At 36.4% G+C, this 109,899-nt stretch overlaps 10 protein-coding genes across 17 annotated transcripts; 5 read left to right on the forward strand and 5 right to left on the reverse strand.

The window, feature by feature from the left end:
- Positions 1-5,771: 5,771 nt before the first annotated feature.
- LOC129237467 (40S ribosomal protein S12, mitochondrial) lies at positions 5,772-6,560 on the reverse strand. Its single transcript, XM_054872245.1, has 2 exons — positions 6,343-6,560; positions 5,772-6,251 (listed from the first exon to the last, which is right to left on the reverse strand). The coding sequence occupies exons 1-2, from the start codon at positions 6,392-6,394 to the stop codon at positions 5,860-5,862; spliced, it is 444 nt and encodes a 147-aa protein (XP_054728220.1). The 5' UTR covers positions 6,395-6,560; the 3' UTR covers positions 5,772-5,859.
- Positions 6,561-6,857: 297 nt separating this feature from the next.
- LOC129237464 (uncharacterized) lies at positions 6,858-8,724 on the forward strand. Its single transcript, XM_054872242.1, has 7 exons — positions 6,858-7,189; positions 7,251-7,385; positions 7,452-7,593; positions 7,662-7,848; positions 7,914-8,135; positions 8,188-8,439; positions 8,508-8,724. The coding sequence occupies exons 1-7, from the start codon at positions 7,130-7,132 to the stop codon at positions 8,659-8,661; spliced, it is 1,152 nt and encodes a 383-aa protein (XP_054728217.1). The 5' UTR covers positions 6,858-7,129; the 3' UTR covers positions 8,662-8,724.
- LOC129237466 (mediator of RNA polymerase II transcription subunit 22) lies at positions 8,712-11,282 on the reverse strand. Its single transcript, XM_054872244.1, has 4 exons — positions 11,243-11,282; positions 10,705-10,866; positions 9,159-9,260; positions 8,712-8,954 (listed from the first exon to the last, which is right to left on the reverse strand). Exons 1-4 carry the CDS (start codon positions 11,265-11,267, stop codon positions 8,737-8,739), a joined length of 507 nt encoding a protein of 168 aa, XP_054728219.1. The 5' UTR covers positions 11,268-11,282; the 3' UTR covers positions 8,712-8,736.
- On the forward strand, positions 9,259-10,646 carry LOC129237465 (ADP-ribosylation factor 4-like). The gene is made up of 2 exons (XM_054872243.1): positions 9,259-10,128; positions 10,198-10,646. The coding sequence occupies exons 1-2, from the start codon at positions 10,062-10,064 to the stop codon at positions 10,644-10,646; spliced, it is 516 nt and encodes a 171-aa protein (XP_054728218.1). The 5' UTR covers positions 9,259-10,061.
- A 1,121-nt stretch (positions 11,283-12,403) lies between the features above and the next one.
- LOC129237094 (acid phosphatase type 7) lies at positions 12,404-22,585 on the forward strand. Of its 3 annotated transcripts, none has more exons than XM_054871510.1 (5): positions 12,404-12,750; positions 16,447-16,610; positions 16,669-17,012; positions 17,088-17,646; positions 17,718-18,221. In XM_054871510.1, exons 1-5 carry the CDS (start codon positions 12,612-12,614, stop codon positions 17,865-17,867), a joined length of 1,356 nt encoding a protein of 451 aa, XP_054727485.1. In that variant the 5' UTR covers positions 12,404-12,611; the 3' UTR covers positions 17,868-18,221. The 3 variants fall into 3 exon arrangements, with proteins under 3 accessions (XP_054727485.1, XP_054727487.1, XP_054727486.1); XM_054871512.1 differs by lacking the exons at positions 16,447-16,610; positions 16,669-17,012; positions 17,088-17,646; positions 17,718-18,221 and adding exons at positions 14,214-14,371; positions 14,602-14,945; positions 15,017-15,575; positions 15,642-16,299 and having other exon boundaries at positions 12,407-12,750; XM_054871511.1 differs by lacking the exons at positions 16,447-16,610; positions 16,669-17,012; positions 17,088-17,646; positions 17,718-18,221 and adding exons at positions 20,857-21,370; positions 21,434-21,995; positions 22,110-22,585 and having other exon boundaries at positions 12,423-12,750.
- Positions 22,586-27,566: 4,981 nt separating this feature from the next.
- LOC129237957 (claw keratin) lies at positions 27,567-29,714 on the reverse strand. Of its 2 annotated transcripts, none has more exons than XM_054872957.1 (4): positions 29,641-29,714; positions 28,521-29,575; positions 28,158-28,368; positions 27,567-28,068 (listed from the first exon to the last, which is right to left on the reverse strand). In XM_054872957.1, the coding sequence occupies exons 2-4, from the start codon at positions 28,530-28,532 to the stop codon at positions 27,692-27,694; spliced, it is 600 nt and encodes a 199-aa protein (XP_054728932.1). In that variant the 5' UTR covers positions 28,533-29,575; positions 29,641-29,714; the 3' UTR covers positions 27,567-27,691. The 2 variants fall into 2 exon arrangements, with proteins under 2 accessions (XP_054728932.1, XP_054728934.1); XM_054872959.1 differs by having other exon boundaries at positions 29,637-29,686.
- Positions 29,715-40,070: 10,356 nt separating this feature from the next.
- Positions 40,071-43,679, reverse strand: LOC129238681 (DNA topoisomerase 3-beta). The gene is made up of 7 exons (XM_054873785.1): positions 43,469-43,679; positions 42,641-43,388; positions 42,380-42,580; positions 41,717-42,311; positions 41,358-41,612; positions 40,898-41,294; positions 40,071-40,826 (listed from the first exon to the last, which is right to left on the reverse strand). The coding sequence occupies exons 1-7, from the start codon at positions 43,557-43,559 to the stop codon at positions 40,525-40,527; spliced, it is 2,589 nt and encodes an 862-aa protein (XP_054729760.1). The 5' UTR covers positions 43,560-43,679; the 3' UTR covers positions 40,071-40,524.
- A 1,702-nt stretch (positions 43,680-45,381) lies between these two features.
- Positions 45,382-50,249, forward strand: LOC129237462 (myb-binding protein 1A). The gene is made up of 5 exons (XM_054872240.1): positions 45,382-45,762; positions 45,824-46,018; positions 46,089-46,274; positions 46,340-47,743; positions 48,366-50,249. The coding sequence occupies exons 1-5, from the start codon at positions 45,454-45,456 to the stop codon at positions 50,148-50,150; spliced, it is 3,879 nt and encodes a 1,292-aa protein (XP_054728215.1). The 5' UTR covers positions 45,382-45,453; the 3' UTR covers positions 50,151-50,249.
- Positions 50,250-50,672: 423 nt separating this feature from the next.
- Positions 50,673-53,667, forward strand: LOC129239015 (serine/threonine-protein phosphatase Pgam5, mitochondrial). Of its 2 annotated transcripts, none has more exons than XM_054874279.1 (2): positions 50,673-51,559; positions 52,874-53,667. In XM_054874279.1, exons 1-2 carry the CDS (start codon positions 50,984-50,986, stop codon positions 53,180-53,182), a joined length of 885 nt encoding a protein of 294 aa, XP_054730254.1. In that variant the 5' UTR covers positions 50,673-50,983; the 3' UTR covers positions 53,183-53,667. The 2 variants fall into 2 exon arrangements, with proteins under 2 accessions (XP_054730254.1, XP_054730253.1); XM_054874278.1 differs by having other exon boundaries at positions 50,682-51,559; positions 52,871-53,667.
- A 2,005-nt stretch (positions 53,668-55,672) lies between these two features.
- LOC129237038 (vinculin) lies at positions 55,673-79,630 on the reverse strand. 4 transcript variants are annotated; one of them, XM_054871418.1, is made up of 7 exons: positions 79,528-79,630; positions 70,886-71,121; positions 56,882-58,951; positions 56,683-56,800; positions 56,482-56,612; positions 56,001-56,399; positions 55,673-55,924 (listed from the first exon to the last, which is right to left on the reverse strand). In XM_054871418.1, exons 2-7 carry the CDS (start codon positions 70,940-70,942, stop codon positions 55,817-55,819), a joined length of 2,883 nt encoding a protein of 960 aa, XP_054727393.1. In that variant the 5' UTR covers positions 70,943-71,121; positions 79,528-79,630; the 3' UTR covers positions 55,673-55,816. The 4 variants fall into 4 exon arrangements, with proteins under 4 accessions (XP_054727393.1, XP_054727394.1, XP_054727395.1 ...); XM_054871419.1 differs by lacking the exon at positions 79,528-79,630 and adding an exon at positions 79,426-79,460; XM_054871420.1 differs by lacking the exon at positions 79,528-79,630 and adding an exon at positions 79,334-79,426.
- Between the last annotated feature and the right edge of the window lie 30,269 nt (positions 79,631-109,899).

The following is a 109,899-nucleotide window of genomic DNA, read 5'->3' on the forward strand; positions in this document are numbered from 1 at the left end:
TGAGTGATAGGGTATGGAGATGGCAGAAAACGGTCGTGAAGAATCATATGCCGATCACTCCGGCGTGCGCTGCAGCACTTAGGTCAAGCTCCATATGCAGCTTAGCAATCTGTTTCTTCATAGTATCTTGTGCTGCAGTGGGACGTACGTTAGATGGTGTAGTGTTCGACATAGCTTCATCCACATCATCGCTGATCACAAGAAGCTGATTTTGAATTATGTGAAAACAGTGAAGGAAATGACCGCGCTAATATTTTGTAGTTATGATTTTAGCATATTTTATCAAGAATTTCACTGTTTCAGTTTTTTTATGCTATTAATTGTAACAATAAACTTTATATAAAAAAAAGTATTTTCTTAAAAACATATATATTTAACCTACCTTTTGAAGGAATGCTAAAGTAGACCGAACTTTTCTCACAGTGGATTCCCTGAGAAGCCGTTCAATCTCATGTTTAATGTGATGTATTAACTCTTCTTTCTTCGGGAATTTTTGCTTCACAGTATTTCATAATTTTATCACATCGTCGTGACAGGACTTCTTCGCCTTATAGACGTATCTTTTGACGCATGCGTTATAAAAATCTTGATAACTCATTTTAAATTAGTAAGAGCATGAACTGAGTCGAGTAAAAGAATAAACAAAGAAGGTTGGAACCTGTCCGTGGGTCGCTGCCACTCAGCTCGTACACTCTTGTTCATTGAGTCGCGCGTTCGGCTGATAGTGGCGCGAAAACAAACGACGGGCTACACTGTACTGTAAATTCAGATTAAATTGAGCTATTTGGTATAAAACAAATATGGTGGTTTGACAGTAGTAATGTACATATAACGTCGAAATATGAATGAAATTATTTTCTTTCGAACGAATTAGTGAATGATCTTAATCATACTACGATTACGCTTAAGATTAAATCTTAAGCATGTACAAACTGGATAATGGACCAAAATAGTATAATTTTTTTTGTTTCAATCAGAAAAAAAATTGCGTGATATTTGCCGAGACCCCCCCTCTCTCCAACGTAAGATTAGATGAGATTTGACTCGACCCCCTCCCCCCTTAAACATCTCACGTAATTTATGGACGCCCCCTAACATGTTTGCAAATTGCTATATTTTACAAAAATAAAAACATAGCATTAATACATCATATTTCGACTTGACTTTAGCAAAATTTCAAAAAAAAAATTATAATTGTAAAAGTGATCGCTGTTTGTGTGGAGCCCGTTTCTCCAGAAGTCTCTTGCGGTGATTATCACAAGCCCTTGGAGATTCATCTAAAATCAATCGGACAAGAGAAATTGGTTTCATTAATAGATAATCTTTTGCCTGATCGAAGTTTTTTTTAATTAACAATATGGCGGCCTCAGGAAATATTTTTTAGAGTTTCAAGAAAAAAGCGACAATAATGATTTCAAAAAAATCGAACTTTTTGGAAAAAAAGGTCCTTCGATCAGGCACGAGGTTTTATGTTTTTCAAAAGCAGTATAAGTACTATTGAAATCTACCAAGCGGTTTTTAAGTTACAGTGATCACCAGTTCAAAAAACATTGTTTTGAGAAAAACGCATTTAAAGTTTTGCTATCGATTTATGTAGAGTTCGGACCACCCGAGCGCCCTTTGTTAATTGTTGAATAACTCGCAAAGTATTTGTCGGATTCACTTTGAATTTTCACACAATATTTTTAAGATATTATACTTTAATAAAATGCAAAAAAAATAAAATTTTTTGAAAATTCTGACTATCCCTAGCCCCTTAAGAATATTCAGGCAGTCATTCAGCTTTGAGGGGATTACAGTTGATAGAAGGGCTTTCAAAGCCGCCTGACTATCTGAAAGTAAGTAAATGGGTATAACAATTTTCTTGAAATTTGCTTGTGGTTTCCGTGCATACTTTGGTGTCAATGGCGGCAACTACTCGTATTCTGGAACTGCCATAGTCGTATTCATCTCAATTTCATCCTAATTACTGCGTATTTCTTAAAATATTTCTCATATTTCTCTGTTGATATACCGCTCTAAAATTCTGCTTTTTATTTGAAAATTAGCGTTTATGAGTAGAACAATCATGCCCTCATTTTTCTCATTAGCCGTAATATTCGAAATTATGGACTATTAAAAAACACAATGCGGTGTTCTTTTCAAGCTGAAAACTAAGGCAAATAGAGTTATTTACATTTTTGAATCCCTTCCTTCTTTAAAACGGAAGCATCCTACGGTATTTTTATAAGTACATCCTGTTCCCCAGTCGTCTGTTCGTTCATTCATATCTCTAAGACTCATTAGCAATATTTTGTATCATAAAGCCGACGAAATGCCAATTAACCACTTTGTGGTTTAAAAGTTTATACCTCTGCTAGGTCAAGTGATACTCAAAAAACAAAAATAAGTAAATGCAAAACAAAATAGAAAAAAGTGACTTGAGCCAAAAAATAATTTCCTAATTGTTGCGCCTGACTGCCTAACAATGCGCGTCGACCTGCAAACGAATGAGGCACTTCTTATAGACAATGTATGAATGCGGTAATCCGTAAATGGAGAGCGGCATGGATAAAGAGACACAAAAAAAAAATAGCCACAAAGTAACTAATGTAAATAATACCTTAATGAAGGCAAAGTGTGCAATTCTATAGCAGGTTATAAATCCATATAGAAGTCGAGACGTTATGCAGCTGTTACCTTCTTCATTACGACAGAAAGATTGTCCTTCGATATGACAAATATAATGTCTAAATATTTGCAAATTGTGTGTAGATTTCACAAACCGGATATTTTTTGTAATGAATCAAATAAATATGTATGTATGTATGTAGACACAGTGTATTTGAGAATTTGAAGCGTAATTATGTCTTATTTGCGATGCGGCGGCTTGTTCTCTTGAAGAGCGAAAGTAAAAGCAAAAATTGATAACTGTATTTTCTAATCAAAATACGCACATATTTTTACTGCATTCAACGATTTCAAAGGCTTAATAGCAATAAATGCCGTGAAATAATACGTTGCTTGCGAAATTGTTACATGACATAACCTTTTGGCAAATTAGTCAATCATAATTTGTATGCTGTTGCTGAAATCAAAACAACAAAGCTGCAACAGCTCGCCTCTTCATTGCCCATAACGGCCATTTTGTCTGCAGCATAGCAGCTTCAATTTACATAGAATTGTATTCATTTTACACACAAGCAATTAAAGCTGATTTTCATACAAATAATGCACACAATATATTGCTTTTAAGTAGCTCTTCACTTTTTCATAACTCTGTTTCTCCTTAATGCCCGCTTTGCACATTTTACTATTACTGCATTTCCCGACTCCACCAACAGACGTTGGCACTCTGCATTTACTTTCACTCATTTAACATATCATCACTGCTGAGCAGTAACACTTAATTGAAAAAGCAAAACCGTTTAGATAATGTAAAACTAGTTTCGGTTCCTTAAGTTTATACTGCATCATTGATATCTCACTTTATTAAGTAAAATAAAAATAACTGAACAAATATCCACAAATTTTCCTAAGAAGAAAATAGGCTTGCGGATAAATAATTTTTTTCCAAAGAAAATAGGCTTCTGGATAAATATATATTTTTTTTTTTCAAAGAAATCCCATCAATAGCATTCGCGTGCCCGGCAACGGGTTACAATGTCGATTGGTACACACAAAGGCGGCAAAAATCACCCTAAAACGGCAGGTGGTAATTTATGTGTGTCATACACAAGTAGATGAATGTTATTTTTTAGATATAGAATATGTCAAAAATAAATAAATAATCCGCAATATGTTCTTATTTTGATGATTTCATAGTTTTTTTTTTTCAATGCAACAGATTTTGTGCAGATTTGACCCTCCAAAGTGATCGATCGGTGTATAATAGAGTAAAATCAAGTAACGAAAAGAAAAATTAATATACATACGCAGTAGAATGGATATGTGCGTGACATAGTCTGGAATCATGATAACTCGTAATCCAAGGGGCCACCAACATTATTACGAATTATCGCAATTTCCGAGTTAGCGGAATTACGAGTTATAGGGGGCTATTATATTAATTGAGATTGCAAGTCATAAAGCATTTTTATAAAACCAAAAGCAAAATTAACGGTTAAATTCGATTTGCGATTTTTTAATATTTCGTCAAATACGAATCATAGAGGAATATGAATAGTAAATACGAGGTATAGAACTTTTTTGTCAGTCACTAACGACTTTAACGAAGCCATTCGGCTCAGGAAAAAAATACGAGTTTTCGAAAAGCCCAAAGAACATACACTTTGTACGAGTTATCCAAGGGAATGAACTTTATTAGAAATTATCGCGATTTTCAATTTAGCGAACTGTGAGTTATCGCGGTTCCACTGTATAGAAAAATAACTAAACAAATTTAGTACAAAAGTTTGGTAACTCAACAACAATCTATGCCAACTGTCATTCGCCGCAACTTTTGGTTTCAAGGGGCAGCTGGAAGCTATACGATTTTCTCTTACCATTCCTGTTGTATCCTTCAAATAAGTCAGTGATGAAAAACTTGTGAATAAATCGTCAAAACTATTTATCGATATAACTCATACAAATAGTTGGGAATATCTTTTAATGTGAATTTTCTGCAACAAAATGATGACTTATTCAAAAAGTTTCTTAACATGAGCATCGATTCATTAGCACTTGCTTTCGAGATCATCTGTAAATCATCTCAAGGACCTCCGTGACCATTCGGTCAGCTTTTTTTAAGTTTTGGCTCCTAATTGGAAACATTTTTTTTAACACATTCTGGGTTAGCAGTATGTTTCAAAATAAAATTGCGATTCGAAAGGAGTTTATCGCGCCGTAGAATTAGTAAGGCAATTGCATTTCACATCGTGCACAAATGAATGTGTATGTATGTATGTATATATTTGGGTATGCACTGTACCCACATGAAATGCACATATTTATACATATACATATCTGTACGCCTACACACAAAAGGTTTTAATCAGTTCCTCTTTTCTGCTTGTCATTGTATCGAATGTATACAAAAGGTCAGAAAAACGTTGCAAACAATGGCAGTATGTCAGTAGGCAATGGTCAATAATATCCAAAGATCAAAAAATGCATAATGCGCATATGCATAGTTAGATGCACATTTTTGTAGCCTATATTACGGCTGCTGCAAAAATTGGGATTAACATTGGACACCAAATGACCAAACCACAAATCAACAGCGATTGATATTGGAATAATATACCATATATTAAAAAAGTTTGAAATTTTCGTGCAGGTGTGCCCGATACAAAGCCAGCAAATGTACAAAAAAGTGACAAGAATGCGCTTATAAAGACACAAAACCGCTGGTAATATTACTTGTGCATTGTAATATGAAGTGAGAAAATACTCGGATGCTTGTATCCATGAGTATATTGCCGTTTTAAATCGCCTACAGCATTTACAATTCCCTAGCTGCAATGTCCTGCCATTAATATCTTCTAAGTGCCCTTCTAAAACTTGCTCCATCATCCTTGAAATTGCGGCTCAATCCTTCCGTCTCCTCTGATTGGAGCGCATGCCTGGCACGCGCGGTAAACAAATCTCTCGGATATTGAAATCAACGCATGCTAAACGTAAACAATATCGTGCCCCTACGGAAAATAACAGCCGACAAAGAAAAATAGATAAACAATAAAACGGCAAAAGTTTTACGCGAAAAACGCAAACTCATTCAGTGCATGTAGATGCTCTGCAAAGGGTTAGATATCCATTTGTAGATATGTATTTTCAATAGAAGTGTGACCGGGTTTATTACGTTCTGGGATATTTTATTTTTAATTGTATATAAGTATACACCTATGTTTATTATTTAAGGAAAATAGGTTCAACCACTATTCACTTTTTAATAACATGCGCCAAATCGTAGACGCCACGCACACATTTTAACTTTACGCCAGGTACGTCTTGCAAGCGTCCTACACGGCATAGCACAATGTTATGCTCCTGTAAGTTGTGTCCTTCGCCGGGTATATAAGCGACCATTTCCTTGCCGGTAGATAAACGCACCAATACGCATTTACGATTTGCCGAATTGGGCTTTTTCGGTTTCTTGATGAGTGTCTTAAGGACAACGCCCTTTGCGAAAGGTTTTCCGTCGAGCGGTTGACGTGGTGGACGCTTTTTGTAGTGTGGACCAGTGCGATGCATTTGGTTCAGTGAGGCCATGCGGCTGGCAGGCTCGAATAGACTGCCATTTTGTATAGACTGGAACAGGTTACCGCTGAGCACTAAACCAATATAAATTTAAGAAAAATTAATAAATAACTACTTGGTAGATTGCATGGGAGCAGCTGAGTTCTCCATGTGTACATAACAAACCTTTTTGTGACAACTGTTTCGTAACGTTGAATGTCTGTCGCAGGAAGTTCATTGCGCCTACGGTCGTAATTAACTCTAAGCTGGTCTTTTGCTCTAAATTGTCGTTTCTTCCTTTACTAAACAATTTTCATTCACGTAAAATTAGTTTTTAAATTAACCTAATATAAAATAAATAGCTACCAGCTGAGCTGACCAAATGGCTAAAAAATTCGACTCTTCTTCTTATCATGCAACCACTCCCAATTGCAATCATTGCTGTGAAAGCAATAAATTATTACCACATGTTCAATCAAAAGCATTTAACTAACAAATTGAAATGTGTTTTCTTTATTTTCTATTTTGTTCAAATATCATTTATTAACTCTAAAAATATTTCCTCAAAATATTATTTTTTGTAAATCAGTACCATGGCTCTCAAACTTTCCACGATTCAATCACTCTGTGTCAAAAGCGGTGACTCGAACAGCTGTTCGTTGCTTTGCTTTAATCAAAGGTATACGCGGGCTAAAATGATCGAGTGAAAAATCAAGTAACTGTCAAGGTAGTATCTGTTTTATTAAGACGCCCTGCAAGGCAAATTTATAATATAATAAACAATGATATATGTATGATATAATATAATAATTAGTAAACCCACCTTGGCGGCTTGGTAACTGTTTTGTTAAGGTGTCACCTAAGGTATTCATTGATTCGCCGGCTTATTTAAACTGTTAGATTTTATACTCACTTTATGTTAATTTGTGTGTGAAAATATAAGAAAGTTTAAATATTATCAAAGCCAAGCAGAATGAAATTTCTTGAATATGGCGAGGAATTCTTATTCGATGACATGCCGAAAGTGTACAATGTAAATGGTGATCTTTAAACATGTGTATTTATCCGTAAATAAAATAAAAATTTGTTTCCAGCCTACTCAAAAAGTGTTCATTACACGCCTGTACGATTTAAAACAACTGCAGCTGCCGAAAAGAGTACCAAAAATATATACGACTAAGGCGCTCGCTTGGCGGCTGAAGGTGCATTTCAATAGCAATACGGAGCAAGTGTGTACAATAGATTTTAACCAAATTCATTATTACAAAACACATTCTTTTTTGAAAATTGTGCAGTTGCTGACGGATTCAAATTTTATCTTCCTGGACCCTTCGAAAAACCCACAAGTTTTGCATCTCAGCGATGAAAAACGCGTTAAGGTGTATGTATTTGAGGAGACCTCAGCAACTCGAAATATTATGGTACTCATACAAAGAGGTGGGAATTCTGGAGTTTCTACTTTTTCTACAATTTGTAACATTTGTTGAAATACATTTATTTTGTAGAGGGTAAAATAACCCACTTGTATGCCGGCGCTTGTGTATTCATACGGGAAATTTTACTAGATGATACTTTTGTTTCATGCATTTCCTTAGGAGTTGAGAAACTATACTTGGATTTAAGGCGTGCAACGAGCCCCTGTAATCCTAGTGAATTGAACGATATTGTGGAAGAATTAGACCGTATATTACAGTAAGTTTCTCATTGATCCATCACTCTACGTATACTACTTAAGCTACTTCTTATCTTTACACCAGCAAAAGCAAAGTATTTGATAAAATACAGCTGCTGGTGCCTATATTTGGCAGTGAGGAATTAGTGGCCGAGTTGGGAAATCAACTTCGCGGTTTGGTGCACTTAAATGACACCTTCCTGAATTTCCATGGTCATTTTTTGTGCTTGGAACATTTTCAGATGGACGCTGAAAAGGCGCGTATATTCGTTGAACACGAACCAAATAAGGAGGAGTGCTCAACACAGTATGTAAATGTTTTTTTAAATGTATAAATACAATTTTCATTAAAATTTCAGTTGTCACAATTCAGAGGTATTAGTTACCGTCAAATTAACAACTGAAAAGCGGGTGAAAGATAAATCCAATAATTATTTCGAAATACACTATTCTCCTCTGCCAAGCTCTTTCAATTTGAAAGTACTCGCCTCCGCAGTATATCCAGGTCATATTTTTGGTATAACGTACGGCAATATGGAGCCACCAAGTTTGCCCGAATACTTGCGCGCATTTTGTAGAATACCAGGCAAGGCACGGTTGCCGAAAAAAAGGTGAGCGATAAAGGTGAAAGTAGAATGGAACAACCTATATATATAAAAAATTTGAAATCGTTCCACAGCAAACGTCCGATCGGCGATGGCAAACCATTGTCTCCTCAAAAGATCAGTCCTAACAAAGATACAACGGCGGCGTATTGTATACGCAAAACGCATTTCGAATATTTGGACGATGAAAGTAATGACAACGAAACTGAGTCGGCAAGTCAATATTAAATATGCTTACCCAAGTACCATTTTCATTTGCATCAGTATAAACAAATGTATTGTAATTTAGAATGTAATTTATTTTCATTTAAATATGCTAGTATAATATTCCTCTTCGAGATCGTATAAATCCATTGCCATTTCATCACGCAATTTCATTAGCTTCTTATCGCATTCCATTTGTTTCGAACGAAATAACTGCGAGTTGTTAGTGATCGCTTCATTGACCGAGTGAAAATCGTTCAGAATCAAATATTGTTTAATGTCCGACACAAGTTTCATAAGTGATTCCCCGGCGCGTACTAGAAGATGAGAGAGAGAGGTCATTACAGGGTTGTATTGCAAACTTTAGTTAAAGAAGTATTTAAAATTAAATATAAAGACGTAAATGGAAAACAAGGATTTGTCTGCCGGAAGTTTGCGAACCAAGAGGGCCTTAGCCTACAAATGGCGACTTCCATCCGGAAATAATGAGAGAAAGAAGATTGCGACGTGTTTATACTTACCGATATTCGCAGCTCTCACTTGCATTTCGTAAGTGTCCTGTTCACACTGTGTTGTTTTCGAGATCTGAGAGTCACCTTCACCACGCGCCAATTTAATTATTTCTAAAATGAGATAAGAAAATAGAGTGCATTAAATGTAAGCGTTTAGTAGGAAGTAACTACATTAAGTGTTGAAATATTTATTTAAATAATGTAAAAATAGTTCAAAATAGAGTTAACAAACTCGTTGTTTAAAGTTTTCAAAAACCTGATACGTTGTAAACGATTCAAAAAGTTTGCGCAATATCCTCATATAATATTTTATATGGGAACGTCCATTTCCAATCTACTCAACTACTTTTTGGGTAAGAAGAGCATACGTATCCTCATGGTAGGTCTGGATGGCGAAGTAGTCACGATTATTCCTACCACTGACTTGAATGTTGCGACTGTGGAATACAAAAATATACCTTTCACTGTCTGCGCAACTGGAGGTCAACAACGCATACGCAATTTCTGGCATCATTATTTTATTAATACCGAAGCGGTAATCGGTTTTTGCAATTACTTGTACAGTAAGGGTATATACTTATACTCATATTCACTAATACTATTTGTACATACCATAATGTGTCTGTGCACTTTGTTTTGCCGGCTGTAATAGCAAACTATGCAGAGTTTTGTCTATAATGGCTGAATCATAAAAGAGTGATGTGTATGTTTTTTCAAACCAACAGCTGCTGATAGACCCAATGCATGACTATTGGCAACCGCATATTCCTAAGTTCAATACAGTTGTATACACAAGTTTACCACTGCGTGGCTTTTTAAAAACTAAACTGTGCTAGCCTTCACTAATCAGTGCATCGAAAACACTTGCTTGCAGAATTATTCTTCACTTGAGTTTTCTTAAGTATCAACGAAATGGGCGGTCGTTTATCGCAGTTATTTGGACGTTGGTTTCCTAAAGCTGAACCGGAATTGCGTGTTGGTATGTTAGGTCTAGATAGTGCCGGAAAAACAACTATACTTTATCAGCTGAAATTGGAACGTAATGTAGATCCACTACCCACTGTTGGCTTCAATGTGGAAAACGTGCGTTGCGGTAAAATGTTGCTAAATATTTGGGATGTTAGCGGTGCTCACCCGAGTACACGTACACTTTGGCAGAATTACAATCAAAATACGCGTGCCATTATCTTTGTAATTGATGCGACAGATGTACGCCGGTTGCCACGCGCCATAGATGAGTTACGTTGGTTGTGGTGTCGCCCGGAGCTGGCCGAAGCAGTTTTTCTTTTATTTGCTAATAAACAGGATTTGCCGGGCGCATTAGGTGCTGAACAGTTGGTGGCATTATTGCAGTTGCGGACGCTATCACAGCAATGGGCCATTCAAGAATGCTGCGCCATAAATGGTACGGGACTGTCTGAAGGATTGCAACAGTTGCAACAAATGCTGTCAAGCACGCGCAATAAGCGTCTCAGTGCAACATTTTCAATTAAATAGTACTAAATATTTGTGTAAAAAAGTTAACTGAATGTAGCTGTTTTTGCTTTAAGCTTACCTTCGAAATTCTCCAACATGCTACGTACATCTTCTTTGAGACGTGTGTTATAGGATTTCAGCAGTGCTTCCTTCGATTGTGGCAATGCACGAGCGCCGCCAGCATTGTTGCTCATTTTCAATATATATGTTTTCGTAGAAATTAAATAATAAAATTTACACTCTAAACAAAATCAAAACAAAGTAATTGTAGAGAATTTTAAATGTTCTCTGGTAATTGTCACTTAAAGATGCATCGATAAACGGCCTGCCAGATCACGTGAAAATAATTGATACGGTAAAAAGAGTGAAAATTTTGCTTGAATACGAGTAGTACCAAGGTAACGTTGCAAGAGCAACAATATTTGTATGTATTTTGTTCTAGTAATTTGGTGGTTTGAATGAGACAATTGAGTCAGAATATAAACAAACATACGGATCAAAAAAGGAACACCAAATTGCAACAACAATAAACTGATCAAGTAACTGCACTTTGATTTGTCTTGAAAAGTACTATTTAAAACACATTAGATGAAGTGTTTAATAGAAAAGTTAATTACCTTTATTTTGCGATCTTAGAGGCATTCACATAATATTTATAAATACACGAATCAATTATTTTCACTATAATTGGACCTACGTCGTCAGAACAACACACATTCATATGCGTACATGGACTGTCACACCAACTGCATTTCTCAAATGAGTATGCAAAAAGTTTTTCCCTGCTACGGCAATATAATAAACGGTACATGTAAACGCTATATAACAAATTCACCTGCGCATGTCTATTACTAGTACTCGTTTTTGTGTACCATAAATATTTGTATCGCATTCAAATATCAATTGCTTACACGCAGTATGTTTAGATTCCCAGCAATGTTAAGACGGTGGAAAAAAGTACTTTGCGTGTGTTATTTTGTATTCCTTGGTGCAGGGATGGTGACATCAGAATCACCAAATGTAGAAGAATATGTTCATGTCTGCCTAATGGGCTTAGATGATGCAGGAAAAACCGCTATTTTTAATAGTTTATTGGGCAGAAAATTTACAAAAACCCGCTCCACAATCGGTTTTGATGTCAGTGATATAAAATATAAAGATGTTGTATTTGCGTTTTGGGATCTTGGGGGTCAGTGTAAATTAAGAGGCTTATGGAGGCATTATCTTGGGGATACTACGTATGCCATTGTATTCGTAATTGATGCAGCAGCGGGAATGGAAAGATTGAAAGTGGCAAGCAGGGCGATGCATGAAATGTTTAAGAAAGCAATTATACCCAAAGAACTTTTCGTGTTGATATTGGCGAATAAGCAGGATTTAGAAGGTAAATTGAGCAGTGCAGAGATAATAGATGGTTTAAATCTTCTGGAGCTAAAAAACGAGTGGGATTTATTAGAAACTTCGGCTAAAGATTATGTTGGCATAAGTCAGATCTTAGATAGTTTATATCAAAAACTAAATAAAAATAAATGAAATGTCCAATAGTATACTACCATGCTGTAAATGCTATTATTATTAATGTAAAAAATATTAACGAGAAATAAAGGAGAATGAACTAGACAAAATTTAAAAATGAATTCATTAAAAGAATACTTATCAATCAATCAAAGAAATGGCATGGTGTCAAATCGCATTTGCCCTTATTGCTAACGTCACGTAATGCTTTTAACGGAGGTAAATACAACTCTGAGGACTACGCGTATTATAATACATTTCGTTCTGCGGCTGCCTTTGTTTTTGTTTGTCATTTTGGTTTATTTTAGCAGTGTGTTAAAGAATTGTGTTATTTTATCGCTGCATTTATATTATCCAATTCGTCAAGCACAATTAAAACATTTGAATATATATGCATATTTAGTGCATATATTATATAAGTAAATTATTAAATTCAACTCTTATTCAGTGGCGGACAAATTGTGGAACTCAATGCGTTCGTTGCTGTTAATTTTATTTCCTTTCCTGGCCAGCGTTGCTGCCGAAAAGTCGGAGGAACTCATTTCCGATTTGGAAACTTTGAACAAAGTGCGCCACTTGCAGCCGGAGCAAGTGCACTTGGCATTTGGTGGTGAGTAGGCATAAATGTAAGGCTGTGTTGAAAAGTGAATTGCAAATATTAATATATAGTAATGATATCTATTTTTGATTTCGCAATTATACTTACATACTTTGCAAAGACACAAAATAAACAAAAATTAAAAATGTAAAATGAATATTGACACCAATACTACTTCTCATATTGCTTCCCAATAGTTTTGTTTGTATATTGTTGAGTATTTACGAAGTAGCAATGATATTAGCAAAACGCACTACTTCATAAAAATAGGGGAAAACGGGGCAACAATAAAAACGCATTCAGACACACTTGAGCATGCAAAAAAGGAAATTAAATTCTAATGTAATAGAATATGAAACCTGCTTGTTATATGGATGTATTAAATATTAAAATGCGTATTATATTTAAAATTATATAAGGTCTTCATCATTCAATGATTAATCGTATTATACTTTTACACTTGCGTTAAGACCTTCAAAATGCATTGTTGCTAAAGAATTTTTATACAAAAAAAAAAAAAAACGAATAATAAAAACATGCATTCAATCCAGTTTTTTTTGGTATGTTTCAATGTGTGCAATGAACTCTCTTTTACGCAGCGCGGAGTTTCTTTTCATTTCATTAATGCGGAACTATTTAAGAATTATATACTCGGAAAGTGCCTTATTGCTTTCTTTTCGGAAAATGCATGTGACTAATAATTACATATTTTAGTACTGAGACATGTAGTAAATTTTGTATAATTAGGAATAGGCTAAAATAAGTGCTTAACTGCATACAAATTAAGGGGAAACAATCTTCCATCGGCTCAAATGAGTCTTATAAGTTATACGCTAAAAATATTTTTGAGAGTTGTGTCAAGAGGTCTGATCTCGAATTTTTTTCTTTCCATGTTATTACTAACGACTTTTAAAATTAATTGAGCACGTGCTTGCTTAATTGAAAACTACGATTTGACAATGTTAAGAGTTATAAAACTATCAGTAAGATATTTCTAAGATGTCTCTGAAACGGATTTCGAATATAAATCTGTATTTGCATAAAGAAATAGTAATCGCATCATTTCAGTTATTAAGTGTGTAGGTAGGTACGTACATACATATGTTTGTCTTCATGGCCTAGTTTGGTTTTTTCAAATCCTCGCTTACACTTGACGCCAATTCGCAATATACAAGGCACTCTATTGTTCGCATTTAGCGCTGATAAGCTAGCATAGAAAGAACATATGGCAGTTCTCTCATAAGTTTGCGGTGCTGACAGAAAAAAGGCAAACCGAGATAAGAAAACAATAACAATGGCCAATGCAATGGAATTATTATATTTATATATTTTCTAATAGTGCGTATTATATTTTTGTTGTTTAGTAAAAATACAAAGAATATTTGAAATGTACCTACACTTTTAGCAGCCTTTATTATCACAAGTTTCATTGGCACTACTGCAATCATGTCTGTTTGCTACTTCTGTATTTACAGAACAACCCAATGAAGTTGTGGTAACATGGTCCACACGTGATGATGCCATTGAATCCATTGTCGAGTACGGTTTCGATGGTTTAACGCAGCACGCCAATGGTACTTCCCTGAAGTTTGTGGATGGCGGTGATAAGCAAAAATCGCAGTACATACATAGGGTAAAGTTAGCACGTTGCTGGTCAAGTAAATGTAATATATTAGTATGATTGGCGTATGGGTCCCTGAGCACCGTTTCGTGCCACATTTTGTGACCTTGTAAAAAAGGCTGGCGCCATATACAATTTACTAATTTGCATTTCACTGCATTGTTATTGTTTTCTTGAGCTATATTTGAAGAACGCCGTTTTATTTATTTGTTTCTACTCTCCGATTTCAATATGTACAACAGGTGAAGTTACTTAATCTCTTGCCCAATCGCACTTACGCGTACCACTGTGGTGGCAAATTGGGTTGGTCACCACGCTTCGAGTTTCGTACAGTACCTACTGGAGACGATTGGTCGCCAACTGTGGCACTCTACGGCGATATGGGTAATGAAAATGCGCAATCGTTGGCACGCCTGCAACAGGACACGCAGAGCGGTATGTATGATGCAATAATACACGTTGGCGATTTTGCCTACGACATGAATACGGACGATGCGCGTGTAGGCGATGAATTCATGCGACAAGTGGAAACGATTGCCGCCTATGTGCCGTACATGGTGGTGCCGGGAAATCACGAGGAGAAGTAGTGAGTTCGAAATTTGTTTAGAAAGTGAAATCCAATGCAAACTAAATTTCATTGAACTTATTCGTGAACAGCAACTTTTCAAATTATCGTGCGCGTTTCAGTATGCCCAGTGGCACGGAAAATCTTTTCTACAGCTTCGATTTAGGACCGGTACATTTCATAGGTATCTCAACGGAAATGTATTATTTTCTCAATTACGGTTTGAAGATGCTCGTTTTTCAATACGAATGGCTTGTGCGTGACCTGGAGGCGGCCAATCAACCAGAGAATCGTGCACGGCGTCCATGGATAATCGTCTATGGCCACCGGCCAATGTACTGTAGCAATGGGAATGGTGACGATTGTACGCATTCTGAGACGTTAACGCGGGTTGGCTGGCCCTTTCTGCACATGTTCGGATTGGAGGAGCTCTTTTACCAACATGGAGTAGACGTAGAGATATGGGCACACGAGCATTCTTATGAACGTTTATGGCCTATTTACAATTATACCGTATATAACGGTTCATTGGCAGAGCCATATCGCAATCCGGGTGCGCCAGTGCATTTGATAACCGGGTCGGCAGGCTGTAAGGAGGGACGTGAACCATTCGAAAGGGATACGCCCGGGTGGAGCGCCTTTCACAGCCAGGTGAATTGCAGTCGAGACGATTAAAAAAAGGACAAATTTAATTGTGTAATAATTTTAATATCGTAGGACTATGGCTACACACGGATGAAGGCATACAATCACACACATATCTACTTCGAGCAAGTGTCCGATGATAAAAATGGTGAAATAATCGATTCATTTTGGATAATCAAAGACAAACACGGCAGCTATTTGTAATTTTAAGTTTAGGTAGAGGAGTTAAGGATGCAGAAGTGTTCCGAAAGAGCACTAAATTGGAAAACGAAGGACAATAAGTCTAGAAGAAGCTATTGCATTGCATTGGCATAGTTTAAGTTGGCTGTAAATATTGAAATATCAACATTCCATTTGAAACAATCGAACCATTGGCTCATGAAAGTAATAACTAAACGCGAATTTAAGTGAATCTCAAGCATAATGTACCTTTTTTATTTATCTTTAATTCGCTTGTTAAACACAGCAAGAAATTTTGTCAACGCACAATCGCTTATATACATACATATGCACTTATAAAATTGATGCAGTATTAAAATCATTTTTATGGTTTTAATTTGAGTGTTTAAACTCTTAAGAAATATATATACATATACACACATATATATACATATACATGAATGTTTGTAGAACATAACTGTAGATTTTTAAGCATCTGAAGTATTTCTTGGGTTTTAGTCAATTAATTTGTAAATATAATTTTAACTAAATAAAATAAAGTGGTTAAGTATGACATGCTTTTATTTAATTAGCTTCAGACGGTAAGCAAACTCAAACTTTTAGCAACATACATGTTTATAGATCACTATCACTTTTGTGAAAGGCGTCTGCTTAAAAATACCAATCACATATTTTGAAAATATTCTATATTTTGAAGAGTCCATCCGCGACTTGGTTGTCACTTGGTCAACACGCGACGATACCAAAGAGTCTATCTGTGAATATGGCCTTGAAACTTTTGAGTTTGTGCAAAAAGCGCTGCAACCACCACGGATGTTTGTGGATGGTGGCAGCGCCCATAGCACGCAGTACATACATCGGGTAAGTTTTATTCGCTTTACATTCCAAATCCTCTTTAACTACTCCTTTTTCACAACAGGTAACCTTGTCGAATTTACAACCTGAGCAACGCTACATTTACCATTGTGGCAGTCCCCTTGGCTGGTCACCACAATTTTGGTTCCGCACGCCGCCTGTGCATGCGCACTGGTCGCCCTCCTTGGCGATTTATGGCGACTTGGGTAATGAAAATGCGCAATCGTTGCCGCGCTTGCAGCAGGACACACAACGTGGCATGTACGATGCCATTTTGCATGTCGGTGACTTTGCTTACGATATGCATTCAGAGAATGGCGCTGTCGGTGACGAATTTATGCGACAAGTCGAAGCAATAGCCGCTTATGTGCCGTATATGGTGTGTGCCGGCAATCACGAGCAAACTTAGTGAGTAGTGTGAAGATGGGCAATGTGGAGCGTGTAGGAAATAAAGTTATATTTTTAAATTTTGATACACTCCAGCAACTTTTCAAATTATCGCGCGCGCTTTAGCATGCCCGGTGGCACAGAGAATCTCTTTTATAGCTTCGATTTGGGTCCCATACACTTTGTGGCCTTCTCCACTGAGCTCTACTATTTTCTCCATTATGGGTTGAAGAGTTTGGTATTTCAGTACGAGTGGCTGGTACGTGATTTACAGGAAGCAAATCGACCGGAGAACCGCAAGCAACGACCCTGGATCATCACTTTTGCCCATCGACCAATGTACTGTAGCAATGATAATGGTGATGATTGTTCGCAGCATGAAACTGTGGTACGCACTGGTTTGCCGCTGATGCATATGTTCGGACTGGAACCGCTGTTCTATGAGCAGGGCGTTGATGTGTCCATATGGGCGCATGAACATTGCTATGAGCGGCTATGGCCTATTTATGACTATCAAGTCTTTAATGGCTCACTACAGGCGCCCTATCATAATCCACGTGCGCCTGTGCATATTATAACGGGTTCGGCGGGCAATAAGGAGGGTCGTGAACCCTTCTTCAAGGTAATACCTAAGTGGAGTGCCTTTCACAGTCAGGTGAGCAAACAGAGGAAAAATGTAGTCAAACATAATATTTGATTGTACGTATTCATGTTATTATTTTTCAGGATTTCGGTTACACACGTTTGAAGGCTCACAATGGCACACATTTATATTTCGAGCAGGTATCCGATGACAAAGATGGCCGGATAATAGATGCATTCTGGGTTGTGAAGGACAAACATGGCAGTTATGTTGAAGCTAGGGAGAGGGTTTGAACGTTGCAAAAATATTTTTAAAATATACCGACGTAGGTATATATATATATACCATATGTGTAATATATAGGCTGTGACATCGCCAAACAATTGGTGTAGCCAAAGCAAATTTTATTCAAAATATTTTATACGATTTATGCAACAAATATGTATCTCATTTTATTATTCAATTAATCATATAATTATATTTACATGTACGCGCATATTACATATACATACTTATATAATAGAAATATGCATGCATAATATCGCATAATTTTTTTATTATGTACGGACGAATAATTCCAAAACGAATAGACGCTGGCTGTGCAACATTTTGCCTTTGATGCGAATAAATAAAATAAATTAAAATTCCTTCATTTTGTTTTTACTATTATTGCAAGAAAAACATGTGTGCACTTCTAATGTGTTTAATTCTTAATATTATATTACTTATTATTTTACAATAAATGGCATATAAAGAAATATATCGGCGGCCGTAGCCGAATGGGTTGGTGCGTGATTACCATTCGGAATTCACAGAGCACGTTGGTTCGAATCTCGGTGAAACCAAAATTAATAAAAACATTTTTCTAATAGCGGTCGCCCCTCGGCAGGCAATGGCCTCCGAGTGTATTTCTGCCATGAAAAAGCTCCTCATAAAACCATATCTACCGTTCGGAGTCGGCTTGAAACTGTAGGTCCCTACATTTTGTGGAACAACATCAAGACGCACACACACCACAAATAGGAGGAGGAGCTCGGCCAAACACCCAAAAAGGGTGTACGCGCCAATTATATATATATATACATAAAAATATATCGTTCTATTTTTCGAACTCCTGCAGGAATTACTTAATTACAGAACTTCATTTTGTCTATAAAAAATGTAAAATTCATCTTTTTCCAACACCGAATACTTTTCACCAAAATACAGTTATTAGAAATTTGTGTAACTGTATACAATTTCATTATCTTAACTTTTGTTTATATGTTATTGTTGTTTTCCAATACCTATCACTTTCATGGTGAAAAGATTTTTAAAGGTGTACTACCTAGCAGACCGTTATTCGGCTCTGAGCGAATTTATGCTAAAGCTAAATTTTGTGAAACACAAAACGAATGACGTAGAATCCAAAGTTCCCCTCAAACATTTTTTTTCACCATACCTAACGAGTAAACCTGGAATCTATCATCCTTGTAACACTTTTCACCATAAGTACGGTGTCAAGGATGATAGATTTACACGGTTTGGCCAATAAATAACTATAGTGAAAAAGGAAATTGTGAGGGGAATTTCGACTGTCACGTAACGGGGACTCGGTACCCGGTTTCTGCACGATCATTTCACATATATTCACACACTCGTCCAGGTAGCCCTTGTTCAGACGACAATGAAGTGTCATTGGTTAATTTTTTCGTAAATTACCAACACAATCTTAGTTTTTGTGTAAACAAATCGGTTCAAAACGCCTATCAGCTGAATCTATCAAATTCGCTGAGAGCTGGATAACATTCTGTTATTGACCGCACCTTCTCAATTCTTTTCAAAATGGTACATTTTTTTATACATTATATGTGAGATGAAACGCCCGCTATATATTGGGATTAGCATTTCTGCATTAAAGGAAGATATTTCCTTCAAATCAGTGCATGCTTCATTGAAATGTACTGAGAATACACGAGGTTTAAATATCTTATCTATGTAATTATGTAAACACATCGTTTTTTGTTTAAATTTTATTTGAAATGAATAGACTGAATTTGGCATGACATGATTTTTATTTATTTTTATTATACAATTTAATATTTTTGCAAATTTGTCTTCAAACCGATTTTATTTTACTTACCTTTGATGATTTAATTTGTTTCGATTTAATTTTTTCTCCAATTCATTCATTTGATCTGAGCTGATTTAAAGATTTGACTTAGCTTGATTTGATTCGACTTTAGGTTACTTGATGTGATTTGATCAATTTTATATGACGTGATATAATTTGATATGGCTTGACTTTACATGGTGTGATTTGATTCAATTTTGCATGACGTGATGTAATTTGATATGACCTGACGTTTCATAATTTGATGTGACTTAATTTGATTAGAACTGTAATAATTGCTGCAATTTTTCTTTTTTTGGGATGGCATCACGTTCTGTCTCATAATTGCTGCAACAATGCTAACGTTACGCATTCGTCAGTAAAATACTGACAATTTGATGGTCATCACTAGCTAATCAAGCGCAGTATAAAATTATTCATTTCGGAGAGGAAGTGGAAAGAAAGTTTTTATTGAATAAATAACTTGAAGTTTAATATTGTTTTTAGCGCAAAATTAGGTTGAAATGAAACGAAGTTATTGATCCATATTTTCAAATAACACGTTCAACGTGAAATAACATCTGCATTATTGCGGCAGGTAAACAGCTGTGTATCAGCAATTAACAGAATCGTAATATTGTTGTAATTATTGAGTATGGCGAACACATCCCTCACTCGACTTTATATGATTTGATTTTGATTTGACAACTTCACTTGACTTTTTTCGATTTGATGTGATTTGACCTTACGTGATGTGACTTAAATTGACTCGACGTGATTTGATACGTTGTGATGCGTTTTGATTTGTTTTTACTTGATTTGCTTTGGTATTTACTTCATTGGCAAGTTTTGATTTGAAATGTTTTGACCTTAATTGATCTGATGAAATCCGACTTGAATTTTTTTAAATTGACTTAACTTGAAGTGATCTGGCTTTACTGATTCCATTGGGCGTGCCTATATTTGACTGATTTCATTTGATTAGATCTGATGTGATTAAGTTTAAGCCATTAAGATTTGATCGGATTTAATACTTGTGTATGATATGATCCCACTCGTATAAGTATCATACTATGTGATCTAGTGTGGAGTTTTGATTTTTAACTAATTTTTGTTTGTTCTTAAATAACCTCTATTACGTTTTTCTCCTAACCATTTTTTTCTTCTCTTCTTCCCCTAATTTTCAAAAGATCGCTTGAATGACATAGTCGTCACCTGGTCCACCCGCAACCCCACCAATCAATCGGTTGTGCTATACAGCGAAAACTACTCCGATGCCAAAAGCTTGGTCAATGTTACTGGTGATTCGCGACGCTTCGTTGATGGCGGCTCCAAGAAGCGCTCTCAATACATACATAAAGTGACGCTGCGTGACTTGAAGCCACAAACGCGCTATGAATATTCTTGTGGCAGTTATTGGGGTTGGTCGGCGCGCTTCTCTTTCACTACACCGCCCGCAGGCAGCGATTGGCAACCGCGACTGGCCATCTATGGCGACATGGGCAACGAGAATGCGCAATCGTTGGCACGCTTGCAGCAGGATACCCAACAGGGCATGTACGATGCCATTATTCATGTGGGTGACTTCGCCTATGACATGGACACGGAGAATGCGCGTGTGGGTGATGAATTTATGCGGCAAGTGGAAACCATCGCTGCCTATGTGCCATACATGGTGTGTCCCGGCAATCATGAGGAGAAATAGTGAGTGTGAATAGTGCTAGAAATGGGAAAATTAATAACCAATATTTATTTTGGAATGCTTAGCAACTTTTCGAACTACAAAACACGTTTCAATATGCCAGGTGAACGTGATAGCCTTTGGTATAGCTTCGATTTAGGTCCCGTACACTTTGTGTCCTTCTCCACCGAGGTGTATTACTTTTTAGATTATGGTTTCAAGCTGCTCACCAAACAATTCAAGTGGTTGGAAGATGATCTACGCGAAGCCAATAAGCCAGAGAATCGTGCACAACGCCCATGGATCATCACCTATGGTCATCGTCCGATGTATTGCAGTGACGACAAGGAGTACGATTGCAATGAGAAGTTGGAGACATATATACGACAAGGTTTGCCGCCGGTGAAGTGGTTCGGTTTGGAAGATTTGTTCTACAAAAATGGTGTGGATGTAGAGATTTTCGCACACGAACACTTCTACACGCGACTTTGGCCTATTTATGATTTCAAGGTGTACAATGGATCACTAGAAGCACCCTACACTAATGCCAAGGCACCAATACAGATTATAACAGGCTCGGCTGGCTGCAAAGAGGAACGCGAACCATTTTCAGATACGCTGCCAGAGTGGAACGCCTATCACAGCAATGTGAGTTTATTTAAAACGAATTTATGAGCTTTTTGTGTGTCAACATTTTTAAATCATACGTTGAGAAATATGTTTTTTTAATATTAATAAATTAATTTATTTTATCTTCTATAGGATTACGGCTACACGCGCATGAAAGCATTCAATCACACACATCTACATTTCGAGCAAGTTTCTGATGATAAAAATGGCGAAATTGTTGATTCCTTTTGGATAATCAAAGACAAGCATGTGGCTTATACCGAAATGTAATTGCAAAAATGGCGGCAAGGGTATCTTAAGTGTCCCCATAACAAATATGTTTTTGAAGTTTGGCTGCAAAACTGACTGTTTTTAAATACAAAAGACGATAGATGCAATTTTCTTAACAATTAGCATTCAAAGGAACTACTCTAGATGGTCCACTAATTGCATTATTTTACTTAAGAGAAAACTAAAATTTTCTGAATAATATATATGAAAAGTCAACATATCTTTGGTCAAAATAATTAAATTTAACCTCACTTATTTAAAAATCTGCAAAATTTGCGCAAATTCATATAAATATGTATATAGGAAAAATATAAATAAAACGATAAAAATATGACTAATTTCTAAATTCGAATAAAATTACAAAAGAATAATAGTATTACATTCTGAAAAGCATATCGGGAGAAGTGTGTGCCACTGTGACAAAGATCAGTGATCCGAACAATGATAGAATGCTGAAACATCACTAGATTCTCCGTAGAATTTCTTGTCGGCGAATTTAGTATAACACTGCAAACCCTGCTATATCGAACTCAGTTAGAAAACTCTGGAAGTGGTAAGTCATCATAGGCAGCCGAAATTGGAAAAGCAGTTCAAGGACTGAACAGATTTTCAAGCTCATTCATTCTTTCATTTCATTACTCAGCAGCCAATGTTAAGCGAGGTATCATTTTTGGATCAGCGAAAACTAAGAAACAATAATCCTCTGCGTACTTTCTTCACCGACGAACTGCAGATGGTCCTCGGTAAGGCCGAAGCTTCCAATATCCCCGACTTTAAATCGAATGCTGATGCTTAAACATCTGGGCATCTTGTGGAAGTAAATTTTCCCACTAAATACATTTTTCGAAATTTGCAAAGACAACCGAGGCGTCGTTACTCTTGTTCTTTCTTCTACAATCGAAACTCTCCAGTCGTAATAAGCAGCATAATCTGAGTAGACACTTACTAGAATAGTAGCTGCCTTCCTAATTTTCCAGTAGAGTCGTTAATTAAGTGAGCTTACCGATGAAGACCTAAAATATAAATTACCAACGGCTTTCAGGACCAACGGCATTACGAAAGCTCTTAAACGACATGCATCTTGAGTTTACTAACTCCCTTTTTGTCACTAGTTTTATCACATGAAGGCGATGAGCTCGAGAGCTTTGTCGTTTATACCGATGGCACGAAGGATAAAGGAAAGTGTAGCTGGTTTCGAAATGTTGGTTTTTATATTTTTCTATAAGGTAATGCATATAGTGGAAATTCAGGATTATAAGAAAACATGACATTTTCTGGACTTTTTTAATTGAAGTGCATAAGGGACTCTTTCCCAAACTACTAACTTCCTGAAAAAATCGTTTGTTATTTTTACAAGGGGTTAATCACAATTATACAGCGCACGCTCGATAATGTAAACTAATTCAAACCAAGGCAGTTCACGTTAACAAAAGTGTTCACGTTTTGGAATGCCCAAAAAAACTAAGTAAATATATTTTTTCACATTTTATTCCTGTTTTCGTTACATATTAATTGAAAATTAAGTTATACGATGGTTTTATTTAAAAAATCAGTCATCTTTTTTGTATCTTCTGTTTTTCTAAAACTTGAAGCACAGCTTTCTCCCTTAACCGTCTTAGCAAACTCATATCATTTAGATCGACGTCTTAATGACCAGCTCATATTAACGCCTTGTTGAAAATTTCAACTGCTTCAGTCGGCTTAAGTTTCTCCAGTTGCTCTGATACGCTGTCATTATCGGATTCGTCCTCTTGTTGATGATCGTCATTGCCCTCCTCGATATCTTCGTTCCATTCATGAATGGCTGGTAACGTGAATTCAATCTGAAATTTTTAATAAAAAAAGTTTTTTCAATAACGCACATACATATCTTTGAGCATATCTACGAACACGAACGAACCTCAGGATTTAAACTACCAAGCAGATCGACGGTGTTGCTCATCAAGGTGCGAAGTTCAGCTTCCCATTTTTATTTTAAAACCGCCAACGGAACATTAACTTCGGGATCATCAAAAATTTAAAATACTGTTCCAGCACTTAGCTAATGTTGCTTCACCAACACGAAACCAAGTCGCATCCCAAAGATTTATAGCTATTTTTAGTTAATTTTTTTCAACGACTCGAACAAATCAGACTTTGTCGCTGCTATTGAAGCTAGAAGGCTGTTTCTGTAATGCAACTTAGTGATTTTTATTGCAATCTGATCCATCGGATGAATGAGGGGAGTAGCATTTGGTGGCATAAACATTGCCGAAATTTGCCCATTCTCCGTTGTCAGTTCAGCTTCATTTGGGTGAGAAGGAGCGTTCTCGATCAGGAGGAGAGCTTTAATTGGTAAGGCTTTCTCCTTTAAAAACGATGTAACCTTAAAAATCGGACAAAACTTAAAAGGAATATTCACCTGTGGAACAAATGACTCATGAAACCATTACTTGAAAATAGCCGACGTCATCCAGGCGGATTTCTAGCTCTTATAGTCGGTGGGACACTGAAAGTTTTTAAAGCAGCGTGGATTCTTCGCCTTTTCAATTATCGAAAGCTTAAGCTTGTGGGATCCAGTGGCGTTTGAACAGTATAAAAGCGTGATTCGCTGCTTCTCGGACTTTACCCCTGGGGCTCTCTTCTCCAAACTTGACGCGTACGTTTTCTCTGGCAAAAGTCTCCAGAGTAACCCCGACTCATCAGCATTATATAACTGATCGTTGCACAACTCCAATTCGGCCATTTTCGCTTTAAGTTTTTCTTTAATCGGATCCACTAGCTGAGGTTGCGAAGACAGTTTTTCGCCTGATATTTTAAGAAGATGAATACCGTACCTCTTCTTGAATCCTTGGAGCCATCCATCACTAGCGAAGAAGTTTGCTTCATTTTCTTTAAATTTTGCATACAGTGCTTTTGCCTTTTCTTTCAACATTAGAGCACTTACTGGTCAGTTTTTATCTCGCATTCGGATAAACCAACGATAAAAAATTATCTCTCTCTCCATTTTGGGCAACTCTGAAGAACGCAGTGTTTCTCTATTTCCAGGTCCACAATACGTGTTGTTTACGCATTTTAAAATCTCTTGCTTTTTCGCTTTAATGTTACAAATTGTTGATTTAACATTATATTTCTAGGCGGCCGCCGTGGCCGAATGGTTTGGTGCGTGACTACCATTCGGAATTCACAGAGGGAACGTTGGTTCGAATCTCGGTGAAAACTCCAAAATTAAGAAAAACATCTTTCTAATAGCGATCGCCCTTCGGCAGGCAATGGTAAACCTCCGAATGTATTTCTGCCATGAAAAAGCAGAAATATATTAATATACAGGGTGACTGATGAAAGCCGCTACCAAAAAAAAATTGAATAACTTTTTTTCTTTTTAATTTATTTGTTCCATTTTTGTTTTAATTTACAGATTGATTTTTAAAATTTATTAAAATGGATAACTGGGACACGCAAACAAGAATTTGGATAGTCCGCCGCTATCACGCACTGGAGTCCGTAGTTTTGGTACAGAGAGAGTACAGGCGGATGTTTGGCGGCGATCCCCCGAGCAGATGGACCATAATGACTCTGGTGAATAATTTTACTGAGCAAGGAACAGTCGCAAGAAGGCCTTATCATCGAAGCCCACCAGTTCGGATGGAGGAAACGATCGCTGCTGTAGCTGCAGCTATACAAAGCAATCCAAGGGTTTCAACAAGAAGCTTATCTGCTCAACTTGGTGTCAGCCGACAGTCTTTGCAAACAATAATGCACAAAGATTTAGACTTATTTCCCTACAAAATTCAAATGGTTAACAAACTGAATGCAGCAGACTTGCCGATTCGCTTGGAATTTTGCCAGAAGATCCTGCAAATGGTGGAAGAAGACCAAAACATGTTAAACTGCCTTTTCATGTCTGATGAGGCCCATTTCGATTTAAACGGCAATGTGAACAAACAAAATTGTCGAATATGGAGTACTTCTAACCCACAGATACTCCACGAGACGGAATTGCATCCTCTTCGCGTGACAGTGTGGTGTGTGGTTTCTTCACGCTGTATTGTCGGGCCTTATTTTTTTGAAGAAAATGGTCACACCGTTACGGTTACTGGAGACCGTTATTTGAAAATGCTGAAAGAATTTTTCTATCCAGAACTACGCCGAAAGAGAATTCCTTTCAACTCTGTGTGGTTTCAACAAGATGGGGCAACGTCTTACATAGCCCAGACTGTTATGACAGAGTTGCGACGAAAATTTCCCAATAAACTGATTTCAAGAAACTCCGAATTTCGTTGGCCCCCCAGGTCGCCTGACCTTACTGCACCTGACTTTTTCTTGTGGGGTTTATGTAAACAAGAAGTTTATAAAACAAAGCCAACAAATTTGGATGAACTAAAACAATCCATTCGGGCAACAATTGCGGCTATTCCTGTCGCAACTCTCAAAGCAGCAATGAACAACTTTTTACTAAGATGCCGCACTTGTGTCAACGAGCATGGGGGGCATTTAAATTCAATTATTTTTAAAACTAGTTAAGCTACATTTAATAAAATTTAATGACCTTCAAATTGAAAAAAAAATAAATGAATTCCATACACTAAAAAAAAAGTTATTTGAGTTTCTTAATGTAGCAAAATTCATCAGCCACCCTGTATATATATACATATATTTCTTTGCTCTCAAATCGTCACAGATGAGCCTTTTCTTAAAAAGCCGAGAATTTTAGCCTTTTGCTTTAATATCAAGCACACGGGTTTTTAGAACTAATTTTCACCAGAAAACATAAGACGAGACACACTTTGCAAAACTAAAACCGCGGCTGAAATATTTTATTCCTTACATACAATTACGAATAAAATGCCTATTTTATAATTAGGGGATCCTCCAATTTCAGAATTACTTGAGATCAATGTAAACTACATTCAAATAATTGTAACGTTTGTTGTCCATGTTATAGAGCTTTTTGGGTTTGTTCACGTTTTAGAGTAGTCAATGCACAAAAATGTCTGTTCACGTTTTGGGGTGTTCACGCTTTAGAGCGTTCACGTTATCGAGCGTGCGCTGTATTATGAATCAGTGGCGAAAATTAAAAATTAAATTTTAACGAGAGTGAGGTTAGTTAATAAACACAAACATGTTACCAAGGCGTATTAACGTTCTGCAGTCTCGAAAATCAGTTCCCATGAAAATCGGGCACAGCTTGGATTTATATTCGGCTATGGACTGCGAATTTAGACCAATTCACCGAACTTTATTTGCAATCTCTTTTGCTATTACAAAAACATCTAACGTAGTACGCCGAGTCACCCAAATGGACAAAAATCCATTTAGTTTTTTTTATATAATATTTATTCTATTAATCAGTATGCATTACAAAGTCGAAATTTATTTGGCAGCCTTCCGTAACAAACTTAGCCTTGTCTGAGTTTTCGTACAGCTACTGTTTTCGCTCATAGGTCGAGTTCCCCTATTGGCTTTTAGTAGACCGTACCCGAGATGCCCGGCCCATACTGATAGCCAGTGCTGATGCCAACGCCACCTACAGGTGGCACTACACCACCTCCAAGAGCGCCCAAGCCACCGCCTACCACGCTGTTCGAGTAACCACTGTAATAGCTGGAGGGGTAATTGTAGCCCAAACGCGAGTAGGGATAACCACCACCGAAGCGCGCATTGTAGTAGGAGTAAGGGCTGCCATAACCGCCATAGGGACCGTAGCCAGTAGTGCCGTAGCCAGCATAGTTGCCATAGCCGGGTGAGCCGTAACCACCATAGCCGCCGAGCCCACCAATACCACTGTAACCAGCGTAATTGCCATAACCACCATAACCGGAATTATACAACGAACCGCCATCTTTGAAATGCACAAAAATAAAAATTATTTGTAAGTAATTATTTTATCCGCCTATTCTTTTGATGAATTATGATGCCGCAGAAGCCTACCCAAGCCGACACGCGTTGAGTATGGATCCCATGCGCCGCCAATATAACGCTTTTCTTGCTTATGTGTCTCGTCCAGTGGATTCAAACTGCTGGCTGCCGTCTCGAGCTGCTCATCATTCGTGGACTCTGCCGCCGCATTATCCAACACAGAATCGGCATAAGTTGTTGTTGTTGTGAAGCAAAGAGTGAGCACGGCTGCGACGATTATTGGCTAAGTTGGGAGCACAAACAAGGAATTTCACATAAAGAAAAAAAGTAAAAAATACGGATATTTAGTATTGTAAGTTGTTATAATTCTAAACAGTTTTACAAATTTAGTCCTTTTCTCTAGAATTCACAATTGGATCCTTTTCTTGCACTTACAGCACACTTCATGTTGCTGCTATTTATTTGTACGGTTTTTTTTCACACACGAAAAATTTAACGCTTTCTGTCTAAAATCCACCTTTGACTTCGAATTCGATTGACTGAATGTCGTTTGCCAGATGCTTAACGGCTTTTATATCTGAGAAAATCGCACTATTGTTGTTGTTTGTTTGCTTGTCCGCTGTGGCGGCGCTTCTCAGACTTTCAAGCTTGCCGCTGTGCATGTTAGTGCTTTTAGTTGTTGTTTTACAAATTTGTAATATTTTTTCGCATTTGTTGTTTATATGATATGCCGAGGCGCGAATTGTAAAGACAAAAGTTTGTTTTTACATTTTTTTTGGAATTATTAGTGGAGGTCTATTAGTATCTAATACATTTCAAAACGTCTGCTGCCACTACTAGCGATGCTGATTAAGTAGCGGCTGTAGTATTTGTTTATATTACAGTACATATCCACGTATGCGCGGTTTAAGGATATGCATGAGTGATAAAACGCCAAGAGAAGGAGTGGTGAAATATTTCCCTAACAGTTTTACTAAAATCATGACCGTCGATGTTTCAGCGGAATTTTAATATCCAATTCCAACAGCTTCAACCGCTGAATTTCTGAAGCCGATTCTTAGACATTACAGAGCATTATTCTAATTCACAGTTTCGTTCTATTCGCATGAGGTCAAAGCTTCCATCTCACTTCAATCCTTTTTTACAATTTACGCTTCTTCAGATCGTTCTTCTTGCTATGACAGTAAACGTTGTTTGAAGAATCCTAGTGGAGTAAGAGTCCTTGCTCAGATATAGAATATATTTTAGACGTTCCAATCGGGTAGGCTGGAGTATTGAAATGGCAGAAAGGCATTAGAACTGAAAAGCAAACTAGTTGCGAAGACAAGAAAGCCGAACAAGATGTGAACCAATAAAGGAAGGCCACTGAACATTGAAATTACAATACTGATTGATATACCGGAGGTGTGAGTAGTCCCTTTAGCAACAGTAGATCTGGTGCGTAAATCTAGATTAAATCTTAAAAATAAATTTGAATAAATAATAGGAACCTAAAAGGAATATATATTAGCTTATTAAAATGCAATTGCTATACGAGTACAGCGCACATACTCACACACACAGTGTCTGGCCACTGAATTGTGACCGATGGGTGTATGTTGAAGTAACGCCGCAAAAGCTATTTGTCAAAAATGGATTTGGATTATATTGTAAAAATAAAAAAAAATACATTTTTTAATGTTTTTTTTGTTTTTAATGAGTAAAAAATTCTGTAACAGAACTCCAGTTATACACAAATATTTGAAATTATGGGGGTTTCAAAGTCTTCTGTGGCACACATTGAAACACAAAACTCATCGAAATATAGAAAACTCAGAATTGAAATTTGTGTGCACGTTCCCACGACAGTCGATTCTATAAGAACTTACCGGAGTGACCAAAGTTATGATCCCTTATGATAAGAAAGTGCCAGGAATGTTTAAATAAAACAAAACAGAGTTAAATTTCAGGCAAATTTATTTTATCTCCTTGAAAATATGACCCGTCTGAAGCAACCCACATGTGCCAACGCTTAAACCAGTCCTCCGTGCACCCCTGGTAGGCCGACGAAGGGATGGCCTTCAGTTCCTTCGTCGTGTTCTCTTTGATCTGCTCTATCGACTGAAACCTCCTTCCACGAAGTGGTAACTTCAGCTTGGGAAACAAAAAGAAGTCGCGCGTTATCATCATGCAAAATCCAAGAATTGTTTGGCCATATTTCCGGCCGTTTACGACATACAGCATCTCTCAAGCGCTTCAAAACGGATAAATAATATACTTTATTGACTGTCTGGGCCGATGAAAGGTACTCATGGTGCACTACGCCTTGGCAATCGCAGAAGACAGTCTTCCCGGTCAGCCCGGTACTTTTTGTTCACAGGGTATATCCCACTGTCAATCCAGCAGTATTTCTCAAACATTTATGGGGAATGTTTATGCTGTTACAACAAGCAGTGCTTCGTAGAGATCTATTAGGGGAATGAAAGTGAATGCCCCGCAAAAAGGGATAAACAATCAATTCTCCTTAATTACACTAAAAACAAAACTAAGTGGGAATTATAGACCTTCTACTCTCTAGAGACTTTTTAAAACAAATCGATATCCGTTTTTCAGTATTAAAATAACCTATTGACCTCGGCCTTAATTTTATAGCCAGCGACTGTACGTGCGTATTCTGTGCGTTTGGCGGTAACCGTTGACGCTTGGAAATTGTAAATTTGAAATTCTCAACCAAAAAGCCGCATACGTCCAGAGCATTTGTATGTGTTATTGTTGTCTTTTCGTTTTAGCGGTTTATTTGATTGAGTTTGCGTGAGAAATTTCTACAAATTCAGCTGTTTCGATGAGCATGAATTAGTTTACGTCAATATGTACATATGTATGTGGACTTATAGTACATGTACTTATACTGTGCTTGTACAAAGAACCAATGAATGGTACATGTATACATACATTTCTATTTGTGTATCTACATAGCTGCGTGTACTATGTTTGTGCTTAATTTTTGCTAGCATAACAATTCGAACACTTCTTCGTAGCTAAAAGAGCTACATGTTTCTAGTTTATCTTTACACTTTGCTGAATTTTCATAACTTTAAACATTTATGCTTAAAAAAATATATGTACATACAAATGTACATGCACAGGTAAGCTAGCATACACCCGCATGCCCTGTGGGCTGCTCGCATGCCACCTACAAAACAAAAAACAACAATGCGTCTCTTTATCCTATGCCGCATCGCTAACATTGCGCTAGCCAACCCCAATTGTTGCTGACATCCCACTCAGAAGATACTTACACATGTATGTACGTACTGTGAAGGAGTACAAGGTGGCACAAAATTAATCACCCATCACTAAATAAAACTGAAAATTTTCATGCCAATTCAGCATCCAGATAAGGTTGGGTTAGGTTAGCCAGGTGGCTTGTCTAAGACAAAACACTCGGTGGCCCTAAGGCCACCCCCTAACTAAGTTGCTTAAACCCCTTAGATCTTTTTAGGAAAGTGCCTCTAGTCCCTCCATTTTGCAAATTTCCCAGGTCTTCCAACAATAATCGCCAAGATTTCCGCATGAAGTACAGGGCATTCACAGGTGATGTATTGAACCCACTCAATTTCTTCTTCACCTCCACAACTCCTGCAGGAGTCATTGTGAGGTGCACCCATTCTACTGGGTAGGGTGCCTTAGGGTGTTTAGTTCATAAATGTCAAATATGATTGACGTACGACGCTATTCGCAAAAATAATAAACCTTCCCATAGGGTGATTCATTTTGTACCACCTTGTATGTACATACATATATATATATACATATGTATATGCCTGCATGGCGTTTTTGTATCAAAAAAGGTGTCAATTTGCGGATGATTTTCAAATGTGAACAAGCAAAAGCATGTAAGTAAATACTTTGGGAGTTTATTATTTGCTTTTATGTACCTAAAAGTTGTACATTTGAATGAGTCAAGTAGTTTCAGTTGACCGCCAACGAATTTGCGACCTCTGGCTGGCATAACACGCACACATTTTTATTACACCTCGAATAAATGCATACATGCATACATACATACACACATATGTATATACATACATGCATGTTTGTATATGTATGTGTGTAAATACATTTGTATATATGCCTATATGAAGCATCACCAGTGGTCATTTATTTACATTAGGTAGCCTACATTAGGTGGCTTTTTTAAGAAATCCTTTGTATTGAACTCAACTATTGTCGACACAATTAAGTCCGTTCTTTGCATACAAATGAAAAAATTTGCAAAATTGGATTTTCGTAAGTATCCGAACATTTTGATTGCTCAAAGGCTGACACATAATTTTTTGGATAATACCATATTTTGCTGTTTACAGTTACTGCTCTGCAGAAGAGCATGCATGGCCGTGTAATTTAACTAACAAATCTGTATATTCAAGCCCAAATATATACACACATACGTATGTGTGTATTTGCTTAGTAATGGCAAATTTTTTTGTGCCTACAATAAATTCTATTGTTTATCAACTGAAGCCACAAATATGTTAAAAGTATAAATAAACAGCAATTGTGTGCGCCAGTGGAAAGTACACAAAGTACATTTGTACATACATACATACATACATACATACATGTCTTTGAAGAAAAAAGCTCACTTGATTACACAAAAAGTACATAGATAGGCATAAATTTGTGAATCAGTGCGTGCTTATCTCGTAAAATATCCGTTTTATTGAAAAGGTTTCAAAATTATAGCAGGTCAAATTGATTTATGTTCGCGTCATATGTTCCAATTTCATAACATTCGCTTCTAACCACATTACTGTTGTTATGCCTCTGATACTTGACCCTTTGATTCTTTGCTAACTCTGTAACTGCACACATACATATGTCTGTAAGAACATTCATTGCTTTCGCTTAAGTAATCGTGGAACGGCTCAAAAACGGGTGGGCAATTTTATACTAAAAAATCAAGTTAAGCGAATCTGGTGAATATTCTCCGAAACGCCGCCACTACTCAGACTGGTCGATTTCACAGTCTAATTTACATAAATTGGAGAAGGGGACTGAAGCAGTGTTACTTCACATTATGGGGCCGATAGGTGCTAAAAAGAATGCCCACAGCCAACTCAGTCTAATGCAACCTAATTCATCAATTTTTTCTATAACCCTTCCATTTAAATAAAAAAAATTAAAAAATTAAAAATTAAAATAAAAAAATATTAAAAAATTATATTTAGATTTAAAAAATTAAGATTAAAAAAAATTAAATTGAAATCATACTGTACAACATAAAATTAAAATAAAAATTCCGATAATGGAAAAAATAAAAAACGAAATTCTGATAGTGTGCATAAAATATTGTTTTGGTAAAAATAAATTTGGTACATACAAAAATTAATATTCTTCTCCTTCTTAATTGGGCGCGATAACCGCTTACGCGGTTTTGGCCGAGTTTAACTGTGCTAACCGGCGCCAGTTGGATACACCAAGTGAAGCCAAGTCCTTCTCCACCTGATCTTTCCAACGCAGAGGAGGCCTTCGTCTTCCTCTGCTACCACCAGCCTGTACCGCATGGAGCCGAAGCGTTTGTATCCATTCGGACGACATGACCTAGTGAGCGTAGCCGCTGGATCTTTATTCGCTGCGCTATGTCTATGTCGTCGTAAAGCTCATATAGCTCATTACCGCGCAAAATGAATCACCCTACCGAAAAATGTATAACTTTTGCAAATGGCGTCGTACGTAAATCATATTTGATACTTGTAAACTAGACAGCTGCAGTGCACAAACGGACAAGCAATGGAGCGCGTAAAGGTCAAAATAAAGATTTCCATCACTCAAAATCGTTTTTTTTTTTATTTAGTAAAAAAATTATTTAAAAACCAAATAGAATGATTAATTTTTCGCATACATACAAATGTAAGTTACGGTACACATCTTCCGTTTTGACTTAATTCTAGCATTCAAAGTTGAATTTTGAGCTTTCGTGTATTAAGGGGTTAGGGGTAGTCAGAATTTTAAAAAATTGGATTCTTTTTTTTGCATTTTCTTAAAGTATAATATCTTAGAAATATTGTGTGAAAATTTGAAGTGAATCGAACAAATACTTTTCGAGTTATTCAACAATTACCAAAGGGCGCTCAGGCGCTCCGAAGCGTTCGAGATCAAGCAGTTGCAAGCAACCGACTCCTCGGGTGTTATTGTTATGAATATCCATTTTGATGTACATATATATGTATAAGTATACCTAAATATATATATTCCCAATCGATAGTTGTGTGTTAACATAAATTACTTTTTAAGATACTTAAATCGAATTTTATTCCAAATGTCGTACATTTTAACCGTTACATGCCTCTGTTATGAGTACTTTTTGCTTTTTGCCTCAAAAGTGACAAAAAGGTCCATTTATTGAGGCATCAGAGGGCTAAAAAGTATTGCCCGATGTTTTTTTACATAAAAATGTCGAGCACATCATATATCTAAAATGTAGGGATCACTTACTTTCATATGCCGATTTACCATAAAAAAGTACAAAGGTAACAACTTGACAAAAACAAAAATTCAGACGTAAACTTGAAAAAAAATTTCCAAAAAGTTTGATTTCGTCGTCCAATCTTATCATAAATGTCCTGGAAAATTTTATTTCAATGTTATGTTAACTTTTTCCTAAGCGCTAAGACAAGTGTCGAATAAGTTAGTTAATTCATTATTTTAAATTATTATTTTTAGCTTTCAATACTTCAGCATAGAAAATTACATTTACGAGGCGCTAAAATCTTAATAGCCTGCAGCTAACTCTTTATTTTAATTTTTTTTTTTCAACACTTAAGTATTTCAATTTAATTTTTAGTAGTCTGCGGCAAATTTAAGTATAGCCTTTAAATTTGTATGCCTTTAATTAAACGGATAAAATATTTTCTAATGGAGTGTGAATAAAACGTAGAGACTGTAATTTGGCTATAGTTTTAACATACTGTGCATACATGAATATACATACACAAGTAAAGACATACTCACATACATTTATATTACACCAGCAAAGCTGACTAACTGATTAAATCGATTTATATCACTTAATCACGTAATTTTTAAACACAAATGTTTCTAAGCAGTCAGGTGTCCCATTAAAATCACAAAAACAAAAAACAAATAGAAAAAGGCAGACGAATTTAAAATTGGAAAATATAAAAATGAAATTATTTAGGGCAGTGAAAAAATAAGCTTGCTTTAAGAACATTTTAATATGCATTTGCATGTACGCCATAGGCATTTTTTTACTTCTTCAAGTATAATAAATATTGTTCTCTGCTTGATTGACGCGATTCAACTTACGCGATTTTGATCAAGTTTAACAAAGTTCGCCAGTCGCATCTTTCTCGTGCTAATCATTGGCGTCAGCTGGACACACCAACTGAAGACAAGTCCTTCTCCATGGCGCTTCTGCGCCATAGGATAGGACGGGCATGTTGAGAGCCTTGTAGAGTGTTACTTTTGCTCATCGAGAGAGGACTTGACTACTCAATTGCCTACTTCTCTGCTGAATTTCAAGGCTGCCATAATAAGTAAAAAATATTAATAATTTTATTATATAATTTTTAACGGATTTACATGCATTCACAAAAAATATTACGTGTATACTCAGGTGCTTTAATAGCACCTGACCCCACGAGAATTTGTTTGTTTTACTCATTCAAATAAACGAATGCGAACCGCAATTTTTTAAATCGCACATTTTCAGCAATTATAAGGCTTTGACTAGTATAAAAGCCACAGATACATATGTATATAGTATGCGTTTTAAAAGAATAAAAGAACGTATAATAAGAAACAAACAAAATTTTAAAATGTGTAAGCAAACTGTTGCAAAGGCAACAGTGGCTGCATGCTACTGTCCTGGCAATAGAATACTTCAAAAACCTCAAATACTACAAAAAAAGTACGAACTTGAAGAATTTTTGGTAATTGATTCTGAGGTATTGTATTTAATACTCTTAATTACTAGTATTCTACTCCAAGTACTTCCTCCTCTATTTTGGCGGCAGGTTCGCACCTAGAGTCTTTAGATTTACAAGAAGTTCAACCGCCATTTTGACGAAGCCCAACAAAACGCGCAAAAGTATGCTTAACGCGTAAGCTAATGGTAAGACTACATAACTTAAGGGCTTAGGGGTAGTCAGAGGCCCGAAAAATAGGTTATTTTCAATTTTTTTTCCTAGTCAATTGGTTTATTTTACAAAAATAAAAACATAGCATTAATGCACCATGTTTCGACTTTATTTTAGCAAAATTTAAAAAAAAATTATAATTGTAAAAGTAATCGCTGTTTGTGTGGAGACCGTTTCTCCAGAAGTACCTTGCGGTGATCGTCACAAGTCCTGGGAGATTCATTTAAAATCATTTGGACAAGAGAAATTAGTTTTGTTAATAGATAATCTTCTGCCTGCTCCAAGCTTTTTTCAAAATTAACAATATGGCGGCCTCAGAAAATATTTTTCAGATTTTCGAGAAAAAAACCGACTATTAATTGTTTAAAAAAAATCCTTCCATCAGGCACGAGTTTTTTATGTTTTTCAAAGCAGTATAAGTTTTAGTTTTTAGTTTTAGTTTTAAGTAAGTGAAATCTACCAAGCGGTTTTAAGTTACAGTGATCACCAATTCAAAACACATAGTTTTGAGAAAAACGCATTTAAGTTTGCTATCTGCTCCGGAGCGCCCGAGCGCCCTTTGTTAATTGTTGAATAACTCGAAAAGTATTTGTCGAATTCACTTCAAATTTTCACACAATATTTTTAAGTTATTATACTTTAAGAAAATGCAAAAAAAAGTCAAATTTTTTGAAAATTCTTGATATAAAAAACGCTAGCATTCGTTTAGTGGACTCTTTTCCACAACTTGTGCTGTGGGTCTCTATTTTGTCACACAAATGATGCGCCTTACAATTTATGGCGTCTCCAACTCACAGATAGTTTTTCTGAGAAGCGGTTTCCTGACAGAGATGTGTTCTGAAAAAACTTTTTTCTACCCGCACCTACAACTAACGAATAGTAGTCACGCATGAACCATTTCGACTATGGTAGTGATTGTTCAATTAAATGACTTTAATGTTAGGTTGGGGTGAATTAATGCTTATGGATGGTAACAGGTCTGCGGCGATACATATCTGTGCAGTTTTGAAGCGACGCCACGAGATATGGGGTCACAAAAGAGAGAGTTTTATTCAAATCCACTCAGAGCCGTTACATTATCCAGGGGGCACCATCTGCAAGAGCTCCGCACTGCCTTAATGATTGCGTCATTGTCCACTGCTTGTTCGAAGCTCCCTCTCTCTTCTTTAATATGTATATGTGTAATATATAATAATATATATATATATGGCGTATTTGTGATGTGCGTCTTGTTGTTTTCCACAAATGGAGTGATCTAAAATTTTATAAATTTACGCCGCAATCTTCGAACGGCAGATGATTTTTTATGAGGTGCTTCTTCAGGTCAGAAATCCCTGCGGAGATTTGCTATTGATTGATCTATCCAATGGGTGTTTCATGCCCGGAGTTTCAAACCTGTGAACTTCCAAATGGTAGTCATGCTATGGCGGTCGCTTTAATACTTGTAAGAAATCAATGAATATCATTTCGATCGCATTCCTAACGAGTATCGAGTTTAGTTATTAAATGGTTGGCGGAAGCCAATTTGACGTCATTAATGACTGCACAAATATCAGAGAAACATAAATAAAAGTAAACAATGCATCATAAATTACAAAAAGAGTCGCCAACAATTATGTATATATTATGCATATATGTGTAACTCAGCATATGCATATGTAAGCATGTAAGTACCTACATATCTACATACATATATTTTAATACGATGACCAGGGGCCACAAATGTGATGTGACAAAGTCATGCAACTTTGAAACAAAAAAACAAAAAACAGCAATGAGGAAAAACTTAAATATCGCAAAAATATTTGCTGCATATGTAAATGGATGGATGTCTGTATTTATTTATGTACGTGAATATTTCTAACAATAAATCCCCAGACAGTGGTATTTTTTCTTGCACATTAGAAGAATTAATTGTGGGAAGTAACGCGCAAGTTCTAAGAAATATTTTTTTTATTACAAAATAAAATTAAATTCAGCTACAAGTTCAAAGCTGCACATGCGCAAATACTAAAGGGTTTTTCAATTGGCGCGGGTCGATTTTGCCGCCCTGTGCCAGCCATTTTGTTTTGGTGACATATGTCAAAACTTTTGTTTATTATTCAGTTGTTTATGCCAAATCATCATGGCAAGTTACACGATTGAACAGCACGTTCAAATGATAAAACTTTATTATCAAAATGAGTGTTCATTAACGCAAACGTTGCGCGCATTGCGCCCATTTTTCGGTAGACGTGGTGGCCCTTCCAATTTCTTATGGCCCATATTGAACCATATGGATCTAGACGACATGTGGTTCCAGCAGGACGGTGCTACGTGCCACACAGCAAACGCCATTTTATTCCATTTCAACATCTACCCGCCCTTATTGAAAAACCCTTTATAAGAAACATGACATGACACACGTCTATGTATGTATGTAATAATGTATGTACATTACCTACCTAAATTGAACATTTTTACAAAATGGATGCATTGTACCTGACATTCGTTTACATTGCCTACAAGGTTGCAATCGAAAAAACTCCCACCCATTAACACAACCGCATTTACACACACACGCAGGTTTGTTGCTGCCAGTTACAAATTTGCGAGTAATTCAGCAGCCACTGGAAAGTTTTATGGTTACTTCGCTTGTTCGTTCAAGGCAACAGGGAGGGGGCTTCAACAGAGCGAACTTCAACATAGTTCAACACATGTAAAGGTACCTGCATACATGTTGGGAGTAAGTAATTTGAAATTGAATTTTAGACAAGTTCACATTTTGTGGGCAGGGTGGGTTATTACCTGCGGCTTGTGCTTAGATTGTCAATTATTTTCGTTAAGGGATTAATAAGAGTGTGAGTGGATTTAGACAATTTGTGGTTAACAGGTAATAATTAAATATGGTTAAGCCAGCCGAAAGCCTCTGCTGCTGGCGCTGCGTTTGCTTTAGTTTATTTAATAACTTGATATTATGTAAGCTTTATAAAAGACAAATACAAAATTAAAAAACCATTAAAAAAAACATAAAAATGAAAAAGATATATATGTATATAAAAAAAAATATATATAAAACATATATATAAAAAAAAAATATAAAAAAAAATATATAAAAAAAGAATATTTAAAAAAATATTAAAAAAAAATAGAATAATAAAATTAAAAAAAAATATTTAAAAAAATAAAATAATTAAATAAAAAAATTAAAAAAAAATTAACGAAAAAGAATATATTAGACAAATTAATAAAAAAAATAATATAAACAAAAACATAAAATAAACAAAAAAAAAAAATAAATAAAACAAAAAAATAAATAAAAGTAAAAAAATAAATACAAATAAAAATAAATAAATAAATAATTGTCGCGTACACTTCTGTTAGGTGATTGGCCGAGCTCCTCCTCCTATTTGTGGTGTGCGTCTTGATGTTGTTCCACAAATGGAGGGACCTACAGTTTCAAGCCGACTCCGAACGGCAGATATTTTTATGAGGAGCTTTTTCATGGCAGAAATACACTCGGAGGTTTGCCATTGCCTGCCGAGGAACGACCGCTATTAGTAAAAACTGTTTCTATCATTTTGCTTTCACCGAGATTCGAACCAACGATCTCTTTGTGAGTTCCGAATGGTAATCATGCACCAACCCATTCGGCTACGGCGGCCGCCGTATATTAAGAAATATGGGCACATGAAAAAAAATTGTTACAAAAAAAAGTTCGAGTGAATAAAGCAGAAGTAAAATAGTTTTCCATTTAAATTAAGCAATTTTAAATATGCATTTTCATATCATTTAAATACATATGTTGTTTTCAACAAAATCCATAGAAATGATAAGTTTTCCCAATTATGAAACAACATTATTTTTTCGTCCTCAATATTATTTTTTTAATTTCTCTACGATTTGTTGTTTAAGTAAAGTTCACAATTTTAGATAAACGGTTTACTTAATGTAACTTATGTATTTGCACTCTATCATACAATTACTTAATGTAATTTAAAGTAATTATTGGAGCATATGAGTTCGTTCATCTTTAAATAAATGCAATTACAAGAACATACACATTGAGCTTACTTACTCTTTAAGGGGCACATGTACATATTTTATATATAAAAAATTACACCACAAAAACTGTACAATTCAATAGCTACTGATTTTTGTATAATCTTGTTTTCGTTTGTTTTCATTTTAAACAGGCTTTTTAATATGCACTTATTCTTAGCTCCTTGCTGCTCGCTACTTTTGTTTGCATTGCTTGTAGAACGGCCAATCGCATAAATCTACATCTTACTGTTTTGTTGTTACGTTGCAGCTAATGCTTAAACGAAATATGCTGCCAATTGTGCCATTTTATCCTTCGGTTGTCGTGGACCACGCCCACCACGTCCACCGCCCGCACCGCCGCGTCCTCCTTTGGTACCACCACGGCCACCGCCTCGGCCACCACCACGCAAATTCACTGGCCGCGATGCGACCGCGCGATGTTTCTCCACCAGGTGCGCAAATATGTTGGAACAAAAAACGCAGCCGCTTTTCTCTTCGGTGCCATCCTTGAATTTCGTTTTATCCGACTTGTAGACAACATTGACTAGTTGAGCGCCGCATTCCGTGCACTTTTGTTCTGGTAGAGAGCGAGGCAGAAATCATTAAAAATAACCGTAATTTTATTAAAAAAATAAAGCTTCAGCTTACCTTCCACTGTCACTTTGGTGGCACCTTTGAAACAATTGATTATGACGTCGCAGCGATTGCAGCCGAGCTTCCAACTAGGCGCCAATGTGCAATCCAGCACAAGTACACCATGTTCGCACTCCACGCAACTGGAAATGCCCAGCGTATTGAGTGAGTGCGGGCAGGTGGGGTGCGTGCATGAGTTGCAGCCACTATTTTTTGGCATATCTCTGAAAGGTGGACGGTTGTAGCAGTACGGGCAGAAGGGATACGAACGTCCTTTGGCGCCTGTTGTAAAGGCCAGCAACTCGAAATCGTCTAGTGGGCATTTGAATTCACGATAGACTTTAACATTACCGCCGTTCGGCAACGAATATGTTTCGTCACAATGCGAACAATGCAGGCGTGCTGGTTTCGTCTAAGAATAAAATCAAAACTGTTAATTTGTATTTCTGTATAGAGTAAAATTGATATGTCGTACTTGTATGTATTTCATATAGCGCCTGCACTTGCCGCAACGCGAATGGGCCTTGCCAGTTTCGGCCAGTGGTGAGAAAGACACCTCAAAGAGGCTGTCCATGCTGGAAATATTTTTAACGAAATACAAAAACTTCAGGCGGAATATTTCAATGGCATGGCGCAGTACAGCTTGGAAATCTGCTGAGCCTTTGGCAATTAAATTCAACATACGCTCCACCTCCGAACGCATTGTAGGTAAAACGAGCTCGGGATCGATCTGAAATGGAAGAGTATTTATTGATGGGCATTACTTTCGCCATAAGAATTCTCATTTTCTTTGAAATATGCTTAACATAGTTATATATGGATTGCGAAACTGACCTTCTGATACCCATGCACTAGCACAATTCCCAGCGTTGTTGGTATCAGCTTGCGTCCCGTCTCGATGCGCACATAATTTCGTTGTGAAATGTTGTTGATATGCACTGGTATAGAGGCATCTGTACCAATGCCATGCTGCTCCATTAGGGTAATCAATTCAGCCTCGGTGAGGTAGTCCGGAGGGCCTGTTTGAGATTCGACTATACGCACGTCATTTATGGCAACCTTTTCACCTTCAACAAAAGGTGGTATAGCTTCGTCACGTCCGAACGCCTGCCAGGTCATGACCTTTGTGAAACCAGGATCGATTAGTACGCTTGCGGTGCTGATGAAAGTCTCCATTCCGACGCTCAGTTTGGCGGTGGTTGTGCGATATTTCAAGTCGCGAGATACGGTGCCGAGAAAATGACGACAAATGAAATCATATACGCGCCAGGTATCTTTATCGAAGTCACTGCGATTAGCCAGCTTCATAGGGGTGATCGGTGGATGGTCACCGGCGTCCTTGCCATTGCGCGGCGAATTGAAATCGCTCAATATGCTACGCGCTTCTTCACCAAACTCGGAGGAAGGTTGCAATATCCGTAGAACGGCGCTAGAATTGATCACCGAAGAAAATTAAAGAAAATATCTATACGCAAAAAATGTTTTTTGTTCACTTACTGCAAATCGAAATTTGCTGGATACTGATTGGTTTCTGTACGCGGATAACTGATATATCCCTGGGTATATAATCGCTCAGCGATTTGCATGGCTTGAAAGGGACCTATACCAAGTCCCGAACTGCAAATACGCATCAATTCCACGGTATTTAAAGCCTGCGGACGTCCTTTGAACTGTTCTTTTGAATTTACACTCTCCACCCTAAAAATATGCAATATAAAATGTAACTTCACTGCTTCAAAGCGTTTCAAATAAACATACAGAGCTTCCTTTTGCTCCTTGACGCGCTGCATCAACATGATGGCAATATCCTTTTTGAATACACGCCCCCGCGCCCATTCCAATGTAATTTCTGGCTGTCCAGCCAACAGTTGCAGATACCAGAAACTCTCTGGCTTAAATGTTTGTATATCATCATGGCGTTTCACACAAAATCCCAGCGTCGGTGTCTGACAGGGGCCGTACGATATTAACGACGAATCTAAATCGCCATAGCGTCCTTGGAAAAATTTTGTTTGGAAACGCGTAAACGCACAACCAATGCGCAAATCTAACTCTTGTCGCGCATCCACTGATTTCGATTCATTTTCGTTCGGAAAACCTAACGATTCCATTGCGCCTTTTATATCCTTCTCGGTGATGGCAGAAAAGTGAGCGCGATATGTTACGCTTCGGCTATATACATTTGGTATGATACGTGACACAGCGTCCATCACTTCATAGCAAATATTTTCGCCTTCTTTATCACAATCGAGCCAGAGCACCAAATAGTCGCAGCCACGCGCTTCATTCGCCAGGAAGGAGCGCATATGTTGTTTAGGATTCGCTTCTTTTTTTTCGGTAGGACAACCGAACAATTCAGCTGGATCTACGCGATCCCAAGAATTGTATTTGCCCACAAAATCTAATGACATGACGTGACCGCACACTGACGTCATTCGGAACAGCACGCTGCGCTCATCGCGGAATGAACCAACCCATTCATGGGTTGAACAGGAATTACTGGATGCTATAAAACAGAGAAAATAATAAAGCTTATTTAGAATTATTAATAAAGATTTAATTAAAAGATCGGTGATGATGGTAAACCTTTTTTTGTCGTGCTGCGTCCATTTGATAGAATTGTGGCAAGAGATGCCGCCAGCGACGGCTTCTCCGCAATCATTAATACTTTCTTCATTGTTGTTGCGCTCGAAATAAGCAGGAGATTTTATTTCTGCCTTATATGTGTAAATATTTAAAGTTTTCTCACAAGTTTTTATGTGGGATTGAGGAAAAATGCTAGAAAAGGAAAAAGCACAGTAGTGGCGCTACTGTCAATTAGAGCAGTGCTATTAAAACTATATTGGAGGCCAAGCAAATGGCATCTAAACTACTGACTTAAGTGAATTCAACTATTAAATTTTTCTTTCATTTCTGTTTTTGTCAGATTTTTGTACTTTATTAAATGATGTTTTTATTAAAACTCCAATTGCGAGTGTGGACTGGCAATAGAAAACACTTTTGTGGATTAAAAGAAGATATGCTAGTTGAAAATAATATTTTACTTTATTATTATCTAATTGTATTATATTAATTTGTTCCTTTCCATTTTCGGCAGCAGGCCGTCGAAAAAGTGTTGATAGAGATATGGGGCTAAATAATTAACAAGTAGTTTGGCTGCCGTAAACACAGCCACATACTTTTTGAAATGGAGCAGGAGTTGCAGAACCAAGGAATTTGTATACTCAACGATAGAGGTGAAAACGAAAATACACAGCTCGAGTGCTCATTATAAAGGGTGTTTTTTTTAGAGGTTAGGTTTTCAAGTTGGCACTACTTTTTTCGTAGATGGTCTTTTTGACAGCTGTCATTTGATTTATGCTCAGTTTGGTTTGCCATTTCATAATGAATAGACTTACACCTGAACAACGTTTGCAAATCGTGCAAATTTATTACGAAAATAATGGTTCGGTTCGCGCGACGCATCGAAGAAAATTTTGTTCAGCGATGAAGCTCACTTTTGGTTGAATGGGTATGTCAATAAGCAAAATTGTCGCATTTGGAGTGAACATAATCCACAAGCCATTGCTGAGACGCCGTTACATCCTCAAAAAGTCACTGTTTGGTGTGCTCTATGGGCAGAGGGAATCATTGGTCCATATTTCTTTAAAAATGAAGCCGGCCATAATGTTACAGTCAATGGAGAGCGCTATAGAGCCATGATTAATGACTTTTTCGTGCCTGAATTGGACGATGTTGATGTGGACGACCTTTGGTTCCCACAAGACGGCGCTACATGCCATACAGCCAACGCAACAATCGATTTATTGAAGGAAACTTTTGGTGGGCGCATTATCTCGCGCCGTGGACCTGTGGCGTGGCCTCCAAGATCGTGCGATATAACACCGCTGGACTATTTCTTGTGGGGCTATGTGAAGTCGCGGCCACTTGCCCGAAATCATTTTTAAAACATAATGTCAAACCCTTATCTTTATAATAAAGCTAAATTCTTGGCTATACTATTAAATTATATACGTTTTATTTCATCTTGAAAACCTAACCTCTAAACAAACACCCTGTATCTGAAGACAATTTGGTTTCTTCCACCATTTTTTTTTGCCTTCATTTTTATATAATAACTCTTTCTTGCTAATATTCAAAGTTCGTGCTCTTTACTTATTTGTTTATTTGTTCTTATTTTACTTTTTCGTTTCAGTTTGATTTCAATAAATTTCCGATTGCAATTGCAGAAGACAACGATTTGTTCGTAATTCGCAATGTAATTGGGACTGAATTACTCACAAATTATACGTTCTTTACCATTTGTATTTAAGTAAATTACGATTGAGAGAGCGAATTCCGAATGAGAAAGTGAATTACGTGACGTATGAAAATAACAAAAAACTACTTATATGATTGCAATTGATGCAAAAATAATTATTATTACTCTTGTATACTTGGCATCCCTTTGAGAATCATATTTCTTTTTCTATATTTCTATCAAATCTGGCAACCTTTGTTGCACATGTGCTTGTTGGCCATAGTTTGTTATTTGAGAAAATTAGCAGCAGATTTAAATAAATTCTAGAGGAATGAAAGACAAACTAGTGAAAAAAGCAGCGAAACGTGATTTGCCTGCTGAGGATGAAGGAGAAATTGAAATTAGCTCCTCGACACCTGCAAAGTCGCCTAAGCAAACAAAATTTATGTTGAATGGCGCAACTAATGGCCAAACAGAGGTGGTCTCAGTGGAGAAGGTCCCAGCAGGAAAGACAAGTGCCACAGTGGGCAATTCGCTTTTCCAACACTTTACCGAGTTGACCAGTGAAGAGGAAGAGAAGCGCATGAAAGCGGCACTACAATTGCTACAACAACTGAGCGAAACTAAGGAGCCAGAGAAGGTATGTGGTTTAATTGTTCGCTTTCAAGACATGTTTCTTTATATTTATTTGAAATTTACAGCGTAAAAAAGAATTAGCATACACGCTTAAACGCCTGGTACGTGGCTGTGGCGCTGCGACAAACATCTCGCGAGCTGGATTTTACACCGGTTTAGTTGCGCTATTAAAAACATTCGATGAGCAAGATATTACACTTGAGCATATTTTTGATACGATGGAAAAAGAGTTGCATGTGGGAACAACAGTGGCCAATAAAGTAAATTTATATACTTCTTTCACAATTATAATTGGCTATTATGCATATTAATTACATGATTTTTGTGTAGGACGATGCCGATGCTGTTGTGGGTAAAATATTAGTTTGCGGTGCGGTGCAACAAGCCTCGCGATTGCAAAACGTTGACAATGATGAACATTTGGAACGTATAGCAAACACGCTTCTCCAGGCCACTAAGCAGCGCAGTTATCACGCCTCACTTGCTTATGCTCTACTCATTGAAATTATGGAAAAGGTACACATACATATGCTTTTTTTGTATTCAAAATTTGTGACTACCATATTTATGTTTTTGAACAGCTTTCTGCCAAACAATTTAACACTGTCGTTTGGCCTTTACTGCAAACTGACTTACGCCGATCGTGGCCAAAACAAACTCTACAAACGGTACATTGTCTCATCGCCGTGCAGCGTCTCTTTCCAAATACCGTGAATGCGAAATTCCTAAAATCACATTTTGGTAGTGCTGATCTACTACAACCGGAGAGCTATGCCCATTTGTATCGGCTTTTCTGGGAACACAGCAATATGCAACTTTTAACACACCCTGCTTTTGAGCATTTCGGAGCTTACATATCTAAAAGTGAGAACCTGAGCTCTTTTTGGACACAACAGGTTGATGCTGGATTGGAAACAAACAACAAACTACGCGAGTTAATTACTTTGAAAATAGCCACTGATATATTTACTAGTTGGCAGCAGTTACAAGAGGCGGAGAAGAAGCGTGTAGTTGTTGCGGATTTATTAAGTCCAAATTTCATGCATCTGTTAGTCGAAGGACTTAAAAATCAAAAACAAAAGAAAGATGAAACATTAAAAGCTTTCTACGATGACTTCTTTGAAGCTCTGGTTAGTTGTTGCACACATCTGGGTGATGATAAAGAACTAGTAGCCGTGATACGCTGTCTTATACTGTCACCTGGCTTATTTGAAATCGAGAAATACACGAGCACACGTATTGTACATCAAATAATCAACGCTTTGGGGGCAACGGGCATTAAGGAAATATATACACTCTATCGAACCATCTTTCTAGGTATGCAGCCGAAAAATATCAGCAAAGCAAGTGAAACATGGTTGAATTTCGAACGAATGAACGCTGGTTATATGCTGCAGCATCTTCTAGCACACAAAGCCGTGCGCCAAGAATATAAATGGCGGGAGCAACAATTGCGCTTTCTACTCACCTGCGGCATATTTCATGTCTCGGAGACAGTAGAAATATGCAAAAAGGAAACAGCGTCCCCGTTCAGCAAAGATTTTGGTGAACAATGCAAAAATATGTTTTTTACAAGCCTGCAGAATCGACTGGTCGACTTGCAACAGGAAAAGCAGCTGCTATTGAAACTGGTGCAATACTGCAATGAACGCATAGAGCAGAAGCATGCTGCGAAACATTTCCGTATCAAGCAATACGACGAGTCATTGCATAAATACTGGCAGCAAATGTTCTTAGCGGTAGGTGGCAACGAGGTGAGCGCTAAGAAACACGTATCGTCGAAATCGGCGAAAGGGACAGCCGGTGACAATAAACTAGAATTGATTTTCCAAATTTTGCTACTCAGTATGGGATTGCAATTGTTCCGCGAACCGGAAATGGCAGGACCGGCAATAGAGGACTTGCTCAAGTGCATGCAACGTGTCAAAGAGAAACACAGGAATAAGCAAAAGGGAAAGGAAGTCGTCAAAAAAGTGAATGCTGAGGTAAGTTGCGAAGTGCTATATATATATTTTTTAATTTAGATAAAAAGTTTATTGGCTTGGGTATATAAAATAAATATTAGTTTGGGGAAAAAGAAATCATTTATGTTTGCGAAAAAAAATATACAAATGGTTTAAAAGTGTTTCATGGTTGATCTATGGCCGGTTAACTTCGATAATTTCTGTGATTTTATCGACATTTTCTTTAACGTCAAAAATGCCTGAACGGAATCTACGAAACCATAATTGCGTAATTAGCGGTTACAGTATCGGCGCCATAAGCACCATTCACAATTTGAACGACCTGGCTTGCATTTTCGCCTTTATCAAAGAAAAACTATAGAATGTGCCAACCCTGTAGCTTGCAACTGAATATAACAAACAAAAAATAGCAAAAGAATTTTTTTAGTGTGAAATGTCACTTTGACAAGCAGAATAAACTTTAAATTGTTTTATCGATACTTTACGAGATACCGATCACTACAGCTACCTACCGAGAAAATAATGGATTTCTTTTTCCCCAAACTAATATTAATTTTTATTATAAGGATGTGTGAACACCTTAACTTATATACAATGGATTTTAAATCAAATAATTCGTGTTAAAACAAACTATATTTTTCAGGTTGAAGAACCCGAATGGATTGAGGTGGTTGTAGATTTATTTCTCCATCTACTTTCGCAAAATGCCACCGCGCTGCGAAATATTGTCAATGCACTATTCCCCCACTTATGTGGCAGCCTTAATCTGACCGCTGTACATCAGATATTAGCTGTGCTGGACATGAAGGATGGGCATAACCCATTAAGTGCACAAGGAGAAGAAAGTGATGCAGAAAACGATACCGAAGATGAGGATGAAGAAACAGCGACGAAATCTGCGAATGGCAAGGCCGATAGTGACTCGGAAGTAGATGAAAATGATAACGATGAAGAAGATGATGAGGATGATGATGATGATGACGATGATGATGATGACGATGACGAAGAGAACGAAGCTGAAGACGATGAAGCTACCGCTGCTGACAAACTGCGTAATGCCGTCTCGCAAGCGCTTATGGAACATGGTGGTGTGCCTACCGCGGGCGACGATGACGATGACATGGCCTCAATCGATCTGAACGATATGACAGAAGAGCAGGGGCGCAAACTTGACGAAGCGTTAGCTGAAGCCTTCAAAGCAATGCGTAAAACGGGAGGAGGCGGATCAGCTGTGAAAAAATCAAAGAGCTATCGAATCAAGGTCACAACAGTTATGCATTTCCGCATACGCGTGCTCGATCTGCTGGAAATCTATTTGCAGCAGCAACCACCACTGTTGATCACTATTGAAATTATGCTAGCTTTGTTTAATATGCTTCCATACTGCGTGGGAGATGAACTAAAGCCACTACAAATCAAAGTGGAAAAGGTGCTGCAAAAGCTGACAGCATTGAAATGTAATGTCGCCGATGTGCAGGAAGAAGAGGTGGTGGCCTTCATACGTCTAATTGTTGAACAAAAATCACCAGTTTCCGCTTTTGAGACAATGAATAAGTTGCGCAATAAATGCATAATATTCCTAGTGATTGGTGCGAATAAAATTGCTGCAGAAAAAGGTGTTGATTCCAAAAAAGTGCTTGAGCTATGTCAAGAATATATCCAGGAATTCCTACAGTCGCGCAATCCTAGCGTGAACATCACACTGTTGTCCGACATTTTCCGGCTACGTTGGTGTGGTGTTTGGGATTTAGCTGTGGCGTTATCGCGAGAAGGTCTTACAATGCAAATCCGTGCCTTCCGCCGTATCCAAATTTACGAGATACTCGATGTGCTATATAAAAATCATGATCTGCAGCGTTTGGACGTGTGTATCACAAAAAAACAGTTAAAGGTCATTGAAAGTTCGCTCTGTAGCCATATTACAGCGCTTGCTGCCAAAACTGATGCCGAAGTCTCGCCGAAGGAGTATTCTGTTTTGATACAATTACTGCTGCAAGCACAAAAGTGTCATCAAAGGCTGCAACTGAAATCGGCGCTGGCCGACATTGAAATTGGGCAAGCTGTACAAAGAATGCGCGCCGACACAACGCAGCTTTACCAGCGTTTCTGTGCTGCCTACAAGCTGCCTGTGGTACGTAACAAAAGAAAGCAAAAGGCAAATAACAAACAACAAACAGAAGAGACTGCAAATGATGAGAAAGAGCAGGGCTTTAATGAGGGCAGGGAAGCGACAGACGCTATGGAAAATAGCGCCGACAATGAAACGCAGAAAAAGCGAAAGAAGTCCAATGATAAAGCGTTACGCAAGTTGAAGAAGCAAAAGAAAGAACAGCGTTTGCAGATTGCTTCAGCAGGATTAAATGGCGGGTTCGCATTTGCGCGGCAAACGTCACACGAAGAGAATAGTTCGGCTGAAGAAGAGACGTAGTGTATTGGAGATAGTTAGTAACGCCGCGAAGAATGTATAAAAAAATTGAAATGTATTTTTATGAAAATATAATAAATTTTAAATAATATAAAAGAGCAACGAGATTTTACTTCAGAAAAAATGAAATGCATAATTAATAAGAAAAAGGATGTATACGCTGATGGGCAGAAAACTCGCCAAATATGTTATTCCCTCTAATTTAAAATTTATTGGATGTTGGTGAATACCAAGTCGAATGTGTGCTAGGTGACATCAGTAAAACACTGAATTGTTTGTCAACTATCTCTGTTTTTAAAGATTCGCCGGTTTGTTTACAATCCGATTAAAATTTTGACATTCAAACCACCCAATTGCGAAAATAAAATGCTTGTAAACTTTGTTTTTTATACTACTGCTACCATCTTGTCTTACAGCCTCTCTCTATTGCGAACGAAAGGTCAGACGAACGAATTGTCTCCAGACGATTTCGTTTACCATTGGCGCTCCTTACGTTATACGCCAACACTTACGTTACAGCTAAATGTGAAACGAAATCAGTTACTACATCAGTAAGCAGTAAAATCATAAAATAATCGTTTGTGAAAAGATAGAGTGAAAAGTGTCAGTGAAAACGAATGTGAAAACTTTTTTCACTTCACGTTTACGCAGATGTGAATTGACCCCCAAGAACTGCTGTTACGTGTAAAATGATCGATAACTGTAAACTTGATATATGTAGCAAACTTTCACCACTAACCTTAATTGCTAATCAAATCAGCGTTGTTTATGTTTCTGCCGCGCTGTCAGAGACAAAGTAATAAAATAACGTAATTTTTAATCAGAAGCATTAAATTATGGTTGCGTGGAACAATTTACGCAAACTAAGCAGTATTGCAGTCGGTACTGGTGCAGGCCTGGCCGTTTACTACTACCATCGTTTGCGCGAACCCAACAATCTAGTGCAGAACTCGTGGACAACTTCCGATAAACCAGTTAATGAAGCCGCTATCTGGGATCCAGATTGGGATTGTCGTGATCCCAAAAGTTGTGTACGGCCAGTTAAAAATGACTCTCCGCAGGAACAAAATCGTTACAATAACGAATTGGAGAAGATGCGTGTAAGGGCGACGCGCCACATTGTGCTTATTCGCCACGGGCAATACCTGGACGCCGGCGATCACGATAAGGATCATCATCTTACGGAATTGGGTCGACTGCAAGCGAAATATACAGGTCAACGTTTACGTGAGTTGAGCATCGAATGGGATAAAATTGTGATTTCGACAATGACACGCGCTCAAGAGACTTCCGAGATGATACTCAAAGAAATCGACCATGATCCTGAAAAAGTAAAGCATTGCCACTACTTGCGCGAGGGCGCACCTATACCGCCACAACCGCCTGTGGGTCACTGGCGCCCCGAGAAGTCTGTGAGTTAGTTACAATAAGAATACGTACGGTTTCGCTAGAAAAACGTAAAAATGAGGTTAAATAGAACTCTATGCTTTTTTGTACGGTACTAAAATTTATAAGTAGAAATTAAAATGAAACTTAATTTAAAATATTCGACGGTCAAAAGTGCACATTTAAAAAACCACAAGATCTCAAAAACTACTCGTCCGTTTACAAAACTAAGCACAAAGAGGTAATTAAAATACTTTGATAGGGTGGACCATGTAAAATTTGCTTTTTGAATCCGATATAAAAAAAAAACTAATCAATGTTTTTTCAAACTTTTTTTTTTATTTTGAAGATTGAACATTGTCATTTGTGAATGAAAAATAATATCGTTCAAATGACTGCCACGACTGGCTTTACAGTAGGTCATTCGATCCACCCAATTTTTAAGCACATTTTCGATTGTTTGGGCTCCAATTTCATGAATGACAACTTCGATTTCGTGTTTTAAAGCATCAATCGTCTTTGGATGGTTCGCATAGCACAAAAAATAGTCAAACGGGCTTAAATCACAGCTCCGAGGCGGTCAATTGATATCGGAATTGAAAACCGTAGCCAAAAGTTCGAGTGTAACTTTGGCAGTGTGACAAGTTGCACCGCCCTGTTGAAACCAAATGTCGTCCATGTCATTCTCTTCAATTTTTGGAAACAAAAACTCGTTGAGCATGGCACGGTAACGCTTGCCATTTACTGTAACCGCGGAAGAAGAAGAAGACTCACCACTTTGGAAATAGGTTTTCAATATTTCCCAATTTTGTTCAAGCGTATAGCGTCCCATTTCGTAAATGTCAAACCTTTAAGTAAATTATGAACACATTTGACATGTCGTTTGTGTTACCATTCTCAAAAAAATAGGTGGTTCAAAAACCAAACGCTGTATGACCCACCCTGTATAAAAATGTAAAATGGAATTAAACGCAAAGAGCCTATTTCAAATGAAAGACAATTGAATATACTTTTTAATGAAATTACATTTATTTTATGTTAGCTGAGAAAATCTTCTATAAAATCGTTTTATGTACTAACTTTTTTTGTATTTTTCATAAAAACTTTGACCATTTCAAATTAAAAAAAAGTTATTGTGGTTTTAAAAATGCATACAATTGAGCTTTCACTTTCAATGTCTCCGCCATTTTTAGTTTCTGCATACAAATTTTAGTGCCGCCAGTTTGGTATAGTCTGTCTATCGAACCTATTTTTTATCGACACGCTGCGTATTCTTTAGACCCAATGTTTTCTTGCCGTCTTGTTGGTTATATTGAACTATAATAATTTTCTTACAGCAGTTCTTCCGGGATGGCGCACGCATTGAGGCGGCTTTTAGGCGTTACTTTCATCGCGCTCATTCCGATCAAGAGCATGATTCTTATACGATGATCATTGGCCATGCAAATGTTATACGGTATTTTGTATGTCGGGCACTGCAGCTACCGCCTGAAGCATGGCTGCGCATGAATATTAACCATGGTTCCATTACTTGGCTCACCATAAGCCCATCGGGTAATGTTTGCATCAAGCATTTGGGCGAAAGTGGCTATATGCCAGCCAAATGCCTATCGAACCGTATACCGCGTGAAGTGAAAAATGTTGTTTAATTGGCATGCATAGGAGAGGAAATTAAAACTAACTAATAAAAGTATAAGATGAAAATGATTAGAGCAGAAAGTATTGCAGAATTTTATAGTTAATGAATTGAATTCGTAGGAAAACAGTTTGGTACTGGAGCGAACATAATTGAAATATTAGCTGAGAGAAGTGAATGAGTTATGAAAGAACAGTATGTTGATCTCCTGCCAAGTAAGATCCCATTGCCATAAAACAGTTCACTATTTTTTGTCGTACTTAAAGTATACCAGATTAACAGTTTCTAGTGCATATCTATTAGAAATAACAATAAAAATTTTTAATAATATTTATATATTTAAGTACGTTTATACTAACATACAACACCGTTTATCCTTCGAATTAGCATTTATACCCACTAAAAAATACTATGCTGTTATAAAAATAATTATGAACATTGCCTTAAATGATATAGCACTAAAGTAAAATTTTATCCGAATAAAAGTCTTTTAATGAACTTTTTGGGGCTTTCATTGGTCACTGTAATTTACTAAAATACTGTCTAAAAGATTTAGGAAAGAGGATAATATTTGACAGAATAAAATAATTTTTTTTATGTAACCTTAGCTACTGTCAGATTATTTTGCTAGATACAATACTAAATGATAATCATTGTTTTATATGAGTGGAAAAATTTTATTAAGCAATGTAAGCACTACAACAATTTACGTATTCAATACTCAGTTATGTAAGTACATATGCATGTATGTAGTGTGTTTACTGTACAGTAGTTGACATTATTTGATTGCGAAAGACCAGTGCTTATCCGGTGGTTATATAATTTAAAGAAGAGGTTATGGAAATTAAATTGCTAAATTTGTGTGTAACAGCTTTCATTCGGAAATGCTTCGCACTAGTGACAAATTCAGTGTCACTCAAACTGCGTAAGAGAGCTAAGTATAGGTTTTGGAGCTCGTGTGAGAATTTACTAACCCATTTGAAGTCATCGTTCTCAATTGAGTACAGCAAGATTTATATGGCTACAGTTTTGTTGTTATTATAACTATTTGATTATATTATAGTTTATAACTATGTTTTTTTTTAGTGACTGAATGCGAAAAAATGACTATGCAGTAATTATTATATTTGAAAAATAATGTGCATACCTGTACAGCATGTAAGTAAAATAACTGTTTTTGACTGCATATTTCTAATAATGAGCAAACAAATATCGGTTAAGAATAGTAACAAAGTGCTTCAAGCAGCTAATGATGCCATTATCTGAGGTAGTGATGATGATGAAGTTGAAATGGTTATTATACTGCTTGATCTAAATGAATTGACCGATGAAGGAGAATCGCTTTTCATGGTAAAAAGTGGTGGTGGGTGTTATTTACATACATACATGTTGGGCCGCCGTAGCCGAATGGATTGGTGCGTGACTATCATTTGGGAGTGCGTAGGTTCGAATCTTTCGTGAGAAAAAGCTTTGGTACGGGCGCCCCTCCGCAGGCAATGGCAAACCTCCGAGTGTATTTCTGTAATGAAAAAAGCTCCTCATAAAAATATCTGCCGGTCGAAGTCGGCTTAAAACTGTAGGTCCCTCCATTTGTGGAACAACATCAAGACGCACACCACAAATAGGAGGAGGAGCTCGGCTAAACACTCAAAAAGGGTGTACGCGCCAATTAAAAAACAAAAAAAAAGCCACACTACTTTTTTGTGCTCTCCATTTCCTACTGGCCAATGGTTTTTACGCGAAAACCAAGTGTGGAAAACAAATATTTGGCTGTCGAATATTTTGTGGTTATTACGGCATAAAAATTGTGGAATATTGTGTTTTGACGCGGTGCATATTTTTGCGTGTACACATCCATACATCTATAGTATATGATTGTGTGTGTTCGATGCATTTGAAATGTATGCGATGCATGCATCGAACTGTGAAAATTGACACAGCAAAATACAATCAGAAATTAACAAATAAATTGAAGTATGCGGCTAAATATTTGAAAGTCAAAGCAAATAAATGAATTTTTCCGGTGTTAGCAATTGAAAATTGAATTTTGGGGTCGGATTAAACAGTTCGTATTAAACATAAAATTCTTGGAAGATAATTATTGCATACCTTGAGGCACTCCGCACTTATTGAAACCTTATATAGTATATACATAAGCTGCGAAAAAGTGTTTCATTACCAGTCGATAAACGCTAGACGGTAAACGAATTAATAAACTAGAAAAGTAGTCTTATAATTGTTTTTAGATTTTCATATTCATTTATATTCAACTATTGTACTTATGCCCTTTAATAAATCATCGACTAAAACATTATTTACGTTTTTTTATACAAAAACCATTATTTAACATTTTTATTCCTTTTTTATTTATTTTCTGTTTTTAAATTTAATTTAGTAAAAATTTTTGCTTCATTACATACTTGAAGACTCAATAATTTCCAGTAAATCGGTTAGCACACTAAAAGCGTAGAAAACAAGTAGCAATTTTGGTAAATCGTTGTAATTTTGTAAATTAAAAAATTAGGTTATATTTTTAAAATAACATTTTTTTATACTAGTACATCTCAAAAGTGGTGGCATTTTATCAATGTTAATAAATGTTTGGGCACTTAAAGGCATAGACATCCACTGGGCGGCCACTGACCGCCTAGTATTGGTACCACGGCTGACGACGCACCCATTGCAGACGATTGCTGGTTTGATCCGAACGGATTTTGATGCTGGCGCCCTCCGCCGCGCGCACTGTTTCTTTGACCTGCGAAAAAAAATCACCAATCAAAGTTAAATATATGGAGTAAGGGAAATGAGAGCACGCTTTTGGCTTCACTTACACTCTGCATCAGATTCTGTGCGTTGCCCACCAACATCTCTGTCGCCTCGCGATCCTCATCCGAGCCTTGCGCACCCAACATAGTCGCCTTGACTGTCGACAAAATCTTCAGCTGCGTACCAATGGTAGGTATACGCTCGCACACCTGCAGCAAATTGGTACGTATGCGTCGATCTGTGCACTGACGTGCGAGTTCTTTCGCCAGACGTGTCACGTCCTCGGACGCTTCGGCGATCTTTTTGGCGGTGGCAATCAATTCACGTTTGCTGCCCCGCGAATCAGATAGTACCAGCTCGCTGAGACGTGCCATAAGTATGGCCATACGTTTGGCGGCAGCAATGATTTCATTGTCCTTCGACGACCATTGGCGTACTTCTTGATGAAGGCCGCGCGCGGCAATCTACATGACGGGAAAAAAATAGCGGAAGAGGTTAGGTTCTGTGTCATTAATTGCTTGTTCAGTGGCAATGCGCAGTACTCACCAAAATTGGTTGGTTGGCATGTGGCATTGTGCGGAATACGCCCTCGTCCTCGTCATCGGTCTCTGGCGGTGGTGGGCGCGCGGGCACTAGGCCTTCGCGTGGCAATGGAGGACGTGGTGGGGCGCGCTCGGCTGTGGGGAACAAACATTTTAAAATAAAAATTATTAATGTTGTAAACTTTGGTTAGACGTCTATACGCACCATTTTGATTGGAGATATGTAGTGCGCTGAGTTCCGGTATCGGTGGTGGCAGTGAGGTGGGCAGTGGTGGTGGCGATGGCGCAATGGCAGTGCGCACTTCGCGCACATCACCCAGTAGCTGCAAAGCAGTTGATAAGAATTACCATTACACATACATAAATATTGAAATCAACCCCCGTTTGTGCGCTCCCTCACTTACCCGTTGGAATGATGACTTCCACGCCTGCGCTGCGGCTGGATCATTGATGTTTGTCGCCACGCGCTTCGCATCGCCCACCATCGCGGGCAGCGAGCTCTCTAGTCTGTTTGCAGCCGCATTCAGCTTTTGCGTGAATACTGGATCTTCCGAGTTGTCCGCTTCCTGCTTAGCCACAAGCAGCACGCGATTGATCAAGCGCGCTATATTCGATGTATTGTCCACCATTTTCTGCGGCTGCTTAGCTATAATTGCATCCTCACACAACTTCGCATACATTTGCATGTGTTCTTCGGAGGTTTTGATAAACTCGCTCGGATCAGTGGCTTGATCGCAGAGTGTACGCATGCGCAGTACAGTGTCGGCGTATTGTTGTTTCAAGTTTTGTAAATGCTCGTCAGCTGCCTTGCTGGCGGGATAGTTCATGCGTATGCGGCCGGCGTTGACGAGTTGCGGCGTCATTGAGTCCACTTGCGACGCCGAGGAGAGTAGAATTTCGGCAATCTTTTTGTTGCCGCAAGCGCCCCCCGCGGCCACCATGCGCGACGTCTTTGAGGCGCGATCGCTGAAAGCTTGTAAATTGTTCGATTTCTGGTTGAAGTTTTGTTCACGGCCCGGTGTACCCTCGGGCAGCATAACCGCCTCAGTGAACTGCTTCAGTGGCGTGCTGACGTCCATGAAGTCCTGCACGATGCGATTGACCAATGCATTCTGTACGGCAGCCTTCAGCTCGTGCAGTTTGTGTGTCAACTGCTTTGCAGCCTCCTTAGCGGCAGGTGTATTGCCCGCCGCCTGGCGCTTGAGGCGCTCCACCTCATCACAGAGTTGCATGATTTCCGCCTTTTGATGACCCGGGCAACCTTCGGCGACTTTGCGTCCCTCCTCAACGATTAAATTGATAGCACGTTCACCCAAGCCACCATCGTTGATCTCTGGATGCTGCAGCCATTTAACGGCCTGCTCCAGGCGGCCTTGTATTGTGTGCGCGGTTTGTTGCAAACCCGCCTTGTCAACACCTACGACCGCGTTGCGTACCAGCGATTGCAAATCGCCGAGCTTGCCGCGTATTGCGCGCGCCAATGACTCGGCCTGTGGTGAGGTGCCTTTGCCATCCTGACGCAGTTCGCACAAACTGTTCGTCATAGCGGCGATCTCGTCAGCCATGCGTCTGATGGGATACGCGTCTTGCGGCAAACACCGCTCTGAGATTTCATTCGCATTGTCGATTATCTGGCGCAGTGCCTTTTCGCCAACGCCCCCCTTCAGTGCGTACGGATTCGATAGCCAATCGTTGGCCAGCTCAGACTTGTTATTGATGGCATTGCTGAGTTTCTTCAGCACCGTCAGATTATCCAATTCGCTGGTATCCTCGTCATAGGTTGTCAACTGTAGAACGCGTATAATTTCCTGTATTTCATCGCTCATGCGCGATGCCAAGTAGTTGCGATTCTCGGCTGCCTCTTCCGCACCCTTTCCCTGTTGCTCGACAATGTGTATGTAAACTTTCATGCTGCAAATGAGTATAGGAGCCAATATTTTGACTTGCTCCAAGCAGCGCACCAAAATCTCGCTATGCACCTGATGTGTCAGCTCCTTTTCACGTGCGCCCACTTCACGTGACACCTTGCTTAGGCATGGTGAGAGGTCCTTGAGGAATTGCACCAAATCTTCCATGGTATTTATCACTTCGGCAATAGCCAAATAATCGAGCACCCTTTTACACTCCTGTATAATCTTGCGTACCTCAGACTCGTCGAAGCAGAGCAGCAGCGAGGAGGTGCCTTGCAGTATACCGCGACTTCCTTCAATCAGTTTTTTACGCGCAGGTCCCGAATAGGGATCGGCTCGTAACATATCGGAAGCCTCCTCCAGCAACTGCGAGGCAGTCTCGACGCGCTGCAACGATGCGGGCATCTCCTGCTTCAGGATCTTATCGTCCGAACTGTTAATGGTCTCGCGACCGACCTTAACGAGATTGGCCACAGCTGCCGATACAACTTGTACCGGACGGCTGAGATCGGGCATAGCATTGCCATCTTCGGCTTCTTCGTGGAGGATGACGAGGCGGGAGACCTGAGTGGTGGGGAAGAGAGTAAAAAAAAAAGAAAATACAAGTCAAGCTGTGCGAAAAGTAGTCATTAAAAACATAAGCTAGGAAATTTAAATATATATATAAAAATAATTTATTTAAAAACAGTTCTTGCCTCTTCTTGCGCAACTTGGAGTTCACATTAATTAATATTTGGTGCTTTTGAATTATTAATTTGTATACTTTTACTTTTAATTTTGACTACTTGCTTTTCACTTCACGAAATTTGCGCAAAAATTATAAATTTTGCAATTTTTCAGTGAAGGCATTTGAAGGTTCCCCACATGACCACCTTTATACCAGTATAAACCCATTTAAACCTACTCAACTAACACGTCCCTTCTTATCGTCCGAGATAATTCCTTTAATTCCTGAGATAGTTCCGAATTAAGTCGTTGATCCCGGTTAACGCCACCGTCTGTCCAGCCTATTACATTCAATACATTCAATCAGAAGGTGAACAAACAAATAAAGCTACAACAATATCACTTTGACATTGAAATCACCAAATCGCAAGAAAACAAAAACAAATCTGCTGCTCTAGTAATAACAGCCTTGGCAATAATTTTCGTTCTGCACTGACACAAATCAGCACGAACAGTCAACAGCCTACAGGTTGTTATACTTACGTAAGAAAAGTATAAAATATATGAAAAATCTGGCGCATTGCCGAATGAGTAAATCTTATCTATGACAGATCACTCAAGGAGGAAAAGTCTGGCAAATAAAACAGTTGTTTTTTTAAGTAAATTTATATGTTTTACAATGCGATACATGAATGTATACCTAGGAACAGAAACAAAAGTATATATATTCTACATTTATATATTATACAAGAATATGTATGTAGTTATATGGGCTGACAACTGACGCGAAATGAAGTGGGTGTTCATGAAAAGTATCCGTCCAATTTATGAACAAAAAAAATCGCTCATACTCGCATTAGTCAATGGTTCGAAAGGCCCCAAGAAAAGCTGAATAGTAAAATTGTGAAAATTAATAAAAACAACTGATTGACGAAAAAAATATCAAATTTAAAAAATACAGAAACCAAGTAATTTATGAAACTCATTAAATTGTAAAAATAGTAAAATAAATAAAAAGGCCAGCAAGAATTACAAAGTTTGACGAGGCAGTGTTTACTTACATACATATCTACTTATTTGTTTTTTACTTCATATCCATTATTTCGTATCATTTGATAAATGTATGTATATTTAATATTAATTAAATTTTAAAATTGAATTTATTGTTTTTAAATCAAATTAACTATGCTTTGAGCTCGCAAATATTATTTTTGGCGTTGACATAATTTCTGTTTTATTAAAATTTATTGAAGTTCGTGTGTGTATATACATATGTACATGCATATATATACAGTGAGTCACAGTCAAAGTGAGCCACCAGTTCCTAGAAGATATATGTTTAAATAACTTTTGTAATTACTTCCACACATCCTTTTTTCTCAACTTCATAAAGTGAGTGTGCTTGCTGCCGAAGTAAGAGTAATAACGAACAACTTAAACGATTGACCAAATTTACGACACTCAAAGTGAGCCATCTAATATTGTTTCTGTTAAAATAGCGGGATATCTAATTTTGGATATTCATTTTTGCTTGCATCTTATTCTCAGTGCTTTAGTTGCTTATTATCAAGCGGGTAATAAAGATGGGTCGACAAACAAGTGTTGAAATAAGGCAGCTAATAATTGATCTTTACAAAAAAGGAAAATCCCAAAGAAATAATGCGGAATATGTAAATACAAGTCGAGGAACTGTCCAGCACATCATACATTGCTTTTCTAGAGGAGGAACCGTAGCAAACAAGCAGCAGAAGAGCAAAAAAAAGCGTTTTGCAGATAGGGCGTTTAATGTCCGGGAAATAAAGAAAAATCCTCACCTTAGTGCTCCGAAATTGACGAAGGCGGTTGAGGAGCAATTAAATATCTAGGTTAATCCCGAAACTGTACGAAGAGTTCTAAGAAAGCATGATTATAATGGTCGAACGACCAGAAACAAACCATTTATTAACAAAAAAAAAATCGAAAAAAAGGTTGGAGTTTGCACGGAAATATGTTCATAAGAATATGAGTTTTTGGCAAAAGGTTCATAACGGTGTAATGCGTTGTAGAGACTATAATAATGTTTTTTTAGGTTCTATTTACAGACGAAAGTAAATTTAACTTATTTGGCTCTGACGGTAAGAGGATGGTATGGCGTCAAAAAAACTCTGAGTTTCAGCAGAAAAACCTCACTCCCAGTATGAAGCATGGCGGAGGCTTCGTCATGGTTTTGGGGCTGCATGGCAGGTGGTAGAACTGGAAATCTTCAACATATTCCACACATAATGGATAAATACGTTTATATAGACATTTTAAAGCAAAATCTTAAGCCAAGTGTCGAAAAACTAGGGATCGAAGGCGACTTTTATTTTTACCAGGACAATGATCCCAAACACAAATCGTTTGTTGCGCGGGAATATCTATTATATAATTGCCCCCACGTATTGGAAGTACCATCGCAGTCTCCAGATATAAATATTATTGAAAACTTATGGTTCCGTCTTGACCAAAACCTACGGAAACATAGCATTTCGTCGAAACAAAACCTTTTAGATGCCTTACAAGACGAGTAGCGTACAATTCCTTCCACATATACCTGGAATTTATTAGAATCAATGCCCAGACGTCTACAAGCCGTTATTTCCGCCAATGGTGGCGGATTAAGTATTAATTTGTTATTTAAGTTTATTTGAGTTAAGGTGGCTCACTTTCACTGTGAGATAAATTTGTGGATTATTTTAGTTTTTGTTCATTTTTTGTAATAAACAAAGTCCTTCATGTACGCGATGGGTTTTTGAAGCTTAATATTCAAACAATAAAAACACATAAAAATGTTTGCCAATCTGTACTTTTTTAAACAATTTTCCAGTAAATCGGATAATTAGGTAGTGTGGCTTACTTTGACTGTGACTCACTGTATGTATGTATATATAATATATATAAATAAATATACCTATATATATATATTTTTTTTTTTATACATACATACATACATACCTATATATTTAATATATTCATTCGCATGCATATAAATATTTGCGGAGTAGGTTGAGGTACTTCGTGAGATTTTATGTAAACTTTTCAATTAAAAATTGAAAATGTTAATATGTATGTAAGTTACTTACAAGGTTGATATGCAGAGTACTTAACTGATTGTTGAGCATGTGTTTCAAATTGATTTATTAAAAACACGTACTTGCCACAAAGGTGTGTAGCGAAATTGTGTTGATTCAAGGGTGGAAAATGCAGGAGTGTACAAATACTTTCATGATTGAAAATGAATAAAAAATTTGTACTAAAAAGTACAATGCCGTGCAAAAATAGGCAAACCCACGTCGAAAGTAAAGGGTGATCAATTTAGAAATGTCGGAGGTCGAGATTTTTCACATAGTATTGGAATCGTTGGATAATAGTCATGCAAGATTCGCTTGAGCATCCCCATAGCTGAATGCCATACGTCCAGACCGGTTTAAGAATTTAATTATACGAGTATAGCAGTCGTTTGTTGTTCGTTAACAGAATAGAGTGTCTGCCAATAAGATAAAGATTTTTTGTTTTTAATTCCAGCTCTTCACGCTTTTTCTTGACATGCGCCTTCCAACGCATTTTAGCATCAAGGGTTATTCCAAGATGTTTTGCCTCGTTGACCTACGCTGTTTATGTAGACTGGCTTGTAAATTGTTTTTTTTTTTCAGGCCGAATACAATGTGCACTAATTTGGAATTATTTAGTTTGATACGCAATTTTTTTGCCCATGCTTCAATATGGTAGAATTCACCGCTGATTGCAATTTCGTCGTTGTTGTCTCGATTAATTCTCCAACTGCTAGGATAGCCGTGTCATCTGCAAAGGTTGCGGTAACGTGTTGCTCGTGAACCGGTAAGTCATGCGTATACAAAAGGTATAGGAGAGGGTCTAGGATGCTTCCTTGAGGTACCCCCACGTTTGCTTTTTGTAATAGGCGTTGTCAAGTCTGACACGAAAGTATCTGCCATAAAGGTAGGAAGAAAGGATTTCGCAATAATTCCTGGGCAAAATCAATTTTAATTTGTGGACTAAGCCCGTATGCCAAATTTTATCAAGGAACATCGCCCCGCAAACTTTATTTTCCTCTATCGCCCACTCTATGGTTCTAACAACCCTGTGAACTTAGTCGATTGTAGAGTGATTTTTTCGAAATCCAAATTGGTGCGTTGCAATAACTCTGTTGTTTTCTATAATCGGTAATATTCGAGTCAGTGATTGGGCAATTTTTATTATTTTTGTGTAGAACTATTCATGCCATTTATTTTTAAAGATAGTCCCTTTCAAATATTGACAGCAACTGCGCCATAATTCGGTCAACCGTAAACACCAATTTTGAATGACTCGTTGGAGGATTTCGGTCGGTATCTCGTAAATAACTTTAGTAATGTTGGCTTCCAATGCCTGAATCGAAGCTGGTTTGTCCACTAAGCATTTATAGACTCTACATACTCCCACAAATAAATGTCCTAAGGTGATATCACACGCTGTTGGTGGCTAATCCGTTGGTTCGAGACGAGAAATAAATTGCTCACTGAAACGACGACGCAGTAAACTCATTGTTTCACGGGATGTATGGCAAGTAGCGCCGTATTGGCATCAAAAAGTCGTCAAATGTCATCAAATGTCTGTTCTTAAATGGCTTTGGGTTGCTCCTCAGCCTAAATATGGGAATTTTGCTTATTGTTGCAGCCATTAAACCAAACGAGGGCCTTATCGCCAAACAACATAAGTTGGCCTGAGCGCGCAATGAACACTTTTCACAGAGCGTCGATTTTCGTAATGCAATTATTTTATTTTACATTTTTAAAATGTGTATTCATGCTTTCTACTTTATTATATTTTATTTTAACTTATTGTATCTAATTTTAGTTTTTTTTAACATTATCCAATTATATTAGATTTTTTATTTTATTTTATTATATTTTTTAATTTAATTCATGCTATTTTACTTTAATTTATTTTATCGAATTTTATTTTATTCTACATTATCCTATTTTGTTATATTTTTATTTTACTTGAGCTTAATCCATTCGGCTATTGCCGGAAATTACACATCCCGGATAAAATTTTCAAGGGATTGTGCTCTGGTGGAGCGTAGTCCAAGTTCTACGCCCATGCGATTACTATTGCTTAAATATTTAAAAATCTACGAACTATTGCACATGTGTCCAGTATGGTCGACTTCTGCATGTCTTCTAAGAGGTGTTGGCAGTCATACTTCTTCAAGTTTTTTATTAAATGCTTAGGCACTAATCCAGTGGACGATATAATTATTGGGATTATATTCACTTCCCTCGCTTTGTACATTCGTTTCAGTTCTATGGCCAAAGCTGCATACTTCGATACTTTGGTGGAGTATGTGCTTTGGATGTTGCGATTAAGGGGCACCGCTATATCGATTACTTCGATTGTTTTATTTATCTTGTCGAACAAAATAATGTCAGGTTTGTTGGCAGCTGCGGTTTGATCTGTGGAAATAAATCTGTCCCAGTACAGTTTAAAATTTGCATTTTCCAATATTGCCTTGGGTTGATATTTAAAATACAAGACTTCTGCTTGTAAGAGACCGTGTTTGATCGCAAGTTGTTGGTGGAGGATCTTTGCTATATTATTATGTCTCATGACATATTCACGGGGGGCAAGTACGCTAGATCCAGCAATTATATGGTCGATTGTTTCACCGTAAATGCCGCACCTTCGGCATCTATCTTCTATTGCCTCGCCATGTATCGACCTTCGGAAATTCCTTGTTGGGATAACTCGGTTTTGGATAGCGATTGCGAAACCTTCTGTTTCAGAAAATAGCTTTCCTCTTTTCAACCATAAATTGGATGATTGTGCGTCTATCCATTCCATGGGCACCGTGTATTGTTTTTGCCTTCCATGCTGCGATCATTTCTGCTGGGGATTTAACCCCCTCAGGTACTGGGAAATCCTGTTCCATCAGACTTAGCGGGGTAAAGCCATTATCTGCCATAGCGATAGCTCTAAATAGATGAGACTCGCTGCTTAGAAAATATGTACGTAGCTTTAAAGTTTGCGAGAAGTGTAGACGCGCTATATTAATGATTCCTCTCCCACCAACGTTTCGAGGAAGCGATATTCTTTCCACAGCGCTTTGAGGGTAATGGCTTTGGAAATTTGTAAAAGTGGTGCGTATCAGCGTTTCAATCCGAAGGATGTCTGTCTGAGACCATTTTATTACTCCAAACGAGTATGTCAAAAGGGGTATGGCCCAGGTATTGATTGCTTTGCATTTATTTCCACTGTTCAGACTAGTTTTTAATATAGCTTTCAGTCGTGCCTCAAATTTTTTAATGAGGTTTTGCTTTACTAGCGTGTGGTTGATTCCTTTAAGTTGCAGAAATCCTAAATATTTATAAGATTCACTGCTATGCAAGTTGTCTATAATAATATTTTGATCTACTGCGTAGTTTTCTTCGGTTTCATCAAGCTGACCTCTAATTAGATGTATTATTTTGCACTTATCTGTCCCAAATTGAATTCCTACGTCATCACTGAAAGCTTTAGTGACATCTATGAGCTCATGAAGCTTATGCTTTTTGTTTGCGTAAAGTTTCAAGTCATCAACAAATAGAAGATGGTTGAACGTATGCTCTCTTATTTCTGTTTTGAGTGTAAAGCCGTTTTGCTTATGTGTAAGAAGCCTGCTAAGCGGGTTGAGGCCAATGCAGAACCATAGGGGGCTTAAGGCATCCCCTTGGAATATACCAAGTTTGATTGAAATTAGTTTTGAAACAGTTCCATTTAAAACCAGTTTAGTATTCCACTTGCTCATTATGCGACCCAAGAGGGCAACAGTGGCAGCATCGACTTTGTAAATTCTTAATATTTCCAATAGGTAATCATGCGGCATTGAATCAGAGCTACTCCTGTGATTACAGTGTCTATAATAAGCTGATCTTTACAGCCCATTGTGCGCTTCCTGCAACCTTTCTGTTCTTCACATAAAATGCCGTTAATTTCACAATGTTCGTTTTTTTATTTTGCTTTATTTTATTTTATTTTATTTTATTTTATTTTATTTTATTTTATTTTATTTTATTTTATTTTAATATATTTTATTTTATTTTATTTTATTTTATTTTATTTTATTTTATTTTATTTTGTTTTATTTTATTTTATTTTATTTTATTTTATTTTATTTTATGCTATCTATTAAAAACATGCCTGCAATCTACTAAAAGCCTAACGTGTTTTGGCCAGCAGGGTAATGCGGGTAAATCCATTTAGATTCCACCTTCAGGCATTTACTTTTTATGAAATGCTTGCAGCAATAAAATTAGAATGGTTTTCAAAGGAAAAAGCCATCTACACCAAAAATTTCTTTAGAAATACTTAAATAATTGATCAAATTATGCTCGCAGCTATATACATATATATGTATGGTAAACTAATCGATTCATGAAGTTTCAGGATTTTAGGATTTTTGTCTTTTCATATTTTTATTTTATGTTTTTGTTTTCATTTACCCAACGCGCTACATTTAAGCAACCTTAAAAGGCAACAAACAGATTCTAAAGTGTTAAAGAACTCACAATAGTAATGGCTAAAAACCGGTTAATTAAAAAACGAATAGCTATAGTTGGTAAAAATCGCGGAAATCGCGATTATCGCGTTATATGGACGCCACCGTCATACAGACAGATCAGGTTTGAATGCTCTCCGCACCGATCTATCGATCTATCGATCTGCCGACCAAACGATCGACCTTTTTTGGCGGTCACAGTTATTTGACCTACGCGCATATTTTCCCACCTGAACTTACTATAAACGGCCACCGCTCAGGTGGGCGGGCATCATATGCGGCGTGAAAACGATAAAAATTAAATGAAGCGAAGTAAATGAATGCGACAGGTTTTTGTTTTGGTAGACATTTATGGGGAATATGAGTTGCCTTTTATGCTATTTTTATGCTTCTAACGCAAATTTACACTTACTTTCTTGCATATAACTTTTGTATTGTACAGTTTAGCGATCAATGGTTTGGAACTCATTGCGTAGGCGCCAGCTGTTGACATTTGAAAAGCCAAACAGTAGAGTAAGAAGAATATAAATAAGTAAAAATGTAATGGATTTAGATTTTTATGAAACAGATGTTTACTGTCAAACCGCAAAAGTCACTTTTTTGACATGTTGATGGGTTCTGAATATTTTTTGCTTTGAAAAGCGCTGCGCAGCCAAAAATAATAATCAGCATTGACAAGAACGGCAAAGCACAAAGCAACAAGTAGGGAAAAAGTAGTTACCCCAAATTGCGTATTACGCTACCGTTGGCTGCTGTATCAACTGGCACATCTGGTTTAAGTTTCACATTCGCTTGGGCATTGACCACCCGCAAATGGCTAAAATTTCTAAGCATTTTCTAGATATTCTTCTTTTACTACTCATTTATTGCTTAAAAATCGCTTTGCGCAAGCATATAAAAATAGCACAACAGACATGTCTGAAAGTATGTGCAGCTATCGAAATGTTCAACATGTATAAAGAATTATTATATTGTAAAGGGTTTTTCAATAAGGGCGGGTAGATGTTGAAATGGAATAAAATGGCGTTTGCTGTGTGGCACGTAGCGCCGTCCTGCTGGAACCACATGTCGCCTAGGTCCATATGGTTCAATATGGGCCATAAGAAATTGGAAGGGCCACCACGTCTACCGAAAAATGGGCGCAATGCGCGCAACGTTTGCGTTAATGAACACTCATTTTGATAATAAAGTTTTATCATTTGAACGTGCTGTTCAATCGTGTAACTTGCCATGATGATTTGGCATAAACAACTGAATAATAAAAAAAAGATTTGACAGATGTCACCAAAACAAAATGGCTGCCACAGGGCGTCAAAATCGACCCGCGCCAATTGAAAACCCCTTTATTATATTTGGCAATCGCTACAAGCTCTTCTGGTGATACTCTCTTGCGAATGCCGTTTGCCGAAAAATGTAAACAAAATGCCAGAGTGGTTACTGCCGCCACACAAGTGCCGCAAACAAGTGGGTCTCGTTCGAAAGAATTATATACATATATATGTATGTATGTACAAGAAGTGTTCAGGTACCGAGTTAGCAAGTCAGCTATATTTTTTTTAATTGTTTCAATTAGCTTTCAACGAAATATTCAACACTGAGATTCATTGGAAGTGTAAAAAATATTTTTATAACTTTTTTTAATATATCCCAATTAAAGTGGCAGTTGGATTGCTAAAAGCAAGTTTGCTTTACAAAAACAATAACAAAAGAAATAAACAAAGTAAAGAAAGTAAAACAGAATCTAGTAGCCCAGACAGCCGGTGACGTTAATCGGGATTAACGACCTAATTCGGAATTATCGCAGGAATTAAGTGCAACTAATGCGGATTGACAACTAGACTTAATTCTCACAATTTAAGCGGATTTGGGAAATTTTCGATGGCATCATTCCCGAAAAATGACAGTTAATATCTATTGTGAATGAAAAATAATGAATATTTTAAAGAGAAGAACAAAACACACTGAAAGCAGTCATTGCAGCATTAAAATTTTGGAAGACAATGATGAGCACAACAGGAGTAAGTAAATAAAGTTAAATCTTTTCCCGACAGCCATTTCTTTAAATTGGCGAACAAATAGTAGTCGGAGGGATCCGATTGAGGCTAGTCTGGATAATAGGTTCAAGTCTCTGTACATGAATATCAAATAATAGAAAAGGTTTTTACTAATAGCGGCAGCCCCTCCGCAGGTAATGACAAACCTCCAAGTGTATTTCTGCCACAAAAAAGCTTCTCATAAAAACCATTTGCCGTTCGGAATCGACTTAAAGCTGTAGGTCTCTCCGTTTGTGGAACACCTAACAGAAGTGTACGCTCCAATTTTTTATTATTTATTTTATTTTAAATTACTGACATAGCACATTTCCTGTATTTTGAAAAGGTGGACACATTTAATGCCTGATTTTACTCATTTTCAATATCAATCTATTGCATAGACACTTGCATATACAGGCTTTACTGAATCGATTTCTCTCTCGTTATTCTAAATATTTTAATATATACATATACGCAGGGTGGCACAAAATTAATCACCCTATCGGAGGATCCATAACAATCATATTTGACACTTGTGAATTAGACAGCTGCAGTACCAAAAAAGACAGCTTTATTATGAATCTCCATATATCTACCGTTATGCGCACAAAGTTATAATACCGTTGAAAAAAAGTGCGTTTGGGTATAAACAACCAACAACATAAATTACGCGCTTATTGTTGAAAATTTCATTCAATTAATCCAACTCAGTTGCCAGCTGGAAAATAATTTCCATGTGACCGACAAGGTAATCTAATATGTGTGAGTAAGATAAATAAAAATGTATGCCAGAGTGTGGCTATTATTTGTTTGGCAATTGCGATACAGTGTTTCCGATGACATTAAAAAGGAAATATACCAAAACATTTACAACAAAATAAAATAAATTTAAACACAACAAATTAATTCTTAAAGAGGGGTAAATAAATTGAAATGAATAAAAAGGAAAAAAGGATATTAGGAGATATTAATTAAAATAAAAATAATTGCAAATAAACAAGTGATAAATAAATAAAGAAGAGTGAAATAAAATAAATTTTAGTTAAATAAATAAAGAAAAGTGAAATAAAATAAAATTTAGATAAATAAATAAAAAAGAGGAAATAAAATAAATTTAGTCGCATTTTTTCAATTAACCACTACTTGTGTCACTACAACCCATAAATACATTTTGCTTCTCTCGAAAGCTTGTAAAGAAGATGGGCGCAAAGAATGTATGTATGCGTCGCCGTATGTAATTGGCTATGAATGTGCCCGAATGGGTGGATGAAGTACAGGTAGTTTTTAGCTGTATGGGAACTATAGACACCGATAACTATGGTTTGACAGCTGAGAATGGCAAACTGTGTTGACATTTCCGTTCAGTAAGGCTTGACAAGCCATCATGAATCGTTAAACGCCTTCAAATTGTGGAAATTTATTTATAAAAAAATAAATCTGTTCGCGAAGTTCATAGAGCACTGGTGGCATTATCGGTCCTTATTTCTTTCGAAATGAGGAAAGAGCTGCCGTTACGGTGAATGGTGAGCGTTATCGAGCCATAATGACTGCATTTTTGTTTCGAAAAATTAATCAGCTAAACATCGACGTCATTTGGTCCCAACAAGACGCGCCACTTGTATATTTATATATATTATATTTTTTTATAATACTTAATTCCATTTAATACCTGATAATATTTTATTTCATTTCATTATTTTTGTTTTATTTTTTTCCTTTTATTAATTTTTTTTTAATTTTATATTTTACTCTATACCAGATTATAGTAAAAAAAATATTCCAACAACATTTCTGTTTTGTATTACCCTTTTAAGTTCTCAAGCTCTTAGAAAAACGCCCGTTCCTATACAAAACTTTGCTTGAATGTGTTTCTTTTCTTAGTTTTAAAAGATTTGTTCAAACAAACTTTTCAATTCGCCTGACAATCATCTCCGTTCCCATGAAATAAAAGACTCTTTGCGCAACAGTGAACTCCAACTTGAAAAGTTGACTTAGTGTGAGCCAATCAACCATATGCACGCATTTCTGAGCTTTTCACCCAATTTTACTACAGGGTTTGATCATCCTATAGGTAGTAAACTGGCTGCTTCTAGAAAGTAGAAGCCCTATTGAGGTAAAAAGCATAAATAATATAATCGTTCTCGTATAACCAAACTTGAACTCAAAGTAGTTTAATGAAATAAAATGAAATAATCAATAAAGTAAATAATTAAATTATTTTTAAATAAATTTCTTTTTCTGACTTACCTGTTGAGCGACAGGATCTAAAATGCTCTCGATGGTTTTTGTATGAAAAACGGGCATTTTGTTTCAATTTAGTTTCACAACCCAACAATGAAACTCTGGGACTTATTTGATTTATTCAGCAACGATGATTGAAAATATATTTCCGAATTTCCGCTTATTTTTGTCACTCTTAAATCTTTGCACTTTAATATAATATATTTTTTTTTTATTGCTTTGCGTTATGAATATATTTTGCGCTAAATAAATAAAAGAACAAAAAATTGGAAAACAGAAAAAATAAGCTGATTTGTATTATATTTCTTTTTTTGTATTTGTTTGTTATATTTTTTCAATACCTTTTGCGCTAAATAAATAATAAAAAAATTAAAAAATTGGAAAACAGAAAAAAGTAGTTTGGCAATCTAGAGAATCCCTTAATTTGTATCATAGTTCCATTTTTGTATTTGATATTTTCGATTTTTTTGATTGCTCTTGTTTTCACTTCTGCAGAAAATTTTGTTGGATAAATTAGGTACGCGTTTTTCGCCCAATCATTAAAATTTTTGAATTGTTCATGCATTTTTTTGAGTTCTTTTTTTACTTTTGTTGCAAAAATGCTTTTTACTGTTATCGCTGCTGTTTTACAAGTTCAGCAGAAAATTATTTTTCTGCGTTTCTGGCCATTTCTGTTCGATTAAAATTATATTTTATCGTTTCAAGTATGTGATTTAAACTAAACATAAATTTCGGAGGTTTATTTAATAAAAAAATTTGAATTATTTTTCAGCACATTTCATTAATAATTTATAATCTATAGAATATTAGAATATTAGAACTACAAATTAAATGAAGATTTATTATTTAAATTTAAATATTATGTAATAAAAAAAAATTACATTATTTAATATAAATATTTAATTTGTGTTCCTAAATTATAGCTTTTTTATTTATTTCGTTTTGGTTATTTTTCACTGGCATGAACTAGTAATTTTTTCGTTCTCAGTTAGCGTTTATGATTCACTAAACCTACAAGTTTTCGTTTTTAGCTGGAAATTATATTATATTTTAGCGTGAAATCCTGTATATGCATTAACTAAGAAGATATTTATTATTAAAATTCTAGTTAGTTGTGTGAAATGTTTTTTACAAATTTCATAAAATTTTTTCATATGTATTTTTAAATGCCTTTATTTGTCATATTTTAAATTTGAATTTTTTGCTTTTCCATTTTTTGAATTTTTATTGACCCATACATTTCGTTTTTATGTCCGAATGCCAGTTTCATTAAATTTTTAATGCAGCTGTAACTCAAATGTAAATTTTTAAATTTATTTCATTTTTACACTTGTTTGCTTCTCGATTGTTTTCGCTTCTTTTCTTTCAATGAATTTCTGTCTTAATAAAATTGCTCTGTGGCTTCACTCCGTCATCTGCTTGTTTTTACATGCACTGCTACCTGTCTGCCTCCGCACAGCGGCCGGATCAATAATGTTATTCAAAAATTGTTGCCAAAGAATTTAATTATTACTTTTGGGTTTCTTTGCTTCATGAAATATTTCCGAATATTATGTCATGCAGTCGAACTTTTGCTGAGATGAAAAAACAAATCGTTCAACAAACGTAAGTGTGTGTGTGCGTAGAGGGTAAACAATTCTCAAATAAAATATATACATAATTCAATGAACCACTTTAATATGCATATATTGTTTAATTATATAATTTTTTATTCGGTTTTTAGATGTTCGCAACTTTCAATTTTATTTTTTTTGTAATTGTATTTAATTTTTTTTTTAATTTTATTTTATACTTATTTTTTTACTTTATGATCTTTTATTTTATTTACTATGCTTATGATTTAATTTATTTAAATTTTCCTTTTTTCAGTTTATTATACTTAATTTTTTTTAGTTATAGTTTTTTAATACTTAATTTTTTTAAATAGCATTTTCTTTTATTTAATTTAACTTTATTTTCCTTTATTTAATTTCATTTTATTCTTTATTTTATTTTTTATTTCATCCCTTATTTAATTTAATTTATTTTTTATTCCTTATTTTATTTTTTTTTTTTTCATCTCTTATATTATTTTATTTTCCTTTATTTTTAATTTTATTCCTTCGTTAAAGTCCGTTCACAATATTTGCCTATTTTCTTCGTGCACCTCACCACAACTACTCACTTCAGTTCGTTTTCCGTTCTGCCATAGCGTGATTGCTTTCACTGAATGCGTCGATGATTCAACTGAATCATCAGAATCAGACGGATTCACGATCCAAAACAGCACACACAACTACCTTTACAACAATACTCCCACCTATGTAACACCCGCCCTTTGACGTTCCCTCACAATGTATGCAGTCAGCCTTTGTTTTCAATTTTCTTTCCGACAACATTGTCGCTGTGCAGACACCCTCGCTGTGATTTTATAGAACCATGACGTGTCACGTGACGTCATTTTGAGTCGAAAATCCACAAAACGAAATGACTTTAACGCAGCGTAATAAGGCGCCACCACCCTCGCTTCAACAAAATGTATTTGATTCTATTAAGTGATTAGAGCGACGTTAAAAATAAAGCAACTTATAGAATTTAGGAGGCTCGCGAACACACGCACACACAGATGATGTACAAATGTGCTAAAATATTGTACATATACATATATCACAAATGTGTGTATGTATTTGTGTGCTTGTTTATCTTCTTGCACTGCATGAAATCGAAAGCGAAAGTAAAAATAGGCGCAGTTTTTGTTTAGACTACCAGCGGATATGTGTCGAAGCGCAACACCAATCTAGGCGCCAACCCAAGCAATATGTGGCAAAAGAAAGAAGTATTAGAAATATTGGTGAAAAAGTAAACTAATAAATGGAAAAAAAATGCTGCCAACAAGAGTGAAAATTTATTAGGAAACTGTTACGTGGCGATTGATTTTCTACTCACACGGTGGTGTGTTGCCCTTCTCCACTTCCTTTTATAACATATGCTAATAATATTGAATTGTTTTTAATTCCATCTACAACTTTATAATTTTGTATTTATGCAAGCTCGTAATTTTTGCGGTCACACCGCAATGTCTATCACTAATGATTGACATTTTTGCGGTAACTGATTGGGCATTTTTTTCTTTGAATAAATATGATATTTACATATGTACATATATGTAAATATGTACGTGCGTTTTCCGTTTAAGTACATCGAGATCCACAAATCAAAATATTGAATGGGGAAGCCATATTTGGAGGTGTGTTTGTATTAAAAGCAAATAATCGCAGAAAACACAAAACGCTAATTTATGGCATACAAATTTTGCGTATGAAGGCACAGTGCTGACAGTCTAATGCGAACAGTGGGCAGTTAAGCAAAACAGGGGCTATACAATCATAATAAAAAGAGTGAAATTATGTGTTGAACAATGAGTAACTATTAAAGGAAAGTTTTGAAATTATAGTCGGAAAATTTATTCTGAAAGTTAAGACTTCGCACTCTTGGTAGAGTATTCGTGACATATGTAGCGGATATAGAGCATCTACAACTAACTAAGCTTTGCTCGTTTATCCAAGCTATAGAATGGTTTAAAAACGAACTTATAGTGTCGGATAAGACCCAATTGTATCACAATCGATATACGAAAAGTCTAAGCGGGTCATTACAACAGCCACCTTAAGTACCTAAAATTTAATAGTTAAATTATTAAAAATTTAAAACTAAACATGCAAAGTCCAAAAATTACGAGTACGAGTTAAAAATCGAATATAAATGAAAAAAATTAAAATTTAAGCGTTTAAATTATAAAAACTACGATTAATAATTTAATAGTTATTAAATTTAAAAAATGTAAATTAAATTAAAATGTGAACATATTAAGTCCGAAAACTCCATTAAAAGTTAAAAATTTAAAAATGAAATATCAAATAATTAATTAAAAGGAAATTTAAAAAAATGTGAAGTCCACAAATTTTATATTTATATATTGATATTTTTATTTCAAAATTACGCTTAAAATTTTAAAACCTAATAATAAGATTGATAAAAATTAAATTCAAAAAATAATTAAATTAAAAAGTTAAATTAAAGCATTTAAAATATAAAACTGCGAATAAAATTTAATAATTAAACAATTAAAAATAATATAATATACAAATTATAAGCCTGAAAATGGCCTTTAAAAGTTAAAATTTTAAAAATGAGAGATTTAATAATTAATTTAAAGTAAATTAAAGTATTAATAATTCCTACACCAAAATTAAAATTAAACTAAAAAATTCAATAAAACTTAATTTTTGTTTTATTTGAACTAGTAAAGCCAAATATTACACTTCATTCACACATTTAATAACTAAATGAAAACAAATTTGAATTTAACAATTTTTTTGTTTAACATTTATTTATTTCCTGATTTTATACTCTTTTAGATAACATTTTTGATTTGACATTGATGACAAATTTAAGAAATTAGAGTCCATTCTTTAACTAAACTTTCACTTGTTTTATTCAAAAATTAAGATTAGGATTAATTACTTAAAATTTAGTAATTAACTCAATAAAGATTTAGGTCTAAAACTCAAAAAAATTTTGAAATTGCCAAATAAATTAATAAAAATTAAAATTTAATATTTTAAAGTTCAAAATTTGCGAATAAAAATTCCAAAATCTAATAATTAAGTTAATAAAAACTTACTTTTAAGAAACTAAACTAAAAAACAATTAAAAAATTACAAAAAAAAAACTAAAAATGTAATAAATAATCCATCATCCTATCGCGACGTTGCTTATCTCATCTACCACTTTTTCCAACCGGTGACGGATCACTGAACTAAACTGTACTTCCAATCTTTCAAAGAAGTTTTATCATCACCAAACTGACCTTTGAACTCCACAGTAAATGACTTTTACATGCATTATAACCCCTCTTTCGCCTCACTGTTACTTGAAAACACTCATCCCCGCTGGCATTGATAAACGTATAGGGGCGGCGCTGTCATTTGTTTACATTCTGTTTAGACAATATTTGTTTTTATTTTATGGCCTGTTTTGTTGGAAGCTTAATTTTGTGTTGTTGCCTATTTTTTATGCATACAAGTTTTTAATGTTTCCTTTATTTTTCGTTTAGTAATTGCGAATGGTAATGCTGAAAACACTTGGGCACTTTGCGAAACTGACAGATGACTAAGCTTCTTGGAAAAGCCGCGTTATTTTAGCGTTGGAAATAAACTCATACTCAGTCTATGTTAAAATAATGTCTGAGTATGTATGTATATGTTACATGCCTTGATACAATCACTGTGTATGCGTGTATTCGTGTGTGAGTATGTGTATTTATTTAGTTACTTGTTGTAAGTAAATGTAATAATTATGTTACATTAAAGTCCTACTGTACCTTATCTGTGTACTTTGTGAGAAAAAAGTATAAGATAAAAGTGATAGTAAACATTGAAATATACCGTTGGCTTTGTTTCCCAGCGGTAGAGGAAATATGTATGTGTATGTAAGCATGAGATATTTTTGATAAATAGGCAAGCACGACATAATAAGTTTTTTATGCAAATGTACAAACCCGGGTTTTAATAATATTCGCAATGTGAAATAATTTTTTGTTTTCAATCTGCTGTTCATTTATGTTTATAAATGTCGTCATAATGCAGCGAGTTCGCTTACTGTGTCTATATTGATTTTAGAAATGTTAAAGTCGCTAAATGTTATAAAAGGGTATTAATAGAATTCTCACAATGTTCGCAGCTCAATTCTCCAAAGTCGCAAGTGAGCGAAATATATCAATCAAAAGTTCAATACGCAAGCGGATGTCATCTAAATTTTAACAATAATCTTGTGAATTCTTTTAATCAAAACTATGCCTACGCTTCTTCTACCCTACTCACGCTCCGCTCTGTACTGCAATAAACTACACCCGTTATAATTACACCCCCAATTCTATTTTTCGCAATGAATCGCCACCCTGCTTTGTAAGTGGGTCACTAATAAACTAAAACGGAGGCATCCATTTGTATCCTACAACAAAGAGCTGAAGGAAGTTTATTGCAAACCAGCATATAGATTTTTAAGACTATCTTATGTTAATATTGCCCTCGGAGATCACCTAGCACACACCGACGTGACTGAACTGAAGCTCTCATGGGACATATGGGATGACCTTACAAATATTCCCCGACGAAGAGTATACAGAAGATGGCGAAATCCGCGAGCCGCTAACCTGCTCTCAGTGGGTTCGACAGAATCAGCTGGTTTGCTGACGTAATAATTGAATAATTTTATTGTTGTATTGTTTCTCATTTTTATTGCTATTCACATGCGAATTTTCAATACTAGTGGTCCAAGTCGCTATTGAGGGTTTCTTCTTCTTGGCAAGTTTCTGCATGCAGTTGTCATTCCTTGAACTTATTAGTATTGTATTTATTGTTTTTTATGTAACTGTAATTTTGTTGTGCGGCCGCCGTAACCGAATGGGTTGGTGCGTGATTACCATTCGGAATTCACAGAGAGAACGTTGGTTCGAATCTCGGTGAAACACCAAAATTAAGAAAAACATTTTTACAATAGCGGTCGCCTCTCGGCAGGCAATGGCAAACCTCCGAGTGTATTTGTGCCATGAAAAAGCTCCTCATTAAAATATCTGCCGTTCAGAGTCGGCTTGAAACTGTAGGTCCCTCCATTTGTGGAACAACATCAAGACGCACACCACAAATAGGAGGAGGAGCTCGGCCAAACACCCAAAAAGGGTGTACGCGCCAATTATATATATATATAATTTTGTTGTTTTTTCATCAGCAAATGTACATATATTTATTTTATTTATTTATTTAGTCTAACACAACAAACATAGGATATATTTCAGTGTTCGATACGAATATACCTAATATAATTTTTTTAGAACTTTTTGGCCTTTAACTTCGGCTTCTAAAAAAGCATGTACCCTTTAAGTGCACATGAATGCAAATTTATTAGAATTCTTTCATACATATTTTCATATCTGTAGATATGTAGGACCAATGCGCTAGCCTCAAGTGCCCATCCGTATATTTGTTGGGATTCAAAGTAGAGTAAAATTACTTATTATTTGTATTTATGTATGTAAAATGCACAAGTTTTGGCTCTGTTCAGTTGCCCACATCTGCATGTAACAGTATGTAGATTTCTTCTCCTCTACAATCTTGCATTGTTATTAAAAGTCAACTTACAACTTTCACATAACTGAAACTTACAGCAGCTTTAAAAACACTCCAACCACTTAACATCCAATCACTTTACGTTGGTCGATGATCTTCCTACGTCGCGGCCCCAAAACCTTAACGTGATCTGCATACCATAATTTTAAAAGTAATTGGCACATACATACTTATATATTATATATTTAGTGCACCTTCCGCCCCTCTTTGCTCACTACTGCTCACAGTCCACGATTGGCGCAAACAAAAGCAGCAGACGAAAAATAAAACATCTCAAATATAAAGAAATTGCATGAAAAAATGGGGAAAAAGTGAGAGAAAGAGTGCGCTAAAAGATTAAAAAACATTAAAGAGATAAGCGAGAGCGAGTGCGAGTGCGAGAACGTGAGAGTAGTAGTGCTACTGTGAGCGCAGAACACATGCTGAGTTCTATAAAGCAAGCTATTGTATAGTTATATGCGGGCGATAAAAAGGTGTAATGGGCACATTTTTAGTATTCAATTTATTTCGTTTTTTTGTTTGTTTTGAATTTTTGGTTATTTCATTAGCGCACTGTGACTCATTTGCTTGCTTGACTCAGTGCAAGTAGTAAAGTTAGATTTTTGCTGCTCAAGTGATGATGGAATGGCTGCAAGTGAAAAGTTCACAGGCTAAATGAAGGCGGGAGGCGGCTTGCTTAACAGTGACTAACTAGCGGTAGGGAGCACAATTTGACATGATCGAATTCTAATGCACACACACACGTACACACAACACATGATCGCAGTCACACATGTACACTTAGGTGTGCATAGGTAGAGATTATTTTTATATGGAAATTTTTGGTGGTATAGACACAAGATTTCTGAATTTTCACTTTCGGTAGCTGGTAGTCGGTAGGTTTACGCTTAGGGGACGCTATTTTTAGAATAATGCTTTGAAGCATATTTGGATTGGTTGTTTAATGCATATTTTATAAGATCTTTTATGTGTTTTCTTAATATTTTTATTTTGGGCTTATGTGCTTACACGTCAGTTGTAATTTTTAGTTAAATGTTATGATTTCTTTTATTCAATTTATAATGTAATTTTGTTTTTGTAGTTTATCATTTTCATTTGTATGTATCTTGTATGTATGTATGCCTTCTGCTTAACTAGCACAGCAAGAATTTAAACACGTTCACATTCGCTTAGGAGCAATAACGGCAAAACTTTTGTAACGTTTTATTTAATTAAACTTAATTGATTTCTTTTTTATTTTGTTCAGATTTCGTTTCCTTTTATTTCACATTGCTTTTTTTTCTTCTACCCCGCTCTAACGCTTAATAAATTCTGCTTGCTTCATTAACCACAGTCCGCGCAAAATCTCGTCACTTGCGCACAACACAAATATACACTTACTCGCCCAAGCGCTCCAGTCAAACTAACTACTCGGCGTGCACATTTCATTTCATTTCAATACAATTCAATTTCAATATATTTGCTTTTTTCGTTATTCTTTACCTTTTCTCGCTGTATTCTCCCCCTATCGGTTTGCCGGCTTTTGGGTCACAGCGGTTAGTTGGTGGGTGTACGGCGGATGGCTGACTGACTAGCAAGCAATAAGCCAATTGAATAAAATGTCTTTAAGCTAACTCTCTGCTGTTTATGTTTGTCGGAGTCGATAAGTGAGCGCGCGCAAAAGAGTGTAGCCGCTCGAATTTTCCACCTTCTTGCCTTTTGTTGATGCTTGTGCCTCTATTTTTTTTTTTTTTTTTGTATTAATTTAATTTTCTTATTCATAAGCAACTGTTGCGTGCGTTGATCTTTAATTGAAAGAGAGCATAAAGTAATGAGAGACCAACTACTTATTCCCCACTCAATAATTGATAGCTTTTAATACTGCAGATGACCAGTGTATAGGTACATACACGTGTGTAAATGTATATTTACAGTACTTTTACGTATTTATGTGACTTGGATTGTACTGTTGCAGTTTTATGCATACAAACATATGGGTTTTAAGGTAATATGATAAAAAATCAAACCAAAAGCTATACGAGGGAATATTTTTTTATCAAACATTGTAAGATACAATTAGCATTTACAAGTACAATCGCACCTATAAAAAAAACCATTGGTAAATTTATTTCATCATTTCATTAAACTAATATAGGAAATCGGTAAATGGTTTAAGAGTTGTTATCAATTCATAAAATGCTGGAAAATACCAAAATTTTGGTCGAAAAAAATGAAAGCGCAACCTGATGAAATATGCCCAAATTGTGATTTGACTTCGGGCAAATCAACTAAGTATCGATCCTCAAAAGTATTAGACGCTTTACTAATATATATATATAATATAAATGTATATATATAGCTCATATGATCATCTGGGTCTTGCTCTATGAGATCAAAACTACTGAGGATCATTTTGCCTTAGCACATATGGCGGATTCGACTAATTAATGGACGTACGTTCATATACGCAATGGAAGGCAGTGTCCTTCCAATCACATGTCATATGAAGCGGACAGGATAATATAGTCGTGGTACTCGTATAGGGAAGTAATCGTCATAATTAACAGGAGTACTTTGGTAGATTTAAGAATTTTAAATTACAAATATCTCTTAACCAAAAATAAAAAACTGTTTTTAACATATTCAAACAGAATCATCAAACAATATTCCACTAACATCCTTTCGCAATATGTGGGAAAAATCTCTAATGCCGTATTAGTCACCAATATCTTTAGCTCAAAGCTTAACACCAGAGTCCTTTCAATATAAAATATCAAATAAAGCGGGGGACGAGAAAGTAGTAAAGTAAAAAAAAAAAATTAAATTAGAAACATTAAGGAGTTCCTAAAAGACAGCAATGTTAAGCAAATAAGGGTGGGAATTTCAAGATTTTTACTCAAATAATGATGACAGAAATATTAGGTTCATAAGTTCGGTATCAAAGTGGGTATTTAACGTTGGGAAAAAGTCTTATAGACATCTTAAAAGGCTAGAAAGATACGACTGGTGTGCGTCAATTGTTATTTCTGGTCACCTACGCACCAAAATTCATCAAAAGCCGTAACACCAAGTGATAATAATGCTTATTAGCTAAGATTTTCTGATTTCTATATTCTATTATAATCTATTTTACTCAGTTTATTCATATAAATTTAGTCTATGAAGTACAAGTTTCTCACAGATTATAGGCATATAAAAGGTTTATTACTAAAAGCACTATATATTAATAAAAAAACTTAGGAAAGAAAGAGCTGAAAAATAAGAGTTCAAAATTTTAGCAAGTTCATATTTCGCTGAAGAAAAATCAATTGACCTATAGCCCGAAATCTTATATAACTTATTTAGCAACCTTACTTCTAGTTGAAACTAAATTCTTTATTTAGAACTGTTTGCTTTAGTTGAATTGTTTTAGTTGTTCCATATGTGCACATCCGTTAACTGGCGCATTTAAAGCATAACCCTAAAAGCATGCTATTTATTGCTGCTGCTGCGGATGCTGTAGAGGGCTGGTAGGCAACTGTGCGGTTTACTTCATATATAGCCACATGTGAAAAAGTGTATGTATGCATAACACGCAAAACGGAACAGCTTTTCATTCACACAACTTTGCCTTTGCTTATTTTTTCCTTCCTTTTTGGTGAATCATTCTTTGAATTTTTATTTAACTTCGTGCATATTGGTTTTTTTTTTTGGTTTTTGATGTGCGAGAAGATAGCAGTAGAACATATGCTAAATATATAAGTATACATAACTGCTATTTTAATAAAAGTGGCATACTTGCCAATATGAGGTTAAGTGAATGAAGGAAAACGAGAAACTAATTAGATCAAACTTATATGAAATTTACAGAGGAATAAGTTATTTTCTAAAGTATTCAGGCTGGGTGTTTTCCTATATTATATTAAATAATATATTTAAGTATGTGAAACTTAAAGCATAAATCTCAATATCAAGACGCACACTACAAATGGGAGAAGGAGCTCGGCCAAACACCCAAAAAGAGTGTACGCGCCAATTATATATATATGTGTATATAAACATAGTGCAAAATATCAGTCTCGAAACAGTCGCTCAATATTGTTGCTAAAACATGTTGCAGGCTACAATGTTGCACAACTTTAAGATTATGTATTTATTCATTGTATCGATTATTGCTGGATAACTCAGGTGGCTGTCTTTCTGTAGCATATGCATATATAAATATTTTCCTAAAACAATCGCACATAAACAGTTAGTGTGCATGTGAGTGTGTGTTAATTTTTGTCTAATTACCTTGTTGCTAATTTTGGCGCAAAATCTTTTTGTCCCTGAATTGCGTGCAATGTCGTAGGCGACCTTTCCTATTATTTCAAGGCAGCCGAGCGACAATTGTAGTGCCTTTTTTGCTTTTTAAGATTTAGTTCTGTATTTGTCTGCATGATTTTATTCGTCAGTGTGTTTTTCCCTTTTATAAAACCTTGAATATTTAAGTGCAAGTGCACTCAATTACGATGTGACAGTAAATGCTAAGGCAATTTGTAGCTGGAATGTTTGAAGTGGATGAAATACAAAAACCCAGCATTGACTCTTAGAATATATAGAATATATACAGCTTTCTTAAATTTTCACACAAATAGTTCAGTTAAAAAAAATTATACCATCAAAAGTTATGATAAAAAAGAGGTTGTCTATAAAGCCGGTTTACTGAAGATAGTTTAACGTGACAACGTCATAAGAAAATACTGATGGAATGGTTGCATTATTCAAAAGAAAATTTTAATTTTATTTGTTTGATAGATATTTTGTATGGATTAGAGAAGAAGGAAAATGGAATCGAAATGGAATTGATCAAGATACATTTACACAAACGTGAAAAATGACGAAACATTTATCAAGTTCATCAAAGATATGTTCAATTTCGATTGTGCATCAGACGTTAATAAGTCAACAACACTAAGAGGCACCATCATCGATTTGCCTTTTTTAAGACACATTACACTCGCAACACTCCCTTTCATTTCCTACTTTTCCTATCATATCATATCGTAGAGAATAGATTCGTACATTTGATATATCCATATGGTTTGTATGTATCTTTACATATAGATTTGTTCTTTTTGTTTAAAAATTGCGCAAAATTGTATATATGCATGTTTATATGGTATACATATATTAGTATGCAACATATCTTATAAGGTATGTGGTAAATATTACCATACATTTTTTCCTTCATATATTATAATAAATTAATAATACAAACATTAAAACAACAGGTATTATTAACAACTAGTCGCCACTAATTATAAATTCGGTATATATATACCATAATTTATATTTATATATCATTATTAATATTTTTATATTTGGTAGGACTGTTATAAGCTTACATGGCAAATTTCAGCGTGATATGTCACATAGATTGTTTTCTGTGCTACTGTAAACAAGTCAAGCTCGAGTGTGTTCTTCGAATTCTCTTTTATGACTTCAATTGTCTCAAAATGTTTTCCACGGAGCGGCAACTTGAGCTTGGGAAACAGGAAAAAGTAACATGGAGCCATATCAGGCGAATACGGTGCTTGCGGAACGATATTAACATTATTTTTGTTCAAATAATCGCGAACAAGACGTGATGTGTGAGCTGGTGCATTATCGTGATGCAAGAACCATGACTTGTTGTCCCACAATTCCTTCCTTTTAAGACGAATGTTCTCGCGCAAACGCTTTAAAACGTCTAAATAATATTCAGCGTTAACCGATCGGCCTTGCGGAAGGAACTCCGAGTGCACCACACCTTCGTAATTGAAAAAAACAGTCAGCATAACCTTAATTTTTGAGCGACTTTGGCGTGGTTTTTTGGGTTGATGTACGGCCCTCTTTGAACGATTTGTACCACTGGAAAACACGTGCACGCGATAGAGCAGAGTCCCCATTTGTAATCAGCGACCCAAAATACCCCCGAGTAATAAATTTTAAGTGGATTTGAGTAGTTTTAAAAAATTAGCCGCCATGTTGTGACCGCCATCTTGGATTTTTAAATTTTTCATTTTGTATTTTAAAGTAAACTTTATTAGCTAAATTTTGAGACCTCGTACAACTCTTTACGTTGAAATGAACACAACACAACATAACACAACACAACACAACACAACACAACACAACACAACACAACACAACACAACACAACACAACACAACACAACACAACACAACACAACACAACACAACACAACACAACACAACACAACACAACACAACACAACACAACACAACACAACACAACACAACACAACACAACACAACACAACACAACACAACACAACACAACACAACACAACACAACACAACACAACACAACACAACACAACACAACACAACACAACACAACACAACACAACACAACACAACACAACACAACACAACACAACACAACACAACACAACACAACACAACACAACACAACACAACACAACACAACACAACACAACATAACATAACATAACATAACATAACATAACATAACATAACATAACATAACATAACATAACATAACATAACATAACATAACATAACATAACATAACATAACATAACATAACATAACATAACATAACATAACATAACATAACATAACATAACATAACATAACATAACATAACATAACATAACATAACATAACATAACATAACATAACATAACATAACATAACATAACATAACATAACATAACATAACATAACATAACATAACATAACATAACATAACATAACATAACTTTACATAACTTAACATAACATAACTTAACATAACATAACTTAACATAACTTAACATAACATGACATAACATAACATAACATAACAAAAAATTAACATTAAAATAAATTTGATTTACTTGGAATTCCCTTAACCCTCAACTGCTGACATACATTTACATATTAGCCAAGATATTACAGTAAAACTACATTATAAGCAGCCATAACATCATCGAGTAGCCAATAGAAGCGAAATGAAATTATTAATAGATAACTATTTATAATTACCAAAGCACTTAAAACTATTATAATCTTCAAACAAAGACACAGATCCAATTTAATTTTCTCGATGTTGTATTTTTTATCGCCTTTAATGCCAATATGCGAATCAATGCTGCGAATATTTATATATGACACTTGCATTTTACTGACAGATTATGTTATATTAAATAAATGCCGCCCATAAACATAAGTATATGTGTACATATGTACATATTCCTTCGAAAAATATGAGTACTTACAAAGTGAATGACTGACATGCCAAACACTATATACATGTGTGCGTGTGTGTGTGCTGTTGACATTGAGCCAATCAAGCAAAATATCAAATACATAAATCATTGTTGTTGTCATAAATACATGTACATGTACACACTCGCGGCAAAACAATTTCATACGGCCATATGCCGCCCTGTTGATTTGAAATTGTTTGCTTTGATTGAGTATATGGGCCACTTACCCACCTCCGTACATATTATATTTGTGCATGAAGTGTACATTCCATGGACCAAAACAAATACATACTCGTTACCGCAAAGCAAATACCAATAGACTCACCTACACTCTCAATAGCAAAAAAAGACGAACAAAAAAAGAACTTGGCACTATAAACAACGGGAACTTTTAGCAACAAATCTCTCAGAAAGCCCTTAAAATGGTTAAAAGGTATACAAAAATCAATCATCAATTTTGTTTTTGAGCAATTTTTTTACTAAACAAAAATGATTTTGAGTGATGAATCTTTATTTTGACATTTACGCGCTCCATTGCTTGTCTATTTGTATACAGCAGACTAGAAAAGTTTACAAGACAGTTTCATGCCCAATGAATTTCGAACGCAAGGCAACTGAACGGTAGTCATGCACAAACTCATTTAGCTACGTTCTTCTTCTTCTTAATTGGCGCGATAACCGCTTACGCGATTTTGGCCGAGTTTAACAAAGCGCGCCAGTCGTTTCTTTCTCGTGCTAACCGGCGCCAATTGGACACACCAAGTGAAGCCAAGTCCTTCTCCACCTGATCTTTCCAACGCAGAGGAGGCCTTCCTCTTCCTCTACTACCACCAGCTGGTACCGCATCGAATACTTTCAAAGCCGGAGCGTTTGTATTCATTCGGACGACATGACCCAGCCGATACGCGAGTGCGCCGACTGTTTGTTTGAAGACAGGAGGTACTTCGTTTTGTCTTCGTTCACCACCAAACCCATTCGCTATGCCTCTTTATCCAGTTTGGAGAAGGCAGAACTAACAGCGCTGTTGTTAAGTACGATGATATCGATATCATCGGCATACGCCAACAATTATACGCTCTTATAAAATATTGTGCCTGAGCGATTAAGTTCTGCGGCTCGTACGATGCTCTCCAACATCAGGTTAAAGAAGTCACACGACAGCGAGTCACCTTGTCTGAAACCTCGTTTGGTATCAAACGGCTCGGAGAGGTCCTTCCCAATTCTGACGGCGCTGCTGGTGTTGAGCAACGTCATCTTGCAAAGCCGTATTAGTTTTGTGGAGATATATTACCAAATTCAGACATCGCGGCATACAGATAACTCCTCTTCGTACTGTCGAATGCAGCCTTGAAGTCGACGAAAAGATGGTGTGTTTCGATTCTCCTTTCGTGGGTCTTTTCCAAGATTTGGTGTACTGTAAATATTTGGTCGATGGTAGACTTTCCAGGTCTAAAGCCACACTGATAGGGTCCAATCAGTTGGTTGACGGTGGGCTTCAGCCTTTCACACAATACGCTCGCTAGAACCTTATAGGCAATATTTAGAAGACTTATCCCGCGGTAATTGGCACAGATTACAGGATCGCCCTTCTTATGGATTGGGCAGAGCACACTTAAATTCCAATCGGCAGGCATGCTTTCATCCGACCATATTTTGCATAGAAGCTGATGCATGCACCTTACCAGCTCCTCGCCGCCATGTTTGAATAGCTCAGCCGGCAGTCCGTCGGCGCCCGCGGCTTTGTTATTCTTTAGCCGTGATATTGCTATTCTCACCTCGTCGTGGTCGGGTAGCGGAACGACAATTCCGTCGTCAACGATTGGGGTATCGGGATCTTCACATTCTCGGTGACATGCACAGCTGTCACTGTTTAACAGGTTCGAGAAGTGTTCCCTCCATAATTTAAGATTGCTCTGTACGTCAGTCACCAGTTCGCCGTCTTTGTTCTTACAGGAAAACGCCCCGGTCTTAAAACCTTCTGTAAGCCGCCGAACTTTCTGGTAGAATTTTCGGGCGTTGTTCCGTTTGGCCAGTATCTCAAGCTCTTCGCACTCACGCATTTCGGTCCCTCGTTTCTTCTTCCGGATAATACGCTCTCGGTAGCGATCCCACATGGCTCGCATTGCGCCCGATCACAGCGTGGCTCTATAGGCGGCATCCTTTCTTTCAGCGGCAGCATGACATTCCTCGTCGTACCAACTGTTTTTTCGGGCTTGCCGGTATCCGATTTCTTCTTCGACGTCGGTACGTAGGGAACGAGAAATGTTGCTCCATTGCTCGTTCATGCCGGTTTGTTGGGCAGTGGTCTCTGAGAGCAGGAGTGAGAGTCGAGTGGCGAATCTTCTGGCTGTCTGTTGTGATTGCAGCATTTCGATGTTGAACATTCTTTGCGTAGGTAGATGCACGTTTTTTGCTGCACAGAGGCGGGTGCGCAGTTTGGCTGTAACAAGGTAATGATCCGAGTCGATGTTGGGTCCTCGGCTCGTACGTACATCTAAAATACTAGAAGCGTGTCTTCCATCTATCACAACATGATCGATCTGGTTTCGCGCTTTTCGATCAGGAGACAGCCAGGTAGCTTGGTGTATCTTTTTATACTGGAATTTGGTACTGCAGACTACCATGTTTCGGGCCCCGGCGAAGTCGATCAGCCTCTCTCCGCTACCGGATGTTTCGTTGTGCAGGCTGAATTTTCCGACTGTGGGACCAAAAATTCCCTCCTTGCCCACCCTGGCGTTGAAGTCGCCAAGCACGATTTTTATGTCATGGCGGGGGCAGCGCTCATAGGAACGTTCCAAGCGCTCATAGAAGGAATCTTTGGCCGCATCGTCCTTCTCTTCCATGGGGGCGTGGGCGCAAATTAGCGAGATGTTAAAAAATCGCGCTTTGATGCGGATTATGGCGAGACGCTCGTCCACCGGAGTGAACTTGGCGACGAAGTCTCTCTCCCACAACAAATCCGACACTGAATTTGCGCTCCTTTACATGGCAGCTGTAGTGGACGTCGCAAGGTCCTATGGTTTTCTTACCTTGCCCCGTCCATCGCATCTCTTGGATGGCAGTGACGTCAGCTTTTACTCTCACGAGGGCATCAACCAGCCGGGCAGAGGCACCTTCCCCATTAAGGGACTGAACATTCCAGGTGCATGCCTTCGAATCATATTCCTGATTTCGTTTGCAGGGGTCGTCATCACTAAAGGCAGTTCTCATCCGAGGCTTTGCAGTTCTTTTCATTGGGGGGGATTTTTAAGTGGCGGGTCCCAAACCCAGCGCACAACCAGCTATCCTGGAATGCTTCGCCTTCTCACGTTAGCTCACTCCCGAACGGGTGCTCGGAAGCTACCCAGAGGATACGTGGGCTAATCCCGGACGTTGTGAGCTGCTTGAACCATATGTAGAAGAATCGTCCTGGCCACTCCCAAGTGAATGGCGATCAGTAATTTTCCCCACTTGCGTGGACTTCTACACATGGAACCAACCCTCCTACGTACCCCAGGAAATATTCGTTGTTTGTTATCTTTAAGCAAAAATATAATTTACTACTTACTTTAATGCCAATTTCTTGCTTTTTTCTCATACAAAGCGACCAATGTAGTGTAAACCTCGTTTAGCAGTGCCTATTTGTTGTTTTTACAAAAAATCGGCATCTGGTTTTTCTGTGATAAATTATGAGGATTTTTTCTATTGAATATAAGCTCACCGGGCAATTGTAATTTAGCTTTCTGGCTTCTTCAATGAGCAAACGCTTCTTTAAACACTATACGTTTACACTAATGACAGGGTTTTTTAAAGGCAACGGCGATTTGATGATTGAAATGAATATTGTGAGGCATCGAAGGTTTTCCGAGTGCTGCCGTGATTATGTTTTTTGCTTAAGCTTAAAATTAGCTGATAAAGAAAATTTTTATTACTAACTTCAAATGCTCGATAAATTTTGTGTATATAATATAATAAATAAAATATATATATATAAAATATATATATAAATAACTGTATAAGCATACATAGAGTTAAATTTGCATATCTTTAGTTCGCAGAGTTGCATTAATGAAAAGCTCCAAAAGATTTAAAATAATTAAATATATTAAGTGTTTTATTGCGTACATAGATTATGCTGTGCTCAATTAGTTGCACTTTGCTGTATGCACGCAAGCCAACAAAAAATGCCTTCAAATCGCGTTAATGTTTGCTGAGCGTATAATTTCAATGCATATACAAACGCAAATGTTCGCAAAGGCACGAAAAGCATTGCATAAGCAAAAGGCGCACGTGTTCCATCCGCTGTGTGAATCTCAGGAAATAAATAATTCATAGTGTTGAATACATTAAAAACAGTGTAGGGTTGATTCGAATGAACAGGTTGTAAAAAATGTTCTCATTTGAATGTATTTGATATTGAAGCTGCACAAATGTGCTTTAGTTTTTCACATAATATTTAAATTGTTATGGTTTTTCGACTTTATAAAACCCAAAAAGTTCGAAGAATGAAAAGGAAGAGGCTTGAATTTAAGTATGAAATTATTTTCACTTTTCTATATATATTATATTTTCTCTTTTGAGCTTATGATTGCGCTTTCTTAGTTTACAGGTATGTAAACGATCAAAGAGAATGCTTTTTCTGTTGATCAGTCAAGTGAACTATGCTGTACTGTGTTAGAAAATGACATAAGTTCAAGTACTTTCAACATTGTACAGCGAGTAGGATATAAAGCTTCCGTTCACTTATTGTATTGATCAGCAAAGTTAACCTAGCCTAACTTATTTCAGGTTAAAGAATGTTGGGCCAAGGCTTATTCATTACGAGTAGAATTTAAAGCCTATACCTGCTTACCACGCACCGAGTAATTTTGCCCGCTCATTTCACACGTATTCTAACACTCGTCCAATCAGTCGTTGTTCAGACGGCATCGAAGCAACCCACACTGGGTGTGCTCATTTTTTTCGCAAATCACCAACATAATCTAAGTTTTTTCGTAAACAAACCTTTGTTATGTGCCTGGTAACTTCACTCAGTCAGCTGATTCTTTAAAATTCGTTGAGAACCAGTTAACGGTCTGATCTTGGCTACACCTTCTGAATTCTTTTCACCAATTTCACGCATTACTACTCAAGCAACATTTTCCAAAATTTTGTTATGCGGTAATAACAACAAAAATAACTAAATAATTTCGCCAAGAGATCATTGGTATTCTTCGGCATTTCCTTTTATTCCATAGTTCCTCTCACGGTGGCAGATATTTTTCTTGTAAGCCTACGCGCTGGGTTCCAGGACATAGGACCATAGAGGGAAATTAAATTGCTGATGAGCTTGCCAAGAAGGGGACTGAATTGGCCTCAGAGTCATCGGCATCCCCTTGACAGTTGTTAAAGGAGAACTGTACAAATTATATCTCAGGAAAGCGCAGAAAAGATGGAGTTCTTCATACGCTATTTCGAAAACCCTTTGGCCCCAATACGATATATGAGAGGCTAAGAAAGTCCTTTGGACTCCTCGCCATTCAATTTCCAAACTCGTAATTGTGCTTACGGGTCACTGGATGATCGGCGAACACGCGGAAAAGCTAGGGTTACCATTTAACCCCCATTGCAGAAGCTGTGGGGACCTTTCAGAGAAGGAGACTGTAGAGCATTTTCTCTGTATATGTCCGGGTTTGGCAGCTAGACAACCAAGATCACTGGGAGCTCCTTTCTTCGACAGCCTGGTGCAGTGCGCCAACCTACATCCAATCAATCTCCTCCATTATGTCAACAGCTCTGGCTGGCTGTAGATATCTGCCTGTTGGAGGTCTCATAATGGTATCAAAACGGCACTTTAGTGCTACCTGAGGAGGGCCAGGCCGGCACTTCAACCATTTCACCTACCTACCTACCTCCGCCCCTTGATCTGCTAAATTGATTTGAAGTTTTTTTTTAAACATTAAAAATTCTAAATATAAAATTTTTTTTTTTTAAGGATTTAATTATTCTTGAAAATGCATCCGCCTTTAGTATAATTCGAGAAAAATTCATAAAAACAGCATAAATGAAAGCAACAGAATTTATATGACAGCAAATTGCCATCTGCTTGTGACATATCCGAAAACTAGAAATTTGCCCAAACTCCTCACAGCAGGCGAACAAAAAGGGCAAATGTTACAAACCAGCAACAAAATACTGAAATTGAAAGTAGAAAAGGGCAAAAGTAATAGTACAACTTTTGAAATATGCAGCAAAATTTAATTAACAAGAAAAAATATAAATAAAAACGAATATAAATATAAATAAGCAACAATAAATTTAACAACGACAACAAGTTTGTGACTATAAAACCAAATGAAGCGATTCGAAGCGTTGCGGAAAAAATGCAAAAAAATAAAAATAAAAGCCCACTGAAGACTAGCAGACTTCCATATGTACGTACGTACGTATGTACGTATGTATTTATTTATGTAAATATGTGCAGTGAAAATCTATAATATATGCATAATGATTTCTTTTATATTTTGCTTTCATTTTCTTGATTGTATCCTACTACTCACTTTTGTTGAGTGTCAATTTGGCCAGCAACAAAATTTGCTGAGTGCTTTCAAAAGTGTTACTTCGCTATCTTATTCACACATACCCTTACATACTTACCTACACACATATGTAAACACACACACATATTTCAACTTTCTTTAACGCTTGTTTTCATTTCTGATGCTTCCCACTTTCAGACTGTCACGAATCTCATTTATATGATAGTTAAATGCCTCGAAGTGCTTTCGTTACTATCTTCTAAGCTGAAAAAGAAAATAAAATCGGCTCTCAGGTTGCAAATAACACTTCCATACTTCCTTGACGCTCCAAATTTTATGAGCGCTAAGTTTGGGTGGCATTTTCAAGGAACGGGCCGAGAGGTGATATACCCAATCTGCCTGCTTACTGCGATAGGCTCTTTGGCTACTCGCCAGGTAGAAAAGAATGGTCATCATTGCATCGAATTGTTACGAGTAATGCAAAGTGGATTTTTTTTTGGAATTTGTGTGAAAAAAATTATATATCAGTTCCAGCCGGCCGCATTGACAAGAAGATCAAATCATTTAAGAATAACAACCATGTTCTGTGACTTATGCAAGTAAAGCGTGTAGTTTGGTAAGAGCTTCGAAAACCAACTGTGGCTTTGTTAGTGCCAGAATCTTCCTCGAACTCTCCTTAAGCACCTGTGGAAGTGGAACTTTGCTACTCTGCAAGTCAACGTTCTCACGCAGCACTCGCTGAGTTGACTTGATACCCAATTTATGATGTACGTCTTGGTGTTTGTCCACAAATAGAGAGACATACAGTTTTAAGCCGACTCCGAATGACAAATGGTTTTTATGAGGAGCTTTTTCGTGGCAGAAATTCACTCGGAGGTGTGCCATTACCTGCCGAGGAGCGACCGTTGCAGAAAAAACGTTTTCTATTATCAGGTGCTCATGTACTGAGATTCGAACCAGTGTATTGCCGAATGGTAGACAAAGACTAACCTATTCGACTACGACCAAGGCGCTGACCTTTACTTTAAATAATAAAATATTTGCTACCATTCTCTGAGATTGAAAATATACATTCTTCATAAGAAAATCATCTGCCACATTTTTTTTGATTGCCTGACTCACATAATTTTTGCCACTAGAAACTCTATTTTTTCTACTTTCCATAACATAAGAGTGGTTTTTATTTTAAACGCTGAAATGCTAAAAGCCAATTCCATAAACGCTTTCACTTGTTTTCAGTTGCTTTTTCCTTTTACTTTTAGTCCATATATAATTTTCTACTTTTACCTCCTGATTCCTCTTTGCTTTGTTTCATTTCTTACAAATTATAGCTGCTCACAGGCAAGCAATTTTACACTATTGGCTGCGTCTGGGGATCTTGAAATCCCTGTTGAAAATCCAAACATTCAACCGCCTGCAATGCTGAGCAGAGCAGAGCTAAAGCTGCAATGCCAATCAAGCGTAAATGCTTTTACAAACTGCTTTCGAGCATAAAGGCAGTAAAAATATGTATGTGAAAAGGGAGTCGAAATTGAAATAGCTGATAACAACAACTAAAATGAAGAAATAAGCAGCAACGCAGCGTTCAAAAATGCTATAGGCAATCCAAGAGGGAGCACATCAGCGCCTTACAAGAAATGCGACTCTGGTTTGTTGGTATATATTTTATGTTTGTGCTATTTTTTTTTTAATTTTTTCAGCTTTGCTGTATGGGGTTTTCCTTTAATTTATTTTTCAATATATGGCAACTGCTTTTAATTGCTTCGTACTTCATTGTCTTCAAAGGATTAAGAGGAATTGAGCACGCAGAGCGCCTTTTGGAAACTTTTTCATGCATGAGATTTTTGATAAATTTTTTGCAGTACATTGAATTTTACATGAGTTTTTGCCGTTTTGCAGTGGCTCATATTCAAGAAGAAGAAAAACTGTACCAAAAATTGTAAGCAAGTTTGGAAAAATACCTATATAAAATGGTAATGAATATAAGTCAACAACATAAGCTGGGCAAGGTAGTCCGCAACGTGATGAAAATATGCTAGCTATGTTACGTGGACTAACATTACCATAAAATGTTCACATAACATACAAGTATAACATAACATACAAATTTTATATAAATTAAAAATGTCCCCTTTAAAATATCAACGGGATTTAAATGCCTCCAACAGACCATCGTTGTTATAGTCTCCAAGCGAGAACTTTTAGGTTATATGTATATATATACTTTTATAATTGGCGCGTACCCCTTTTTTGGGTGTTTGGCCGAGCTCCTTCTCCTGTTTGTGGCGTGCGTCTTGATATTATTCCACAAATGGAGGGACCTACAGTTTTAAGCCGACTCCGAACGGCAGATATTTTTTTATGATTATATTATTATATTTTACCATTGTGATGTACCATTTAGGCGCTCTTATGAAGCGAGGGATATATTTTATCCCAAGACCGGATAGCTTCGTAAGAGAATCAAAAGAGTATTTTCCCAACAAACTTGCTCTAATCCTACCTAAGGCTGGACAATTAACGAGAAATTGTTCTGCTATTTCTTCCTCTTCCTCGTCTCGACAACTTTTGTGGTATTCATGAGAAAAACTCCTAGCCTAGAAGAGTGCCTATCTAAAAGCCAGTGACCGGTGACACAAGCCTCAACCTCTCTCTTAGGAGGTTGAACAATTCTCCTGACCTTCTCTTATCTATTTGCGGCCAAATTTGCTTAGTTAGAACTTTTAGACAATTAATTTTTTTTATTTTTTTATTTTATTTTTATCAATTTATTTTATTTTCAGCTTCATTATTTTCTATTGGCTTAAAATTTTAGTAAAATACTATTAAGCCAATTCGTGCGCCTTGTTGTTGTTTCACAAATCTAGGGGCCTACAGTTTTAAGTCCACTACGCAAGATATTTTTTATGAGGAGTTTTTTCATGGCAGAAATACACCCGGTTGTTTGCCATTGCATGCCGAGGTGCGACCGCTAATAGTAAAAACTGTTTCTATCATTTTGCGGTGTCATGGACGGAAATACGAACCTACGCACTTCCGAATGGTAGTCACTCCTTGCTTCAGCCCATTCTGCCGCTAAAAATACAATTGTCAAAAATTCTTAGTAGTGAAAATTATTACATTGTTAAGTATTTGTCACTTTTAAATTAATCGTAAATGAAAAGTTCTGTATTAATATTAATTTTTCCTATTAATTTCTATTGAAGCATAGGGTGTCAAAAAACTCAAAGTAAGAAAATATTGTTTTCATAGCAAAGAGTTTTTTCAAATGTATTTTTTCTAAGTATTAATTTTTAATAGGAAAAAAACACATTTTGCATTGCCTCTTTTGCCTTAACCAAACTTATATGCTGTTGATCAGAAAAGAATTAAACGAATAAATATTCTGCCACTTCAGCAAAAAGACATATCTATACTTTTTGAAATCTTCCACGGCAACGTGTCGCAACATAGGATCTATTGTTTTTTCCTTCAATTCATTTATTTTGGTTCTCATTAAGCCCCAAAAACTTTCAATCTGTATTGCTTCCCCTATTACCGCGCCTCCATTTCAGTACCCGACTCTAACGTAGGTATAAGTCTTTGCGAAATAATCTCATATTTTTGGGTATTTACTGAATCCTCTGGTAATAAAATCAAATCAGCTTAATATGACAATGCGCGAATTCTTGAAGGTCATATGAAAATATGACTTTTATCAACATAATTCAGTCCATTTACCGTTTGGCTCCTTTAGTGACTTTTTTCAGTTGCTTTACTGTTTTCTGGCAAAAATTCTCTTAGCTTTTTGACTTTTCTGTAACTATAACTGTAATTTGAAGCAATTTTTATGCAAGTCATTGATTACGGAAATATACCGTTGTGGAGTAATGACACCGCCTATCGACAAAAGATTTCAAACCCGATAAGCTGCTGAATCTGAGCTAAGAAATGGGAGTACTGCGGCCGAAGGATTTGGATCCAGAAGAGCCTGGGATAGGGCACTTACGCAAGCACATTCCAGCCAGAACCTTACTTTCTTTCTAAATAGTTAAGTGAATAGTTTCTGAAAAATTTTCTGGAGATTAAGTTATCAAGCTGCCAGACAACTGATTTACTATCTTTGAAATTAGCAAACATTCATCAAGGTTGTATTGAATGTTAATGTAGCACTTTTTAGAGCATTCTTAGGAAAAAGCTGTTGACACAATCTACTCACAACAAACTGATTTTTCTTTACTATTTCTCTATGTATCTTATTTATTACAATTCAAAAAAAAAAAAAAACAAAACACTGAAAATTCTGTTGTTAATGCAAATGCACTTGTTAATTCAGCTGCCGGCAACATTAAGATTGCATTCAGATTTGTGTAATCAAATTTTCAGTGAATTCGAAAACTTCGAAAAGTTGAAGTGCAAGCCAATTTGGCATGCAAATTTAAACAGCTTCCGAAATAGTTTGCATTCAGTACTTTTCTCAAGAATTACTGTGTGTGTGTATGTGCATTATTGCCTCAGATATGTAATCAAATTTAAACTTTTATCAACAGAACTAGCAAGGCTGAATAAGATACGAAATGGTAGAGAATTTGCGTGGTGCAACGAAATGTTGTGGCGTATGAGTAACATTTGTGCGAATGGGTGTGCGCCACTACGTACGACACATAATTATGTAGGTATGTGGTTATGTCCAACGGGTCGATATGAGTTCCAAAAAATTATTGGGGTGTATGTGTGCGCGTGCTTGCGTAGGAACAATAAATATTATACTTTACGCAGCAGCCTACACACGGAGCTGCGCATTGCTAGCTCTACCTTTAGTTTAGTTCCCCTTTGCTAGACCTTCCAGCTACCGCATTATTTCTCGAGCTAAACCGCTTAAGCCACATAGCCAACAAGCTGCGTGCCTTGCCGGCTTCTAGTCATTGTCAAAGCTATCTGCCATTTGTAATTGCTTAGCAACTATTCTCCTTTAGTTGCGCTTCGTTGAGCGATTTCAGCTTTGCGTTGGCCACACTTTGCCCTACAAAAATCTTCGTAGTTTTAACATTTAATTGTCATGTGAGAGGCCAGATGCTTGCAAACAAAATCTATGCGCATCAGGCGGTGCATTGCAATTCCGCTAGCTGTCGGTCTATCTGAATGTCAGTTGGCAGTCGATTGCAATTTTCAAGTCAAACTTGGCGTTTCATATGGTGGTAGGTGGTTTTGTTGCAAGCGCTGCAATTGTGTTTGCTGCAGCCCATGCGTCACCATCTATGCACTCTGTCTTTGTCGCTGCTACCGCTCATTCTAATTACGTGAGCCCTTTTGGTTGTATGTGTGTATGTATGTACTTCGTAAAATGTAAAATTGTGGTGGCACCTCAGAAAGTCGCTAGCAACGTGACACACATAAATTATCACGAGAAATAAAACGAATATATTTTCGATTCCGGTTTTAAAATTATGGATGGATATTAGTTGAATGTGTTTAGTAAGAAAAATTAAACACATTTTGGCTAACGAGAAACAGGCTGGCTGTGGCTTAAGTGAAACACTTTTGGCTAATTCCGATTGAAAGAAATATCAGACGAGCGTCAAATTTTGTAATATGTATTCCCAACTAAGTAAGACTTTTGAAAGGGGCCACTTCGTTTTTTAAATCGTGGTATACTATAAGCGTATTTCAACTGAGTTTTCAAATAAAAGTAAAAAAAAGAATTAAAAAAAAAAATATATCATGTCTCTATTTATTTTACGCTTGATAGCTATTCTATTTTTCATTGCAATTAGTCTATATGAAGCTTGTGTTCATGAACTCTATCGCTCTTAGCTTCACAGTCTGTGGTGGACCATAGCTTTATCAACAATCCTCCAATTCAGTCTCTTTCTTGTCTCATTTCTCGTGTGTTCATGGACTAAATAATAATAAATATATAAAAGTGACATCATCGAGCTGTAACAGCAGTCAAAATAAAACACAAAAAAATAAAAAAAAATACTCTGTGAAACCTAAAAGACCCTTTGAATGTGATATTAAAAGCTAACATTTTTCCATGCAATGGTTTAAAATTTCAACGAAAGATTTGTTATGTCTAGCACGGCTGTGGTACACTTTTCAAGCATCAAACCTTCCTCCTATCGTTGCGTTTCTTAATAACGGGATGTTATTTTATTTTCCTTAAAAGTTTATTTCTTGTTTTGGCCAAGGCTTGGACACAATCTAATAACCAGAAAATATTTTGTACTTTTATGGTAAAAAGTTCTTGAAATCTTTGCCGCTGAAAAAGTTAATTGCTGTTAATTCAATTCAACTCCATGAGATTCATTTTTTTGTTGTCAAAGAATTCAGCTAAAATCGAACAAAATTATTATAAAAGCTCAAAACTGCCAGTAGAAAAGATAATAAAATTGCTAACAAATGCACAAGAATCTCCCTCACTCTCTCTAACTACATTTAATAATCATAATAAAGTAAAATGTTAAAAAAAGATCTACCAAACACTTCAAATACGCGCACATTTATGTTAAAACAAATGCATAGATATGTACAGCGTACACTTAAAATCACTTTTATGTGTAATAGACATTCGTAGCATGCTTTTCAGCGCATTTTTATGATGACTCAGTGGCTCGGTGCAACTCGCGCAACAGCTTGTGCTATCGTGTTACCAGTACCAGATAGCAACAAAGGCATAAACATACACACTTAAGTGCGTACTTGAGAGTACAATGACTAATAGTGGGGTTAAGATGCTTGGCGATGAAAACTAAAAGCTGTAGATGGGCTGAGAAGTATTTACGAGAAGTCATTGAGAGCAACTGAAAGTCATTGAATAAAAATAAAGTAAAATATAAAATAATAAAACTTTACAAAAACAATACAAAGTGAAAGATAGGAAAGCGGTCAGTGGCAGATTTAAAACGAATTGCATGCTTTTAAGGATATTTTCGACAGAAATGCTACAAGTCACTCGTTAGCGGGAAGAACGTCATAAGTAAAACAAAAAAACAATTTTTGTAGACAAGTATGCAGAAATGAACACCAGCTCTTCTGAATGCCGTTTAAAAAAAATTATGGCGATATTTATTAAGAGTACATATCTCATCCATGAAAAACCCTCTTTACTTTTACTCAGGGACGTATAGTAAAATTGTAAATTGTAAGCTTGAGTGCCCTTTTTCTCGAATACTTGAATTTCTGAGTTATGAAACAAACAACTGAACATGCGCGTATATGCACTAAAACTAATTTAAGTGAAGCTCCAAAAGTACCCGCTTTCATTTCTCATCGAACAATTGTTAAATAAATACATGAAAATCATTGTTATTTGACACTAATTTTGACAGAAGTACACAACAGATAACGTGCCAGATATCAGCGGAAATTTGAGCAAAAATTTCCAGCCTAAAGCATTTCCGTGACAAGGCAAACACTCTTCGAGTGGCCTTCGAAAGCAATGCATGCATTGAACTTCGTATAAATATTTAGTACACAAAGCGGAGACGACAGATAATATTACTATTTTATTACTTTCACAATTTCACACAAACATTCACAATTACAATGGTTTTATCTATTTTTATGTTCTTCACATATCAATGTGCGAACTTCAAAGTATCTTTTGTTATGGCAATTCATATATTATGTTTCGTTCAATTCCACAGCTAAAATGGTATGCCTGTAAGCATAAATTTATACATATCACAAGCAGTATTCCGCTAAAAGCAATAAACTTTGTGTCAGTTGAGTTCACATTTGCACAGTAAGCCAACATTTAAGCAGTCAATGTTGTAGTATAATAACAAATAAATGGCCGAAGTACTAGGACACAACAAAAGTATTTAATGATTCAGTCAGCTGCTTAATTGTGGCCAAACAGAGCAAACCCAGTTTATTAAGAAAGAATGTTGGGGGAGAGATGAAGTGAAAGCAGCAAACGAAGAGTGCAGTGGGCATATAAAGGGTGGACGAGTGTTAAATAAATAAATAAATAAAATTTTCCGATGCCCTATTGACGGCTTGTGGACGATTTTTCTAAAAAGAGAATAACTGACAGTTTTTCTGCAAAAATGATTTTCAGTAATATTTCCCCCAAAAAACAAGCAATGCCTCCAAAATGCATTCTTCTGATTTACTGCTTTTCCTTGCAAATGCTTTAGCATCGGTTCCTCGACAATCATGCGCGGCCTTTTCGAAGTTTTGTTTTTAGCTGTTTTGTTAGCCCAAAGGGTTATTAGAGCGCCAATAGCAAGTTTTAAATATAAAACTTCGAGCTTTGTTCATAGTTCGCTACGCATAATTGCATACAAAAGTTTCTTTACTATTAGAGATATGCAACATCAGCATTTTGTAGCTCAAAGTAGCAAAATGTTCATTACAGTCTGCAGTGTACTATATTTCACGCTGTTGATAGCATTAACAGTATCCCAACATACTAGTTATAGAAAAGGTTAAAAAAACTGTTAAAATTTGTTATTGTTAGAGTACCCATTAACATGCAGAACGGTGCTGTTAAAGTTTGGCAGGGACCATTAAAAGTTGTATAAAATTAGTTAATGAACAGCCAAGGAGAAGCTGGCGTCTGCGCCACGTTTTTGCCTTTGCCGTTTTCTTTCGAAATCATTACTACTTATTTTCATCAAGCGGTGACCTGCTTTTTATTTCAAGTACTCGTAGTTTCCTAGCCTTGTGCAGTAATTTCAACTCCATTGAGCATATTTCTGATTTACTGCTCTTGAGAAACTTTTAATTTCCCCTGTCACGTGACCAACGAATTTGGATTATGCGAAAACGTTGGCCTTTGCTCAAGCAACAACATTACGAAACTAATTAATGTGGCTGTGCAATCTCCTATGCACTCTCCGTGATTACGCTCAGCTATAAAGTACTTTTCTACTGTTGTTTTCAACTCTTTCTTGCTAAAAAAAAAATTAAAAGCAGAAGAGGAAAACATAAAAACTTTCTGATTACTTCTTTAACAAGCCACATGAAAAGGGAATATGCGATTTTGAGCACTGCGTGCAGTGTGTTGCCAATAAATCTAGCCAGTTGAAGATTTTTCTTTAAATTTTAACTTTTTTCCACTAAAACCACAAAAAAAAAAAACAAATAAAGGTACGAAGCAAAAAAGAAACTGTTTCTTAATTTTTAATGAATTAAACAGCTTTGCGTGTTGCAATTTAATTAGCCTTGAAGTAGAGTAATTGCGTCTCGGTTGCTGAGATGCAAAAGTTGAAAACAAGATGTGGAAAAATGTAGGTGATTTGTCTGTGTCCATTTTTCCAAACGAGTTTTAGCGTAGTTTGGCAGAAGAAAGTGTGCATGGCGCAGTCAATGGTTCCACTCACAGACAGCATACTTGCATCAATGCCAGATGGAGGCACAGTTCGCAAACCGAAGTTGGTATTAGCTGATATTCCAGATGTTAAAGAAATCCAATAAGAGAAGAAACCTGCTGAAGAAGCCAAATCTGGCCCCAAATATTTTGGTCACTAAGACTACAACTTTTAACATTGTCGCATGAAACATTGAAATGGTTATAATCTGTTTTTTCTTCTTATTACACTGTGGTACAAAAAAAAAAGTTGCGAAAAAACTTTGGATCGGACATGGTGAGGGTTGTAGCTTCTGAAAAACTGAAAAGAATGGTATAGGAGAAATTTCCAATACATCCCCAAAATCTCATTTTATGGCCATAAAACCGTTTTTCAGTAGGTTGATGTGAAGAATAACTCCTAACTTCGCCAATTTCCATCCGATTTCGAATTTGCTTTTTTAGTTCGAAAGAACAAAAACAAGCCTTTTTGACAGTGTGTTAATATTTTTTCTGAAATGACAACTGACGAGACTGTAGACGGAAGTATTTGGAATTTTTTTATTTTTTCTCTATTTTTTGAACTTTGGCATAATTTTTACGATATTATCCGATATTGAGGATTTTTTTTAGTACCCTACTGTGTTAGTAAATTTAATTTTGCGTCAAATGAGCTATATTTGACTGTAACTGAATTAAAATTAGTAGAGTTGTGCGAGTTTTAAGATTTTTTGTTTTTTTTTTACTAATTTGGAATGTTGGTATAGCTTACGCTAAATGGGAATAAGGACGTGTTTTGATGCGTTATTATAGATACGTAATATTTATTGGAGTGTATATGTATACATAAGAGTACACTGTACTGCATACAACAGAACTGGTTAGAACTTACGAAAATATCTGACATATTATAGCACATTTTTTTTTCAATAGAGATATGAAAAAGCTCCCAAGTGTACCAAAGTTCACACTGTACATTGATTAACAAAAGAAGTTTTTTATTATAAGTTAACCTTATTAAAACGTCAAAGTTTTATTGTTTGTTTCATTGAAATTCATAAGATATAAATCAAAACGTTGCCAGAAAAGTCAAATTTCTCAATATTCTCCGATGATATGGCATCATCAGCCTTATCATAAACCAGATGATTGTTATTTTTGTAAAACGGACGTAGACGGTCATCATTATAAAACTCGAAAGCACATAAAATATGCTGATGTTGCAACTCTTAAGAACCCCGTAGTCTTGGACGATATGATTGACTCAACTGCAGGTCATGAACTGAAGGAAGTTCAACTCATTGCTGATGATGATCAAACTGATAACAATAAACCTGATGATGAAGAGTACTTTCCGTCTGGTTCTAAGTTTTCAGAACGAGACATTGTATCAAATTCAGATTTTCAGGATCTTTCTCGTGATTTACATACTTCTATCGGGAAGACAATCTGAAACGCTCGCTTCTCGATTTAAGCAATGGAATTTAGTTGATGACGACTTCAGATGAATGATGATGATCGAATTTCTTAGAGAGAAGTATTCAAAACTGATGAAGAAATGACAAATGTACCGTACCATACTAAACTCCAAAGGGCCGTTTCCAATGCATTTTTAAGTTTGGAACCAGTGCCGTTGTGTACTGCACCGCACCATACCGTACAGTGCTGCACTGCACAATACTCCAATAAATATTATGCGTTCATAATGACACTTGTTATTATTTTCATGCTTCGAAACGCATACCAAATCTCGTAGTAAAAAAAAGAAAAAATCTTAAAACCCACACAACTCTATTAATTTTAATTCAATTACAGTCAAATATAGCTCATTCGACGCAAAATTAAATTTACTAACACAATAGGGTACTAAAAAAAATCCTCAATATCGGATAATATCGTAAAAATTATGTCAAAGTCGAAAAAATAGAGAAAAAATAAAAAAATTCCAAATACTTCCGTCTACAGTCTCGTCAGTTGTCATTTCAGAAAAAATGTTAACACACTGTCAAAAAGGCTTGTTTTTGTTCTTTCGAACTAAAAAAGCAAATTCGAAATCGGATGGAAATTGGCGAAGTTAGGAGGGATTGTTCATATCAACCTACTGAAAAACGGTTTTATGGCCATAAAATGAGATTTTGGGGGTGTATTGGAAATTTCTCCTATACCATTCTTTTCAGTTTTTCATAAGCTACAACCCTCACCATGTCCGATCCAAAGTTTTTTTGCAACTTTTTTTTTTGTACCACAGTGTTATTATCACTATTATTCTTCTACTAAGAGAACTTTCTAAATATACGACATTCTTGTAAAGTGCTGCAATGACTTCTGTGGACATTAAAACAAATGCGCCAGCACGGCTTCGGTTAAGCTGTCTCTTTCTGTTCTGACCGAAGAGAACACAGGTGAAAATAGCTTGCTCACTTACATATAAGTAGCAGTATACCTCACCATGGTACAGATTGTGCATGTGAAGCTCGAGTTTATTGAGGAGAAATCCGAGCTTAAAAGACAACGTCAGCCACGTTGCTTTTGTTTGCTTAAATGGGATGAAATATAAGGGTTGGAGGGGAAAGATATAACAACTACGATTGAAGTGAGCTGATACTCTAAACTCTGTAATACTAATGATACATTGGGATTTGGTCTCATGACCGCCAAAAATTGCAATGTTTTCAAATTGATAATAAAAATAAGTTCAGATGCTAATTAATTGAAATAATTTTCGTTGGTGCAAATGAACGATCACTGTTTCACTAAAGACAATTCTAATGCTTCTTTGCGTTATCTCCTGATTCCCCGAGGCTGCCGTAAGGGTAGGGTTTTCCACAATTAATATACACAAATTCAAGCGTCCGTATTATCGTCGCTTTAAATTTCTAACTTCTGTAATTACACGCACTACAACTTACGCCGTTTCTGTTAAATCATTTCTTTCTACGAGTACATTGACGAGCTTTCAAAATAAAATAATGATGTAGCTTGTACATAGCTTCCTCATACGTCTGTATACTTACAAAAAATTTTGAACTTTTGTCGGCCTAGTCTCTGTCGTACTTTCATACTCTTATTTACACATTGATGATGTGGGAGCGCAAGTAATTAGTCCAGGTGTTGGTTTGTGCAAAGCATGAGCAGGACAGCTTCTACTTTCCTGAATGCTCATTTAATCAGCTAGCGATTTTGGTGGACTTTAAGAAGTCTGTTTAATTTTACATAGATAAACTGATACCTAAATATTTATTTATTTTTATGAAGTCTAAGGACAACAAATTCTTACAGACTACTAACACAAATTAAATAAGATTAAAGTATATAAATATAAGATTTCAGATTTTCGGTAATAAACAAAGAAAATTTAAGTTCTATAAGATCTGGTTGAACTCATTAAGAGCGCGAGCAATTAGAAAGTTTCGGGCATAATTTGTTTTGTTATTACTTCCAAACTCTCCTCTTGGAATATTATTAGGTGCGCAACTAAGTTCTCGCTGTTTTTTTTTTTTGAGGAAAATACAACTTTATTCTGAAAAAATTGTTTCAAGTGAATCATTGAAAGTATTGCCCATCGCTGGCTACTACTTTTTCCCATCTTTTTGGTAGATCTCGTATACCGTCGCGGTAAAACTGTTCATCTTTTGAGGCTATCCACGGATCAAGCCATTTGTTAATGTCTTCATATGAATGGAACTGCTGGTCAGCTAGACCATGTGCCAATAATCGGACGGCGCAATACCTGGAGAATATGCAGGTGGGGTAAGATTTCCCATTTCAGTGCTTCCAGGTAGGTTTTAACGGGTTTGGCAACGTGAGGCCGAGCGTTGTCATGCTGTAGAGTCACTTTTTCATGCCTCTCCGCATATTGCGGCCGCTTCTCACGCAGTGCTCGGCTCAATCGCATCAATTGAAGTCGAGACGGATCCCCAGTGATGGTTTTGCTTGGTTTTAACAGTTCATAATAAATAACACCAACTTGGTCCCACCAAATACATAGCATAACCTTTGCAGCGTGAATATTCGGCCGAGGCGACGACGTAGAAGCATGACCGGGCACTCCCCATGACTTTCTTTTCTTTGGATTGCTGTAATGAATCCATTTTTCATCACTCGTCACGACGCGATGAAGAAAACCCTTCCTTTTTTGCCGCTGGAGCAGTTGTTCACAGGCGAAAAAACGATGTTCAACATCTCTTGGTTTTACCTCATAAGGAACCCAAGTCCCCTTTTTTTGAATCATTTCCAAAGCAAGCAATCGCTTGGAAATGGATTTGTGGGTAACTCCTAATACTGAAGCAAGCTCTTCTTGCGTTTGACACGGATCCTCATTGAGCAATGCCTCCAATTCAGCGTCTTCGAAGGTTTTTGGCCTTCCTTCACGCGGACGTTCGTTAACATTAAAATCACCGTCTTTGAAGCGACGGAACCAATCTCGGCACGTTGTTCCACTTAAAACAGCATCTCCATAAACTTTTTGCGATGCGCTTCAGCCGCCGTTTTTTTCGAATGAAAGAGGAGAATCAATACTTCCCGCAAATGACGATTATTCGGCACAAAATCTAACATTTTCACAAAACCAAAAGTATATGATACCAAAACACAATCACTAATGTGTCAAAGCAGTTTGTTTACCATATGTCTAAGCTTGGTTTATGACGTTTAGGTTATGTCTAACGACTAGCACACACTGTTGACGGCATCTATTGACAAACAGCGGGAACTTAGTTGCACACCTAACAAAATTATTTTTTTCCAGAAGGGCAGCACAGTCAAAACCTAGAAGAACAGATCTTCTACTTTCTAGAGATTTGAGATTTAAAAGTAGTAAATGATCATTATATGAAGGAAGAGGTTCATATTTGATAAATGTGGCTCCAATTCGTCTCTCTGGGTAGCTTTTCCATGTAGAGTAGGCTTTTCCTTAACTCAGCATGATGTATTCAACGTCACCAATGCGTAAACTCCCTAAATATTTAGAAAAGTTTAGGGAAAAATAAATCCATTATTTTCCCGGCAGATGGCCATAGTGATCAATATCTCGTAAAGTATCGATCAAACAATTTAAATTGTATGCTCGTTGTCGCGGTGTTTCGTACTAAAAAAATACTATCTTGTATTATAGCGCAAATACAAAATTAATGCCAGCAATGTTCGATTTTGTGAATTTTGTTTTTGTTTCGCAGTAGCAAGAACTTATAAAATTCTCTATACCTGCTCGTATGTTCCAGTTTAATTATAATCTTTGTGCTTAACACATAAATTAACACAAATTCTCAATTTTAATATGATTTTCCTTAATTTCTTCTGCCGCTAACAAATAACCATTGATTAAACATAATTTTCATGTCAATAAAAATGAGATCGCATTATTTTTGCACAAAAACGAACAAAATACGAAATTATGGCATATTTTTTTAATTTTCATTGAAGTGATAAATTTCATAATTTTCCATGCCAACACTTTTATCACAAACACACGCACACATACGAAACCAGGTGTGCGTGTGAATTGATGAAATTTATTTATGTGCAACGTAATAAGTAAACAATAAAAGCATATTTTGCATGCAATTATAATACGAATATTCATTAATTTTGTTGTTGTAACGAAAATTGCGTGTGACGTGAGAAAAATGAAATCAGAGTGGCAGAGAATGAAATTGCAGATGCATTGTGGCGGCGCAATTTGTTTAATATCGAATACGTGCACTGACGTAGCACGTACATATACAATAACATGTGTGCGAGTAGTTGTGTCTATGTGATTGAGCACAACTCATGTACAACATTAAATAATTTTAGTACAGTTAATTGTAGCTTGAAAACTGCCGCAGTTGTCAATCGCTCATTGCATTATGTTGCTCATACGCCACCGCCGCCGGCCAGCAGCAAAATCGGTTGTCAACTACATTTGCTAGGAGAGTGTAAATTAAAACATCCCCAAGCGCTTATAGGCGCACACATACTTACACACATATTCGTGTGCTTGTACAAATTTTACTAATATATTATAACCGTTCGTATAAATTTCATGCCACTGCGGTTACTCAAGCGCCGCAGGGTCGCCCAAGTGCTTATGTTACAAGTATTGCGTTGTCTAAAAAGTGAGAGATGGAGGTACCTGCAGTTTTATGCAGTTTTATGCAGTTTGTTTTTAATGGGGGGCTTTTTTTTTAAGGTGAAGAGAGAATGTAATTCAAAAATTCGTATTAAATACAGCAAGCAGTAATTTGAAGTAACATTACCGAAAACTTTTCTCAGTAGGGTCAAAGTTACGTCTGGATGAGCCTGGTATTAAGGCTGTGCCGGTTAAACGAGTTTATCCTTAACCAAAAATAAACATCCATAATTGAAAAAGTTGTATGCGTTGTGACGCCCGTTGAAAACATACGCTTGTACATGCACACATACACACATATGTAAGTAACTTTATTTTGCTCTGCGGTTTCACACTTCATTATTTCATTTTGACCAAACAAATAAACAAAGTTTTGCAGAGCAGTTAGCAAAGTTAACGAACTTAAAATAACATTAACGTAAATAACCAGACAGGAAATCGAAATCCAAACAACAGACGAACATATCTACCGCATGGGCACATGACCGGAAATTGCGACGAAAAAAACAAAAAATTTGAAAAAATGCTAAACAGACAGCATTAAACCTCTTCACCTTCAACCTTCTTTCGGTAAAATTTTTATAACTCCCTCCGTTTTCCTCTGATTAGCCTGAAATGTTTACACATACTTATGGACGCGTTAATCTTTTTAAATATACAAAAATCAAAAGCATCGGTTTAAAAAAATCGGTCAAACGAGTCTAAAGCCTTACTCAGTAAACCATTGCTATTTTTAATTTTCATTTTCTCTGACCGAATTTTCAAATTACTTTCGCTGTGTTTTTACAAATTGACCTCAACCTACAAGGATTCTGAACAGGCAGGCAGTGACTAAAAGTTGGCTTGTCACAAAGCGAAAAATAGGGAAAGAAAATGCAAAGTAAGAGAAGACATGCCGCGCTGACACTGCTATCGAGACAGTTGTGTGTGTGTGTATGTGTGCATAAAAAGGCACACAAATTTGGGGAGTTTATTGTTCTTACTGGTGTGCGTGCATGTATTTTAATTAAATGTGCAACAGCGTTCGATTTTTTTTCATCAATGGCTTAGCAACTTTTAGACACATAGAAACATTCGCTGGACCAGATGTGTGTATTTTTAGCTGCGATACATAAACCCAGCGAATGTATAAAATATGGGAGGGCGCATTCCATAATTTATTGTATGAAAGGAAAAGAAGTGCCAAAATCGGCAATCGTTGCGGAATTTTTGCTGTGCATTTCGTACCATGCTTTCTACCTACCTAATTTGTTTTAAAACTCATGTAAATAGAAATTTAATTCAATAATTTAATTTCCTTTTAGAGATTTTCAGTATTTCCTTTTCCAGATTTGCAAACATCTTTCCACATCTGTATACTTGTTGATCAAAATTCATCTCGATATTTTTCTGTTTGCTAACAGTATTTGACAGTTTTCTGTTTCACAACATTGAATTTAAATTTTTTGTGGCCGAAAAATACCTTTGTTAAAATTTCATAGCAAAAACGTTTCAAAACTGCTGGCAACAGATGTTAAATAGTTTCTATTTCACATTTTCACCTTTTCATTTTTAATATGTGCTCTAATAAATTGAAAGACAAATGCTGGTAATATCAACCAAAATACGGATTAATTCAATTCTTATGCAGTACCCAAATCTGTTATTCAGCTGCACTAAGTCTGTTAAGTAAAAGACTTTTCTCGCGCTGTTAAAATTACTGGAGGAATCTGTTGTTTTTATAGTGACTTCAGTTTACTTGCTTTTCTCATCTGCCAGTGGCGCATAGGAGGTTAATCAGTTCGATTAACCAAAATTTGATCAGCTTAACCGAATGCTATCCATTTAAGGTAAATAGTTTTCGCAGAGAATGTTAATGGAATTCCATTTTTTGTGGCCGAAAAATACCTTTGTTAAAATTTCATAGCAAAAATGTTTCAAAACTGCTGGCAACAGATGCTAAATAGTTTCTATTTCACATTTGCACCTTTTCATATTTAATATGTGGTGCAATTGAAATTCCATTAACATTCTGTGGTTTTCGTACTGTGTGGGTACGTAATGCTGTATGATACAATATTCTGTTTACAAAATGCTGTATACAAAAGTCTGTATTTCAAAATTCTGTAAAAAATATTCTGTATTGCCGAAATACTGTATTGACGAAATTCTGTATTGACGAAATTTTGTATTGACAAAATTCTGTATTCACGAAATCCTGTAAGTAAATGATAAGAAATTCAACAAATTTTATAAAAAAAAGTGCGCACTTTTTTTCTTCAGTTTCGATAGAATCCACCGTATTTTTGCGTAGAACTCCTTTTCGCGTGGGCGGCTTTCGGCCGCGCTTCAAAAAAATAACCCTCATCAGTGAAACTCCGGCTACGCAATCCACCGTATTTTTGCGTAGAACTCTGTTTTTTTACATAGGAGTTTACAAAGTTATGATAAAATTAGATTATTTAGCATTATCCTAACATACTTTTGTATTTATCTAGGAGTTTAAAACTTATTTTTCTTTTGATTATACAATAGGTTATCATTATTATTTGAAATGTCTTTGGCATAATTTTAAAACTTATTTACATTCTCCCAAAAAGGGCTTAAAAAGGAGATAACGTATATTAAACTTCTATAATTTATTTGGCTATAAATTGATCAATGTTATAAACTAAATTTTCATCGTTGAAGTTGTAAGTATTGTATCGCCTATGATAATATATTGCTTTACTATTTTTATGTAACATATTATTATTTTTTAGTACTTTTAAATATA

This window comes from Anastrepha obliqua, chromosome 2, assembly GCF_027943255.1.
Source record: "Anastrepha obliqua isolate idAnaObli1 chromosome 2, idAnaObli1_1.0, whole genome shotgun sequence".
Lineage (NCBI taxonomy): Eukaryota > Metazoa > Arthropoda > Insecta > Diptera > Tephritidae > Anastrepha > Anastrepha obliqua.

Excerpts from the sequence above, each read along its gene's own strand:
- LOC129237464 (XM_054872242.1), top strand. The coding sequence starts at position 7,130 with ATGAAATTTCTTGAATATGGCGAGGAATTCTTATTCGATGACATGCCG. Across the intron at positions 7,594-7,661 it reads TATGGTACTCATACAAAGAG|AGGGTAAAATAACCCACTTG; the intron begins GTGGGAATTCTG and ends TTTATTTTGTAG. Across the intron at positions 8,136-8,187 it reads AAGGAGGAGTGCTCAACACA|TTGTCACAATTCAGAGGTAT; the intron begins GTATGTAAATGT and ends TTAAAATTTCAG.
- LOC129237466 (XM_054872244.1), bottom strand. The coding sequence starts at position 11,267 with ATGCCTCTAAGATCGCAAAATAAAG. Across the intron at positions 10,867-11,242 it reads TCTAAGATCGCAAAATAAAG|AGTGTAAATTTTATTATTTA; the intron begins GTAATTAACTTT and ends GATTTTGTTTAG. Across the intron at positions 9,261-10,704 it reads CATGTTGGAGAATTTCGAAG|AAATAATTAAATTGGCGCGT; the intron begins GTAAGCTTAAAG and ends ATCTCATTTTAG.
- LOC129237038 (XM_054871418.1), bottom strand. The coding sequence starts at position 70,942 with ATGCCCGTTTTTCATACAAAAACCATCGAGAGCATTTTAGATCCTGTC. Across the intron at positions 56,400-56,481 it reads ATGCCAACCAACCAATTTTG|ATTGCCGCGCGCGGCCTTCA; the intron begins GTGAGTACTGCG and ends CCCGTCATGTAG. Across the intron at positions 55,925-56,000 it reads CACAGAATCTGATGCAGAGT|GTCAAAGAAACAGTGCGCGC; the intron begins GTAAGTGAAGCC and ends TTTTTTTCGCAG.
- LOC129239015 (XM_054874278.1), top strand. The coding sequence starts at position 50,984 with ATGGTTGCGTGGAACAATTTACGCAAACTAAGCAGTATTGCAGTCGGT. Across the intron at positions 51,560-52,870 it reads ACTGGCGCCCCGAGAAGTCT|CAGTTCTTCCGGGATGGCGC; the intron begins GTGAGTTAGTTA and ends ATTTTCTTACAG.
- LOC129237467 (XM_054872245.1), bottom strand. The coding sequence starts at position 6,394 with ATGAACTTCCTGCGACAGACATTCAACGTTACGAAACAGTTGTCACAA. Across the intron at positions 6,252-6,342 it reads GAAACAGTTGTCACAAAAAG|TGCTCAGCGGTAACCTGTTC; the intron begins GTTTGTTATGTA and ends ATATTGGTTTAG.
- LOC129237462 (XM_054872240.1), top strand. The coding sequence starts at position 45,454 with ATGAAAGACAAACTAGTGAAAAAAGCAGCGAAACGTGATTTGCCTGCT. Across the intron at positions 45,763-45,823 it reads AAACTAAGGAGCCAGAGAAG|CGTAAAAAAGAATTAGCATA; the intron begins GTATGTGGTTTA and ends TGAAATTTACAG. Across the intron at positions 46,275-46,339 it reads TCATTGAAATTATGGAAAAG|CTTTCTGCCAAACAATTTAA; the intron begins GTACACATACAT and ends GTTTTTGAACAG.
- LOC129237957 (XM_054872957.1), bottom strand. Across the intron at positions 28,069-28,157 it reads CTCAACGCGTGTCGGCTTGG|ATGGCGGTTCGTTGTATAAT; the intron begins GTAGGCTTCTGC and ends TGCATTTCAAAG.
- LOC129237094 (XM_054871510.1), top strand. The coding sequence starts at position 12,612 with ATGCGTTCGTTGCTGTTAATTTTATTTCCTTTCCTGGCCAGCGTTGCT. Across the intron at positions 16,611-16,668 it reads GCACGCAGTACATACATCGG|GTAACCTTGTCGAATTTACA; the intron begins GTAAGTTTTATT and ends TTTTCACAACAG. Across the intron at positions 17,013-17,087 it reads GGCAATCACGAGCAAACTTA|CAACTTTTCAAATTATCGCG; the intron begins GTGAGTAGTGTG and ends GATACACTCCAG.
- LOC129237465 (XM_054872243.1), top strand. The coding sequence starts at position 10,062 with ATGGGCGGTCGTTTATCGCAGTTATTTGGACGTTGGTTTCCTAAAGCT. Across the intron at positions 10,129-10,197 it reads TGAACCGGAATTGCGTGTTG|ATCCACTACCCACTGTTGGC; the intron begins GTATGTTAGGTC and ends AACGTAATGTAG.
- LOC129238681 (XM_054873785.1), bottom strand. The coding sequence starts at position 43,559 with ATGAAGAAAGTATTAATGATTGCGGAGAAGCCGTCGCTGGCGGCATCT. Across the intron at positions 42,581-42,640 it reads AAGGAGCAAAAGGAAGCTCT|GGTGGAGAGTGTAAATTCAA; the intron begins GTATGTTTATTT and ends GCATATTTTTAG. Across the intron at positions 41,295-41,357 it reads GCTATATGAAATACATACAA|ACGAAACCAGCACGCCTGCA; the intron begins GTACGACATATC and ends TTTTATTCTTAG.